Below are 144,179 nucleotides of genomic sequence, written 5' to 3'. Positions count from 1 at the left end.
TCCAGGAAGTGCTATATGTCTGTGCAAGCTTTGGAGGTGTTGATGGAAGCGAGTTACTGGATTTATGCTTTGATAATAATACTGAATATTATACAGATGTAGTTTTTGATAAAAATGTGATTTTCTCACCTTTTTGCTCAAAACTATACATTTTTATGAAATCTACCTATATTCAAGTGTTGATAAAAAAAGAATGCTTTAAGCTAGAATAAAACAATTTTATTTTGTTTAAAAGTAGAGGCTTTGATCTTTATTTCGGTGTATTGCATATTCAAATATTCAAACAGCAAAATATACTAGAGGCCATCAAACTTTAAATCAAAATCGCTGGCAGGGAAAGGTTTAACTAGGAAGTGAAGCTAAAAGATGAATCTGAATAAGAGTTATGTGGCGAGGTCAGAGAAATAAAACGCTAGCGTTTAGTCAGTCACGAGATTTAATGTTGGTTATGTATTTTATGAGCTGCTTGGGAAAGGCAAAACTGGTTACATTTTTACTAAACTTTACTAAATGTTGTTTATCCAATAAGACTTCCCATTTAACTTCCAAAAAAATAGAAACCTTCAAGGAATTTGGAATGCTTTCACTGGTTGTAATGGGACTTGTATTGGTTTGAATGGAAACTGTAATGTAATTGGCCACCTGCTATTGGTGGCTTGTTAACAAATCCTAAACACTCTACAGAAAACAATAATAACATTAAAATGTATTTGATGGTTTCTATTGTTTGTTTGTTTGTTGTTTTCAGCAAAACAGAACGTTGTCCTAATGTTCTTTAAAACAATTCAAAACCTTTCAAGGGAACGTCTCACAACTTTTAAGTCAGTGTTAAGTGTGTTTATATAATGCTCTTATAACTTTATTAATATTTTGTCATAACATTGAGAAAACATTCTTAAAACAACATCTTCATGATGTTATTTTTACCTGATGAATGTTTTTAAAACACTGAAAGAAAACGTTCTGAGGTCAACATTCTCGGAACGTCTTTGCACTTGAACGTTGCTTTAGAGATTCAAATATTCTAAACATTCTCAAAATGTCCTCATGTTGCTGTTTGTACTTGATGAATTAGTGTAACCTTTAAATAACATTCTAATCACAACAACAAAAAATAGATATTTTAACGGCCTTAGAATATTAAAAATTAACATTTAAATAATGCTATATTTTGGGTGACAAAGTTGTAGTGTTGAAAGAAACGTTTTTGTAACCTTACATTAATGCTCACAAAAAACAACAAAAAACAAAAATAAACGGTCAAAAAATAACGTTATACAAATAATGTTATTTATAGAATCTCAAAATATATATAAAATATAACTAAACTAAAACTATGAGAACTTGCCTGGTGATAACCTTCCTCTTCTTCAAAAAAAAAAAAATATATATTTGCAAATTTGTTAAATATAGTTAAAGTATAGGACTGCAATCATTTTAGCAGCCTGATGGCAACATTAACTGGATAGTTCACCCAAAAATGAAAATTCATTAATCATTTACAATTGATGGTAGCCATTGACTTCAATATTATGGAAAAAAAAGTCAATATGGAAGTCAATAGCTACCATCAAATTTTTGGGGTGAACTATCACTTTATATCAAGCATGTCTGAAACTTGTGGAACTGTGCATTTTTGAGTTGGAAAATTGGTTTTCCATTGCACTTTTCCCAGCAGGAAGTTGGAAATTACCATATACAATAAACCATAACAGTTAACTTCCATTAAAATCAAAAGAGAATAAGATTATTGTACAAGTTCTAGTCCTATCTATCAAACACGATGGTTGAATCAGCTCTAATGTTATTTTATCACATTTTGGCATTACCTCTTAAAAAATGAAGGCTCCAAAAGGGTTGTTTTTGCGACACTCAGAAGTGAAAATAACACAAGCAAGACACAACACAATGAATGCCAGCTAAAATACTTTATGCAGTTGTTTTGCTACCATACGTTACAAATGCTGCACATTCTTCCCCTCGTCTGCGTAGACGAGAACTAACCCGTGGTGTGCATTCTGTAGTAGACTACAGATAAGTGTGCACACAGACACCATTCACGACGCTAATCATCAGATTGAATCTCTTCTGTCCTTTCTTTTTTCGGTTTTTTCAAAGCTTTCTCCAGTTCTTCCATCACAGGCAGAGGTCCCTCGTATTTGTTGGTTTCGATAGACCTGAGTTTCTCCTGATAGTCCTCCGGAAGCCCGTTCTGCTCCGCGCCCATCACAATAACCTGAGACACAGAAGCTACTTCATTTCTACTGCCACATTTGGGATATTTCCATCATTTGAGTTCTACAGAGAACACACCCTCTGCAGGAATCAAGTCTAGACTTTTGAGTGTCATCATAAAATGTAGTTTATTTCAGCCGAGAACAGGAAGGTTCATCATATAAAGTGACTCATTATTCAACTGACTTTTTTTATTACAGTTTTAGTTTTTGCTCTTATTTGTCTTCTATAAGTGCATAAATGTAATGTAGTTAAAATGTAAATGCATGCATTAAGGATATCTTGGGTCCTGACACAATTTCTTTAAACTTCTTCACGATTTTTAATCCAGAGTTTCTGGATTTAAAAGTCTTGATACAGACTTCCACAAAGTAAGGACTTAAAGCAACACTTTGTACATGTTGCAAACAGATCTGCACGCATCCCGCGGAAGAACATTCTAACCGGAGCTACTTCTCCAAGTTTATGTCTATGGCGATTCACGCAGGTATGTGTTACTCCGCAGCGGTGACGACCCGAACAGGCTACAATAGTCCAAATTATTATAAAAATATTCACTTATTATAAATGTACAGTAGTGGTTTGGGATAAGACAAATAGTCGGCTCGGCAGATGAAATTTTGAACACAGAAAAAGTTACATAGTTTTGCTTTAAAAGGTCTTAAATCAGAACAGAACATCTGAAATTCATAAATGTTGCACGTATTACACAAAACGTAAAATAACTTTTTACTGCATCTTCTGATCACAATGCACAAAAGTGCTGTTCTTCCTCGGTATGTGTGTTTTGTTTGCCAGTACAAATATCTACACATCCACATTTACTTAAAATGCAAACGAAGATATAACGCCTTATGCTTAAAATAAGAACACATATCTGTCAATGCGGAATGAAAACTAGTTTTCCCAAGAAATCCTACAGTATTATTTCTTACATTTTCTTTTACTGGGCAAACAGCTCTTAAAGTCATACATTTGCAGAAACCCTGTAATCACCTGATTGTTTCGGTGTCGCAAACTAAATTTGACATGTTCAAATTGTTTAATGTGCATGTGACAAGAACAATATGTTTGCATGCAAATGTTTAGGACAGTATAGAGATTCATTCATAAATTCATAACAAGCACATGTGCTGCTTTACTGTTTTCGTATAGCCTACTAAAAGTGACATGTCCGATTTAAATGGATAAATATGTAGACGTTATTATCTTGTGGCAGAGACTCTTGTGCTGTATTATGAATATTATAGCGCATGTTCCGGATGCTTCGGTTCGAGGTGTTGTTGTTGCACTGACTCAGTTGCTAGCTGTGCTCTATTGTCTCATACAAAGCTGACTGGAGCAAACACCAGAAAAACAGCACAACATTGTCCTTTCAGCAGCAGCACAAATAACACGCATTCTGTTCTGAAGAATGATATTAGATTGCTAGAGAAGCATGCGTTTCTGTTGTTGCATACAGTAGAGGCTGGGAATCACAAGCAGGTTCATTCATTCTTTTATCTAAATCTCCTCTTACTAATTACAGTAATTGTGATGGATCTTTTAATGAATCAGTGGATCCAGTTCACAAAATCAGTCTGAATGATTCATTCACAAATCGAAGCGAGCCGAGTTCAACTTTCTGAATCAGTGATTCGAGCGAAGCGGTGAATAACCCACTGATGGAGGAAGTGATTATTAATCAATAACCGTTTCATTTTCAGTATGTTCCTCAAACAAAACTATCATGTGACTTTTGTCTCTGTTTTTTGCTCACAATTTCCAGACAACATATTTTAGAGCTTGGCAATACTATTATAGGCTACTTTATAGTTATGCTAAGCTCTGTAATATATTATTTGCTAGAAATTGTGAGTAAAAAATATTATTCTGGATATGCCACGCTCTGAAATATTTCAGCTGGGAAAAATTATGAGTAAAAAAAGTTTTATTTTTTAGTTTTTTAGTTATGCCAAGCTCTAAAATATAGCATTTGCTTGAATTTGTGTGAGAAAAATGTTATTCTGGTTATCCGAAGCTCTAAAAAAAAAATAAATTTGCTAGAAACGAAAAAAAAAAAGGATTTAAAAAATTAACTAGAATAATTCATATTTATATAATGCATAAAATTGCACACAGAATTATACGCTACCATTGATTTCCATTTGGTCAAAATTATGAGTAACAAAAAATATTATTCCAGCTATACCAAGATCTAAAATTTTTACAATTTTTATTTATTTATTTATTATATTTTTTTATTTATATTTTTAAGAATAACTAGAATAATATATTCTTTTATAATGTATAAATTTCCAACGTTTTTCCAGGTCTAGATAACTTTTAAAGTTATACTTCCTTATTTATCCTAGTCTGTGAAAATCCTGGTACTTCTTGTTAAGGGGTTGAATTAAAATAAGATGTATCTTAATTTTTATGCCTGGAACACACTGCATGATTTTTGGCTGTCCCTGACTAAAGATTGGCATCATAAAACAATCGTGGCTCCTAATCTGTGCTTTAATGTCATACAGTGAGAGAGGGTCAAAGACCAAAGAGAGCCTACAATTGTTTTCTTCTAACAGATAAGTTCTTGTTAAAAACTAACCAAAATAAAAAAAATAATTACATATCGGCTATCGGCCAAAATGAGTTGAAAATGTAAAATTATCAGATATCGTTAAAAATTCAATATCGTGCATCCCTAGTTAAAATCTAGATAAAAAACACATCTCTTGAGCCAAGCATTCACATAGTGTATCTAATAACCTTGTACTTCACTTATATGTGATCAAATGCACATCAACATTATTTTGCTTGGTTGGAACAGCAGCTACGCTAATGTTTTTCTCTATTTGTTTCCTTCTCTGTTTCAAAAGGATTGGCATCCCGAGGTAACTAGGAATTGCACACGTCATTAACTAACTGTATGATTCTTACTGTACATTTCTGCCATGTGGATATCAACACTGTTAAGCTACTACTAAATATAATATAGAAACTTTAATTTTTCTGTAAAGCTGCTTTGCAACAATTTGCATCGTGAAGAGCGCTATAAAAAGTGTTGTGAACCACTGTTCTAAACTAAGCCGTATTTCTGTGACTTGTTCAAGTGTGCAGGAGCCTGTACCTGTAGATACTGCGGTGAAGGTGGTGCATAAACGCAGCTGTTCATGATGTATGTCCGACAGCTGAGGTCCTGTCTGCTGGTGGACACGTTCACCTCCACTGGGCTGTAGGTGCCCATTTTCACATTCTCCTGCCTGCAGAGGAACATCCAGCACATGTGAGGAGCTCCGTCAGTCACTTACTACACGAAGATCTCTGACTAAAACATGCTGGGTTGTTTCAACACAACTTTGGGTCAAACATTGACTAAATCAGCTGTTGGGTTAAATTTTTATATTAACCCCTTAAGTGTCGCTCCTCATTTTTGAACATAGATGTGAAAGTGCACTATCCAAACTTAAATTGTTATAATCTATGAATGCTTTGTAATAAATCTTTTAAATACATTTTTTACAATATACTTCTAGAATATACTGCAGAAGTGGAATCATTTCAAGAAATTAAAATATCAAAAAGTTATAGAGGTTTAAATTTACTGTAAAGAAAATGCACCATGATAATTTAATTTTTTTAATATAAAATATTTTACAGAATATTTTTGAATCTAATATTGCTATAAAATTAAAGCCTTATGTCTAAATAAGTTGTATTCCAAATTTGAAGTTGATATAAAAAAGAGGTTCTTGTGAAATGTTATTTAGGGTGTTATACTCCATTGAATTTTATCACATTTTGATTTTTCTGTCATAAATTTTTAAATTTCTTGGTCATTGTTACTTCTATCAAAAATCTTGAGACTCAGACCTTTCTGACAATATGTATATTTATAAGATTATTAAAATTTTTGACAGTAAAAGACAATAATACTTTCTGTAATATGACACTTGACTCCATCAACTAAGGTTAAAATATTTTAAAGTACCATTTCCACGGTAACGCAATGTCAAATTTAAAAAATGGTTTTCACTATTGAATTATCAGAATTATTTGAATTCTGAGGTTTTAAGCTTTAATTACTAAAATATGTGATGGAGAACAAAGACAACAACAACAAAAAAAGGGTGGGCCGGTGATACATTTTTAACCCAAAAGTTGGATTAGTCTATATTTGACCCAAAGTTGGGTTGAAACAACCCAGCATTTTTGAGTGTACTGTATGTGTGTGTTTGGGGTCTGAGAGCGTTTAACCTGTCGAGGGACTCGAGGTCCGACATGTTCATCCTCCACACGACGCCCCAAACCTCGTCCCCAGGACTGTGTTCGATGGTCGCGACGCCGCCGTGCCAGCGCTGACTCGCCAGTCCTTTATGATTCCCGAAGACCAGTTTATAATCCTAGAGAGGAGGACCGGTCAGTTACATGGTAGATAGATACAGTCAAACCAACATAAACATTTCTCACATTATCACAGTTTATTCGCTACAGTTTAGAAAGTGGTAATAAAATATGACAAGAACTCAGAGTTAAACTGTGTCAGAACAAATGTGTCCCTGCAGCACACAAGCAGTCTTAAGCAGCACAGGTATATTTGTAGCAATAACCAACAATACATTGTACGGGTCAAAATTATACATTTCTCTTTTATGCCAAAAATCATTAGGATATTAAGTAAAGATCATGTTCCATTAAGATATTTAGTAAATTTCCTACTGTAAATAAATCAAAACTTAATTTTTGATTAGTAATATGCATTGCTAAGAACTTCATTTGAACAACTTTAAAGATGATTTTCTCAATATTTAGATTTTTTTGCACCCTCAGATTCCAGATTTTCAAATAGTTGTATCTCAGACAAATATTGTCCTCCTAACAAACCACACATCAATGGAGAAATGTATATAAATCTCAATTTAAAAAAATTAACCCTTATGATTGGTTTTGTGGTCTATGGTCACAAATTAATCTTGATCATATCTGATAACTTTGATAGAAAGGTATGTAATGAACTCAGTTGAAATTTAAGCACACAATTAGATAATAGCACTTTAGGTCAACAGATTACCAAGAAGTGCTTCATTTTGTTCAGTCTGTGGTGCAGAAAGGTTAAAAAAGACATTAACACGTGCAAAACATGGTCAGGTAAAAGTGTCAAGGTTTTTTTTTTTTTTTTAAATCAGTTTTACTGGTAGTCCACTGTATGAAGAATTTGAGTATAATATGTCAGTTTACTTTATTTTGCTCTCCTCACTTACATAAATGACCTATAGTGTCCTGCACCACTAGTAAAAAATATCAAAAATGATATCTGGTGTCTGAATAATTTTTGGTTTGACTATAGATGGATACCTTGAGTTTGGCCACGCAGTAGATGGTGGCTGACGGGTTCTTCAGCTGCAGTCGCTCCTTCAGAAGGTTGCTGCCGTAAGCGAAGTACAGGAAGGTGGATCCGTTCTGCCGGTCACTGCTGTTGTCCATCACTGGGTCTTCAGAGGGCAGAGGGACTAAGAGGATGAGGATGAGGAAGAGGAAGAGGAGGGACAGGGTGAGGAAATGGAAGAGGGACAGTTTTGCGTTGAATCAGCTCAGCAGCTCAGAGCGAATGAGATGGAAAACACCTCTGTTAGCGGAGCTTCACTCTCATGCAAATCCATTGTGTGCCAAAGCCTGCATTCATCTGACCCGAGCCTCTATCAGCAAGAACTTTCCCAACCGGCCCTCTAGTGGAAGCAGCAGACATGACCGCCACGCAGTCAAAATTCACCCCTAAAACTCACCTAAATAATGCAATTGATCATTTCTTCTGTACGATCTGAATTTCTGCGCCTTGAATATTTAATCTGATGTTCTGAATTTCTTCTGCATCTTGAGAACTTGAAGCTGTGTTTTTAAAAACTGGATATAAGAATTTACAAGAAATTTTATAAGAAAATACATGTGTATAAAACTGTCATGAAAAATTCAACTGTTTTAAAATTCCAAGTGTTAAATATTCAAGTAAAACAAATCAATAATTCAAATTTACACAAATCAAACAGTTTTGTCAAATTTTGAGCATTGTGAAATGCTTTTATAATTCAAATTTTGAGCAATTCAAAATGCTTTTGTCATATTTTTTTTTTTTTTTTTTGAATAACAGAAATAGACCTTGGGCCAGCTGCACAAACAAACAGTGAATATGTAAAGGCTTAATAACTACATTTACTACTAACAAGCTTTCGAGTTTCATTATTTTTTGTTGCATTTTAGCTGATTCTACAAGTAATATCATAAAGGAAAAATCTCAAATAATACAACAATTTGATTCAAGAAGTGATGATGCATAAATGTTGATAATGAACTCTTCTCGTCCTGTTCTTTGTCAGATTTGTTGGCACAGATTTTTATTTCTTTTTTTAACTGATTGATCGTAGGCTTCATTAATCTGAGCTCATGCATCTCAGTTTTTGGGAGAAAAAAATAGCATGATTTGCATTATATATATATATAAGGCATTATTTTTTGGCAGTGTTCACTCAAAAACTGAGGTGCATAAGGCTCAGATCGATAAAGTTTACAATCAGTCAAATTAATCAAAGAAATAAACAATAAAAAAAACCTGTGCTAAATTGAAAGAATACAAGTTGATAAAAACACAGAATCCAAGATTTGGTAATAATAATACAGCATAATGAGAGATTTATAAGTTTGTAACAAGTGTAATATGTTAGAGGAAAACGTCCCAAAATATACATAAGTTATCAAGAATTTTTTAGCAAGGTGTTATATCCTGTGTGAGTTTTAGCCCAATGCGATATCTTTGTCTAGGATTTTCTGGAAAAAGAAAATCCTCTCCAGGTCAAAGTGACCAGAACACAACATAAGAGGGTTAAATAATGAAAAATTGACCGTGATGATGAATAGTCTAGTCTGATGAGATGTGAAGAGCTTGTGTCTCACCTGCGGAGCTCAGGAGGATCAATCCAGCGGCGAGCAGCGTGAGGCTGATGGTGAAGCTCTGGAAGGAGAACATCTTTGTTTCAGGGTTCATCTGGTTCTGTGTGGACAGAGAGGCTGCGGAGCGGGACATTTGGACCAGAGGGAGGATCCTGACCCGCCCTTTTAATCTCATCTGACCCCCGATGGCTGAAATGCTTTTGTTGAAGTGTGAATGTGTTAATGTTAATGTCATCCATTCATTCACACATCACATATGTGTCCCTGCAGCACAAAAGCAGTCATCAGTAGCACAGGTATATTTGTAACAATAGACAACAATACATTGTATGGGTCACAATTATACATTTCTCTTTTATGACAAAAATCATTAGGATATTAAGTAAAGATCATGTTCCGTGAAGATATTTAGTAAATCTCCTACCATAAATATATCAAAACTTCATTTTTGATTAGTAATATGCATTGTTAAGAAATTAATTTGGACAACTTTAAAGATGATTTTCTCAATATTTAGATTTTTTTCAGATTCCAGATTTTCAAATAGTTGTATCTCAGCCAAATATTGTCCTGTAAAAACAAACTTTCATTCTTTCTGTTCCCATTCTTTTGTTTGGACCTGCAGTTAATATTCTGTATTTTTGTCAATTCGTCTTAAAATCTGTAATACCTTTGAAGATAAGATAAACAGCTTTATCGATCTCCTCTAGAAAACTGAGCTTATGTTAATAAATATCAATTTTATAATTTTTATATAAAAAAGTTATATGTCTAAGAATTTGCAGGAAAAGTCTGAAATGCATTTATCAATGCCAACAGATGGCACTGTTAGACAAACATAATGCACTTAATAAACAATTACCAGCCTATAAACAATGTCTGATCACTTTTGCATGGATTTAAAATTTTAATTATTTTCTTAAGAACGGCTTCTGTGAACAGTGTGAATAAATATTTCCAGTGGCAAGACCTCCTGAAAATACTAGGTTTATGCACTGAGCTCTTTAGATGAAGCACTAGTCACTAGATTTATTGGCATCAAATCTGTGAAATGCATGCAAAACTAATGTCTTTGTAACTAATATATAACTATGCCTCTCTTTCCTTGTGGTGAAATCAGTCACGGGTAGTTGTGCACAGAGAGTCTAGTTTCCCACGAGTCATAAATCCAGTCATACACCAACTTAATGACCATTGCAGATTGTGCCTTTTGTCCTGAATACCCACTTCTGTTATATATGTGATAGATTTGCATCCAGTTTGTTATGCAACAGTGTCCTTAAAGAAACAGTGATGGACTGGAGTGCTGAGGATTATTGTGATGTTTTTATCAGCTGTTTGGACTCTCATTCTGACGGCACCCATTCACCGCAGAGCAAGTGCTGCAATGCTACATTTCTCCAAATCTGATGAAGAAACAAACCCATCTGTATCTCGGACGACCCGAGGGTGAAAACTTTTTCCGCAAATTCTCATTTTTGGCAGAACTATTCCTTTAATTGCAGATGCATGAATGATCATTCCTTAGTTAGTTGATGTGAAGAGACATTGAATGGTTTTTGTGTTTAACTAAGGTCACGAGGTCAAACTTCCACACAGCGGTTTGGCGGCAGCATGTCAGAGCCTGTCAGGACATTTACCGTGATTTACCACATCTTCACAGTCGGGTGAGAGTCTGCGTTCATGCACTTGTTTTGCCCGGAGATATTTGTGCGCCTCCCATTGAGTGGCTTCACGCTGGATCCACCATCTGTTTGTCAGAAAAAGTTCCAGAATAATTATAATCATTGATTTGAACGTCATCGCTGCAGGACTCGAGCAGGGAAGCTGCTGAGACATCAAATAAACGTGCAGGTCAGTCCTGGAGCAAATGCATGCGTTTGAGTGTCTGACCAGCGGGATGCATGTGAAAAAACAACTCTGCATGCAATAATACAGCTGTGTCGCCCGCTGTGACCCTCCGCGTCGCTCACACTGTGACCCGCCTGTGATGGAAACACACCTGTCACTGAACACTTCCATGTCTCCCTTCAGCGCCTGACCCAATTTGACAAGATAAATACTGGTTACACTTTATTTTAATTTGTCCTTGTGACAGTGTAATTATACCTTTAATTACTGAGTAACATGTACTTACTATATGGTTAGAGTTTGGCTTAGAGTGACTTGCATGTAATTATGCATGATTAATTATTATTATAATATAAGTACATGTAACCTGTGTAACAAAGACAACTTCAAATAAATTGTTACCCAAATGCTACTCACCTTGTCTTAGTAACCCACACTTATTAGACACTTTTATGCCAGAGTTATTTTAGTTTCATTGATATACAAAAATAGTTTTCATTAATATTTTGAATTGGTTTTTATTTTTACATTTGTTTCGTTGTTGTTGTTGTTGTTTTCTTCTTTTAGTTAATTTTAGTAATTAGTAATAAATTAAGTAATTTTAGTTTCTTTTAGTAATTTTTGCCAGTTTTATTAGTTTTTGTTTTTAAAATGTCTCTTTATATCTTTTTTATTACTATTTATTTCAGTTCTAGTTTCACTTATTTTAGTACTTAAAGTTAAACTTAATAAAAATTAGAAATGTTTCCTTGGCAACTGGCTGTTATTTCAGCTGGTTATTAATAATAATAATAATTTAGCTTTATTTTAATATTATTTATTAATAATAATAATAATTTTGCTTTAATTTAATTTAATGTTAGTTAATAATATTAATAATAGTTTTATTTTAGTTTAGTTTAGTTTAGTTTAATATAATAATAATAATGATATTAATAATAATAGTAATAATAATAATAATAATAATAATAATTTATATTAATAATAATAACATAAGAACCTGATTTGTAGAATAAATTAAAGTGTGTGTGTGTGTGTATTTATAGGTTTTAATTTAAGAGATTTGTAATATAAAATAAAGTGTGTGTGAACCTGTGTGTGTGTGTGTTGATTCAATTAAATAAACAAATGTGTGTGTGTGTGTGTTAAGTCAATAATTAAATAATTTAACAACACATTTGCATGTTTATGATGCTCTGATGTAGACATATTATCACATGACATGCAATTAAACAAATAAAATATTTCACCTTTTTTCTTAAGTGTATTATAAAATTATCTATTCAATTTAATTTCGTTTTTTTAAGATTTAATTGATTATTAGCTCTTCATCAACTCACAAACCCCCTTTTGGGAAACCCTCTTATCTGTCATAAACAAACAGAAACTATTAGGTTTTGCATGATGCTGCATCCACAAAAGTCATGCATCTTAAAGACAGATTTAAAAACGCATATTGCTGATACATATTCATATAAGTGCCATAATATGCACCGCAGAGACAGAATGTCTGAAACAGCCGGAGTTTTCTCTGATTTAATAAAGTCATCACAGTCAAACACCTGTGAAAACACAACAAAACATGCTTTCCACTGTCAGATGTTCAGAACAATTTATACGACATCCACAGCCTTTGTCAATAAATAGAGAATATCAGAGGAAATCTCCCTGGTAGCTTAAATAAGATGTTTCCGAGCGTTCTGTTAAAGGTAAATCAGGTTTGAGGTGTGTGACCTTCATGACCTTTGTCACCCTGATGGGGTCGTGACACAAGGCTGTTTATTTACCCAGCAAAAAAACACTGGAGGCTTGTGTGAGTGACTGGCAGAGGATGCTGGGAAATATTTAAATGAATGAAGGTTAGCGGGGACAAATTCTAGCCTGGACATCTGGCATATGTTAGATGGTGACAGTCACTAAAGTTCGTAACATATCAGTCACATCATGATTTATTTACATGCACCCAGCGTTCTTGCTGGTCACGTGCATTAGATGTTGTGCACTTAAGAAACTTTAAGATCAGATTTAATCAGATTTGTAGAAATGTAGCATTGCATCAGTGTCTCATCAATGGATGTGAATGGGTGCCGTCAGAATGAGAGTCCAAACAGCTGATAAAAAACATCACAATAATCGACAAGTAATCCACAGCACTCCAGTCCATCAGTTAACATCTGGAGAAGACAAAAGCTGAAACACATCCAGCAATAAGATGTTTTTAACTCAAATACATAGAGTCTATAATCCATAATAACACTTCCTCCAGTGAAAAAGTCCTTCTGGTGTGAATCAGGAGAGAAATCTGCACAGATCAAGCAGCGTTTTTTTTTTTTAAACAGCTCTAAACAAATATGTGTCTGGATTTTGATGTGAGAGACAACAGGAGATGCACTTTTTCACTGGAGGAACTGTTATTATGGATTAAGGACTCTATGTATTTGAGTTAAAAACGTCTTAATGCTGGATGTGTTTCAGCTTTTGTCTTCTCCAGATGTTAACTGATGGACTGGAGTGCTGTGGATTACTTGTGGATTATTGTGATGTTTTTATCAGCTGTTTTGACTCTCATTCTGACGGAACCAAACACTACAGAGCATCCATTGCTGAGACACTGATGCAGTGCTACATTTCTCCAAATCTGATAAAGAAACAAACTCATCCTGATCTCGGATTAACTGAAGGTGAGCGCATTTTCAGCACATTTTCATTTTTGGGTGAACTAGTTCTTTAAGCTTTCTTCATGCTCAGGTAAATTGATGTTTGAGAGAGAAATTGCTGTATGGTGACTTTATTGATTGTGCTATAGTAAACTTCTCCCACAGCTTGTTTTATTACTGAACGATAGACTCAATCTTTACAATATGTTCTTGACTCTTTCACGAACTCACCAATAAAAGATGTGATAATGTTTGTTTGAGGAGATAAAACGCTACGACCAGCAACTCAATCAAACATTCACCCGAATTACATCAAATCCAGCCAGTTAAACTCTGCGTCCCTCCCTCCGGCTTTATTAGAAAACTCCCACTTCACAAGTTCAGCTTACTGGACTTTGAAATATTCCCAGACTCTCCTGGGATTTGTGTGTTTCAGACTGCAGACTGATAGTTTGTCCCTTCGGATCGAGTTGGAGGACATCATCATCATGAGTAAGGAAGCCCGTCCATCCTGGGACAGTCCCATGCAGTTTGTCCTGGCGTGTGTGTCTTATGCTGTGGGACTCGGGAACGTCTGGCGTTTTCCGTATCTCTGCCAAATGCATGGAGGAGGTGAGAGGATTCGTCTTTGACTTCACATCTCCTCATGCTTGCATCTGAATGTTTGTTCTTTTCAACTAGATGTTGATAGAGAGCTTGACAAAACAACAGCAGAACAAGACAAAAATATCATGTGATATTGGCAAAAAAAATAAATAAATCTAAAGAAAAATAGATTTTTCTCTAAATCTTAGCAATGTCAAAAACAACTCCACTTTACATATTTTAATAATAATAATAATAATAAAAAAAAACAGGTTGGTCCTATATAAATTCAGCTCTCTCTATATATGTATATATATATAAAACATGCCAGGATGATTATGTATTTTGCAGCAAATTTGTTACCTTTAGCCTCCATAATGATAAAGACTTAAGAATATATATATATATTTTCTTTTAAATGCTCAAAAATATATAAAACAACTCTACTTCATAATTAGACTTTGCCAAAATTGCAAAAATATATACTTCATAATTCAGTTTAAGTTTTGTATTTAATATGACTGAATCAAGCTTAATACATTAAATTAATAAAAGTTTTAAAGAGTCAAATCAGGTAGAAAAAATAATTAATTATAGTAACAAATCCCAATATTTGCTTTTTACAATGTGATTATTTTTTATTACTTAATTGACATTTTTAATTACTGTTATTTTCCCTCATTTTAATATGTCAATTCTTTAGAGTCAGATCAGAAATAAGTAAAGTAATAAATGGCAGTATTTACTTTTTACAGTGTGTTTTTTTGTTTGTTTATTTATTTACTATTGGAAATTGCTTTTATTTTCCTCATTTTAGTTTGTCATTTTCTTAACAGTCAGATCAGGTATAGGAATAATTCATTATAGTAATATACCTAATTATTATTATTACAGTATTTACTTTATTTTTATTAACTAATTAACTAAGAGTCAGATTAAGTAGAAATAATGCATTGTAGAGAAACTTTTTGTAATGTGGGTTGTTACTTTATTTGTATTAAATAATAGCCTTTACTAATTTTTAGTGTAATTATAAGTTATTAAATCATAAATCATGGTGTGTGTGTGTGTGTGTGTGTGTGTGTGTGTGTGTGAGAGAGAGAGAGAGAGAGAGAGAGAGAGAGAGAGAGAACATGCAAGACTTTTCAGTTCCCCTTCAGTGAAATTGCTGGAAGAAAAGTGTTAGTAGTCCTTAAGTATTCTTTTAATTCTTTCTGTTTACTGACTCTTCAAGTGCAAATGACGAGTGTAAAAGTGAACAAACCCAGCAAAGACAAACGACTCTGGACTGAACTCAAGAAACAGCGTGAGATGTTTGTACGGAGAGTCACAGCAGCGTCACACAAAGTTTTATCGTCCTTCAACTTCCTTGAGCGTCTCATCCAGATTCCCTGCACATCTTATTTGTTCTACTTCCCTGCGTTTCATGCATCTGCTAAATGTCTGTGGTTATGCATTCAGTGCATCTTTGAGGAGCATCGCCTGAATAACAATCACAAGCCTTTTGTTCAGCATTTAGCAAAGTGATCAAAGTACAATTGTAAAGGAGGGGATGTTATGCACAGTCACAGCTGCTGGCTTGCATGATGCCGTCAACTATTCCTAAACTCCATTTTTATCCACAATAATCCGGTTTGCTGAGGATTAGAGTCAGAGCTGCTCAAGCACTTTCATATTTACACTGCATGCAAATAACTGAACAGTTATGAAATTACATGCATTCAGTCAATACAATCTTAGTAATGCATGACATAAATGCATCTGTAGTGTTTGCATATTATTAAAATCACATCTATGAGTCCAGGCTGCGAAGTCATGAAAAACCCATAAAATTAAGTTTTAGAGTAGTAATTTCATGAATGATATTAATAATTGGATTTCCACCAAAAGCAAGAAGCTTCATTTTCTATGGAGCCACTTTACATTTTAAATGAACATTTTGATCATTTAAATCTATTAATTTAATTTACACATGCTCCATATATCTCTAAAACTTTCCTTATCAAATAATTACAGTCAAAATATGTTACAAGTGTATATGTTTGTGCCTTTGTGAAGTAGAATTTAATAATAGCAAATGGGACATACATAAAATTAAGTGAACGTGCATTTTACAAAATATTTTCTCAGAAATTATTATTATCAGCAGAAACTTTCTTTATCCAAAATTTACAAATGGCTAAAAAAGGCACAGAAAAAAAAAACTGATTGGCTGAAAAGTCTTTCCACCCATGAAATATTCACCAAATATTGCCACAGAAACAGTTTCACCACTTGCGATGAGTGTCATGGCAGACACACAAATCCACTATAATGTTATAAATTATACTGTTTTTGTGTCACGGATGTAGTTTTAAGAGTTTTAAGGCATGAAAGTAGTTAATTAGACTTCAAACATGCGGTTTGTTTATAAAGATAATGCCTATTTGAAAATTTGCTTCAACGTTTTCCTTGTACTAAAGATTAAATTCGAAGTGAAGATCGATGCACAGGCCAATATTGTCCACAACGCATTGCGCAGTGGATGAGGATTTCATTATAACTACAAGCATGCATAAAAAGTGTAAACAAGGAAGTTATTTTTACTTTCAACAGCAGCTTGTAAGGCACAGCCAAAATTAATTAAGCAGCGCTGTCATCAGAAATTACTCTTAACAGATGAAAGAACAGTACGACAAAGATATCGCTTTCCTCGGCGGATGTTCAAACTAACGTTTTATCGTGAATATGAGACTGAGCTGAAGAATGAATGCTGTATCAGATGCAGGTAATCACACTCACTCAGTCTCACAATACTCTACTCTACATTTAAATCCGTGGTGGAAGGAAGTAGTTCCACACAAAAGAGGGTTTTTAAAGACACTCCGTTGTTGTTTCTAATGTATTTTTACACTCATGCTGTCGAACTGTTGTATAAATGCAATATCACACTCCTAGCAGTGCGATATGGCTGTATATCGGCATGCTGTGATTCAGCTAATTGTCATATAGGTAATGACAGCATGCTATGAGGGTGATATATTGCTCATATATTGTTTGTTTTTTATGCATTTGTTTTAGTTACATTACAGTTATGTTTAGTTATTTTTATTTTATTTGAAAGGTTTTAGTTATGGTTGATGGATGTGTTTTTTTCTTGTGATTGTCCAGGTGGTTTTCTGATCCCGTATCTGCTGATGCTGTTTCTGGAGGGGATTCCTCTCTTCTGTATGGAGCTGGCCATCGGTCAGAAGATGCGTCTGGGCAGCATCGGCGCATGGATGGCCATCAGCCCGTATCTGGGTGGACTGGGTTAGTCACCCTTTATTTACCGGTCGTTTCATGCTATAAAATGACCTGATATCATCATTATATGATCATCTGTGCTTTACAGGTATTGCCAGTGTTGTGACCTCCATGTACCTATGTCTGTACTACAACGTCATCAACGCCTGGAGCTTCTGGTATCTCTTCCATTCATTTCAGGTCCGTTTACTGAAAAATCTAATTTGCTTTCAACAAAAGGTACATGTTTCTCTAATACCAAATTTCAGTGAATAATGTTTATCTTTTATGTGCCAATTTTGGAGAATGGATTCAAAATGTGGATTTCAGTAATATTGATGGCTGAAAACATCATCAAATCAGTCAGAATATATGTTATTTGTGTACATGTTTGTGCGATTGTAAAGTATAATTTAATAATAGCAAGCAGGATGTACATAAAATTAAGTGTATTTTACAGAATATTTTCTCAGAATTTAGTCAAAAATATTTTAAGCTTTTTTCCACCACAGGATAAAAATTTAAAAAGATAAATTGTGACTTTTTATCTAAAACATTTGACAATTCTGAGAAATTAATTGCGAGATATAATTTTGCAATTGCCTTTTTGTTTTTTATTTCGTGGTGGAAACAAGCTTCCATAATTTTCAAAAAAAAGAAAAAAAATTCAGAAAAAAAAAGAATTCAGAGAAAATAAAGTCAAAACTGTGAGACATAAACTCAGAATTGCAAGAAAAAAAGATTCTGCATTTGAGATATAGTTGCAATTACTTTTTAAAATTACTATTATTATTTTTTTAATTCTGTGGTAGAAATAAGCTTCCATAAAAAACAAAAAATGTGCCATTTTAATTGACAATTTAGCAAAAAAATTCAGTATTTTTTTGTTTGTTTGTTTGTTTTTTTTCCAGTACAAATATCTAAAGATTCTTAACTCAAGATACATTTACTTGATATACAAAATGATATAGAAATGATAAAAAGTCTTGTTTTCTGAGATTTATCAACATTAAGTGACTGTTTATGCTTAAAACAAGAAAAAATATTAAATTATATTATTATATTTAAAACAAAACAAAAATATCTGTCATTTGGAGTCAGAAAAATAAACTTTCTCCTTTGAATTAAGCTTATTTTTCGGACCACATTGGCAGATTTTTATTCCTTTTTTTAAGGATATCCAATCACTTAATTTTGATCAGTTTCTCAAAAAACAAGTGTGTTTCTGCAGTCGGTGCTGCCGTGGGCCGAGTGTCCCGTCAATGCGAACCGCACCGGGTATCTGGAGGAGTGTGAGGTGGCTTCACCCACTCAGTACTTCTTCTACCGTGAGACGCTGAACATCTCGTCGTCCATCGATGAGAACGGAGGCCTTCACATGGGTCAGGCGCTGTGTCTGCTGCTGGCCTGGATCATCGTCTACCTCTTCATCGTCAGAGGCGTCAAATCCACCGGCGTGGTGAGATACACTGCCTTGTACACTCTTCCTTTTTAATATCAGTTTTTTCTGAAGAATTAACAGGGAGCTTCATACAATTACAAAATACTCTTTTTCTTCCATATTAGCACTTTCTGCCAAAATAAATCAAAATGTTAAAAGGAGACAGGGCCTTTTTCTGTTGCAGCTCCTCGTTTATGCAATAGTTAATACTTTTTAAAAACATTCCTTTTCTCTTGCATTTGACTGTAGTTAATTTTGTCAATTTTTATGATGTGTTACTGTGTTTTATAATTTTAGATTGTATGTGTTATGTTTGATTTGTAAAGCACTTTGGCCAATGTCTGTTGTTTTTAAATGTGCTATATACTGTAAATAGAACAGAATAGAATAGAACAGAATAGAATAGAATAGAATAGAATAGAATAGAATAGAATAGAAAACAAAATATTTTGTAACACTTTACAATGTTAGTTTACAACATTAGTTAACTGCTTTAATTAACAAATTAACACATTAACATCTACTGCATATATTAATCATATTTCATGTATATTCTTGTTAACACTAGTTAATGCACTGTGAACTAACATGAATGAACAAACAATGAATTACTGTATTTTCATTAACTAACATTAACAAAGATGAATAAATACTGTAATAAATGTATTGTTCATTGTTCATTCATGTTATTTAATACATTTAACATGAACTAATGGAACCTTATTGTAAAATGTTACAAATATTTGAAAAAGTAAATAAAAAAGATAATAATAAACATAATAATTTAATAATATTTACAATAATAATAATAATATTTGTAGGTTCATTTAAATAATGTTTATATTATTTATTGTATAAATTTACTGATGATATGGAATATGCAATATAGTTCTCTGTGTGTGTGTGTGTGTGTGTGTGTATGTATATTTATATTCAAATTTTATATATATATATAATATTTTTTGTTTTATTTAAATGTGTAAAATTTCATCTTAAAGTATTGATAGGTCTATAGATATGTTAATGCATATACTTTATGTAAATTTAGAATTAAGTTTAAGTAAATTATTAATAAACCATGATTTATGAAAACATTTGCACAAAGATTTCATGCACAAATTTGTGCATATACATGGTTAGTGAATGACACCCATTGATTATGAAAGAATAATCTGTAATTAATTACTCTCATTCAGTTCCAAACCGTTATCTTCTCTTCAACTCCTGTTTGCTTTCTGCTCTTCAGTGTCAGCAGATTAAATAATAAGCCAAACTGCAGCTTTGACTCTCGACTTTCCTCCTCAGGTGGTTTATTTCACAGCTACATTTCCGTATGTGGTTCTGTTCATCTATCTGATCCGCGGAGTCACTCTTCATGGAGCCTGGAATGGAGTCAAGTACATGTTCACACCTAAAGTAAGAAACACCTGCTGCTTCTCTGATCCGTGAACGTTCGGTTAGAGTTGAGTGTGTGTGTGTGTAAGTGAAAGTGACGTGACATTCAGCCAAGTATGGTGACCCATACTCGGAATTCGTGTTCTGCTTTTAACCCATCCGAAGTGCACACACACAGCAGTGAACACACACACACACTGTGAACACACACCCGGTGCAGTGGGTATCATTTATGCTGCGGCGCCCGGGGAGCAGGTGGGGGTTCGGTGCCTTGCTCAAGGACACCTCAGTCATGGTATTGAAGGTGGAGAGAGCACTGGACATGCACTCCCCCCACCTACAACTCCTGCTGGCCCGAGACTCGAACTTGCAACCCTTCGATTGCATGTCCAGCACTCTAACCATTAGACCACGACTTCCCAAAGTGAAAGCGAGTGAGTGAGTGAGTGATTGAGTGAGTGTGTGTGTTTGAGAAAGTATGAGAGTGTGTGTAAGTGAGTGTGTGTGTGTGTGTGTGTATGTGTGAGTGTGAGTGTGTGTGTGTGTGTGAGAAAGTATGAGAGTGTGTGTAAGTGAGTGTGTGTGTGTGTGTGTGTGTGTGTGTATGTGTGAGTGTGTGTGTGTGTGTGTGTGTCAGTGTGTGAGTGAGAGTGTGTGTTTGTGTTTTTGTGAGTGTGAGTGTGAGTTTGTGTGAGCGTGAGCTTGAGTGTGTGAATGTGACCGTGAGTGTGTTTGTGTGAGTGTGAGCATGAGCATGAGTGAGTGAGAGTGTGTGTTTGTGTGAGTGTGAGCGTGTGAGTGTGAGTGTGAGTGTGTGTGAGCGAGAGTGAGTGAGCGTGAGTGAGTGAGTGAGTGAGTGAGTGTGTGCATGAGGCGATCGTGTGTGAGTGTGAGCGTGAATGTGACCGTGAGTGTGTTTGTGTGAGTGTGAGCGTGTAAGTGTGAGCATGAGCGTGAGTGAGTGAGAGAGACCAAATGTCCCCACAAGGATAGTAAAACCTGAAAATTTTGACGCGCTCACCATGAGGGAAAAAATGATTATAAATAGTAAATTATGTTTATCTGAAAGTGTAAGAATGCAAACAGGTTTTCTGTAAGGGGTAGGGGTAGGGTTAGGGGATAAAAAATATTGTTTAGTCAGTATAAAATTAATAGAAGTCTATGGAAAGTCCAGACAATTCACAGAAACAAACAAGTGTGTGTGTGCAGCTGGAGCAGCTGGCGAATCCTCAGACGTGGATCAACGCTGCGACTCAGATCTTCTTCTCTCTGGGTCTGGGCTTCGGCTCTTTGATCGCTTTCTCCAGTTACAACCATCACAACAACGACTTCGAGAAGCAGGCGGTCGTCATCTCGCTCATCAACAGCGGCACGTCTGTGTTCGCCAGCGTCGTCACCTTCTCTATCTACGGCTTCAAGGCCACCTTCAACTACGAGAGCTGTTTGGAAAGGTACAGACGTCAGCTTCAGTCAATCTGTGATCGCATCAGGTCTTATGACACACAGAATGTTGATGATTATTCCATCAAACATTAATCTGAATGCTGGCAGTCGGCTCATTTTACAATTGCATTTCTAAGTTTATTTTTAAACTGCTTTCGTATGAAATCTTTCAGAATGGTTTTGGATTGTAATCTTTGGAAACTATTCACAGTATGAAGCATTAATTATTCACAGAATTACAGAGAGAGACTGTAACGAACCGGAATTGGAAAAATACTGCTGGTTTACAGACAGGTTTTCTGAACTCTCTCCTCATCAAAACTCACAGCAAATTCAGTTTCAGCTGCTGTTGATTACAGTATATGCTTAGTTATTCCAAATGGAAAGGGTCGGGCAATTATTATTATTATTATTATTATTATTATTATTAATAATAATATAATATTAGCTCTTATTATTGTTATTATAGAAAATGATGTTATTATGTAAAATATCATTAAAATCATATTATATAAAATATTATTTTTAATAATTATTATATCATAATTTGTTTTATAGTATAATAATTATAAGAATTAATTATTAGAATTATCATTTTATATATAATATTATTAATACTACTACTAAAAATAATTATAAGTAATCAGTAATATAGCTATTTGTATTAACAACTATATATAACTATATTTATTACAATAATTATTAATTATAATATTATTATAATAATATTAATAGTAAATATAATAATAATAATAATAATAATATTATTATTATTATTATTATTATATTTATAATAGTACTATCAGTAGTACTGACTATTATTATTACTACTACTAATAATAATAATAATTATTATTATTATTATTAGTGTTGTTGTTTTTAACAATTATTGTTTTAATAATAATTATTATTGTTATTGTATCGTAATTATTGTCATATTTACTTTGATATATTAAATATTTATAATTAATTATGATTATAATAATAATCATTGTATACATTTATATTATAAATACTACTAATACTACTGCTACGTATAATTATTAGTAATATATGAATAAGTATTCTTAACATAAATTTATAATAACAAATCAACAATTATAATATAATAATTCTACAATAATAATATTTATTATTATTTTATAAAATAATAAAGATAACAATTATTAATTATTAATAATATTATCTTAATAGTAATAAAACTATCAATAGTATTATGACTACTACTACTAATAAAATAGTTATTCGTTAATAACAATAATAGTTAATAACAACAACTCTGTAAACGCTGACATGGTTGTAGTTTAACCGAACGTTATCTTTACTGTTCTTTTTTGGCTCTGATAGGATGCGTATTACTGTATTGTATATTTGTTGTTTTGTTTTTATGCTTATTTGTGATTATGATTACCTGCCAAGAGACCCTTTTCAAATAAATGTAAATAAATAAAAAATAAACTTAGTAGTTTGAATGTGAGTTCTGAAGCAATGCAGGTGAAGCTCTTGTAGGCACAGACTGATTGTTTGTGTTGGTCAGGATGAGGCTGCTGTGTCTCAATGCGTTCGATCTGTCAGAGGAGAGCATCAGCGCGGGGAACGTCACGGCGTGGATCAGTCATCTCAACATCACTCATCCAGAGAGGTTTGCAGCCATCGCTTCAAAGATCGAGCACTGCAGTCTGGAGGCTGAGCTGGACACGGTAAACTACCCATCACTAACCAGTCAACACTTACAGCTTGTTTTAACCCTCATCCTCTCTTCGGACATCTCATACAGCGGCATTTTTATCAACGCCCCAGCATGTAGAATTTTAGGGCATAACTGCATTTATTGAGTTGTTGTCCTGCATCATATTTGTCAGCAGTCTGCTGTATGATATGTAAGATAATGTACAGGTTTTGGCCAGTGCGATAACTGCGTTAAAATATTTTTCATAACTAATTAATCCAATTATCATGTTAAACTGACAGCCCTAAAAATACATATTTGTATAAGTATATATTTGAAATGTTTACCTATATTTTCTCACACAATTCTGGCCATTTAATATAAATGTTATTATTTTGCCCAAAATATATTTTAAAAATACACTGCATATATATATATATATATATATACACACACACACACACACACACACACACACACACACACACACACACACACACACACACACACATTAGTGCTGTCAATCGATTAAAAAAATAACTAATTAATTGCACATTTTTTCTGAAATTAATCATGATTCATTTTTAATTAATTTTTGCCATTTTTGCAATTTTTATATAAAATATTTAAAATATATATTTAATTATTTACACTATATATATATACACACACACAAATTAGAGTTTTTTACTATTTTTGGCCGTGTAAGTGTTGTTTGTGCAGGCGGTGGAGGGCACGGGTCTGGCGTTTATCGTGTACAGCGAGGCCATCAAGAACATGCCGCTGTCTCAGCTCTGGTCTGTGCTGTACTTCATCATGCTGCTGCTCTTAGGGATGGGGAGCATGCTGGGAAATGTCACAGCCATCATCACCCCGCTGGCAGACATCAAGCTCCTGACGCGCTTCCTCAGCAGCGAGAGCATCAATGGTACGAGAACCTGTGAAGATCATTAGACCAGCTAAACCAGCTTCAACCTGCCTTAAACACACCTCATACTGCTCGATAATATACATCTAGCTACTTCAGCTTCATATGTGACCCTGGAGCATTTGAAAATCTGGAATCTGAGGGTGCAAAAAAAAAATCTAAATATTGAGAAAATCATCTTTAAAGTTGTTCAAATGAAGTTCTTAGCAATGCATATTACTAATCAAAAATTAAGTTTTGCTATATTTACGGTAGAAAATGTACAAAATATCTTCATGGAACATTATCTTTACTTAATATCCTGATGATTTTTGGCATAAAAGAGAAATGTATAATTGTGACCCATACAATGTATTGTTGGCTATTGCTACAAATATACCTGTGCTACTGATGACTGCTTCTGTGCTGCAAGGACACATATATGCTGGTAAAGAATTTTTAGCTAGTAAGTTGTTTAATCATTTTTATTTGAACATGATTTATTTTCATTTTGCAATTTTTATGATTTATGATTAACTTTTTAATTTTAATTTTACGTTATTAATTTCAGCAAGTGTTTTGATTTTTATTGTAATATTATTTGTAGTTTTATCTACATTTTTATGATTTAATAGCTACATTTTTAGTAAGTGTTTTTGATTGTTTTTATTTAAACATTGTGGATGTCTATTTTACATTTTTATGATTTAATTGATTTTAAGTAAGTGTTTTTGATTGTTTTTATTATAATTCTTTTAACTAATTAACATTTTTATGATTTAATATATTTTTTGTTAGTGTTTTTGATTGCTCTTATTATAAAATTGCTTTTTTATGATTTGATTTGCAGTAAGTGTTTCTGGTCATTTTTATATTAACATTTTTTTAAAATGCAATTTTACATTTTTATGATTTAATTAATTTTTGGTGTTCTGGGTTGATTTTATTTTTAAATATATCTATTTTAATTTTCTAAATTAATTTTTAATGAGTGTTTCTTATTTATTTATTTTTTACTTTTTTTTAAATTTTGTATTGTATTCATTTTTTTATATTAAATTTGTTTTTTGATTATTTGTTTGTTGTGAATTGAGTAAATATTGCTTAAAAAGATCCATGCATATGTACGCATCTCAGTTGCTATAATTAAATTGTATTAGCCTGCATCACAAAATATTCTTGATGCTTCTTAATTGTATATTTATCACTCAGTGTATTGTTTATCTTATAGGGCCAGTATAGAATAACAGTATTGCAGAGTTTTGCTCAGCAGATGCTCTTTATGTTGATGTTTCTTGCTTCAGTTTGTGTGTTTAATGAGCGCTCCTCTCAGATCTAGTCTGGTCTGTGACGCTTGTTGTCCTCTGGTCTCTGGCAGGTCTGGTTTGTCTTCTCTGTTTGCTGCTGGGTTTTGGTTTCACCAGCCGCTCGGGAAGCTACTGGTTCACCATCTTCAACGAATACGCGGCTACGCTGTCGCTGCTCTTCATCGTCTTCATTGAAGTCATCAGTGTGTGTTACATCTACGGACTGAGAAGGTGAGCAATTCAACGGCTTTTAAAAACACAAAGGAGGAACAAATAAGTGTGCATAATTAGTGTTTTTTATACTGATAAAATTTCATCGTACTGAGGGAAATGGTTGTTAATAGACAAAAATATTAAACCAGTTAATATAATAATGAAGGTGTGAGCAAGGAATATTTATTTTATTATTTTTATTATTTTTTTGTTTAAACCAATTAATATAATATTGAAAAACTGTAAGCAATGAATATTTATTTTATTATTTTTATTATTATTTTGTTTAAACCAATTAATATAATATTGAAAAACTGTAAGCAATGAATATTTATTTTATTATTTTTATTATTTTTTAGTTTAAACCAATTAATATAATATTGAAAAACTGCAAGCAATGAATATTTATTTTATTATTTTTATTATTATTTTATTTAAACCAATTCATATAATAATGAAAAACTGTAAGCAATGAATATTTATTTTATTATTTTTATTATTATTTTATTTAAACCAATTAATATAATATTGAAAAACTGCAAGCAATGAATATTTATTTTATTATTTTTATTATTATTTTATTTAAACCAATTCATATAATAATGAAAAACTGTAAGCAATGAATATTTATTTTATTATTTTTATTATTATTTAAACCAATTAATATAATAATGAAAAACTGTAAGCAATGAATATTTATTTTATGATTTTTGTTATTATTTTATTTAAAAAATATTTTTTATACTGATTTATTTGTTTTATTTTAGCAAGGATTACTTTTTTCATTCATTTTTTTTATTTTGTACATATTTTTTATTTACTTGCTACTCCATTGCTCAGATGTTCATGTCTCTGTCTCATGATTTTGTTCTGATTTATGGTTGCTCGTGATTGACAGGTTTGAGAGGGACATCGAGGACATGTTGGGTCATCGGCCGAACTGGTATTGGAAGGTGATGTGGGCAGTCGTCAGTCCTCTGCTTCTCTTCAGTCTCTTCATCTTCTACATCATTAACTACATCCAGGGCGGCACGCCGACATACCAGGCCTGGGACAAAGATCTGGTACGATCCGGCTTCTCTAACATCACTGTTTACTAAGAAAGTATTAAAAACTTAAATAAAAACAAATGAATAATTTTAAAATAAACTAAACATTTCTAAAAAACTAAACTATTAAACATTAATTAAATATTAAAAATGTAAAAGGAAATTAAATCAGTTTAAAATAAAAATAACCAAAAACACTTACTAAATATTTATACATTTTTAAAAATGTAAAATGAAACAAATCATTTAAAAATAAAATTGGTCAAAATAAAAAATTATTAACATTAAATAACAAATGTTAAATTAAAATAAATATATGTGAAGTAAAAGTAATCAAAAGAAAGCTACATTTTACTAAATTTTAATTTACTTAAACTGAATTAAATCATAATAATGTCAAATGGAAATTATTTTAAAATAAAAACCATTAAAACACTTCTTAAAAATTAATTAAATCAAAAATGTAAAAAGAAAAATACTTGAAACAAATGTCAAAATAAAACACGTACAATAGTTAATTAAAAATATAATAAAATAAAATAAAAAATCATACAAATGTATTTAAATGTAAATTATTTAAAATTAAGACAACAAAAATGACTAAAACAATGAAATCATAAAAATGTTTTAAACAAATTTAATCAAAAGTACTAAACATTAAATAGAAATCTAAATGAAAATACATTTTAAAAAAAAATCAAAACAAAATAAAACATTTGCTTAAAACTGAAAGTGAAAACATTTGCTAATAATAAATTAAATCAAAATGAAAAAAAACATCAAAATGAAAAAATTGGTAAAAAGTTTAATTATTGGAATATTAACAATGTAGAGGGACTCTCTTGAAGTTTTCATGAGATTTGATGTCTATAAACATGCTTCATAATTTCTGTGTTTATTTTATATTGCTGGTGAAGTGCTCGAGGGTCTGGTGCGATATGATGCTGTGTGTGTTTTGTGTGAGAGTGTGCATGCATGTATGTGTGTGTGAGTGAGTGTGTGTGAAAGTGTACGAGAGTGTGTGTGTGTGCAAGTGTGCGTGAGAGTGAGTGTGCATGCATGTGTGTGTGAGAGTGTATGAGAGTGTGCGTGCGAGTGTGCGAGAGTGAGTGAGTGTGCGTTTGTCTGAGTGTGTGAGAGTGAGTGTGTGTGTGTGAGAGTGTACGAGAGTGTGCTTGTGTCAGTGTGCATGTGTGTGAGTGTATGAGAGTGTGTGTGTGTGTGTGTGTGTGTGTGTGTGTGTCCGTGCGTGTGTGTGTGTGTGTGTGAGTGTATGAGAGTGTGCGTGTGACTGAGTGAGTGAGTGTGTGTGAGAGTGAGTGTGTGGGTGAGTGAGTGAGTGTGTGTGTGAGTGAGTGTGTGGGTGAGTGAGTGTGTGTGAGAGTGTACGAGAGTGTGCTTGTGTCAGTGTGCATGTGTGTGAGTGAGTGAGTGTGTGTGAGAGTGAGTGTGTGAGTGTGTGTAAGAGTGAACGAGAGTGTGCTTGTGTCAGTGTGTGAGTGTGTGAGAGTATGCGTATGTGTGTGAGAGTGAGTGTGTGTGAGAGTGTACGAGAGTGTGCTTGTGTCAGTGTGCAGGTGTGTGAGTGTGTGAGAGTGTGTACGAGAGTGTGCTTGTGTCAGTGTGCAGGTGTGTGAGAGTGTGCGTATGTGTGTGAGAGTGAGTCTGTGTGAGAGTGTACGGGAGTGTGCTTGTGTCAGTGTGCATGTGTGTGAGAGTGTGAGAGTTCATGCGATTGTGTGAGGGAATGTGTGTGAGCGTATGAGAGTGCGTTTGTGTGTCAGTATGCGAGTGCATGTGTGCGTGTGCATGCGATCGTGTGTGAGAAAGTGAGTGCGTGAGTGTGTGTTTGTGTGTGTGAGTGTATGAGAGTGTTCATGTCAGTGTGCGTGCGTCTGTGTGTGTATGAGAGTGAGTGTGTGTGAGAGTGTGCGTGTGTCAGTGTGTGTGAGTGTGTGTGAGAGTGTATGAGAGTGTGCATGTCAGTGTGTGAGTGTGTGTCAGTGTGTGTGTGTGTGTGTGAGCGTATGAGAGTGTGCGTGTGTCAGTGTGCGTGCGTGTGTGAGAGTGTGCATGTGTGTCAGTGTGTGAGTGTGTGTGCGTGTGTGTGCGTGTGTGAGTGTATGAGAGTGTCTGTGTCAGTGTGCATTCATCTGTGTGTATGAGTGTGCGTGTGTGTGTGTGTGTGTGTGAGAGTGCGCGTGTGCGTAAGAGTGTGCATGTGTGTCAGTGTGCGTGTGAGAGCGTATGAGTGTGTGTGAGAGTGTGTGTGAGAGTGAGTGTGTGTAAGAGCGTATGAGTGTGTGTGGGAGAGTGTGCTTTTGTGTGAGAGTGTGCGCGCGTGTGTGTGTGCGCGTGCATGCGTGTGTGTGTACGTATTGAGTGTATGAGAGTATGTGTGTCTCTCTCTGTGTCTGTGTGTGTGTGTGTGTGAGAGAGTCTCTCTGTGTGTGTGTGTGTGTGTGTGTGTGTGTGTGTGTGTGTGTGTGAGTGTCTCTCTGTGTGTGTGTGTGTGTGTGTGTGACAGTTGGGTTAGAGGATAGAAAATATTGTTTGGTCAGTATAAAAGTAATAAAAGTCTATGGAAAGTCCCCACAATTCACAGAAGCAAACGTGTGTGTGTGTGTGTGTGTGTGTGTGTCAGGGTCGGTCGGTGGTGAAGGAGTACCCGGTGTACGGTCAGGTTTTCATCGCTCTGCTGCTGCTGTCAGCACTCAGCTGTGTGCCGCTCGCCGCTCTTCACTCCGTCTGCAGGAGAAAGCAGCGAGGGACACCGATCCGTGAACACCGTCACGCCTGACGCTTAGACCCCCGCTAACACACACGCATTATCAATATTTTCAGTTTCTGGTCAGAGTACAAGCTATTAGGACTCTTTCTACTGTATATTTCCCTCTGAAAACATGACTGATGAAATGGTATCAGATTAAGAATGATCAGAAAAGGGCTTTTCAATAACACTTTACTCAAAACATTTATGTATAATGCATTATAATTCAATTTCATAATGTACTTTGCGATGCATAAAATCTTTTCATAAATAACTGCAACCAAATTTAAAATGCATTATAATATTTAAAGATTTGTTTGGCGTTTTTAGTGCATTATTCTTCCTAAGGTGCATGAATTAATAGATACGTATGATGTATTATTCGTGAGATCTTGCATTATGGGTGCATTGCAATGCAAGGCATAATTCATGCATCAAACTATTTTATAATGCATTAAATATAATGGCTTTAGGTAAAGAATAAAAGAAGAAAACTATTTACACATTATATATGAACAGAAGATGAATATCCAAACACTGAATATCTGGACTGTGAAGAGCATTTAGCGCGACTGATCGAGAATGTAAAACTATGTAAATACGTTTTTACTGCAGTTCATGTGATAGAAGAAAATGACTTTTGTATATTTGTCAAATCATAGTCTTTTATATGTCTGTGAAATGAACAATGACTGTGATGTCTAACAGGTAGAAATATCATCAGACTCAATGTTTTATTTTACCGTAGAACTTGTGTATTTGTAGTAAATATATATATATATTTTATAATTATATATATATATAAATAAAACACACACAGCGTACAGATATATTCAGAGGAATTTCAGTGCATTTTGGATAATAATCTTCAAGTACTGTAATTTATGACAAAACAAAAGTCACATTACGTCTTGAAGTCCTGATGAATTCTTGCCTTTTAGGTCTTTGTCAATATCTTGTTTGAAATCACAAAAACCTTTATTATTATATACAAAAAAAGTCATCAAAGTAGTCCTAAGATTAGGTTTTAGGACAGCTTTGATGAAAGGTTTGGATCCACTTCAAATGTTGACTAAATACAGTAGTGTTTCAACAACAACATTTAGTGTAGAGTTTATACACTTGTTTATTATAATAAATCATACATTTTTTGTGCTCTATTTCTCCTTTATATTGGATATTTTTCAGCCTTTCTCTTTTACTTCTTGGACAAAGCATCATGAAAGCAATACTTTTTCAAACCATTAATCTTGAAAATAACATGCATGGAAACTATTCTTCATTCATAGTTCACTAAACAAAGGCTGTAAAGCAAAAATAAGTTAGATTACGCTAGCAACAGGTTTCTTTTTTTACATTTTGTATTATTCATTACTTTACATTATTTTGACAAAATTCAGTGTATTTCTCAAACAAAACGCATACATGACTTCAGGAGACCTGGGCTGTAGACTCTCCAGTCATATGACTGAATTAAAATGTAATCATGCTGTTAATGATGGATTATGAGGCTGATTATTTTGACACAGATGTGTTCATAATGAATTTTCATTATAAAACCAGCAAGAGCAGGTAAACTCTCATGTGTCATGCAGGTTTGGAACGAATTGTGCAAATAATTTTTATGGAAGCTTATTTCCAACACAGAACAAACAAATAAAATGCAAATTGTGACTTTTTTTCTCACAATTTAATAACGCTAATAAAATAAAATAAACATTTTGCGAAAGTCAGAATTGCAAGAACTTAGAGATATACGTGTTGAGAAACTACATCTGGAATTGTGAGACATTAACTGAATAATCAAATGAAAAAATTACAATTAAAAACGTGAAATTGAATTAAATCAAAAATGTAAAATGAAAAAGTTTTTTGAATAAAATTACATTTAATGAAAGTGAACTAAAGCATAAAATCTAAATAGTAAAAACAAAAACAATAAAAAAAAGTAAAGTAAAAAAAATATATATTTTTAGCAATAATTGCATTTTTTTATGTGACCATTAACTGATATCAGAATTCTGATATAAACTCACAGTTGCAAGAAACAAACAAACAAAAAATTCTGATTAGGCCTAACTTTATTATTTTTTATTCCATGGCAGAAACAAAAACAGAATTTATAACTTGCAACGTTAACAAATGCAATTCTGAGGACACGTCAGAATGTCACTTTTGTCACCTTTCTAGTATTCAGTGGCAGAAACAAGCTTCAGTATCATAGTGAATGGTTTTAATGCATTCGCAGCTCGTTGATTTCATGTGGAGAAAAAGCTCTTAATTGGACGATCTCCTGCGGTCACACTGCGGCTCTGCTGATCCGTTCTGGCATTTTCAGCCGGTTATTTTCACTCAGCTTGAGCTCAACGCAGGTTCAAAGCAAACATGTTATGAAATCTCAGTCAGGAATGTCATGCAAACACGTCCCAGGCAATGCAACTGACCTGCTTCAACAGCACCAGCCTGAACACAGTCATTCGTCATTTTATAATGTACTTTTGCACCATTTCTGGAACATTTTGTGCTCTTTGTCCCTTAAGACTGAAACTGATCAACACATATGTCATAATAACTTTAATAACAATAACAGACATTATTTTTTACATTCTCCGATAAGCAGTGAGACACAGAGGAATCAAATGAAGAGCATCGCAAACATAAGGCATCATTTGTTCGTCCGTCTGACAGAAGCAGCGAAACACTCAGAAGAAACAGAGATGGCACGCGGAAAACCCTTTGGACAATGAGACGCTGGTCCCAAGTGAAGATTCATATGAATCAGTCTGGATTCCGAACAGATTCGGTTCATTCCCAGCAGACCGAATCTCTCAGAATCAGTTCGTTTGTAAAAGCTCCAAAAATCACAGACTGAGGAAGACCATGATAGTGAAGAGGAGGATAAAACTAGTCCATTTAACCACTTGTGTATGTTGTTGTCCATCTCAAATGCTCAAACGCACTACTATACACTACTGCCGCAATGCAAAATCAGACGTTTGTCTTGTTTTCTAATAAAAAAGAATTACATTTTATATATATATTAGTAGAATTGAAGATATTAAGATTTATTTATTTTGTAATGTTTATTTTTCCTAGTTTTAAACATTTAGTGTAAAATATATTTGCTGAGAACAAAACTTACTGTCTTAGTAACACTTTATAAGATTCAATTTGTTCACATTAACATTTCATCCACTAAAAATATTTACAGCATTTATTTTTATAGAGTGAAAATACTAAAGATTAAAAATACTGATTTATATTCATTACTAATACATTAATGTAAATTTTACAAATTTATATATTACAAATGTATATGCAGAAATACATGTTAAGCTTGATTAATAAATGCTGTGAAAGTATTGTAATTTGTAAGTTCATAGCTATTGCATTAGTCAATGCTAACATACTGAAGCTTAATGCAAAGTGTGACCGTTCTCAAACATTTTTTGCATTAGTTAATGTATTAACTCACATGAACTAACATTAAGAAATATATATTTTACTACAATTAATAATCTGTGTTATGGAAGCTTGTTTCCACAAAAGGAAAAAATAAATTAAAAAGTTAATTGTGACTTTTTATCTCACAGTTTAGACTCTTTTTCAGAATTGTGAGATAAAAATGCAGAATTGCGGAAAAGGTATGAATTATAATATATAAACTCGCAATTGCAAGAAAAAAGAAGAAAAAAAACTGAATTGGGAAAATGAAAAACTCAAAGGAAAAAAAAAAAACATCCAAATTGTCAGACATTAACTCAGAATTACGGAAAAAGTCTGAATTGTCGGACATAACCTCAGAATTCCTGAAAAAAAGTGAATTGACGGACATAAACTCAGAATTGCGGAAAAAGTCTGAATTGTCAGACATAACCTCAGAATTCCGGGAAAACAGTGAATTGTCGAACATAAACTCATAATTCCGGGAAAAAAGTGAATTGTCGGACATAAACTCAGAATTCCAGGAAAAATGTGAATTGTCGGACATAAAATCAGAATTTCCGGGAAAATAGTGAATGCGTCGGACTAAACCTCGAATTCCAGGAAAAATGTGAATTGTCGGACATAAAATCAGAATTGCGGAAAAAGTCTGAATTGTGGGACATAAACTCAGAATTCCCGGGAAAAAAGTGAATTGTCGGACATAAACTCAGAATTCCCGGGAAAAAAGTTAATTGTCGGACATAAACTCAGAATTCCGGGGAAAAAGTTAATTGTCGGACATAAACTCAGAATTCCGGGAAAAAAGTTAATTGTCGGACATAAACTCAGAATTCCGGGAAAAAAGTAAATTGTCGGACATAAACTCAGAATTCCGGGAAAAAAATTAATTGTCGGACATAACCTCAGAATTGCGGAAAAAAAAGTCTGAATTGTCGGACATAATCTCAGAATTGCTAGAAAGAAGTAAAATTTTTGGATATAAACCCAGAATTGCAAAAAAAGTGAATTGAGATATATCAGAATTGTCAACTACCCACACACAAAAAAAATTGAGAAAAAAAAAAAAAACCAGACCTGTAAAAAAAACAAATAAAAAAAAAAAAAAAAAAAAAAAAAAAAAAAAACGGAACTGTAAGATATACTCAGAATTGTGAGATAAAAAGTAAAAAAAAAAAAAATTCAGTAGTGTAAATGGGCTTCTGTACTTTGTCAATATTAGTTAATAAAAAAACAAGTGTTGACTGTTTGTTGATATTAGTTGACAGTGCATTAACTAATGTTATAAGAGGCAACTTTTATTTGAAATGTATTAGCAAATGTAGAAATTAATATAGCTACGTAGAAAGATATTAAATGCTGTAGAATGTACTGTCGATTGTTAGTTAATATTAGCCAACTAATGTTAACAAATGAACCTTATTGAAGAGTGTTACTGTATTTTTTTTTAAACGCATCTTGTTTTGTGTCCAAATTTTTTTTATTAGAAAACAAGATGATGATTCGCGAAATACGACGCGTGTGCGATTCGACACGGAAACACGTCTTGAACCACGAGGCTGGGGCCGAGTCCCTCATGGTCCCGACCTGCACATGAACCTGGTTTCCAGCGCTGCGTCTGTGAAGCTGCCCGTGAGCCCATGGAATTATGGGATGTCTGTGAGATACGATCCTGGTGTGGAGAGCAGCGGAGCGTCCCGTCTGGCCCCTGGCCTTCATCCTCCTCCTCCGGCGGCGCGGCGTGGCGTCAGTACAGGCTCCAGGGCTGGTGGAGCTGAGAGTAGGACAGCACTGAGGATGAGGAGGAGGAGGATGAAGACTCGGCGGGACCCAGCTGCTTCCCACACACGCAGGTTCAGTCCATCTTCTCCTTCTGCACCAGTTTGGGCGCGTCGACGAAGTCCCGGCCGTTGAACAGGATCACGCCGGCCGTCACCACGCTCGCCGAGCCCCAGAACAACACGTACGCCAGCGTCTCCGTCCAGGTGTCACCTGGGAAATACGAGAACCAGCTGCGCTTTACATGCGTTTAAGACACTAGTATTAACCCTATAAAGCCTGACATATGAAATAACAGTGAGAAAAAAATCTAAACATCTGTTTTTGTTGAGTTGCATATTTGATGCATCAGGCTTTTATGGCTCATATAGTCAAACATAGTGAGAATATAGAGGAAAAAAAAAATTATTCAAAGATTATGGATAACAATATGGATTTGCTGCAGATGCTGATATTTATATGTGACCCTGGAGCACAAAACCAGTGATAAGAGTACATTTTTAGAAATTGAGATGTATACATCATCTGAAAGCTGAATAAATAAGCTTTCAATTGATGTACGGTTTGTTATGAGGACAATATTTGTCTGAGATACAACTGTTTGAAAATCTGGAATCTGAGGGTGCAAAAAAATCTTTAAAGTTGTTCAGATGAAGTTCTTAGCAATGCATATTACTAATCAAAAATTAAGTTTTGATATATTTACAGTAGGAGAATTACTATATATCTTGATGGAACATGATCTTTACTTAATATCCTAATGATTTTTGGCATAAAAGAAAAATGGATCATTTTAACCCATACAATGTATTGCTGGTTATTGCTACAAAAATCTCTTATGATCTTACTTACGACTGCTTTTGTGCTCCAGGGACACATGTGATGAAATTCTGCTGCTTGTTATGTAATTCAGTGAGATCTTTATAACAGTAGAGCAGATATTAATACTAATCTGTGTCTTACCAGCCATCAGGAGACATATGATGCACATTGAGAAAGCCACCACCATGATGATCGGCAGCTGAAAAGGGAAAAAACGAATATCTAGTTATGACGCTAAAGAACATTACATTTCATGTCAGCTTTAATAGAAGATGTAGTTTAAAAAAAGCATGCTTAAATCCTTGCAAAACTCATGAGGTCACAGTAAAATTAACGCAATCAAATCATGTATATTTGATATATCAATAAATGTTCAGCTTTTAAATTCTAAATGTATTAATAACTTGAAATCATGTGACATGTGGATGGAAGCAAGTGTAAGATCCTCCCTTTATTCTTTTTAATAACCAATCTGTTTCTCACCGTGAGGAACTTCCAGTCTTTGGGCTCATGTAGAGGAGTGTTCATATCCGCCTCTTCCACCGCATAATTACCCAGAAACAGGTCAATGGAGTCCTGCATGAAGACATGAACCTCTATATCAGATCCTGCACTCTTCATCCACCGAGCCACAGCAAAGAAATCAAACACAAAACACCTCTTCCTACTGCAGAGACTTCAGAAGCAATTTTAGTCCCTTGAAAAGGGTTTCCAAACTGGGGTTTGTGAGTAAAATAACAGATCAAAATCAAATAATTAAATATAAACTAAATAAATAATTACAAACAAAAATAAATAAAAACATTTCATAATTAATATATATATATATATATATATATATATATAAAATTAATTATATCATAAAAATAATGTTTAAATGGCTTTAAAATAAAAAAATATTTAACAAAGTAAAAAACGTAAAACACAATCATAAAAATGGAAAATTAAAATACATTTTATTACAAATGAAAATAAATAAAAATATCAATTACATCATAAAATAAAGTCATATTTAAACTACCTTAAAACCTAAAATATATAAATAAATAAAAAATAGAAAAATAAATAAAACAATTCCTCAAGGAAACAAATATATAATAAATGTTGAATATATATTTAATAACACAATGCATGTTCACGGTTCTCTGATAGTTGATGGTCACTTAACATGAATACATGTGTGTGATAAAATATAAAAATATTAGTGCTGTCAAATGATTAATCGCATCCAAAATAAAAGTTTTTGTTTGCATAATATACGTGTGTTCTGTGTATATTTATAATGTATATACACTCACAAATACAGTATATATTTTGAAAATATTTATATGTATTTACATGTCTATATCACTTATATTATAAATAAATATATTTAATAAATAAACAACCTATTTTTCTGAAATATATACATGCATGTGTGTGTATTTATATATATACATAATAAATATACACAGTACACACACACATATTATGTAAACAAAAACACATATTACAGAACAAAAAAAATATAAAATAACTAAAAAAATTGTCCATCAACTATCAGAGAACCGTGAACATGCACATGCAAACTGTAAGTAAATATATATATACACAGTACAGGTCAAAAGTTTGGAAATATATCATATCTATAAGGCAACATTCTCTATTTTTAGTTTTTTTGAACTTTAAGGTACTAAATCTGCTCATCAAGCACTAAACTTTATAAATGAAAAATAAAAATGAAAACAGTATAGATTATGAAAAAAAATTACAAAAGATTAAAAGAATAGTTTTAAAAACTTTAACTATAACTTATAAAAAGATAAAATTTAAAATAAAATGATGCAAAAAGCTGAATTTACACCGCCCTCTCATCATTAGATCCAGCCTTCATGTGCTCACATTTAAGTATCAAAAAGTTCAAAGTATTAACCACAAGAACGCATTTAGAAAACACTTCTATCATAACTGCACCGCTATTTCATTAGACGTTGTCAGCATTAGGAAACAGTTAACCCCTGCTGTCATTTATATATTTGATGACATACAAGCCAGTTAAAAGAATACAGCTCATAATTATTCAAAATAAAAAAAAAAGTCTATCTACTAATGTATTTAATTATTGGGTTTTTTATCACTTTTATCAATGATCAATGTTTATCATTTCTGAATGAAAAGTATAGCATTTATTTACACACCAGAAAGAAAAAAGTTAGTCACCTTGACCCATATGTACTGAAGACTACGTTGTACAGTAATATGATTAATACAACTATTTAAATTTTATTCATTATAGCTTCTTTTCAGCGACAGACATCGTTATAGTTACTTAGAGTGATTAATCAATGGTATCCTAATTAGATATCACGATTTACTGAATTCATGGTGTTAATTCAGGTAGACACTAAAAAACATTGATGTGAGTCATCATATTAGAATGATTTCTGGAGGATCATGTAAATAAGAACCTATTTATTCAGCCTTGCAAAGCACATTTAAATAAATGATAATTTAAAGGCTGTTAATATTTAAATGTTCTTATATCAAATGTGTTTGTGTATGTTTCACTAGTTCCATGTTTTTTCTGATTTTTGAGCCCTTTAAATGCAGGCTTGATTAGCAGAAGAACCTTTACAAGGCAAACTAGTCCTCACAGTAATGAGCTCCATAACTAGGTTAACTGACCATTACTAAATGTTTATAACTAGTATGGAATGCTGAGTCATTCTTACAATTTTGTGATCTTAGTTTCACTGGCAACTCCTAAAATACGGGGTTGTGTACATAATGCTTATACTTCATTGAAAAAATATAAATAGATGTCATGAATAAATCCAAAAATGACAACACAAAGTTATTAAAACATATAGATATGCTTTTAAATCAAATACAGCCTTATATCTGTATGATAAACTACTGTACAAAATGTCTATTATTGCTTATATAACTGATATACATTATCAGCATTTGAATGCTTAAAAAATGATTCATAAGTTGTGCAGTTATTATCCATCATTTTAGTTTTAGGTTTGAGGACAACGTTGATGAAAGGTTTAGATCCAGTTGAAATGTTGATTACTGTATGTTATATCAATAACAGTGCTCAAAATCCATCAGCTCTGAATCTTTAAAGTGTGTTCAAATAGGGTTTAATCTAAGAGAGGTTTGTGTGTAAGTTACACTGTCACCTGTCTGAAACCGTCTGAGAAGTTGTTCTTGTAGTATCTGATCATGGAGTTCCAGCCGTCCATCAGCAAGCCCCACTGCGTCCTCTTCCCTGTCCTGAACACACAGAGAACCAATCATCTTTCACAACCCACCGAACGCTCCTCTCAAACACCAGCGGAGCAGGAGACGCTCTGCTCACCGTGTGAAGTCGGTCTTCAGCGCTCCGGTCCCGGCGTACTGTTTGGCGCAGGCGTTGGCGTTATCTGCCCAAGCTGAGGGAATAACGGCTATGGATGAGAAACTCTCACATATCCAGACTACTGACTATCTGTGTTAGCGTTTGCTTACCGTTCTTGTATATTTTTTCAAAATCATCCTTTCAAAACAACCCCCTTGCCCAAATCAACAACCCCACATCAACAACACCAAACAACAAAACATAAACAAGACATCCAATCTGAGTTAATTCCGGAATGAATCAGCTGTTCAAACGGATCGAGTGAGTGGATGATTCAGTGGTTAAAAATCACCTTCCTAAAATAACCTCAACTTTTAAAAAATCGAGTGGAGTGAATGGATCATACAGAAACAAAATAATCATTCTGAATGAACCTGCAGTTTGAACGGATAGAGTGAGTCGATGATTCAGTGCGACGACTGACGGGTCATCTTTCAGAATGAATCAAGCTGTTTTGAATGGCGATCGAGTGATTGGCCTGATTCATGACGACTGTAATCATCTTTCTGATGAGCCTGCAGTTTGAGAGTGATTGGATGATTCAGTGACTGAATCGTCTTGATCTTTCAGAATGAATCAGCAGTTTGAATGGATAGAGTGAGTCGATGATTCAGTGACTGAATCATCTTTCAGAATGAATCAGCTGTTTGAACAGATCGAGTGAGTCGATGATTCAGTGACTGAATCATCTTTCTGAATGAATCAGCTGTTTGAACTGATCGAGCGAGTCGGAACGAATCAGCAGTTTGAACGGATCGAGTAAGTCAATGATTCAGTGACTGAATCATCTTTCGGAATGAATCTGTTTATCTTAAATGGGGATTCATCTCATTTATCACCAGTAAACACTATGGAAGTGCCACAAGGATCTGTCTCTAGGTCCTCTGCTATTTTCAATATAATGTACATGTTGCCCCTGTAATAATTAGAATATCATTCGAAAATACGGGATTAGTTTCCACGGTTATCGCTGATGATACTCAACTATATATCTCAACAAGACCAGATGAAACTTCAAAATGATCTAAGCCTAAACAGAGGTGTGTTAAAAATGTCTAAAAGACTTGGATGACCAATAATTTTCTCCTATTAAATTCAGATAAACGACAGAGATATTACTTTATTGGGACCAGAAAAACATTACACAGAATCTCGTTAGATTACAATTTGCAACTAGACGGATGTACTCTGTTACTTCCTCTATCTGGTAAAAAATCTGGGTGTTATATTAAGCACAGTTACGTACTTGTCTTTTGAAAAATCTATTTCCCATGTTTACAAAACAGCATTCTTCAATCATTAGAACTTACAAGATTGCCAAGCTACGAAACATGTTTACCTTGTTCCTGATTGCAGAAACGCTTAGTTCATGCGTTCATGACCTCTAGACTACTGGACTATTGTAATGCACTGCTAGCTGGTTGTCCTGCATCCTCAATAAACAAGCTACAGAGTAGTCCAAAATGCAGCGGCTAGAGTCCTCTACCAGGTCAAGAAAAATTGATCATGATTACCCAATACTACAGTCTGTTTCCTGCACGGCTACCTATTAAGTTTCCGTATCAGTTTTACAAATATATATTACTTACTTCATAAGTGCCCTGAATGGCTTTAGCCTGCGTACCTAACTAAGTCTTCTACCACGCTACAATCCATCACGCTCCCTAAGGTCACAAAACGCTGGACTTTTGATAGTACCTAGGATATGCAAAGTCCACTAAAGGGAGGTAGAGCTTTTCGCATTTGGCTCGCCCAAACTCTGCTGGAATAGCCTTTCCTGATATGTTCGGGGTTCAGACACACCTCCTCTGTTTAAATCCTAGATTAAAAAAACACAACCTCTTTGGCCAAGCATTCAAATAATGCATCTCATAATTTTGGACTGCAAGTTATATCTGATCAAAAAAGCGCATTATTATTCTTATAACTTGGGTTACAACTAATAATTTTACTTGGCTGGAACAGCAGCTACGCGTAATTATGTCTTTATTTGTTTCTCTGTTTTGCCAGCGGGATTTACATCACATGGTAACTAGGATTACACAAGCTCCAGTCTGGATCCCAGAACACCTGAGAAAGAGATGATGCCAACCCCCTCAGCCGGACCTGAGATGATGCTAGGCAAAACTGAAACAACCATACAGAACTACCACATTTTGCTCTAAGTGTGATTGCATAATTGACTGTTGTAAATAGTGTTAATCGTCTGTTATTACGTCTTTTTATTGATTTTTCTGAACATTTTCTGCCGTTATACACATAAAATGACAGTCACCACTGATAAGCTACTACTAAATATTGTAAAAAACTGATTTTTTCTGTAAAGTGACTGATTTGGTATCCCTGCAGTTTGAATGGATCGAGTGAGTCGATGATTCTTTTGGAATGAATCAGCTGTTTGAATGGATCGAGTGAGTGGATGATTCAGTGACTGAATCATCTTTCTGAATGAACCTGCAGTTTAAATGGATCGAGTGAGTCGATGTTAAACAAATATACAGAGACTAAAACACATTTACGAATGAACCAACAGATTGAATTCAACGACTCAGTGAATGATTCAGTGACTGAATCCTCTTTCGGAATTGAACGGAATGAGTGAGTTCAATGGATTCGACTGACTCCATCTAAAAGACATTTTAGTCAATGAAAAGCGTCCACATTTCAGTTCTGCTGTTGTAATGTTCTGACAGTTCGACAAACACTATTATGTTTTGCTCTAATTGTAAGTTTTACAATTACGGATCATAACTGTTTTTGAGAAATAACATCAGAATTATTGCACTTTACATATTAGAACAGACATGGTTTATTAGAACCTCCTGTTAGTTCCTGAGTTTATTAAATGATTAGAAATTTAGAGTGGATGATTCAGTGGCTAATATTAATTCCAATAATCGTCTGTGCTTTTTCTGTAATGTGGAAAAATAATTCCAATAATCGTCTGTGCTTTTTCTGTAATGTGGACAAGAGCATGCAAATGGTTGCCAGGTTGTGAAGATAAATTAAACACGACAGAAAATATGTGCTTTTAAGAGAGAAGCTCTGATTGGGGGATTTAAACTCTTGAGATCTGGCAACCCCAGCATGAAAACTCACAGAGGTCTAGGATTTATCTCTTTTATTTTATTTTATTTTTTATTTAAACTACACTTTTTAGTCTCGTCTTTTTTCTTCAACGATCTTGCATGTCTCATCTTAATCATGCATAAAAAGGAAGTCGAAAATATTTTTCCGTCATAGTTAAAAAAAATAAAAAAATAAATTAACGCTACACAATATTGCAATAATATTGCTGATATTCAAAGTATGGCCCAGCCCTACATGCACATGAACTTTGGCCCAATGATGATCCCAATATATAAATATTAATAATAAATCACATAATCATCGCACCTCTAACTGCGACTGCAGCGAGCGGCGCGCCAGCAGACTCTGGATGACGTTGGTTCGGTCCAGACAGTCCATGCAGTTGCTTCTAAACGTCCCGTCCTGCTGTAACTGCACCGTCCCGTCCGAATCCACCAGGAAGTAGCTGTTGAAAAACATTACACAATAAGAGCATGCACAAGTCTCAATGTTTAGCATGCAATATAAACACTACGGACCCAAACTAGTGTTAATTCTGGCAGCCTCTTAGTCTTAACTCCTGTCTCAAATGTACATTTTATTTTCAAATGAGTCGATTTTAGATTGAAAGCATAATGCCATCTTCTGTCACATTTTCGTTCATGCTGTATTTGTTGATAAAAAGCTCCATTATAATGCGGTAATGATTGTTGAGATTTGAGGAACTTTTGTCATTTTAGGTATTGCACTTTCATACCAGTAGCACAAATCAATAAATTTAGAACGTACATAATGAATAAATATCACATTTAAACTATAAATAGCCAATATAATATTATTTATTTTAATGTTAAATATTAATAATAATAATGTAAATTATTATTTAGTTTATAGTGTAATATTATAATAAAAATCATAAAATTTTCCTATAAAATAATAAGAATAAATATCAAGTATAATACATTTAAAATAATCATACGCAGTTACATTCAAAGTTAAATAATATTTAACAACCCATAAATGTTTAGTATAATATAATACATTTTTGAAAATATTATATAAAATTAATAATAACATTAAATTAAATTATTATTAATTATTATATAATTTATAGTGTTGTATAATAAAATAAAAAGATAATATTTTCTTATTATATAATAATTGTGAATATCAAGGTCTAGCATTTAAACAATACATATCCAGTATAATATATTTATAAAAAATAACAACGTTAAATATCTAACATTAACCAATACATATTTAGTATAATATAATCTTTTTAAAATTTAATATTATTGTTATTATTATTAGTAGTAGTACTAGTAATAATAATATTATTATGTAATTTTAATAGCATAGTATTATATATATATATATATATATATATATATCTATATATATATATATATATATATATTATAATATATATATATTATCTAGTGTACTGATTTATTATAGGCTATTTATTATAAAAATTAATATCAAAGACTTGTGCACTCTGTCTGTATACATCATGAAAACTGGTAAAACAAAGCTTTCACAATAAACAGCGAGTGAGTAATTGCATAAAATAAGATTTCATGAAATTCGAGGATTTGAACTCTTGATATCTGGCAACCACACACATGAGAGCTCGTGTAGTAGTCCACAATAATATTTTGTCTCCCTTTTTTTTTTTTTGACGAAAATAAAGAGATTTTGGTAATTTTTTATTTTTTTAATACATTTTAGTCTAGTCTTTTATCGTTAGTGAAATTGCACATTGATGTAGTCACAGTTATCGTTTATTGACTTTACTGTCGTCTCTTTCTGAGGCCTGTTTTATAAAAAGGTTAACCAAACAAGGCAGGTTTATTTCAGTTAGTCTGTCTTATTGTCAGCTGATTTGGGTCAAAATAAGTCAGAATAACTGAAATAATCCTGGCTTGTTTGGTAAACTTGTTTCATTTTCCGTCACAGTTTTCGTTAACGAAACTAACACTAACCCGAACTCGTTCTGCATTTCCGCCACCATGTCCACCAGGATCTGCAGGCGATGCCACCTCATACGGCTGCACTCCTTGTGGAAGTCAAACGCGACGTACCTGCAGACGAACACAGCTGTGGGTTTAGCTCTTGTGCTTCAGCATGAGCGCTTTATGAGATCTCCCAGGCGGCTCACTCACTTGATCATGCCGTTGCCCAGACTGTCCACCATCTTCGCGAAGGCCTGTTCCAGTGGCTTTTCTGAGCCCTTCTGATTCACCAGGTTCAAAATCACTTGCTTGCCGTATGTGATGATCTGAGAGTCGAAATGCCTCTGAAAACCATCCAGCTGTGAGAGGAGAGACAGATAAACACATAGAATAATGTCAGACCAACTCATATAAGTATTATTATTATTCCATATCAACACATTTGAGATACTAGTGTTTAAAAGTCAATCAAACAATGCTCTAAATCTAAATCTGTTAATGCATTTAAATGCATGGCACTAGTGACCAAAAGTTTGAATTATTGCTATTTTTGCTCACCAAGGCTGCATTTATTTGATCAGAAATACAGAAAAAAACAATAAAATGTGAAATTTTATTATAATTTAAAATAGCTTGTTTTCTATGCGAGTATGTGTTAACATGTAATTTATTTCTGTGATCGAAACTGTATTTTTAGTATCATTACTGCAGTCTTCAGTGTCACATGATCTTCAGAAATCATTCTAATATGCTAATATTCTAAACATTTCTGATTATTATCAATGAAGAAAACAGTTTACGTACTGGATTAATGATATCACAGGAACAAATTAAAAAATAAAAAATCAAACAAAAAATAAAAAAAAAATAAAAAAATTTAAAAATTTTACATTAAAATTAAAAAATGAAATTTGATGACGTTTTTCATCATTTTTGGCTCTTTTATTATAATTTCTTTGAGGTACTGAAGCCGATTTGTTCTAATATTAACATTTGAAAAACCAAATTAACATTGGTCTGCCAAAACAAATATTTTTTTAGCGTCAAATCAAAACTTTAGTTGAAAACAAACATAAAAGATTTTCAGTACTTTACAACAAGGTTTCATTCGTTAACACTATTTAACGGCAGTACATGAACGAATATTTTCAACATTTGCTAATGCATTTTTAAAATCAAACGTTCTCCACTTACATTAGTTAATGCATTATTTCATGTTAGTTCTCAATGAACAACTGTATATATAACTAACATAAAAATGAATAATGCTGTAAACTGCTCACTGTTAGCTAATGTGTTAACAGATATACAAATGAGACCTAACCACATCACACCATCATAAAACATCCTTATTTGTCACTTACTCTTAAAAACAAAACAAAGAAATAAAGGTAAAGACAGTGAATCTCACATGATTGCCGCTTTTGCTGATCTGTGGCTTTGGTTTGTACTTGAGGTTTGGTCTCTGAGACCAGTAGAACGGGATGGAGCCTCGAGTCTGTGGAAGAGGATAATTCATTCGTTAATAACATGTCTTATTAGAAATGTTGGGATTAATGCTCCTCAGATGACTTGAAAACTACCAATCCTCATTCAGGATGGACCAATGCAGACAAAACAACAACAACATCCCAGCAGATCGATCTAAAAATAGACATTTAATTTCACAGAAAGAACGTTTTTGATCGAAACTGTCTCCTATTATTTAAAAACGCACTATTAAGTGAAATAAAACTGAAATCACAATATGGTTAGGTGCAAAAAACTGTGATTTAATTAAATTTATGCATGGCATGTTTCAGCTCATTACATTATTTCATTTCCGTTTCAAAATAAAAAATACTGTTGGTTTACAATAATATTTCCTTATTAGTTTTTATATAGTAAATTTTAAGTTCTTAGTTGGTGCAGTAATAATAATAATAATGATATTAGTAGTAGTAGTAGTAGTAGTAATAATAATAATAACAATCATTATTATTATTTGTTTTACAGCCATATTGTTATATAATCACAATAATTTGGCCAAACTGCATTTTAATTAAAAAAATATTAATTTCACAATCATTAAAAATCACAATTAGTTTTTTTCCCCAGAATCATTCAGGGTGCCGACCATGTTTTTTTCTGTAACTGGATAGAAATGGTAAAGCCACCTTATCCCAATTTTTATATGATTTTTAATTTTAACTTCTTTTTTTTTTTACGATTATCAATCAGGCTGGTTTTGTTTTAGACACCTGGCAACCCTGATCTGAGCAGTTTTTATTATGTTAGACATAAGTTAACAAATTGACATTTGTCAAGCTATATCTTTCTTTTCTTTTTTTTTCCCAATTTGTTTGCTTGTAAATTGTTTTTTACTTTATTTTGAAAGTTGACCGAAATAAACTAATCAATCAATCAATCAATCAATCAATATCTATATATCTATATATCTATATATATCTATATTATATGCAACATAAATACATCTCTGAGGCCTGTTTAATTAAAAAAACTACATTAAAACCTTCAAAACATTGTTGTAGTGAAGTTTGCCTGTTTTATTTAAACTAACATATAAAAAGGTGAATCTCACAAAACCCATCAAGAACATGGTCACAAGACACCCTAAAATCATTCAAATGAGGAACAAAATCATAATTTTCATGTTTTGGCGGTTTGCTCGTCTCACATATCACCCCTTTATTATTAAAAACGGGTTGATTTACTGATTTAAACATCAGAAAGCAGACTGGAAAACAAAGTAATCCCAAAACAAATGGTTCAGCATAAGAGCATAAAATCTGATATTACCATTTCAGAGGCTTACCTGAACAAATGAGGCTTTTGCTCCGTTATACTGAACAATCTGCTCCGTCTCAACAAAGTTGGCCGCATGACCTTCAGAGTCAATACCTGGAAGAGAAAGAGAGCGTTCAGCAGTGTACTGAGAAAACACAGGCGCGGTCTCAAAGCGTACGAGCTTCACCTCTGACGTAGTAGCGGACACCGGCGCGGAAACAGCTCCTTCTAGAAATGATGTTCCAGTCGAAGATTTTGCCGTTGATGCAGCACGACTTCATGGCCACGACTGAGAGCGCAGATTAAGGACTGTGACATGACGATTAAAATTTTTAATCTAATTAATTACATTATGCATCGATTAATTCATCGAATTAATCGCAAATTACACTTGGCTGTGAAAATACCCCCCAAAAGATTATTTAAAGCTATTTCTGTGGTAAGAAAGTATCAAGTTGACATTAAAAATAGTAGCTTTAGAAAGAAATATTTCATTTGATTCAACATTAAATTTATTACACATAAACATTTAGGCTACAATATAAACTATGGAACATAAAAGATGATAATTTGAGAAACATCTCTAACCCTTTAAAGTTTTTTTATTTATTTAATTATGTTTAAATGAAATAATACTCTAAGTAAGAAACTAAAACTGCCAGCAGGTGGCGGTAAATGAGTCATTCATTCATTTTGTTAAATGAGTCATTCACGTTCATTCGTGCTTTCAAACGTCTGATTTCATTCAGGAATTCAGTAAACGGCTCACGTTCAGAAACTAAACACCGCTGTGCTGCTCGGAGACGCACAGCAATTCTGCTGTGGCGATTCGTTCAAAACACGGATTCATTCAGAAACTAAACACCGCTGTGCTGCTCGGAGACGCACAGCAATTCTGCTGTGGCTTTAAAGATAACATTTTTGTTGGTAAAACTGAACAAAAACAAACAATATTGTGTTTAAAATATGACATAGTGTTAACTTATTTACTGAACTGTTGTGTAAAATCACATTTGCACTCGTTATATTCGGGACAAACAGCACTCGTGTTATATCGCTTGTCATATGATAGAAATATGAGACAGAAACTAATACAGGAGCATTTTTGCACCAATATCTTGAATCTTAGGGCATAACTGCATTTATATTTAAATATTTGCCCTGCATCATATTTGTCAACAGTATGAAATGTAAGATGAAATACAGGTCTGAGGGGCAGGGCCAATGCGATAAAATATTTTAAATCGCGTCATTTTTTCATAACTAATTAATCAAGTTAACGCATTAAACTGACAGCCCTTATGAAAACATTACATGTACAGTATACATACACATGACTGTAAAATGAACAGTTCACCTAAAAATGAAAATTCGGTCATTATTTACTGTACGAGTTTCTTTCCTCTGTTGAACACAAATTAAGATATTTTGTAGAATGCTGTTAACCAAATTGTTGCTGGTAGCCATTGACTTTCATTGTAATTTTCCATACTATGAAAGTCAATGGCTACCGTCAGCTGTTTGGTTACCAACATTCTTCAAAATATCATCATCTGTGTTTAACAGAAGAAAGAAACTCGTACAGGTTTGGAACGACATGGAAAATAAATAATTTCATTCATGGGTTAACTAGTGAACTAACACTAAAACTCAAAAAATAATACAAAAAATTAGAGCCACAATAATAAAATAAATAAATTGTGAGCCAAAATAAATTTGTCTCAAATACAGATTCTCCCACGATTCTGAATTAGACAAAATAATGTGTAATTTACTAGAGGCTATGACACAATATTAATTTCTGCAGTCTATTTAAAAAGTTTAATTAATTTGCGTGAATTATTACAAATTTAAATATATAATATATTAATTATATACTGTATATATATTTAATAAGACAACTTTTTATATTAAAATGATGAAAAATAGGTTTGAATGAATGATTCAATGACTCACTCATACATGTTTCATTACTGGATGAATCAGCAATATTTTGAACGAATCTCTTGAATGAATGATTCAATGACTCACTCATAAATACTTCACTTGTTTCATTACTGGATGAATCTGCGTTTTTTTGAATAAATTTCTTGAATGAATGATTCAATGACTCACTCATACATACTTCACTTGTTTCATTACTGGATGAATCAGTGTTTTTGAACGAATCTCTTGAATGAATGATTCAATGACTCACTCATAAATACTTCACTTGTTTCATTACTGGATGAATCAGTGTTTTTGAACGAATCTCTTGAATGAATGATTCAATGACTCACTCATAAATACTTCACTTGTTTCATTACTGGATGAATCTGCGTTTTTTTGAATGAATCTCTTGAATGAATGATTCAATGACTCACTCGTAAATACTTCACTTGTTTCATAACTGGATGAATCTGTGTCTTTTTGAATGAATCTCTTGAATGAATGATTCAATGACTCACTCATACATACTTCACTTGTTTCATTACTGGATGAATCTGCATTTTTTTTAATGAATACTAATCGAGTGAATGATTCAATGACTCACTCATACATACTTCACTTGTTTCATTACTGGATGAATCTGCGTTTTTTTGAATAAATTTCTTGAATGAATGATTCAATGACTCACTCATAAATACTTCACTTGTTTCATTACTGGATGAATCTGCGTTTTTTTGAATAAATCTCTTGAATGACTGATCACTGAGCTCACTCGTAAATCCTTCACCTTGTTTCATAACTGGATGAATCTGTGTTTGTTTTAATGAATCTCTGAATGAAATGATTCAATGACTCACTCATACATACTTCACTTGTTTCGTAACTGGATGAATCGGCGTTTTTGAACGAATCTCTTGAATGAATGATTCAATGATCATCATAAAATACTTCACTTGTTTCATTACTGGATGAATCAGCATATCAGCATTTTTTTTGAACGAATCTCTTGAATGAAATGATCCAATGACTCACTCATAAATACTTCATTGTTTCATTACTGGATGATTTCAGCATTTTTTTTTGAACGAATCTCATGAATGAATGACTCCAATGACTCACTCATAACATACTTCATCTTGTTTCAATTACTGGATGAATACTTCACTTTTGAACGAATCTCCTGAATGAATGATTCAATGACTCACTCATTAATACTTCACTTGTTTCATTACTGGATGAATCAGCAATATTTTTTGAACGAATCTCTTGAATGAATGATCCAATGACTCACTCATAAATACGTCACTTGTTTCATTACTGGATGAATCTGCATTTTTGAACAAATCTCTTGAATGAATGATTCAATGACAGATCCATTGTTTAACAGTCACTTGTCGCCACCTAGTGGAGAAACAATGCAATCGACACAACATTATTTAAAGCGACAGTTACTTTCAAAATGCGATTTGCTCTATTTTGATCGCTACCATAGAAGCAATGAAACCAAAAAACAAAAAAGAAACGAAACTCAAATAACAAAACAAATCTAGCATAAAGCCCAACGCAGCACACACTGATTAATCGTGCAGTCTACTTTAAACCCACACTAAACACTCACTCATCATCTCTGAAAAATCTCATAAAATTAAAATATACATAAATGAAAAACACGTAAAAAAAATTTAAGAAGAATTAATACAAAACAAAGAGAAAACACAACGGAACACAATCATGAACTTGTTCCTTCTTTAGATTTCTCTACATAAAATCATGCCTAGAAACTTGGTATTTCTTGCAGATTTCTACAAGTTGTACTTTTAAAAAAGTTTTACCAAAAAAACAGCAACCAAAAACAACATCACCTAAAACAACCTTACGCAATTCTAAAGGGTTACCTCCGGCTGTGCCATGAAGTCTCTGAGCAGATGACCGTTCCACACGAATCTCTGATCCGCCTGCATAAAGCCATCATGTCAAGTTATAATAATTTCATACCTTATGAGAATACCCAATTCTAAAGGGGTCAAAAAAAAAAAAAAAACCCATTAAACCTCATTCCCTTCCACACTCCTTCCACATAAATTTTATATAAAGTATTATAGATATTAATTATATATTTTAATTCATATTACATTCATATTAATTTATTTATTTATTCAGTACCTCCGCAGGTTCTATGGACGTACTGTAAATTTCATACTTTTTAAGGACAAAGTAAAGAAATAATGGTTTTAGGCTGTCAATGTCTTCTATTAGCAACACTTCAGAGTTTGAAATACTTTCAAATGATCTCCTTTAATTCTTAATTAATTTTACAAAAAAGAAATAAATAAAAAGCTTATGTCTTGAATACATCTGCTCACAACCACTAAAATATGAAAATTAAATCAGTGTTTTTGTCTTGTGTCAAATGTGTAAAGCTTCTTAAATCAAGATGCATTGACTTGAGAAGCAAATGACGTTAATTCTAATTTATGAAGTAATTTTTAATGAGAAATTGATTATAATGAAGTGAGCTCATGATTAAAACAAGAACAGACATCTTCAGAAAAATTGCCAAGATTGAATTTTCCAGATTTTCAATCTCTATAAATCTCATATTTTTAAGACCTGCACAAACCTTGTTTTTTGTTTTATTTATTTAAAAAATTCAATAAAAAGAGTTTCAACAAAATCACATGAGCTCTATAAGCAGTGAGCAGTGTTAGGGAAAGTTACTTTAATGCATTACAATATTGCGTTACTCCCTAAAAAAAAGTAACTATTTATGTTACTTAGTTACTTTTTATGGAAAGTAATACATTACGTTACTTTTTAAATCTGGGCAGGGCTTGCTTGTTTGTTTTTAATATAAATAAGTTATATTTTTGGCAAACGTAAAAGCCCTTTCACAACAAAAGCCTCAGGCTGAAGAAAAAAGTCAATTCATGTCTGTACAGGAGAACGCAGAACATAAAAAAAAAAAAAAAGTATAATACATAATGGATATTTGTATTATTTAACATTATAAAACTGATAGTTCCGGTCCTTGATTCTGATTGGCTGAGCGTTCGAAGCTGTTGTAAATTACTATACAAACATACACCTTTGTTTACATTTGTGTGTTGCTCGGCAACCACTTTGTTGCAACCACAACTGTTTACGTTTGTCTGTTGCTTGGCAACCACTTTGTTGCAACAACAACTGTTTACATTTGTGTGTTGTTCGGCAACCACTTTGTTGCAACAACAACTGTTTACGTTTGTGACTTTCTTGCAAAACACTTTGTTGCAACAATAACTGTTTATGTTTGTCAGTTGCTCGGCAACCACTTTGTTGCAACAACAACTGTTTATGTTTGTCTGTTGCTTGGCAACCACTTTGTTGCAACAATAACTGTTTATGTTTGTCAGTTGCTCGGCAACCACTTTGTTGCAACAATAACTGTTTACATTTGTCAGTTGCTCGGCAACCACTTTGTTGCAACAACAACTGTTTATGTTTGTCTGTTGCTTGGCAACCACTTTGTTGCAACAATTGGCAACCACTTTGTTTTGTCAGTTGCTTGGCAACCACTTTGTTGCAACAACAACTGTTTATGTTTGTCTGTTTCTTGGCAACCACTTTGTTGCAACAATAACTGTTTATGTTTGTCAGTTGCTTGGCAACCACTTTGTTGCAACCACAACTGTTTCTAAGGAACTACATTGTTTGGTGGAAGAATACTGTTTTTATTAACATTATTACACTTTATTTGCTCTGTTTTTATTCTGTGAATACTTACTACGTATGTGGAATAACCATTTTATAAAAGCAGTAAGCCCCTTGAAGCCGTGGTTTACAGTGAATTTATAACAACTAAGGGGTGTTGTTAGGCTGTTATTGCTTTAATTATTGCAGGTTTGCGTCATTTTATGAGTTGCATGTCACTGTTTTTATTCATTTTAAGGAATACTGAATGTGTGTTTTTTTTTGTGGGATTAATTCTGTTCACATTTATTCTAGAACTTAAGTAACATCTAACTCCCGATTCCTCTCAACATTGTGACAGGAGAGCTTTCAATCAATAATTGGGGGGGGGGTAATCTGATTATGTAACGTGTGCTGCATTACCCCCAGCACTGGCAGTGAGCATTATAGCACTGTGATATGTTTAATGACAGATGTGTGAAAGCGTCTCTCTCACGCGCTCCAGCAGAGTCATCTCCTGAAACTCGGGGCTGGTGTTGGCCAGCCGCTGTAACGTGTGCGTCAGGTCGTAGTCTGTGGCGAAGTAGAAACCGTCTGTATTCAAGACGCTGTTGATCATAGACAAGAAGGCCTTGTTGTCCTGCATCTGGAAGATCCATACACACATCATTAGCTTCAATACCACAAAGTTAGGCTGCACTCAGATACATCTGAAGAAAGCTATCCAACTTACTTGTAGAATAACTTTTTTAATGTTACTTTCAATTACTTTGACTAAAAGCAACATATGAACAGTGTTGGGTTAAATGCATTACTAAGCAATTACTGTAACAATTGCTTTTCACTTGAAAATGATAATTTTTCTGCGTTTTAAAGATATAGTCATTCCGTGTCAAATCAACCAAATTTAAAAAATATTCCTGGGTCATAATTTTTCTGAAGAAAGATAAACATGTATAGTGATGAAAGCCAAAATATTAAAAGCCATGTATGAATATTTACTGAGAAAAGCACTATTTTGTTTGTCAAAATGGCAATTTGCACCTAAATTTTAGAGCCAAATTACAGGAGGGAAAAACTTTTTTTATTAATTTTTTTTTTTTACTTTTTTTTTTTTTTTTTTTAAGAGTAAGGTACCCAACACTTGTTAAAATATTTCTTGAGAGTTGTTAGTTGATTTATTTGACAAACTGAAACGTCAAAAGGGCAAATATCACAAAATCTGTCAAAAACATGGTCAGCTCTCACCCTAAAATCATTCAAATATTTCTAATAACTTTTTTGCTTGAAGAAAAATGAACAATTAACAATTAACTTACAAAAAAGGGTTAAGCATAAAAACAATAAGTGTAATACTAATTTAAATTGTTGAAGACGGGAAAAAAGGGGTTTAAGTCTAAAAAAACAATGAGTGTAATACTTAATTTAATATGTGCATGTTGCCCCCCCCCCCCCAAGAAAAACACCACTTTTTCTTAGTTTAAATTAATTAGCTAATTTTGTTTTTGTTTTTACCGAGCAAAAAACTAAATAAATCATTACATCTTTTCCCTGATTTACAGAAGAGACCACTAAAATGTCATTCAGAGTAACAATCTCGTCAGGCATATTCACAACAAAAATTCAATTGTATGACAATTAAAAGACTAATACTTTCACCCCAAATAGCTAATTAGTTGTAATTTTACATTTCTTTTTAAATTGCCACTATCCGAGGTTTCGCCCATTTTCAGTAAGAATTTTTTACTAATTTAAAACACAATCAAATTTAATATGCTCCCTTATTCTTTTATATATTTTAATATGTACAATAATGAATAAACATGTTGTTTGAATTTTTACATAAATATTGTGTTACACTGAATGACAATGTAACATTATTTAAACCAAATTTTACATTTTATTGTCCAAAAACATATTTGAAACCTTAAAAGTAGACACTTTACTTATATTTAATGTGCTTTTATGGATATAAAATCTCTTTTGTATATTTATTTTTATGCGGACATCTTAACGCCTTCGACGTAGATACATACATACATCCAGCAAAACAAAAATATCTCCGTTCAAAATACATTTTGAGTCATTCAGTGGTTAATCGTTGTGGTTTGGATGTGTTTAAATAAAGAGATGAAACTGAAGAAGCCACCTGAGTGTCAGTCAGATGCAGGACCGTCTTCTTGTAGGAAATGATGTCAAAGTCGGTGGCTTTCCAGACGGCGTGACCGAGCAGATCGCCCACCTTCTTCTTCTTCGTGATGACGATGAGATACATGCCTGAGAGAAACCAGAGGCGTTAAACTGTGACACAGCTTCCTTCAGAGTTCAGCTCATGCTGAGAAGACAAACCTGCCACCAGCCGCATGGTTCCCATGATGCCACACATCGGACGCGTCACTGCTGACGGAGGCACGTCCTTCCTCACTGAAACACCACAGAACACACGCTGCTTACTGGCTCAGACTACTGGTTACTATATATATATATATATATATATATATATATAATATATATATATATATATTTTTATTATAATATTACACTATAAACTAAATAATAATTAAAATAATACACAATAAAAATAAAAAAAAATACAAATTAAATAAAAAAAAAAAAATAATATATACAATAATAATAATATATAATTAATTAGGAATTAATACATTAATAAAATAAAAAATAATATACTATCTATATATAAAATGTAAGGCACTTTATATATATATATATAATTTTTTTATATTTTATACTAAAATAAAAATAACACAAAACTTTATATATATATATATAATTTTTTTATATTTTATACTATGCTATAAATTACATAAAATAATATTATTACTACTAATAATAATAATAACAACAATAACATTCAACTTTAAAAAGATTATTATATTATACTAAATATCTATTGGTTAATCTTAGATATTTAACTCTATTCTTTTTTAAAATGTATTATACTTGATATTTATTCTTATTATTTTATATATGATTATAATGTTAAATTTACATTATTATTATACACTATAAACTAAATAATAATTTACATTATTATTATTAATATTTAACATTAAAATTTAAAATATTATATTGGCTATTTATAGTTTAAATGCTATGCACTGATATATGTCATATAATATATATATGATATATATATATTATACTATGCTATTAATTACATAATAATAATAATAATAATAATAATAACAATAACATTCAACTTTAAAAAGATTATATTATACTAAATATGTATTGGTTAATGTTAGATATTTAACATTGTTATTTTTTTAAAATATATTATACTGGATATGTATTGTTTAAATGCTAGACCTTGATATTTACTCTTATTATATAATAAGAAAATATTAACTTTTTATTTTATTATACAACACTATAAATTATATAAGAATTAATAATAATTTAATTTAATGTTATTATTCATTTTATATAATATTTTCCAAAATGTATTATATTATACTAAACATTTATTGGTTGTTAAATAATCTTATTATTTTATAGGAATTATTATGATTTTTACTATGATATTACACTATAAACTAAATAATAATAATAATTATTATTATTATTATTAATATTTAACATTAAATTTAAAAATCTTACATTGTTATTAAATGTTAGGCACTGATATTTATTCTTAAAATTATTATTATTATAATTATATATATATATATACTTTTTTATATTATATCATAAATATAGATATATATTAATATATATATATCATATACTAATATATAGAATACTGTTTTTTATAGAATATACATTTCTATTATTATTACTACTGATAATAACAATAACAATAACATTCAACTTTAAAAAGATTATTATATTATACTAAACATCTATTGGTTAATGTTATTTAACTGTATTATTATTTTAAAAGTATTATAATGGTTATTTATTGTTTAAATGATAGACCTTGATATTCATTGGCATTATTTGAAAATATAATATCAATTAAATTATTTTATTATGCTATAATATAATAATATTTCATTATACTATACTACAATTAACATAACTATTGTTAAAACATTATTAAAAATATCAAATAAAAATTTTAAAATGTATTACACAGAATATTTTTAGGTTAATGTCTGATATTAAACTATGATTTAATTTATTTTACAGTTTTTAAGTATGACTTTCATTCTCATCCTACTTCGAGTTCTGCAGATATTTAACAAACACGATTCATTCAAACGCTTCTGTGGCCTCAAGTGAGCTTTAAACCAGATGCAATAAGAGTAAATGAAGAGATGAAGAAGAAGATCAGTTGTGCTTCAGCACCTGTGAGGGTCATTTCTGTGGACACACGGTCAACGGCGAGGACGTCTCCTGCTCCATCATCACACGCCTCGATGTAGAACTTCTCCGGCGTCGTGTGTCTGTCAGTCAACGAGAGGAAACAAAACCAAACAACAACCATAAACGTTATCAACTTATTTAACACTATATTACATTACAGCGCTGTTATCAACTTATTTAACACTATATTACATTACACAAATTACAACAAACATCAAAACATACACATTCAACATGTGTGTCTAAGTACACTAAAAATACAAAAATTAAAAAATAAATACAAAATTTAGAAATTCAATTCTCAAATCTAATAAACATAGAATAAAACACAGTTCTTTAAATTACTTATAATTTATATTGTTTAAACTCCCTTTTTATTTGAATAATTCAATATAACAAATCAATATAACATAATTTGTAATAATAAATATTAAAAAAAAAAAATATACTATATATATAAACACAAAAAACAAAACTTAAGCAAACACACTAATGAGAAAAATTAATAGATTTAATAACGGATTCAATAGAATAGAATATTTTCAGTATTTTTAATTTCGGTATAATTATTACAATTTTAAAACTTTCCTAACATGTGTTATATAATATTTACAATTTTAAACACTTTCAACCATGGGATTTTTTTCACAGTAGTCAAGCTCAGTGCATACATCCTCAATAAAGTCGAAATTTATTAGCAATGACAAATGAAACATATTTCATACAGAAATGATCTCTGGTGCTTTTATAGATATTATAATAGAAATGAAAATTATACATACATATAAATAAACAACCTCCTACAAACCAATTAAGAACATAATATGAACAGAATGATTGATGAATATCTATAAGAGATACAGAATGGCTCAAAACATAACAAGCTGCTCACTTAAATAACATTTCGGGGAATATTAATGGCTCTACTTGTTGTCTAGACAGCAATTCTTCACTGGGCCCTCTACTGTGTTGTCTCTAGACCGACACTTGCACACGGTAAAATAGTTTACGGATCTCTGATCCGAATGCTGTCTAGATGACAGAGTGACTGTGGTTTTTGAGACACCGCCGTGATCTGCACGCTCGGCTCAAGGTAATACTCACAGAAACAACCAATACCCGACACACGACAAAATAAACAATCAAAAATCAAAGATGTTGTAGGTGCTCGCCATTCTTCCATCAGTTCGCTCCTGACCTTCGTGACGTGTCAATACAGCAGTAAACGCGAACAGGAAATGACCTCTGCCCACCTCCCTTATGTGCGCACCGAGTAAGAAAAGCACCGGGGCTGCCGTCAGATGAAAAGTCTCACTAGGGATTATGGCTTCGCTCTCTTTTTGCTGCTTCGCCATACTTGCATCATTGGTGTGTCCTTATAATGGAATGAGTTACTATAATTAATAAAACACAACTGGTCTGGTAGTGTACTGTCGTTAACAGTTTATATCCAAGTTTACTGCACTTTGCTGCATGCTGCTAAAATGTCTCTGTAAGGAACGCGTATTATTGTCTCAGCAAAATTAGTCACAGTCAAATTAAAAAACATAATATATAAGTGGTAATATTTTTCAGGTATCTTGTAAACTGTAAAGTTATGTTCAACATTTATTTTTTTTGTTTTTGGTCATGAGTCAATTCCATATTCAAAACATCCCGCATATGATCGAAGATTAACAATATAAATTAAAAAATTGTAAATAGAAATATTCATCGAAGAAGAAATAATTTAAGTATTATACTATTAAATCATTAATTCGTTCACATAATAAAAACATTAAACTGTAAATTAGGGAAAGAAAGAAATAAAAAAAATAAAAAAATAAAAAAAAAAAAAAATTTAATTATAATACAATTAAATCAATAATTATATAATTATTAAAATAAAAGATTATATAGAATATTTAACATAAATAACACTTTAGGATTAATCACATCCATAGGGATGTCAAATGATTAATCACGATTAATCACATCCAAAATAAAAGTTTGTTACACTAATATATGTGTGTAACTGTGTATATTTATTATGTATGATAATAATACCACACATGCATGGATTATATTTAAGAAGGAAATGTTATGTTATATCTTAAATATAAATTTATAATACAGTATAAAATAGTAAGAATATAAATATCTAGAATAGTCACTCTACCTGTAAATAGTTTATCTAATATGATTAATTTAATGTGTTGTGTAGTTATATATTACAGTAAACAGATAACCCTGAAACCCACCATATATTATGTAAACCAAAACTTTTTTTGGATGTGATTAACGTGATTAATCATTTGACAGCTTCCTCATATTATTATTTTGCAAAAACAGATACATCATATAACGTTTTTTAAAATTCATTTTTTATGTCATCAAGTTTTTATTGTTTTATTGTGTTAGCTGTATTTTTAGTTATTTTTTAACCTAATAAAAATAACCCAACTGCAGTTTGATTGAGATTAATTGGAAAACAATGAAAAAAAAAATAAAAAAACTTATTCCCTCTCCCTTATTCGATTTGTTTCTGTTGAAAACTACAAAAAAAAAATATAATACAAGCATTAGTAATATAATACTGTAATGATAATGATGATGGCACATAAACATAATATAAAGAAAACAAAAGCGTATTTGTTTCTGTTAAAAACTTTTAATACAATAGTTACAGAAAAATAATGCACAGCTCTGTGTAAAAACAGTCATTGTTTTCATCAGTCTTAATAGTGAACACCACTAGTGTTCAGCGGTCGTGTCCGGTGTCTGTACTTCATGCTGGTGCTGGGTTGACGCCGCAGCACTTCATCGCCTTTATCAATGTCTTTAGGTTCATCATAAACCGTGGAGATGGTATGCAGAATCAGTGATGCTTTTCTGGGCTTTTATACGTGGGAAGTAATAGACAGCAGAGAGGCTTCTCTCCGTGAGTCACCTGACATGGCAAATATGACACAAATCAAACGCATCATTCAAAAGTCATAAAAATGAGGGGGAAATCATCTCATAAGAATTAACACGCTAGAACCCCACCCAGCCCCACACCCCCACCTCATGCGCACACATTGGTTCTGAGAACTGAAATGTGCAAGATTGAAACAAGCAGCGGAGACTCACCCGAAGCCTCTCCTACAGTTGGGATGCTGGCCTTCGAAATCCACCTCCTCCTAAACCCCACCCCTCCTGCCCCCCTCCACCACTACATCCCCACCACCCCCCTACACACTCACCCGTCCCTCCAGCCCTGCTTCTCCATCACACCACCCCCCCACACCCCAACAACCACACACAAACACACACACACACACACACAGCTCCCAGCACAAACACACACACACAACACACACACAAACACACACAAACACACCCACGTTAACCACACCACTTTACACCCATCCCACACACGCCACCACCCAACCCACACACCAGCACCCTGTCACGACACATCCGCCACACACATGTTTCATCAGTCTAAGACACCAAACACCCCCACCCCCAGTCCCCCAACACACACCACACAAACGTGTGCTCACACACGACACAACATCCCCCCACCTCCCACCCACACGCCCACACCCCACAAACCCACACCACCCTAAACACACCCACACTGACCCACCCACCACACAGAGCACACAACAGCAATGAAGTAGGCACTGTAACCCAACCACACCCACATAACATGACATTACATGAACCCCCAACACACCACCACCCACCCACTCCCCCACACACACACCAAAATCAAACACCAACCCCACACATCAGTCACACAAAAGTCACCATACGCAAATAACCCAGTTCACTACACACATCATTCACACCCAGCATTCCAACGCGCATCACCACAACCAGCATTGATCATTTTTGGTTTTAAAAGTGAAAGTGAAAGTGAAACGTGACATTCAGCCAAGTAATGGTGAACCCACTAAGAAGTTTGTGCTCTGCACTTGTAACCCATCCGAAGGGCACTCACACACAGAGCGAGAAGACTTGCCACTAGCTGTGAACACGAAACACACCTAGAGCCGTGGGCACAGCCATTATATTGCTGCGGCGCGACTTCGGGGAGCAGGGTGGGGGTTCAGTGCCGTGTGCTCAAGGGCACCTACAGGTCATGGTATTGAAGGTGTGAGAGAGAAACTGTACATGCAACCCCCCAAACACAATTCCTGCGGCCCGAGACTCTGGAACTCACAACCCTGCGATTGGAGTCGACTCTCTAACCCATTAGGCATATGACTTCCCTTAGTTTAGCTGACAAAGTTGTAACTATTAAAACTTAATAAATTCTTAATTTATTCATTTATAAACAAAATATAATTAGGACTTTTTAAATATATAAACATCAACGAAATCTTAACTTTTCAAAACCAAAAAATAAAAAATAAACATAAACTAAATCCCAAAAAATAAAAAATAAACGTCAACGAAATCTTAACTTTTCAAAAATGCAAAAAAATTATAAATGGTGACATAAAATCACGTATACTTTTTGGTTATAAAAATTTGAACGTTAATGCAATTTACTAAATCTTGCAGTGAATGAAAGGGGTCATGAACTAAGAAACGACCTTTGCTTCTTGACTCTGTTTGACATGTAACGAGAGTAATCAATGGTACTATTAAAAACATCCTGTATAGTTCAAGAACTCAAAACTTTATTCGTTAGCGTCTAAAGAACAGGCTGGGATTAAGAAAGCCCAGTCTACTGCCTCCCCCCCAACCAAATGGGACAGCTTGTGGAATGTTTACTCTGTGATGTAGTATAACGTGTTGGATAATACCCCCGCCTCTGCAGAAGATCGACATTACTGCCTGTTTAGCCCCACCCACCGATTCTACAATCACTGCGCTGTTTGTACTCCGCCCACCGACTTGGAACTACATCGCGCCGTTAGCACGCCACCGATTTCTACAATGCTGCTTGGATCACCACGCCACGATTTCTACAATCACGACTTTTATTTTTTTTCACGATTCACATCACGCCTTTACTCTCATTCCCGCCGCCCACCTTTTTCGCTTGATTCTTTAACGATCACTCGATGACCCTTTTAGAGCACTCAGCCCACCCGATTATACAAGTTTGCTGCCGTGTTTAGCCCCGCCCCCACGATTCTACATCGCGCTGCCTGTTTGGTTAGCCACTCCCAGGCCTTCCTATCTCTGTATTCCCTAAATGTCATACGCTGGTTTGTAGCTACGTACAACGATTCCGCATTCAGAATGCTCCGTTTTAGCACTACGCCACCGAACCGTCTCTACTATCACTGCCCTGTCTAAGCTACACTTCCTACCAGACTCCCTAATACAACGCTGCACGTTCAGCCCCAATTTGATACCCTAAAAGGCCCTCCGATTATCACTTTCAGGACGAAAGTTCGTTTGTGGTCTTCGTTTGGGGGCAAAAAGAAGTATGTCGATCAAAGCGCTATGACGAGACCCGATCTCCCCCTATACTGGTTTTCACAACCATCGCACCACGTCCGCACTGCTGGAGGCGGTTGTGTATTTAATCGTAACATGACTCAACGCTTTTTTTTTATCGGGCGAGTTATGCCCCTAAACACAACAATGATGAAATGATAAGTTGTAGGCAATCTAAGTGTGAGAGTGGCGGGGCCACCACAATGCTCAGAATACCTTATAGACAAAAGAATAAAGGATGTAGCAGCCAAGTCGTTCTCGACCCCTTTAAAATGCAATTCAAAAGAACCATAATCAACTATTTAAATACAACTCACCACTACAATGCATACAGTCACCATAACAATAAAAAAAATAAAAAACAAAAGAACAAAAATAAACCAACCAAAAAAAGTTCCCGAACCTCCTTAAAAAGCGCTCAAAGCTGCCTATGAAGAGAAACACACAAAAACACACACATCTCACACTCCGCCAATCCCAAAAAAACCCCTGAATCCCAAAACCAACCCCCTCCTAAGAAAAAAAAAAAAAAACAAAACCAATTCCTAACCCTCCAACGCCTCTCGATACTGCACCGAGACGAACCTACACACACAATCACAGCCATGTCTGACGCTGCTCTTCTGTCACAGCGCTCACAACGATCTGATCACGAACCTCTGTCATAGTACACGCTCATATCCACGTCCCAGTCGTCTGCTGTTTGCTCATCGAAGTCTGTGCGAAACCAAAGAGAGAAAATTATCAACATCAGCCAACTTATTCAGGGCCTTTTTAAACTTGTCAACAGGCGAAATTATTGTTTTTTTTTTAAATGCTAGAATAACGTTTGATAGTCTTGATAAAATCACGCGAAAGATCGATACATAATGTTTTATTCATAAATGAATGAATGAATAAATAGTGTTTTAAATTACAAAATCAATAAGAAATGTGTTAAAAATTACAAAAACAATACATAATGTTTTATTCATAAATGAATGAATGAATAAATAGTGTTTGAGTTTCCAGGATTAATTACAAAAAACCCGTTACCTCTTACCATTTCCATGCTCCATTGCTCTGGCTCAATTTTATTAACCAAAGTTCATGCATGAACTCTCTATAGATATATTGCAATCATAGAATTGGGTTAGGTGTCTATTGTGCTTTATAGCATTCCTGAAAACAATATAAAAAATTATAGAAATGCATTTTACATATAAAATTATATAAAACATAAACAATGTATATGAAAATAAATAAAATATTAGTGAAATCAAATTGCGTAAGGGGCAGACATTCACCATTAGAGTAAATTGTTAACTAGGTAAAGTATAAATTGAATATTTTAAATTATTTTAATAAACTGTCTAAGTAGTTTGAAATTTTAAGTTCTAAAGGCAATATAAATGTAAATTAAAAAAAATCATACTCTTACTTTATGAAAAAAAATATATTAGACACAATTTTAAACTTGTTACCATAAATAATAATAAAAATAGGAAAAAGGAAATAAAAATAATTAACTTTGAGATTACTTACTTTATTAAAACACCAAATATATTCTAAAAAATGATAAATATTTATAACCTAGAATAATTAAAAAATCTACACAAATACCCACAACAACCAAAAAGAAAATCTTAGTTCATTTGAAAACTTCATATTCTTTTGGTGGATGGGACCACCGCCCTTAAAATATTGTGCATTGGCAAGCAGAATCTGTATAGGTGGACCAACGAGGAAAACCTTTTCAGTCTGAACTACAGCGAATAGCTGTTTTGTACCTCCTTCTTCCTTCCTCCCAGAACTGAGCGTCTGTGTAGGAAGACGAGGCACGATCCGCCCTTCTCCCACGTGAGCTCGAATCTCCGCTAACAAACAAGCCGCGCTTTAGTGCGACTCCGACTGGGTGACGTCTCGTGGAGGGCCCGGTGAAGCTCCACTCCGTAACATGCGGTCATCATCCTGCACAGAACACAGAAAATCATACACAACCTGCCCCCACATACCAGTTCAATCCCGACCCACCCGCCCCGCCCTTCACATCATCACGGCATGACCCACCTGAGACACCGGCTAAAACAAACAAACAGATTGACCTACACAAGTCCTTCGTAGCACAAGCGCATCACCATCAGGCGTTTTTTCATGCTTCATAATATTGTACAATAACACAACAAATTTCTGGTGGCATGTGAAAAATACAATTGTGGTTAAAGAGATTGACCTTACCTTTTTGGCAATAATCTATATAGCAGCCGGGCTTTTCGCGTAGTTCCTGTGGGCATAGTGATAAACAAATCTTAACAAAATAAAAAAAATTAATAATAAATAATAAAAAAAAAAAAATAAAATAATTTAAAAAAACTAAAAAAATCTAAGTTTTAAATTTTAATTCTAAAATTTATTTTAAAAATCTAAGTTTTAAATTTTAATTCTAAAAAATATAAATGTAAATTTAAAAAATCATACCTTACTTTATGAAAAAAATATATTTAGCAATTTTAAACTTTTACAAAATAATAATAAAAATATGAAAAAGAAAAAAATAATAATTGATATTACTTATTTATTAAAACAATAAATATTTATAAAAATGATAAATATTTATACATAATAATTAAAAATCTACACAAATACAACAACAACAAAAAAAATCTTAGTTCATGAAAACTTCATATATTTTTGTGATGGGACCAGTTAAAATATTGGCATGGCAAGCAGAAATCTGTACTAGTGGACCAACAGAAACCTTTCAGTCTGAACTCAGAATAGCTGTTTGTACCTCCTTCCTCCTCCTCCCAGAACTGAGCGTCTGTGTAGAAGACGAGGCCCGATCCTCCCTTCTCCCACTTGAGCTCGATCTCCTCCTCAAACAGCCGCTCTTTAGTGCGCTCCTGACTGGTGACGTCCTCGTGGAGGGCCTCGTGACGCTCCCACTCCTCACAGCGGTCATCATCCTGCACAGAACACAGAAATCATACACAACCTGCCCCACATACAGTTCATCCAGACTCAGCCCCTTCACATCACTCATGTGCATGATACTGAGACGAAGAAACAACAGACTGAAAAGTCTTCAGAGCACAAGGCCATCATATCAGGGTTTTTTTTTCATGTTTTAAATTATTAAAAAAAAAAAATTCTGCAATGTGAAAAAATACAATTTGGTAAAAGATGACTTAATTTTATTTGGAAATAATTCATCATTCTAGAATGAGTGATTTTAGTAGTTTTGTTGGGGAGTGTATATGCATTAAAAACAATTTCATAAATTAATCATTTTAATGTAATATTTATCCTTTAAAACATGAAAAATAAACAAATAGGGAAAGACATTTTTTAATAAAATAAATAAAATAAAATAAAAATTGCAATGCATTATTTTATGGCTGTACAATAATAAAAAAAAAAATTCATAGGCTACATTCCCACTGTTTCTGACCCATCCATGACTATAAAATCATAATAATGGATTAATCAATTAGGCTTTAGAAAAGGTTTTATATAAATTAATTTGATAAATTACATAAATTCCATTAATGATTTAAAAAATCTTTGAAAAAACAAATTAATTAAATAATATTTATATCAAAATATGTATATAAAATGATAAATCTTGATTAATAAAAAATAAACTTTTTTTATTTTAATTTCATTTAATTCAATCGCAGTCTGTGCAATATGACAACCTCATAAAGCCATATCGAAACATAAATGTTATTATCTAACTCACATCATCAGGGCCGGACAGCTCCTCTTCACTTCCTGCTTCCTGTGACTCTTGATTGACAAGTGGAGAACTGGGTGGGTCCTCTTCATCTGTCTGAGAGTTTGTGGGCGTGTCCTCTTCATCTGTCTGTGAGGTTGTGGGCGTGTCCTCTTCATCTGTCTGTGAGGTTGTGGGTGTGTCCTTACCTACTGTCTGTGAGTTTGTGGGCGTGTCCTTATCTACTCTCCGTGATGTTGTGGGCGTGTCCTTATCTATTTTCTGTGAGGTTGTGGGCGTGTCCTTATCTACTGTCTGTGGGGTTGTGGGCGTGTCCTTATCTACTCTCTGTGAGGTTGTGGGCGTGTCCTTATCTACTCTCCGCGAGGTTGTGGGCGTGTCCTTATCTACTGTCCGTGAGGTTGTGGGCGTGTCCTTATCTACTCTCCGCGAGGTTGTGGGCGTGTCCTTATCTACTCTCCGCGAGGTTCCGTGAGGTCTTGTGGGCGTGTCCTTATCTACTCTCTGTGAGGTTGTGGGCGTGTCCTTATCTACTGTCCGTGAGGTTGTGGGCGTCTCTACTCTCCGCGAGGTTGTGGGCGTGTCCTTATCTACTGTCTGTGGGGTTGTGGGCGTGTTTTTATCTTTTGTATGTGAGGTTGTGGGCGTGTCCAGGCGGTCGGGCCCCGAGATCTCGACTCCTCCGGCGGTGAAGACGCTCTCCTCCGCGGGACTCATGACTGTCGTGTTGCGATACATGTAGGGCACGTTCCCGTAGCGGCGATTCGAGCCCGTCTTAGGAAACGTGAGCCCCAGTTTGCGGATGAGCCGCGGCGGCAGACGGCAGGACTGGATGAGCTCCAGGAAAACGCTCACAGGTGTGCCAACGTTCCCCGCCGGCATGAGCGAGGGCGGATTGAGCTCCGGCAGACCCTTGAGGTCCGACAGCGTGAAGTGCTCTGATTGGGCGAAGTGTCGTCTCATCTCGGCCTTCGTCTTGTACGGGAATGAATTATGCTCTATAAACACAGATAAAATATGATGATTATAAAACAACTTGGACTTTGGTAAGATGGGTGTTAACATTGACTTTAGTTTACTTGACATCATCTTAATCTTTCAGGGTGTGACCGGGTGATGACCCTTGACCTTTACCCATAATTCCCATTTTCCCGTTGAAATGTAATAGTTAATTTATCAGATGGTTCATGTTCACCCTTCAACACCTTCACAAAACATCTAGAAGAACCTGAAATGGCCATATAGTCTCATATATATTCACCACATTTTAAACACGTCTTCACTGATTTTGATGTAATTATAATTCATAGATCATGCATAAAAGTATATATTTAAATTTATTTTAAAAAACATTTATTGTTTTAATTTGAACACAAAAATTGTAAATGTACACCTTAAATGATGAATCTTAATTTACAAAAAAAGTTAAATATTAACGTAAATATAAAATAAAGTACAATTTATGAAATAGTCATTTATGTTATATTTATAATTTGTTAAATATACCATAAAACGTAAAATGTATAAATATAAATAAAACGTATAAATGCAAACACACAATTATAATTTTTTTATCTTAATGTATCCAAAAATTACATTCTTATTAATTATATGATATTCAAACGTAAACCAAATGTTAAAAAAAATTTTTTTTATTTGATTGAATAACAAAATACATAAATGTAAACATTACATGTTAAATCTTAACTTATGAACATATTTTAATTATGAAAAAGATCTAAATGTGAAGATAAATTAATCCCAATTTATAAAAAGTACTTTAATTTTCAGTTTTAATCAAAAATATAAACATAAAGTGAAAAATGCATTTATATTCTAAAAAATTACAAATGTAAACATTAAATTAAAATTGCATCTATTTATGTATTTGTGTTGTGCTTGGGCCAGTAAAAATATTAGCAGGGAAAACAGAAATATGAAGAACTGCTTGTTATTGTCCTACACTTTATATTCGTGCAGTGGGACTTTTATTTTGGCAGCGCGCTCACCGGCCTGCTCCGATACTCTGACTCTCCGGATCAAACACTTTCTTCTCAGCCAGTTTCCTTTAGAGTCGATCCAGTGGTTCCCTGAGTACATCTTCACGAATCTGTCTGACTCCCGAGAGCGAACCGATACCACACAACAACACGAGCCTGCGGCTTTCCCCTCCGAGCCCCTCTCGCCGGATCCGCTGTTTCCGGCGCCCTGCGCTCGCACCTCGGGCCGATGGCGGTAATGGAAACACGCGAACCCTTTACTCTCGACAAACTGACTGAAATAGTTCCTCAGCTCCGCGGATCGGAACAGAGCGGGAATGTTGTTTACAACGAAAAACGTCACCTCTTCCGACGCCGCCATACTTCAGACTGCGCAACTGGAATCCACATCCGGCTCCGAACACACACACGCGGAAGTTATTTCAAAATAAAAGCATGAAATAACGTACAGTATAAAAAATAAATAATAAATGGGTGTAGAAATTTAAAATGTGACCCTGGACCACAAAACCAATCATAATTTTTTTTTTTTTTTTGAGATTTATACATCTTTCCATTGATGTATGGTTTGTTAGGAGGACAATATTTGTCTGAGATACAACTATTTGAAAATCTGGAATCTGAGGGTGCAAAAAAATCTAAATATTGAGAAAATCATCTTTAAAGTTGTTCAGATGAAGTTCTTAGCAATGCATATCACTAATCTGTAATTAAGTTTTGATATATTTACAGTAGGAAATTTACTAAACATCTTAATGGAACATGATCTTTACTTAATATCCTAATGATTTTTGTCATAAAAGAGAAATGTATAATTGTGACCCATACAATGTATTGTTGTCTATTTCTACAAATATACCTGTGCTACTTATGACTGCTTTTGTTCTCCAGAGACACATATAATTACAGCACTGAATATAGCATAAAATGACTTTAATTATATTTTCTCGCAAATCCTACTCCAATAATCGATTTTATTTACAACCTTTAAGTTTTTTTTACGATCCTTGTTGATATTGGACACGTTATGTTTTACTATTAAAATAAAACATTTGAAACACTTTATTTGTGAGTTCTCAAGTTTTTGCATCACAATGTTTTAAAAAATACTATTATACTTTACCACATTTAAAATACCATGGTATTTAAACTGAATCAGTATGGTATTTCTGTAAATGTACATCCATGCATTTGGCAACACACTTACCCAAATGGACTTCAGTTGCATTTCAAGATATAAAAAAGTAAATAAAATGAATGTACATTTATTATTTCTGAAAGAGAAAATAAAGCATATGATTCGAATACCAGGTATAGTGTTACTGTGTTATGGTTCAAGAAAGACAAAATGCTTAATATGATCAGGAAATACAATAATAAATGATTTCACAGAGGACTGAAGAAACACAGGAAAAAGTCAAGGATCACGTGTTATGAAAAAACTACCCTTTTATTAAAATATATTTCTAAAATCATTTCTGTGTCATCATGAAAAAAAAAAAACAGTGTCATAAAAAAACAGAATGTTCTCTATGTGTTTGTAATATCTATGCTTAGATAAACTCTGGCACTGTACAGATGCATAGGAACGAGTGTCAGAACTATTGCTTTGATTATACAGTGATTCATAAAGTGATATTTGGTGTTTCTCCACATCTCAAGCATTTAAAATGATAGGCCTCTTCTTTTACTGATCCCTAAAAATGATTCTGTCATCATTAACTCATCCGAGTGTGAATGAATGATAGCTATTTGAGGTGAACTGTTGGTCTGAAGCATTTGGTTGCTTTCTGATGGATGTTTTGAAGTGTCCTCATCCGTCTGGTCCACTCGTAAGCACACATCTTTGTGTATTAGTGCTGTGGATCCAGAGAGACGGAGAGCCTGAAGGCCAGAGGAACGTGATCCGTGAGTCCAGCCAGCTGCGTCACGTACGTCAACTCCTCCAGCTCCTGAAACACAGCAAACACTTCAGCTGCCTTCAGCGACTTCATCAAGGGGGCATCTTTTATGACACACACACACACACTCACGCATGCACGCGCACACACACACACACACGCACGCACGCACACACACACACACACACACCACACACACACACATCACACTCACTCTCACACACACACACACACACAAACACACACACACACACACACACACGCACACACACTCACTCACTCACACACACACACTTTACACACAACACACACACACTCACACACACAACACACGCACACACACACAACACACACACTCACACACCATACACACACTCACAATCACACTCACTCACTCACACACGCACACACTCACAATCACACACACTCACACGCAGCACACACACACTCTCACTCACACACACAAACACACACACACAAACACACACTCACACACACACACTCACACTCACACTCACACACACACAACAACACACACACACACCACAACAACGCTCACACACACTCACATTCACACGCTCACACACACACACACACACACACACTCACTCACACACCCGCACACACACACACCACACACACACACACACACACACTCACTCACCACACACACACACACACTCACACACTCGTGTGCACACCACACTCACACACACACACACACACACAGTGACACACAGTGACACACACACACACACACACACACTCACACACACACTGTCACACACTCGCACACACTCGCACACACATCACACACACTCACACACGCACACACACACACACAAGACACACACACTCACACACACACTCACACACACACACACACAGCACTCACACACAAATCTGGTCCAAATGTATTCAAAATATATGATAAATATATGTTGTTAACAGTGAAGCTCAATGAAATATTGTTAAGATTTTGAATTTGATTTGATTTTTTGATTTCATGTTCTTTTTTGTTGTTGTTTTTAAATGTATATGCATACATATTTTATTAATTGTATTTTAGTTTTAGTTATTTTACTACATATACATATACATATATATATACACTACTGGTCAAAAGTTTGTGATCAGAATGATTTTGAATATTTTTTACAGGAGTTTCTTCTACTCATCAAGGCTGCATTTATTTGATCAAAAACACAGTAAAAATTGTGAAATAATATTGCAATTTCAAACAATTGCAATTTTTTTCTCTGTGAATCTCTGTTAAACTGTAATTTATTTCTGTGATGCGCAGCTGTATTTTCAGCATCATTACTCCAGTCTTCAGTGTCACATGATCTTCAGAAATCATTCTAATATGATTTATTATCAGTGTTGAAACTGTTGCTGCTTCATATTTTTTTGGATTCTTTGATGAATAAAAAGTTAAAAAGAAGAGCATTTATTTAAAATAGAAATCTTTTCTAACAATATACACTACTGTTTAAATGTTTGGAGTCAGTACATTTTCCTTCTTTCTTTTTTTGAAAGAAATTAAAACTTTTATTCAGCAAGGATGTGTTTAATTAAGAAGTGATAGCAAAGATTTATATTATTAGAAAATAATCCTTATGATCTAATAATGCAGCCTTGATGAGCAGAAGAGACTTCTTTAAAAAACATTACAAATCTTACTGATCCCAAACTTTTGACCCGTTTATATATATATATCTAAAAAACTGAAAACAACTAGTTAAGCAAACTCAAAAATCTCCTTAAACTTTTAAGTTTTCTCAGCTTTTTTTTTATAGTGTATACATATATATATCCAGATGTTTTTTTTGTCATTTGGGCTCTTCTGTGGCAAGTGTACACCAAGTCAATATTAAAGCACAGAAAGGAAGCGCACAGTTTTGCCGTGACTGGAGACAGCGCTCTCTCGATACAGCAGGTAATCGATCCGGCGGCCCGTCCAGGGCTCATCGGGCTCAGGATAGACCAGAGGAACACCTTCGACCGCCACCGGAGGAGAAATATAGTCCTTACGCAGTTCTTCAGTCTCCAGAGTCCTGCAGAGACGGTCAAACATCCATTAGATCACAAAACACCAAAACCATATGAAAATATGTAACAAATCTGTCACCGCTGCAGGCTGTCTGGTGTCCTCATGTTCTCATCGTACAGCGTTGGCTGCTCCAACAGGGTTCCTACAAACACAACCAACACAAGCTTTGTTGTTTAACTCTTTATGTTTGGAATTTTACAAAAAAATATATATATTAATTGTAATTTCACTTTAATAAGTTATGTAAACAATTTGCAATTAAATACAATAAATAGTGAAAAAAATCACTAAATACCCAAACATTTTTTTAATATTGAAACAGTTTTTTAAATAAATAAATAAATAGAACAGATTAAAAAATTGAAAAAAAAAACAAGAAAAAAAAAACAGCAGTATCATTTTATATCATCGAAATACTATCAATAAAAAAAAAACAATAATATCCTCTTAATAACACCAAACCACAGTATAATTTTAAGTATCATCGAAATACTACTGTTTTTATTAATATTTTGAATCAGTTACATTTACATTTTCTGTTATTTTAATTTTGGTTAAAACTTTGTTGTGCGTTTTTGTCATTTGTAGTATTTTTTTTTTTATTAAATATGTCTTTATTAATATTATTATTATACATGTCTTTTTATTGTTTTTATTATTTTTTATTTCAGTTTTAGTTATTTTAGTATATCGACTTAAACTAAATTAAAACAAGAAATGTTGCCTTTTCTCTGAAATAAAACCTAGCTGAAATAAAATATAACACTGCATTCAATCAATATAGATTAACTATAAATTAATTTTATTTCAAGTAATAAATAGGTTGCTTTTAATTGTTTTAATTTTAGTTTCAGCTTTAGTTTACTATAACACTGTCTGCATTCAACCTATATTGTCAAACTAATAATAAATAAAACTTCAACAGCATAACAGTCATATCTGACCAAATATAAATAAATAAATAAATAAATAAACACCATAAGTTTTATCCAGCCATGTAACTGAGGAACACAAACTGAAACTTTCCACTCAATAACATAGATTTTCTTTCCACAAACTGTGCATGAATGTGAATGAACAGTAATTGAGGGTGTTACCGATGACCCAGGGCTTCTCTCGGCCGGCTCCGGCTCTGCAGGGGTCCGTGTACTCCTCAAACACACTGTGGCTTTGCTCCAGCCTGTCGTCTGAAAACACACAACACCTGAACATCCTCCGCACATGAGGCCTGATGTTCCCTCAACAACGTCTGCATAAACACTGCTCTGTGACTAAGACGTGCAGCGTGTGTGTGTGTGTGTGTGTGTGTGTGTGTGTCTGTGTGTGTCTGTGTGTGTGTGTGTGGAGTTATTCAGTACGCACCTGGAGAGCAGTTGTCAAAGTTGAAGTCTCCACAGAGCACATCAAACATCACCATCTCATCTTCTCGTCTGGTCACTGCCTGGAACTCACTGATCCATTTGGTCAACATGTTCAGCTGCTCGAAGCGAATCGCTCCGTCCCCTGAGCAGCAAACACATGCATGCATGCATGCATAAATAAATAAATGCAATTATATTATTTGCGCAATTGTAATTTGTATGATTCAAACTAAAAATGATCACAAAACAATAAAACTCAAGTATTCGAAAATCAATTCTTCTTGACCACTGAGATTCTAGACTATTTAATTGCATTGGATTGGATTTCATTACACACTGCATTATCCAAAAATCTATATTCTGTTAATTATTCTTTCATCCTCATGTTGTTCCAAACCTGTATTTGAGATCTGAGACCTTTGCCACAAGTGATTTTATTTTATTTAACGCTAAGTCGTAATATAAAGTCATATGGATTATTGCTGTGATGCTTTTATGGCACTTTAATGGTGTTTTGTCCTTTTTGTAGCAGACATGGTCACTATGAGCTGTTGTTGTACGACAGGTTTGTGAGCTGATGATAAAATAATTATTAATTAAATAATATTTAATTAATAATTACATAAAATAAAATAAAATAAAATATAATTCAAATATTTTTATAAAATTAAATAAAATTAAAATATTTTAAATAATTAAAAAATAGGAGAAAAATAAATAAATATGTAATATGTAAAAATTAAATATGTAATATGTTTACCTCCACGCCTGACATTGCAGAACCTCAAACATGAAAATTAGAAATGAGTTTTTCCCATCTAATATTTATATATATATATTTTTTTCGGCTTAATTTCAATTAACAAAACATTTTAAAAGTTTTAATTCATGATAAAAACCCTGTACTGGATAAATAACAGGTTTAGAATGACATGAAGGTGAATACACAAACACAATTTTAACTCTACAATTAAACTATTTCTGTAGATGCATCACAACACTTGCCTTCAGGAGCGTGCAGGTGAGTGCAGTTAATATACCCGACCATTTTCTTATCACCTTTTTGCAACCCAATTTCCACCGTGAGAAAAGAAATTATTTTAAATATTTTTACTTTGTTAGTTTCCGAACCTTTATTAAAAAAAAAGTTCTAGATCAAAAGTGACAGGGGTAGTTCATCCAAAAGTGAAAAATCGGTCATCATCTGCTCACCCTCAAGTTGTTCCAAACCTATTAGACTTGTACACAAGAAGATATTTTAAAGAACGCTGATATTAAAACAATTTGATGGTAGCTGTTGATGTTGTGCTCATGTGTGATACGCTGCAAAAGACGCGTGCAACGGTCATGCACGTCCATCTAGCGTGTTTACATAGAAAAACAATGGAAAAGTAGCACATTGCAATTGAAAACCGCATTCTGTGTGAACGGCCCTTTATTTGACAGTGTCTTAAAAACGTGGCAGTCATTTGCGGGATGCTGCAAATCGGTCATACCAGAGAATGTCTAATATGGCGAGAAGTTTCACTCTCACTACACTTCCGGCTTCTGAACTGGTTGCAGTTCCACTCTGATTCCATATGAGGGCGCTCACAGGACGAGTGCAGAATGAATGGAGGTCAATGGCGGTATGCCCCTCAAAATCCACTTTTCTCAGGATATATATTTTTTGTCTAGTAATTTGAATGCTGTATTCGAAAGGAGATGCAAAGAAATTACACATTGCTGGGAGTCACTTATTTGCTTTAAAAAGTCTTTTAAAATGTCAATGACGTCATACGTTATAGCAGAATGCTAGCGTGTTATGGGCAACAACAACTCAACCTGTAAGAAATCGAAAGGACATAAGTACTCGTTCATTCAACTTTCGACATATAACCCATGTTGAACCTGGGAAACCTACAATCAGATCTGAGATTTCTCAACGGCAATCGGGTGTGAAAGGGACAAATTTAGCCGTCTAGCCCCATAGACTCCCATTCATTTTGCACTCATGACTATCGCCCCCCAGTGGAACTCTGGTGGAACTGCAACCAAAATTCGGTACAATAGGACTTAATAGAGAGTGGGAAGGCTCTCCGTAGAAGGGCTCTGGTCATACGCATCCGTCTAGCATGCTTACGTAGAAAAATAACGCATGGAATAACGCATTCTTTGTGAACGGCCCCTTAATGATGACGATTTTAATTTTTGATGAACTATCCCTTTAAATCGGATGTCGTACCTTTACAGTGAGAAGTCCTTTGGCAGCCAGAGCGTCTTCCCCTCGTCCGTTGGGAAAGCAGCGATACTCAGCCTCCATCACGGGATAGCGACTAGCCAGGAACAAACCGCTGTTAAAAAACTTAAAAGACGAGCACGTTCCAGCCGGCTGGCAGGCATAGACGCCGACGTCGTAGAGCACGTGTCCGTAGAGCGGACCGAGAGCTCGCATGAGCCTCGTAGCAGCTCTCTTATCGAAAACCTCCTGGAGACACACGATGTCTACGGAGGACGGGAACAGAGCGGACACTTCCATCAGGACGTCAGCGTCTTGTGGGAGCGTCCGAGGCGGATCCTTGTGCTGGTTGGAGTTCTGATTGCTGTTGGGTTTGGGAAGGCCGTCGGTTTCGCGAACATCGTCCATCTGGTTGGACGCGGAAACGTCTATGGATCCGTACGAGGATGGCGGCGGTTGCGGGATCAAACTGCTGGATGGCGTAACAGTGCCGCAGCTGCTGGGAGAATCTACGAAAATACGGATGTGAGGGCGGGTGACGCCTTGGACGATGCTTTTACCGATGTACGCCGCGCGTTTTTGCGTGTGCCCGAGGTTGTTGAAGCGCGCGATGCCGTCGGGAAGCAGACACAGGTTTCCCGTCAAAAACCCAAAACTGACTTTCCCCGTCTCTTCCCACCTAGCATTGCGATCCTCCATGGGAATGATCTGCTCCTGATGGTGGTACGCGAACGGCCGGCGGACGGCCTGCAGCGGCGCCCACAGCACGAACCCCAGGAGGGCGAACGGCGTGGAGATTATGAACAGGATGAAGAAGAGGACGGAGCTGAAGACGACCTGGAGCGGGTGGAGGTAGCACTCCATCTCGCGCCGCCACATGCGCTCCAGACTGGTGGAGATGCAGACGGCGAGGAGACGGTCCAGGAACCAGAAACAAGGGAAGATCAGACCCCATCCCACGGCATGGAGGCCTTCCAGGAAGAAATTGGGGAAAGGAGACGCTCTTAAAGACATGCCTCAGCGCCGCACGCCAGCGAAAGACGCCTTCGCATCTCAGATCCTCCTCACAACCGCTGGAACTCTGAAAATGACAAACACGGGGGGAAAACTTGTTAGTAAAGCCGTAAGGCAGGGCTGCGCGATTAATCCAAGTGTATCTCATCAGTGAAGCACGGTTCTGTGATTAGTAGTAAATCTCCATCCGAAGGCCAGATGGCGCTCTCGGTCAGAAACTCTAAATACGCCCCGCAGAAGAAAGTTAATGCACGTCTTACCAGGAATGCATCAAAAATTAAGTTTTGATATATTTACGGTAGGAAATTTACAAAATATCTTCATGGAACATGATCTTTACTTAAAATCCTAATGATTTTTGGCATAAAAGAGAAAAATATAATTTTGACCCATACAATGTATTGTTGTCTATTGCTACAAATATACCTGTGCTACTGATGACTGCTTCTGTGCTGCAGGGACACAAATATGGTTTATCCAAGTTCTTCTTATTATAATTTTCATTATAATAAAGTATTTTTATAATGCAATGCTAAGTGAGTTTAGAATAAAAACATGTTATTAAATGTGGTATTTTGTGGGACAAGTGGTTCATAAATGCTTCACATGTTCGGAAAGATGTTTGATGCATGTTGTGTTTTCAAATGCATGTTATAAACGACTCAAACTCGATGGTTTCAGATGGCGCAGCATTTACTACACAGAGCCGTAGTTTATTGACAAGCTACACAAACTGCTTTCATACTCGCAGAACAATTTCATCGATTTCATAATCACGCGATTAAATCGGTCTGCAATTATGAATGTGGTTTTGCGTAGCTTCTCAGTGAACTACGGCTTAAAATTTGTTAAATGTTTAAGTGAAATAAAACACTTAAATTCAGCTAGTTGCCAAGTAAACATTTCACATTTTTGTTTAGTTACTAAAATAAGAAGAGAGAAAAAAAAAATTAAAATCGGAACAAAGAATTTTACTAAAATTTAAAATTTTACTAAAACTAAATATAAAATAAAAATTGTCAAAAAAAAAGTATATAGACATTTTAAAAATAATAATATAAATTAGCTGTGTTTGCGATGTTAGGAAAGTGAAAAGCTATAAATTTACCTGAAAATAAATACATAAATACAATTCATTACTTAAAACAAAATATTTAAAAACATTAACTTGTTGCAGAGTAAACATTTCTCATTTTCTTTTAGTTTAACGTGAATTACTAAAATAAGTAAAAAATAATTAAATAAATTAAAAATGTATTTATATAAATTAAAGTTAAAATAAAAATAATAAAAAAATAAATAGACATTTTTTTAAACGAATACATTAATTTAAAAAAACAGCTATTGGTGTTAGTTAAGTAAAAGACTATATATTTACTTAATCAGCTAGTCAGTGAGTTATTATCGTTAACTAATCTTAAAACCGTAAAAACATTTTTGTTTCTTAAAATAAAATAAACATTAACTAAAATATAAAATGAGATATAAAAAGCTAGCTAGTTGTCAAGTGGATTTCTCAATATTCTTTAGTATAACTTGATGTGTTGAAATAACTAAAACTGAAATAAAATTATTAATGTACAGACAAATAAAAGACACGAATAAAAGTGCAAAAACATAAAAAAATACAAACTGATTTATATTATTTATAAACTCTGTAATGGTAAATGAAACTTAAACAATAGTCTGAACAACTGCAAACGAAAGTAACGAAAGCTGTGAAAAAGAAGCTCTTAATACATCCCCCTTTAAACACTAAAGTGACAATAATAATGTGAAAAACAATCTATATCTACCTCTACATGCAACTAGTCAGTTGGTGACAGTGAGCTGGTGGACTATCCCTGTTCCTTTCATTTCATTTCAATGCAATTGTTCAGTGAATGGCTTTGACAAACACAGTGACGTCGCTGCCGGCTGAACAGGAGAAACATGTTTTCTTAACCTTTGCTTTGGTTGGAATTTTATTTCCATGCATCCACTGATGTCCATAAAGTCAGTTTCACTTCTCAACTGGTGGTGTTCATGTTCACATTCAACAAAACTCACCACAGAGACACTAAATACAGAACCGGACAGCTACTGCCGTCAAGTTTATTGCACTATATATTCTTGATATGAAATAAAACTTCTACCTATTTTCTAAATGAACATTATTGATCTTATTGTAAAGGATTCATCCATGCATGTGTTTTATTTATTTTTTTAAGTTCTAGCCTTCTAATCTTTAATCAGTACGTCTGAAATGACGAATTACAAAATGTTGGTCATAAATTTTACATTTAAATTTATGCATTTAGCAGATGCTTTTATGCAAACGACTAGCACTGTATTAAAGGCATACATTTTCTCAATACATACACTCCCTAGGAATCAAATCCATGATCCTTATGGCAATCTAAATGAATGTGCAGTATATATTTGTGTCCCTGCAGCACAAAAGCAGTCATAAGTAGCACAGGTATATTTGCAGCAATAGCCAACAATACATTGTATGGATCACAATTATACATTTCTCTTTTATGCCAAAAATCATTAGGATATTAATTAAAGATCATGTTCCATGAAGATATTATTTGTAAAATTTCCTACCGTAAATATATCAAAACTTAATTTTTTGATTAGTAATATGCATTGCTAAGAACTTCATTTGAACAACTTTAAAGATGATTTTCTCAATATTTAGATTTTTTTGCACCCTCAGATTCCAGATTTTCAAATAGTTGTATCTCAGACAAATATTGTCCTCCTAACAAACCACACAAAAACACAAATATTAAAAAAAACAAATCTATATAACAAAAAAAGAACTTAAACAAAAAAACAAACATACAATACAAATTCATAAAACAAAAAAAGAATAAACACAAAAATACAAAAAATATATCAAAATACATAAAAAAACTCATATAATTTAAAAATTTATAAATAAATTTTTAATCAAAATATATTTGAAAAAAAATACATAAAATATATTTCACAATGTATTTGTAAGAAAATACATTTCAAATCTTATAGTAGCCTATTTAGTCTAAATGTAGGTGGAAAAGCCCACAATCAATACTAGATTTATAATGACTCCGGACTCTTTTATTTTTTAATAAATGCATTCACACGTGTTATAGAAAACAAATAAAGGTTTTCTTTAAACGTGAAAGTATTTCCGCTGTTTTCAAAAATATGCAAAAAAAATTGCTCAAAAATGTATTGGTATACCATATATATATATATATATATATATATATATATATATATATATATATATATATATATAATATATATATATATATATATTCATGTGAATATATTTTTAATAAACATATTTTTAGCACAATTTTTTTAATACATTTTTATAAAAACATATTTAAATATATATTTGAAAATAATATATATATATAGGAGGTATTCACACACACACACACATATATATATATATATATATATATATTTTTACGACACTTGTAAAAACCCATCCTGACCCAAAACATACATCTTCAATACACACACTCACACACACACACACACACACACACAAAGGTATATTCTGTAACAACAAGAAAAATCAAGCCTCTTCTTGCCCCAAAACTGGTTTCTTCAATAGCTAGACTTTCCCCTTTCTGTCTGTGTCTAATGTCACACTCCCCTGGGTTCCTGAACTCACACACAACAGCCCTGCCCAGAACTACAGGATATTATGACGTTATCTAGCAGAGAGCAATCAGAGGATCTCGGTGCATTTCCTCAGCAGCCCTGCTTCATCCCTGATCCTCAGGTCCAGATGCACTAGACTCTAGTATGCTGTTCTGGAGAGATTAGAGGTTTACAGCTCCGCTTCATCTGCTGTAGTTTAACTGCATACTGGATTAATATCGAGAGCATTTACGACACTTATTCGACCTAATGCAATAATCGATACACCAACGCGTTTTAGCGCACGCGGATCGATAGTGAAATCAAGACGCACTCCACACGTGTGCTGGCAACGTCTACGGCCATCTGCGCCAAATTATCATTATTATTGATTTTCGCCTGTCACAGTTTTTGTATTGAAAGACAAAACCTGTCTGTGTCTGTGTGTCTGTCACTCACCTGAGCGGGTTTTGTCGTGAACGCGTGCTGATGTTGTGCCTCATCACAGTCCGTTCGTTCACCGGACAGCTTTCTGATTCACCGGACAGCTTTCTGATTCACCGAACGCGGTTTACCTTTCCTTCCTCCTCCCCCTCCCCTCCCTCCGGCTTGACTCGACCGCACGACCATAATAAAAAATCATGCCATCCGCCCGCCCGAACACATCCCTGCGCGTGCACGTGCGCGCCTCTGCAGAAAATAAACTGACTTCACTTCCTGGAGATTTGGGGCCCCAGAGGCCCCTGTGCTGTGAAGCCGGATAAAACGAGCTACTCTTTGGCTAATCATTACAAATTCTCTTAATATTTTGTCTACCATTTAAAAAAAAGAAGCTTTTTGACATTTTTTTAATGATATTTTTTATTATATAATAATCATAAACAATACATAAATGTTCATTGCATCTTAGCAATATACCTACAAAAATGCAGTTAATATTTATGTATATTCAATAAACAACTTGCATTAATTAATTAATAAATAAATACATACATATACAACCAAGAATTAACATACACTCATTCTCAGTATTATTTTTACAGTTGTAATGAAAGGAGTCAACAAATATCTGTTAGTCTATAAAGTTTATACGATTTAAAGTTTATAACATTCATAAAGTTTTAGCTTTAAAAAAAGAGGGCTTATTTTAGCTGAAAGACCAGCAACTAAACTTAAAATCTAAAAACGCTTGAATATATAATATATAATATATATATATATATATATATATATATATATTATATATATATATATATATATATATATATATATATATATGATCATTAGTATTTATTTATTTAGGACTTACAAACTAAACAAAAATAATGAAAATCTTGAAGATATAATTCATTATATGTTTAAACCCTAAAGCTGCCATGGCATTATTATTATTATTATTATTATTATTATTACTATTACTATTATTAGTACTATTACTATTATAATTATTATTATAACTACTACTAACAGCAATTATTATGTAGTTGTTGTTGTTACTATTATTACCTTTTCTTTGTTTGTTTAATTATTGGACTAGCAATCAAACAAAAATTCAGAAAATCTTAAAATTCATGATATATTTAAGCCCCAAAAGCTGCCAAAACAATGTTGTTGTTTATGTTATTTATTTATTGCTAAAAAAACAGAAAACATAAATTAAATTTATAAAATATTATAATAAATTACAATAAATTATTTACAATGTTTCTAAAGTTATAAAGTTCTCAGATAAATATAAACATATATATATATACTATAAACTTGGTGGCCCATTTTGTCAGAAAACCCGTCTTAAAAATATTAATTACAGATATCATCATATTATAATTCATGATGTCTTATTTTTACTTACCTTACTTACTTATCTAACCAAACAAATGAGAAATAACTAACAATATGTCAGGATGATGGTTTCAGGTTTTTTCCATCCAGCTTTTGTAAAATGATTGATGCTGTGATCTCTGAAACATTTTAAGATAAAAAATTACACACTTTAGCAAAAAAAAAAAAAAAAAAAAAAAAAAAAAACAAGATTGCATCATTTTACTAATGCCGGAATGCAATGCTAAATATATAGTTTATATAATATTTATTTATAATGTGTTAATATTTAAATATTTTATTTTAAAGTTTTTGCTAAAGTTTTAAAAATTTTGTTGTTTATTTTTTTGTCCATTTTTACTCCTTTTTTAAATTAAGAAAACCCTACATTTTCTTTATTCATTTTAACTGAGTGAAGAAAAAAAAAACATTTTAAGATCCACAAAATCACACGTTTCACATTAAAGTCAAAACAACAATACTGTGTACAAAACACCTACAAAACACCTACATTTTAATCTAAATAGCTTTTTAAACTTTTATTTTACAATTGCTGGCAATGCAACACTTAATTTAAAATGTAAATTTAATAAACACATATGTTTTCATCATTTGTATTATATTCATTTATTTAATATATATATATATATATATAATATATATATAATATATTATATATATATATTATTAATTTTTTCAGTTCTTAGTTTTTTAGTACGTTAATGATTTTTTTTTTTTACCATTTTTATTTTTAATATTTAAATGATGTTTTAAATATTTTTTAAATAATAAAAAATATAAAATGTTTAATATTTAATTTCAAGTAATGAAACGGTTTCTTAGGCTTTTAGTTTTAGTGTTCTATAATAACCAGGTGTGAAAGAAGGATGCACTGCTGTCTGAAGGAGCAGCTCATCATTATTAAATGTTAAAGTGTCTGTGTGCAGCAGGTTGAGGCGTGAAGACGTCTTATAAGGGCTCTTCAACAGATCATCTCTGAACCTGCTCTCATTCACAGTCCTTCCACTCGAAATCTGATCTCCTGCCTGAAGTACAGTCAAAGCATTAACAAAAAACACTATCCAGTTAATGAACTAAAAGTCTAACATATATTTCCCCGGACTGGGTGTAGAGATTAAAAATATGTGCATTTATAAAAGATGCCATGCATTTAATATCATCACAGCATCTGGACTATTTCTGCTCTCGCCTCACAACCTTTATATTTACTGTACACATAAACAAAGTTACTATTGTGTCACAAAAATAAAATGAAAATAAAGACTTTTATTAAATTAAAAAAAAAAAAAAACATATAATAAAAAAAAAAAAAGTATATGTATAATAAATGTCTTACATTTATTTGATAAAAATTCCACATATGAAATTTAAGCTTTTTAATGTACATATAAACAAAGTTACCATTTTGTCACAAAAATAAAATGATAATAAAGACTTTTTAAAAAAGCATTACTTAAATGTAATTTCAAAAATGTAAATTAAATAAATATATATTTATAACGTATTATTTAAATGTATTTTATAAAAATTCGACATTAAATTTGAAATTTTTAATATTTTTTAGTAAATTTATTTTAAAAAACTTAAAAATCAAATAATAAATTGAATAAATTTATTAAACATTATTTATTTTTAAAAATAAATGAAAAACAAAAAACATTCCACATAATGTTAAATATAAAATTATAAATATAAAATATTTTATTTTTAGCATTTAAATTTATTTCTAAAAATTAAAAAAAAAAGATTATTACAATTGATTACATTTTAAAACTAAAAAAAAAAAAAAAAAAAAAAAAAACCAAATATTAAACATAGAATTATCACATAAAATATTAATTTTGTATTTCATAAACATTTTTCTGTGGTCATAATCCTTACCACAATAACTAACCACAACACCAACAACAAAAAAAAACAGTTCGCTTCATTAATTACTTTCAAGAAACCGTCCAGATGAGACATTTTCAGCTCGTTCATTTCATGCCACAGTTTAGGCTTAAATTTTCCTCATTCATTTTACTCTGATTCACTGATCAATCGCAAATTATCTGACTTCTGTCTTCAATAAAAGCACAAGAATCAGAATCGGAATCAGAAGTGACTATGATGTATTCAATGGAATACTTTGCACATGAACGTGAGAAAAAATGTCCAAAACAATGAATTTGTTGATAAAATGTCTTTATTCCCTTCTTAAAAGAAAAACAGAATGCATAAAAATCAAGAACAGATAACACAGAGTGGATTAGCAGAGACTAGAGACTAGAGCTTCACAACATCACTCACATTTCAGGATGGACAAATGCTTTCATTATAGTCGTCTCTGCATATGAAGATGAAAGAAGATAGCATCGTAACACAGAAGTAAATGAGACGCTTTATCTATAACCGGTTGCATGCGTTTCTTCCTCCAGCGGTGCACTTAACTACTGCTTCGTCCGAAGATCCTCAGAAGGTATAAGAAGATATGAATGATGTCCAGATACAGGTTGAGCGCGGCGAAGATGTATTCCTCGGGATTCAGGGACAGATTCTTGTTCCCGAGAAGCAGCTGCGTGTCCACGGCCAAGAACTGCAACACAAACATGACATGATTTCATTTATTTAGAGTTTTTTGGCTTGAAGTACCCCTAAGATTTAAGTCATCATTTCAATCATTTAAAACCACGTTATATTTGAATATATTTAGTAAGTGTTTTTTTTTTTTAAATGATTCAGTTTAATAATAAATTGATTATTTGTTTCTAACTATAACGGAGTTCACTTTTTTTAAGGGTTTTATTTTGACTGTTTATTAAATTTTTTTAACATTCTTTTTATTGCTTTTTTTTTAAAGAAAGAAAGAGAACAAAACAAAAACGTAAATCCAAATTACATGTGAACAAAATTACAAGAACTTCACACCATCACATAACAAAAATAAATAATAAATAAATAAAATAAATAAAAGTGTTTCAAAGTACCTTCGTTTCTGACTACATCTTAGATGGAAATAATACCTTGTCACTTTCGAATAGTCTATAAATAAATTCAAATAAAAAAAAAAATAATATTAATAATTTATTTTAATATAATATAATTAATTAAATTAATAAAATAAATAATTTATTTTACATTATAATTTAATAATCTTTTGTACTGTTTTTTTATTTTTTGTTTTAATAATTATTTAAGTATTTATTTTATATTGTAATTTAATTTTTTTTTAATTTAGATTTTCGGGGGGCCAGTTCTCCCCTGACCAGACGAAACCAGCAGTTCAATTCCAGGCATGCGCAAAGTTCAAATTATTAGTTTTAATAATTATGGTTCCTGTGGTCTTTTGTACTGTTTTTTAAATTATTAGTTTTAATAATTATTTAAGTATTTATTTTTGCATTATAATTTTTACTGTTTTTTTTTAAATAATTATTTATTTGACATAATACCTTTGTCACGATCACCAGCTGGAGTGCCCATGAGCTCCACCAGAGGTCAGTCCATCCCTGACTTTTACCATTCACTCAGGACTCCATTTCCCATAATCCTTTGCCCGGACTCTTCCCTGATCACATTCACCTGTATCTCATCACCTCATCAGTCTCATACTATAAAAGTCTGATTTACTCACTCCTTAACTGTGAAGTCTTGATTTGCTGTAACCTTACACTTGTTTCTCTTGATCGTTTGCTCCCCAGTCCCTGACTCTTGCCTGTTTCCCTTGATTATCTTTATCTCTCACCTCCTACCCTGTCACTTGCCAGTTTTGTTTTTTACTATTTGATTTTTACCATCCCTTTATTACTATTGCTCTTTCAATAAAACTTAACCTGCCATCTACAACTCCGTTGTCACTGCTCAGCTTTACATTGGAGCTGCAAATTCCATTGTCACTGTGCTCATGCTTACAGTTTTTTATTGTTTTTTTTTATTATTTAATTGTTTTTAATTATTATTTTATTTAATATGTATTTATTTAGTTTACATTATAATTGAATACATTTTTAGTACCTTTTTTAATTTAATAATAAATTATTTATTTAACAGTGAGTTATACATTTTTAGCACGGTTTTATGTAGTTTTTTAATTTATTTACTTGACTAATTTTTTTTATTTATATAACATTATGATTTAATACAGTTTAGTAAGTGCTTTATTTATATTGTTTTTATTCAGAATTCTTTATTTTAATTTTACATCTGAATGATTTAATTAATTTGTCATTTTTCTTGAACTCATGAAATGCAGTCTGTGAATCGGATGACTTACACAGGTGAAGATTAGCGCGCCCAGCGACGAGTAGATGAGGTCCAGAATCCTGTTGTACAGGAAGATGCAAAGGATCCCAAAGAACATCATGACGATGAGGCAGACGAACAGCACACCATAACAGGAAGTGAAGTCATATTTGGTCTGCGATTGGAAAGGAGACCGTTATTAAAATCAGCACTAAAAAAATACTGAACACTACAAACAGAAGTACTTAAGGAGTATTTAGCACATTGTTCTGTTCACATCAATGCAGGAAAGCACACTACAAACAGAAGTACTTAAGGAGTATTTAGCACATTGTTCTGTTCACATCAATGCAGGAAAGCAGAGTTATTATTGTTAACAAACTAAACCATAAAAACTATTTTAAAAACTATAAAATATAAGTTACCTAACTTACAACAAAATTACTAAAACTATGAAATTAAGTTACTTTTTTATGAATTTACATCAAATAATTATTACTTCCCACCATTATTATTATTAACAAAAAAAAAAAAAAAAAAAAATAAAAAAAAAAAAAATATTACTTGAAATAAAATAAGCGCTAACTAAAATAAGCTTGAAATTAATAAAATAAACAATAACTGAAATAAAATATAAATACAAAAAACTTGACAAGGCAACATTTAAATAAAAATTAAAAAATGACAAAAACAAACAAGAAAATTATTAGAAGTTTAACTAAAATATATTTTTTTTTTAAATTAGTTTAACTTGTTTAACAGGGCCGTCACCAGAAAATCTTCAATGGGGGGGGATTTAATTTTTGAAAAATAATTGTCAAAAATAGCCTGTGCATTAAGGATATAACTCGCAATTGAAGCTTTCCAACAAGAAAATAATAATAATAAAAACAATGGCATATTGGCAATTTAAAAAAAACGCCTCACCATTAAAATAGTTGAAGGTGGCGGGACTTTGAAAAAAATCTCCTGAGACTCCTTAAAAAAAATCTCCTGAGAGCATTATATTTCACTCATTAAAACCTCACCATTAAAATAGTTGAAGGTGGCGGGACTTTGAAAAAAATCTCCTGAGAGCATTATATTTCACTCATTAAAACACTTAGCCTACAGGATAAACTTGCATGTCTCCACCAAAATTTGATTTAAGGTCGCATGCGCAGCTGAGCAAAGGGAGTTTTTTTTAAGTAATCACGTAGGCTAAGTTATAAACACGAATAAAACACAAATTATAATGAAATTCATTGTAAAGAACATATAAAAGTCTAGTCAAAATGAATGTATTTAAAGAGAAACTGAAATGCACCATACATCTTTCATTTGGCACGAATACAAATGTTTCCCACGAGAGGTTCCGGCGCTTTCGCTTGGATTTTTTCCCTTATAACAGCGGAAATAACTCAAAATACTCTGTAATCTTTGGTCATACAAATAGACACAAATAAGGCATTGTTTAGAATGTCTCGGTTACGTATGTAACCCTACCAAGTTTCCTGAAGGGGGGGGGAGGGAATGGAAGGCTGGGTCACAGCGGACGACGAATTGGGACCTCAGTTCGAGAAACCAACTAATGCTAGTGTAACTAACTGGCAATGGACATTGGCAAGACATGCTTCATCCAGCGGCCGCTGACACAGCATGAGCATAAAAGGCAGCCAGGTGCACCGGAAGCACCATCCTTCCGGAAAGGAGGTTTTGGAAGCACTAACAACATAGAACAACCCTTTTAGGTGCATATGGAAGATAGAGTTTGTTGTAACAACCCTGGAAATGGAAGACAGCCATCGAGAACCCAGCACTCCTACCAATCCCAACAAACTACCCTCCACAACATACAAAAAGATTGGACCTTGTGCCGGACGTTCCGCCCCCCCCGCCTGCCTACCGAGATGATGGGGAGCTTGACAGGGTCTACATTACAGACTCTCTTGAGCAGTTTTAGTAAACCGACACTAAACCGGGGCCTCTCAGTGCTTCTACCCATTTGAGGTGAGACACAGGCGAGGATACCAGCTCCACCTGAAGGCTATGGTATCTAGCGAACGTTTTGAGGGTTGCCCAGCCCACAGCTCAAAAAACATCCATCAATGAACCACCAACCAGCCACCACCAACAAGCAAACACAACAATTATAGTAAACACACCACACCACCTGAAAGGGCAGGGCACACCCTGTGCCTGATATGCCAGGGTGACGGCATCCACTATCCAGTGGGCCACCTTCTGCTTAGATACGGCATTCCCCTTCTGCCGGCCTCCTTAAACAGACAAAGAGCTTGTCTGAGGTTCTAAAGCTTTGTGTCCAGTCTACGTACCATCTCAAGGCTCCGACACGACAGAGCATAGTACTTTAGTGATGTAGTGCTTTGAGCACTAGAGACAGGTCCCAAGAGGGTATTGAGGTGGGCCTGGGAGGATTTAACCTTCTCGCCCCCCCTAACCAAACAAACAACAAATACATCCCTACCAACTACCAACCCAACTTCCAAAGTTAGCAGCAATTGCAGTGACATAGACTTTAAGTGTGGAGGAAGACAACCTTCAGTCCAAATCTTGCTGCAAAAAGATAAGCATGACCATGATCACACATCTCTGGGGGTCTTCTCAAGTGAGAAGAACACCACTCGATAAACAGGTTCCACTTCAAGGCATAAACGTGTCTCGTAGACAGTGCTCTCGCTGAAGTGATGGTGTCAAGGTCACTTAGAACCTCTGCTTCCCACACAGACAACACACAAAGAATCCACACATATGGACCGTACGAGGCAACCAGGGTGCCCCGTCTTCTATGACACAACATGCTTCCCTCCTAATAACAGCACTTTGAGATGGTTCAAGGCAAGGCACACTGCTAACAACTCTAGGCAATGATATGCCAGTGCAGCTGGGGGCCCGTCCACACCCCTGACACTGCGTGACCGTTGTACATGGCCCCCACAGCATTACACAGCGTGTAAATCACAGCATGACTGGAGAACTGTTCTTGGGGTACTCCTGCCCAGAGAAACGCAAGGTCTGACCATGGGGTGAAGGTTTGGTGGCAGCACAGTGTGACTTGCTCTATCGCATCCTTTTCCAGTAAGACTGTGATCTACTCATGCAAGATAGTAGCATCGGTCGCCTTCACTGAGGTGAAGCGAATGCCACTGAACTTGGGGGGACGCCGGGCGAACTGAATCGCATAGCCAAGTCTGATGGTCCGCAGGAGCCAGCGGGAAGGTTTGGGTAGCCAGGCACCCAGACACCATACAAGCTGGACCAGCTGGACCACCGACGCTGGTATGTGTTGCACCTGCTGCCTTTTTATGCTCACGCTGTGATCAGCGGCAACTGGATGCAAAAATCACATGCCAATGTCCATTGGCTCATTTAGTTTACACTCGAAATAGACTGGTCTCTCGAAGCGAGATCCCAATTCGTCGGTGACGACATGACTCGTAGCGACCGACTGAAAGGGAACTGTAAAGGAGCCACTTATAATAAATAATTTAATAAAAAATAAAGAAATACACTTAAAAAAAAAAAAAAAAAAAAAAAAAACCAAATAAATTAAAAAAAACAAAAAAAAAAAAAAAAAAAAAAAAAAAAAAAAAAAATAAAAATTTGTAAAAAAATTTTTTTATTTAATTCAAAATAATAAGAAAAACTATATTATTACATTAGTGATACAAAAATAACAGGGCAGATGTTCAACACAGACTAAAACTTTGCAACATTGATATAAAAAAAAACACGGTTCTCGGTTTCCAAATTAAAACAGAAAGATGAGCGCTGACCTGCAGAGAGAAGACGATGACCGTGAAGCAGACCAGCACTGTAATGCCGATAGCCATCATCACGACATCAGTGTTGTAGAAGCTGGAGATCACACCCACCATGTAGGACATCGCCAGCGTCAGGATACTCTGAGATGCAAGAAAAACGTTTATTACGATGCATGAAAGGAGAATTTAAGTTTGTTTTACATTTGAAAAAGCCTCATCAGAGATTCACCAGACAAACGAGGTTCCACGGATGCTTCCTGCGGAACTCTCCACAGCACAGGATCACTAGGTAGGGCACGAGGAAGACCATGTAGCCCACCCAGTATGTCCAGATGTTCTTCCTCACGAACAGCTTGACGTGAGGCTCGAAAGTGAAGACGGCCACAAAGCCACAGGTGATGGCCAACTGAAGACTCAAGACCGCAAAAACCTGCAAAACACATCAAAATTCACTGCTGGTGCTCAAACCAATTTAGTCTTGATGCACTAAAATATCTAAAACTAAAATAAAAACTCAAAAACTATATAGACATATTAAAAAGACTAATAAAAATAACAAAAACATACAACAAAGTTACAACAACTTTAACTAAAATTAAAACTACTTCAAACATGTGTATTCTCATTTAGTTTAACTTGATGTACTAAAACAACTAAAACTGAAATAAAAAATTAAGAAAATACTAAGAAAACCAAAGAAAATAGTAAAACTCTACATAAAATGAAAATTAAAAACCTAAACATAGAAATTAGTTTAAAATGTTAATAAAAGGTATAATAGTAAACTATTATAACTATAAAATTTCTCATTTTCATTCACTTTAAAATAACTAAAACAAAAAATAATAAAAATATAGACATTTAAAAAAAACAAAAAGTAATAAAAAAATGACAAAAACTACTAAATTACTAAACGTTTAACTAAAATTAAAAATAAAAATATAAAAATAAAAACAAATTCAAACATTTCTCATTTTCTTTTAGCTTAATGTAATGTACTAAAATGACTAAAACTAAAAGAAAAAAGTTAATTAAAAATATAGATATAAAAAACAAAAAATAAAAGTCAACAGATTTGCTAAAAATTTAACTACAAAAAAAACTAATTGAACATTTCTCATTTCATTTAGTTTAAGAAGATGTTGTAAAATAACTAAAACTGAACTTAAAGCTAATAAAAACTATACAGATATATTTTAATGAAAACTAATAAAATTAGTAAACTAATAAAAAAACTAATAAAAAAAATGACAAAAACACACCAAAATGACTGAAACTGTAACTAAAATTAAAATGAAAAATATAAATAAAAACTAATTGAAAACATGCATCTGAACATGATGCTTTCTGAACTTGACTCTTGTTTTGAATCGTTCACTGGTCCTGTAATGAAGGTCTGCTCTGTGTCAGTGTTTACCTTCCGGATGAACAGTCTTCTGACGGCTTTATTGTCGAGTCCGGAGCCGTCGAACTGCTCGTTCTCATAGTCTGGAGGAGGATCGCTGTGTCCCGGCTCAATCATCGCCACTTCTGTCAAAAAACAAAACTTAGTTTAGAGTTTATAAACAAAGAGCGAGCCGTATGTGAGGTTGAATCTCTCACCGTAAGGAAGTGGTTGTTCGTACGCTCCGCTGCTGTGCGGATCTGTTATATACGGACCCGGTGCAGGATACGGTGGATATCCAGAGCCTCCCTGTCCGTACATGGGATTCCCGAAAGCAGTGGGTGGAGGGTACGGTGGTCCAACGGGTACAACAACAGGAACACCAGCGTCCAGACCTCCGTGAGGAACACTGGCATCATACGATGGAGGCTGATCCACGCCGGAGACATGAAGAGGGTTTTCAAATTGAGTGTAGCCCCTTTTGTTTTGTGCCATGACTGGATCTCAGCTCTGGAAAAAAAAAAGAATAATAAAATCCAATATATGCTATCATAAACGTTGTTTATATATATATATATATATATATAAGTCTATATATATATCTATATATATATATATATATATCCGATTATACCGATAACGATATATATAGTTTGAAAGGAATTTTTTTTTTTGTTACCATTTTCATTTGAGTTTTTTTACATAATGTAAATTTTCTCCCAGAAAAAAAAATCCTTATTCCTAAATTATTCATAATAATTATAATCATATATCAAGATTCTCCCACAAAAAATGTATTCCTAATTCCTTAATTATTCCTAAATTAAATCAAATAATATAAAAATCATATACATATATAGTGTGTGTGGGTGTTGTGTGTGTTTGTTGTTTGCTTTTTGTATAATATATATATATATTATATATATATATATATAATATAATATATATATATATATATAGATATATATATGTTATAGGGGGGAATATATATATATTTCTTTTTCCCAAATTGCACTGACTACTCTGAGGACATATCATAAAAACGGAATTCCTAATGCGGAAAACACAGTCTGGTTCGTAGAATCCAGTCATAAAAACGGAATTCCTGTAGCCTAACGCGGACGGAATATGCCACATTTTGGACGAAAAAAATCAATAGGTCAGTACACTTGAATCTAAACGCAATATGGACTAGTGTCTGTGAATATTAAGCCGCAAAAAGACAATATATGAATTCTGCACGTTCTGCGTGTCTGTGGAAATCAGGCGCGGACTGGACATCAGGAGTTGACTTATTTTGAAAACTATCATCATATCATATACAAAGAGACACCCATGTTTCAGGAGTTTAGTACACAGAATAGAATGTATGCTTATTAGAGGTAGTACACCTACAAATAGAATTAGATCTTATTAGATAACCGGTATTTGAGTTTGAATTATACGCTTTTATTTTATTATTATTAAAATTATTTAAGTTAACTATTTTTTTCTAAAGCCCATTGTTAGATGCGCTGTTGTTTCCTGTAGTTGTGCAAAGATTTGGTTTCAAAAACAGTATCAGTAAACTATTTCTTATGATTTTAAATCTGCATTGAATTTCAGATCGATCTCAAAGTAAAAGGCAGTAATAAAGTCTGATTTTGTGGTCCATGTTTTCAAATTTGATCATCTTAATTCGAGTGATGAAGGATTTTGAAAGTCTGACAGTGTTGAGCACTACTGTAAATTTAACCCTGCTTGGTGTAAATGTTTGAAAATGATTAACAGTTGCGCATGTGTATGTATGTATGTATGTATATATATATTATATATGGAGATATATATATATATATATATCTATATATATAGAATATATATATAGATATATTATATATAGTACAGTACAGACCAAAAGTTTGGAAACATTACTATTTTTAATGTTTTTTGAAAGAAGTCTCTTCTGCTCATCAAGCCTGCAGTTATTTGATCAAAAAATACAGAAAAAAAACAGTAATATTGTGAAATATTATTACAACTTAAAATAATAGTTTTTCTTCACTTATTTGAATCTACTTTAAAAAAAAGAAGGTTTTTCCTGTGATGCAAAGCTGAATTTTGAGCATCATTACTCCAGCCTTCAGTGTCACATGTACTCATCCAGTCTAGTCACACATGATCCATTTTTTAGAAATCATTCTACTATTATTCTGATTTATTATGAGTGTTGGAAACAGTTCTGCTGTCTAATATATTTGATTGAATAAAAGGTTACAAAGAACTGCATTTATTCAAATAAAAAAAAAAAATTCTAATATATATATTTCTAAATAATATATTTTTCTTTACTATCACTTTTTATCATTTAACACATCCTTGCTGAATAAAAGTATTGATTTTATTTAAAAAAAAAAGAAAGAAAAAAAAATTACCGACCCCAAATTACTGACCAGTTAGTGTATATTGTGTTATTACAAATATTTATATTTTAAAACAATAGCTTCTTTTTTTTTTTTACTTTTTATTCATCAAAGTATCCTAAAAAAGTATCACATGTTCTGAAAAAATATTAAGCAGCAGAACTGTTTCCAACTTTGATAATGAATCATCATATTAGAATGATTTCAGAGGATCATGTAGAAATGAGTTCCTAAAAAAAATTCAGCTTTGCATCACGAAATAAATGATCATTTAAAGTAAATAAATTTAAAAACATTTATTTTAAATTGGAAATAATATATCACAATATTACATTTTTTTTTCTGTATTTTTGATCAAATAAATGCAGGCTTGATGAGCAGAAGAAACTTCTTTCAAAAACACATTAAAAATAGCAATGTTTCCAAACTTTTTGTCTGTACTGTACATACATACACACACACACACACAATATTGCCAAAAGTATTGGGACACCCCCTTCTAATAAACAGTCATTTCCATCAGTACAAATCTTAATGTTTAAGCATAAAATTATATTCTAGGGAATTATGCACTTTTAATTTTGTAGCAACAGTTTAGACAGGACTCTTCTCTATTCTAACATGACAATGTCTCTGTGTGTAAGGGAAGGTTCAAAAAGAAATGATTGATTGAGTCACAGTGGAAGAACTTGACTGGCCTGCAGAAACCTCTGCTGTGACTTTAAATGCAGACCTTGAGCCAAAAGCTCAATGACCGATGTGTAAAATTTATTGCATGTAATTTATTATACTATACATGTATAATTACCTATTACTAGCCACTAACTCGCGTGATTATGCTGTTCTCTTGCTTTTAGATCTTAAGATCGTGTTTATGTGGTTTAAGGTTCAAAAACACATTTTCCACATAATGTACATTATCGTTTCTCCTCTGTGCCCCGCCTTCTGAAACGCGTCGTTTTTTATAAAGCTCTTCGGTCTGAAAAGCGAGGTGTGCTCTGATTGGCCAGCTATCCAGTGTGTTGTTATTGGCCAAATGTTTCAAGCGTCTGAGGGTAATGTTACGCCCCTCAACATATACTGTTATGGCGTGTCCCGGTCAGAACACCGGCAAGACGGGACAAAAACAGTAAAACCCATTACAAACGAGGCAGTTGTTGCATCCAGTGGGGACATAATCACTGATTATAATGACTTATACTGTCTTTTTACATGTTGCGTTGCATATCACGCCGCGTAAACATAAACACAAATTGAGTGAGCAGCAGCCAGAGGCTATAATGAAGAACACCAAGCAGATTCCACGAATTGATCCAACCACATGTTAGCTTCAACCACATTTAATCCAAATCCACATTCATTTCAAAGTAGATACAATCACACAGCGACCAGCACAGATCAGCTCCAGGCATGACGAAGCGGATATCGTGCTCTTTTGGAAGGCCAAACAAAGTAGTTTCACTTTCACAATGAAACACACAGCTTCTCCATGAAATGTAAAAACGGTGGCAACAGCGAGAATATAAGGTACGCCTTCTTTCTTTGCGTGAACATCTGGGCGGCGTTATGCAAATCTTCCCACACAGTGACGTAGAGATGTGGGGGCGTGTTAGAATGAGCCATTTAAAGGGGGCGTGGACAAGTCTTTACTTTTATAAAGAATATCTCTTTGGATTTGAGACTTTAGTCTTTGCAACTTTACATATCTTCTTTATGCACCAAGAGCTTGTAACACTCCAAAGAGAAAGAACAACTTGAAATCGCATCATATGACGCCTTTAAGGTTTCGGTCTTATTTGTCTGACAGAAGCTTTTCTGTCCGCCTTGGGGTTTTATGTCCTCTATGTCATCCCTCTCATGTGGAGTTCCTCAAGGTTCCGTTCTTGGACCTATGCTGTTCTCTTTATATTTGCTTCCCTTAGGGTCCATTTGTAGGAAATATGACATCTTGTTTTATTGTTATGCAGATGACACACAACTTTATCTGCCTTTGAAAAGGAAAGATGCAAAGGACTGTCTTGGCGATATTAAAGTCTGGTTGGCCTTACATTTTTTAAAGTTCTATGAAGAAAATGCAGAAGTTGTGGTATTTAGATGCGGGGGTGCGCGTGATTCTTCTTATCTGGATATCAGTGCTTTATGACCATATGTGAAGCCTAATGTAAAAAACCTGGGTGTTATTATACACATTGACTTTAAACTGGATAAACAGGTTAATACCTTTAATTATAAACTAGAAGCGACCGTAACAGCCCCAAAACTCTGGAATAATTTGCCTTTCCACATTAGGCGGGTCCGAACACTTTCTGTTTTTAAATCTAGTCTCAAAACTCATCTCTACTATATGGCATTTAACACAGTATAAGAGTAGGTTTTATTCTTGTGTCTGTATTCTGCTTGTTTTTATGTGTTTATTGTTTTATATTGAGTACGCTTTGAGTACAGCACTTTGGTAAACACTTGTTTTTTGTTGTTTTTTTTAAGTGCTTTATAAATCAAATTTGACTTGACTATAATATAACATATACAATATAACAATAATTTATATATAATAAATATGAATATAAGATATGATAAAGAAAAAATATATATAATTTATATTTAATAATATATATTAAACTGTCTATATATTGCAAGATTTTTATTCAGTGAACTCTGGAGTGATGATGGTTTTACCTCAGGAGAATAAATAAATAAATGACTAGACGATTAAATATTTTATAGCATAACGATAAAAATACAAAACACTTTCTATGTCTTTCCAGGCCTCGGTATCGCCATTTTTATCATTCACTGACATAACTTCCCTAACAACAACAAAGAAAGTGAAGAAAAACTATAAAAAAAAATCTCTAGTAACACTCTTTAACAGAGCTGTGTCAAACGATAACATTACCTCCCGCAATTCAATATATATGTATAACTAATAACAACAACAAAGTAACAATGTAACAGAACAAAAGAGACAAATCAGTGAGAGTTGCGAAACATGACACACTTTCGTTTCATGTTCATGTTTTCAATTAAGTGATAAGGAGAGTTTCTGAACTTACCTGTCGCTGCGGACTGGAGAGTAACAGCTGAAGTGTAAGCAGGTACCTCACCTAATAAACTTCAGTTTGTAGATTTGAAAAACAAAATAACCTGCTGTTTGTAACACCGCAGCTCCTCGCGCTTCCCGTAAGAACAGCCCAGAGACGCGCGCCGCCTGCTGGCACGCCGCACACTTTCCTTCATAGTTTATTAACTTTGATTCTTTTATACTCTACCAGTAAGATTTTTAATGTTTTTAAAGAATTCTCTTCTGCTCACAAAGCCTGCGTTAATTTGATTCAATATATAGCAAAAGCAGTAACATTGTGAAATATTTTTACTATTTAAAATAACTGCTTTCTATTTGAGTATATTTTTAAAACATAAAAGTTTTTAGTTAAAGAGCTTTCTCTTAAAACCTATTCACAAAGCTGCTGAGACAACTTTTACTAAGGAATAGAGAGAAGTCTTAAGCTGAGAGTAAGGGGGCGGGGTTGAGCTCGATGCTATGGATGATGTCAGCATGCTTACTAACTATGCATTCAGTGATTGGCTGATAGAGGCAGTCATAGAAATATTGTAGAGCAGGATTTTATGTTGCCATATTCAAATAAATATTTAAAAATAAAAATGTTAATTTGCTACATTCAAATAAAGATTTTAAAATGCAGGCTTGGTGTCACTAATTAAACAGTATATGTATATGTTCAGCTAATTGTCAGACTGTATGCTTCTTGTAAAAAAAAAAAAATAGTGAATATGCATTTAAACAGCCTTTTAATTAACAGAGTAGAATAATCGTGGTTGATAGTAAGACATGCAAACAAAAAAGAAAATCAAACTGGACGCAAGAACAGCTGTTACTTCTTGCACAGCTGATAAATGAAAACAAGGATATAATCAAAGGAACATTTGGAGTAGGGATAACCTCCAAAAACAACGGTGATACATTTTTAAAAGCTCATCATCGTCAAATGTTTATGTTTAGAGGCAGATTGCCGGCAACAGCTATTTTAGGATAGTTTGTGGCTTAGTCTTTGTGACTTATGAGTCCTCTTCATGACTCCTAACCTTTCACAGATTCAGGAGCTAGTTTTAGTGCTAAAACGCCTTGTGAAATACTCTTAGAGCAAAGATTTAGGAGTCCTAAATTTAGGACTGACACGGCCATTATTTTTTAAGATTTTCTCCTAAATCTGCAAAATATGCCAATATTTCCGTATAATGTTACAGAGTGTTGGAGATTGGGGAGTGTATGTTGTAACAAATTGTTTAAAGAAACTCCTTTTATTATTTTGAGTTTTATTAGCTGGAGTGAGTAGATGTTCTCTTCACTCTCAGAGAAAAAAGGTACAAAAGCTGTCACTGGAGCGATACCTTTTCAAAAGGAACACCTTTGTACCTAAACAGTCCATATCAGTACCTAAAGTGTATATATAAGTAACTAAAGTGTACATATTAGTACCTAAAAGCTACAAAAGTTTACCCTTTGAAAAGGTACTGCCCCAGTGACAGCTTTTGTACCTTTTTTTTTTCTTAGAGTGTTTGTACTGCTTTTAATTTCTCCTCTGCACAATCCAGCAACCTATCTTTATAGCCCTTTTCTTTGAATTTCTTCCACATTAATTTTTTCCTCATTTCAAAAAAATGTGCTTAATTCTATGCAGCTGACTCACTGGCAAACCTTTTTTACGAAAGGGTGGGTGACAACTATGAGCATGTAAATAATTATTCCTAACTGTTTTCTTCCTAAAGAGGTCTGTACTCATTACTTGTCCTGCCTTGTCAACAGGGACATCCCAAAATTCTGGAAAAAAAAGTGTTCTCAAAGGTTTAAGGTATAGTCCAATGTGGATAGATTTTTTTTTTTCTGTTACACTCCCAATTCCTAAAACTATAGGTCTTCCTACTGCGTTTTCCAAACTTTTATGGATTCTAGGCAATGTACACTCTTAAAAATAAAGGTGCTTAAAAGATTCTTCACAGCGATGCCACAGAAGAACCATTTTTGGTTCCACAAAGAACCATTCAGTCAAAGGATCATCTCTTTCTTACCTTTTTATAATCTGAAGTTCCTTTCTTTCGCCTCAAAGAAGCTTTTGTGAAACAGAAAGGTTCTTCAGATGTTAAAAGTTCTTAATGGAAGCATTTAGACAAAAAAAGTTCTTCTATGTAAAATAATGCACTCAAATTCAACTTTTTTAACTCTAGTGGCTTTCTCACACCATCATTTTGCTTCATCATCAAGCCAACGGCAGAATCTTTCGATAGATTGATTAGAAAAGGATTCTATTGGAGAAGAGCTCTCGTAGTCGTATTTATCTGAGAAGTCAGTAGTTGGTACAAACGTAAGGCCGTGATTCAAAAGTGAATTCTGTAAAGAAAAATCTTGTCAGGTGTTCTTCAAACTCATCAGGCATTACGTGAAGATTCAGAGCTGATCTCTGTTTCAAAAAGTATTAAATAAAAGGGAGTCAATAATTCTGGTCAAGACTGTAATCTGAATGAATCAGTGTATTTGATCTTGATTATGTTAATAGCAATGAAAATGAGAGAAAGTGGGAAACAAAGCGTTTTAACACAGAAGGAAACACCACACTTTATCTTCAACTGGTTGCATGGTAGAGCTGGGTTTTGACACAAATTTCACCATTCAATTCGATTCTGATTCACAAGCTTCGATTCAATTCCCGATTCGATTCAATATAGATGATTTTGGATATATAGCAGGTACAGTACATGCCAAATTTTCTAAAAGGAAAAAACAAATTACTACATTACTATAATATTGAAGGTTAAAATGAACTGATTTGTATACAAATGCTCAAATTTTAAGTTTTTATAATAATAAAGTTACAATTACATCATTTCTACTCTAATTAATTTTCTGATGTATAAACATTTAAATGGTGGCTATCATAAAAACTTGACAGATTTACTCAAACATGCATTAAACATTAAAGAACAGTAAAAAATTATAATGAATATGCTATATGGTGCATATATTTAGCACAAAAGCTCCTCTCTAGAGTTAATGTTTCTAGCTGACTAATGAGTTTATGGTCACCAAATATGTTTTTTCAAAGGCAAATGTGACATTGTAAGCTGTTATATTGACATCTGTCCGCGGCTGAAACACTGATAGAGTGATTACATGAGACAGGAAAGTTGTACTCTTTCTTTTAACAAACCTTTGGATGTTCATTCGTGTTTATTTTGTGCTGTAACTTGTGTTAAAGTGGAAGAGAGCCTTCTACCTGAGGCGCTACGGCAATCTGTCACTCCACATTAAGCAGCACCAAAACAGCATTTATTGTTTGAGTACTGTAATAAAATGGACAGAACTTGAAATCGGAGACTTTGTTTCATATCAGAAGTAACAAATCACAAAGCTCATTGCGATTGATTGGATGGGAGGCACGCTATAATGTTTCGTTCATCTGAGAACAGGCTAGACTAATCGATTCTTGGGATTCAAGAATCGAATAATATCGAGAAATCGATATTTTCTACCCAGCCCTATCGCATGGGTTTCTTTCTTCACTGGTGGACTTTTAGCCACTGCTTCTTCCAAAGATTCGCAAAATGAATGAGAAGATTTGAATGATGTCCAGATACAGGTTGAGCGCGGCGAAGACGTGTTCCTCGGGACTCACGGACAGATTCTTGTTCCCGAGAAGCAGCTGCGTGTCCACGGCCAAGAACTGCAATATAATAAGACCTTATTTCATTTAATTCTGTTGCATATGAATCAAAATGAAGCGTTTATTTTAATTATTTTAAAATTATTTATTTCAATAATAATACATGAATAAATAATATAAATAATAAATTATTTATTTATCTCGCATTATAATTGATTAATTAATTTTTTAGTTTTATTTAGATATTTTTATTTTATTTTAATAATATTTAATTAATTTTATTTTACATTATAATTGAATACATTGCTAGTAATGTTTTATTTTAAATTATTTATTTTAATAATAAACCATTTATTTACTTATTTTACATTATAATTTAGTATCTTTTAGTAATGTTTTAGTTTGCTTGTTCAGTAATTATTTTAATAAAATATTATTCATTTATTTATTTTACATTATGATTTAATACATTTTAGTAGTTTTCTTTTGTTTGTTAAATTACTTATTTTAATAATAAATCATTTTTCATTATAATGTAACACATTTATTTTTATTATTTTGAATGATTTATTTTAATAATAAATTATTTATTTATTTTACATTATAACTGAATACATTTTTAGTATTCAGTATTCAGTGTTTTTGTCATAAATAATATATTTTACCAATAATTTACTTATTTATTTTACATCATACAGTAATGTAACACATTTCAGTAAGTGTTTATTTTAATTATTTTAAAATGATGTATTTCAATAATAATATAAATAAACAATATAAATAAGAAATTATTTATCTATTTTGCATTTTAATTTAATACATTTTTAGTTTATTTTGATTGGTTTTTATTTATTTGAATAATAAATAATATATTTTATTTTACATTATAATTGAATACATTGTTAGTAATGTTAGTGATGATTATTTTTAAATGATTTATTTATCATTTATCACTTATTTTACATTATAATTTAGTATCTTTTAGTAATGTTTTGTTTTGCATGTTTAGTAATTATTTTAATAATATATTATTCATTTATTTATTTTACATTATGATTTAATACATTTCATTAGTTTTCTTTTGTTTGTTAAATTACTTATTTTAATTATATATTATAATTTAACAGAATTATTTTATTTTGTTTGTTTTTTTTATTTATTTTTTTATAATTTTATTTAGCATTTTGATTAAATGCATTTTAGTAAGTGTTTTATATTTTCTTTAATTTTACATCTGTATGATTTAATAAATTTTTTAGCTTTTAATCAACTCATCTACCCCGGTCTGAAAAACCCTGCACAAATCAAACGTGTTTTGGAGAAGCGATGACTTACGCAGGTGAAGATCAGCGCTCCCACAGATGCATAGATGAGGTCCAGGATCCTGTGGTACAGAAAGATGCACATGATCCCGAAGAACAGCATGACGATGAAGCAAACGAACAGCACGCCGTAACAGGAAGTGAAGTCATATTTGGTCTGTGATTGGACAGGAGACAGTTATTAAAATCAGCTCATGTAGACTCAGTAAAAGATGTCATTTGTTCATTACTGTACAAGACGTTAGTCCATAACTAGTATTTACTAAACAAAGGTTCTGAACAATACAATAGAAGTACTTCAGGAGTATTTTAGCACACTTTTCCGTTCACATCAATGCAGGAAAACAGAGTTGTTTTTGTTAACTAAAAATAAACCATAAAGAAATACATTCACTACTTGAAATAAAATGAAAGTTAATTGAAATAAAATACTGTATAGTTTGCAGTAAAAAAAGATATATTTATAAAACATTAAAACCATTACAAACATTACAAACATTACAAACCATTAAAAAAAAACATTTTAATCACTTGAAATACAATAAATGTTAACTTAAATAAACCATAAAAAAAAAACATTTTAATCACTTGAAATACAATAAATGTAAACTTAAATAAATGTAAATATTAAAAAACTTTAACTGATTTTATTTCAGCTAGTGGCCAAGGAAACTCGTTTCTCATTTTCATTTAGTTTAACCTTAACTACTAAAATAACTCAAACTAAACTTTTAAACTTAAAAATTTAACTGAAATTAAAAAATGAAAAAGTAACTAAAAATAATACAAATGTATAAAAACTATGTAGACATATTGTTTAAAAAAAAAAGAAAGAAAATTAAAACTAAACTACTAAAAAATTACTAAAACTAGAAATTGAATTACAAAGACACACACAAAAAATAATTCAATTCAAAATATTAACACAAATTCTAAAAGTATATCATTGATACTAAAATAACACTTGGCAGATGTTTTCAACAATCTTTCTGTTGCAGTAATTTTATTAACATTGCAATTAAAAACCTAGAAATCCAAGTCATGAAAGTGTGTGGTTCTTAAAACAGAAAGATGAGCGCTGACCTGCAGAGAGAAGACGATGACCGTGAAGCAGACCACCACAGTAATGCCGACAGCCATCATCACGACATCAGTGTCGTAGAAGCTGGAGATCACACCCACCATGTAGGACATCGCCAGCGTCAGGATACTCTGAGATGCAAGAAACCGTTTATTACGATGCATGAAAGGAGAATTTAAGTTTGTTTTACATTTGAAAAAGCCTCATCAGAGATTCACCAGACAAATGAGGTTCCACGGATGCTTCCTGCGAATCTCTCCGCAGCACAGGATCACTAGGTAGGGCACGAGGAAGACTATGTAGCCGGCCAAGTACGTCCAGGCATTCTGCATCACGAACAGCTTGACGTGAGGCTCGAAAGTGAACACGGCCACGAAGCCGCAGGTGATGGCCAACTGAAGACTCAAGACCGAAAAAACCTGCAAAACACAAATTAAACCACATCAAAACTCACTGCTTGGTTTTAAATTGGTGTCATACCAAGGTTACTGATACAACTACTAGAACGAAAAACATTTTCTTTACTTGAAATAAAATAATAACTGAAATAAACAATTAAAATAACTAAAACTAAAATTAAACATTAAAAAAATATATATAGACATAAAAACTAATGTAAATTACATAAACATACAACAAAGCAGTAAAAATATTCAAATAAAACATTTCTCCTTTTGATTTAGCATAACTTGATGTACTAAAATAATTAAAACTAAAACTTAAATAAAAATGAAAAGCTATACAGATATATTAAAAAAAAAAACTAATAAAATGACAAAAATGCCTAAAAATATTACTAAAATTTTAACTAAAATAAAATGGATTTTTCTTTTTTTTTTAATGAAAACTAATTCAAACTACTAATTTTGATTTAGCTTAACTTGATGTACTACAATATCTAAATAAAACTGAAATAAAAATGAATCAAAGCTACACAGACATAAAAAAAGACAAATGCCTAAAAATATTACTAAAACAAACTAAAATTAAAATAAAAAAAACTAAAAATTCATAAAAAAAATAAAAACTATATTTTTTTAAATGTATAAAAATGACAGAAACGTCTAACAAAACAAAACAAAGTAAATAAAACTAAAAATTCATTAAAAAAATAAAAACTATATTTTTTTAAATGTATAAAAATGACAGAAACGTCTAACAAAACATCTAAAACTATATTAAAATTAAAATGAAAAAAAAAAAATCTAAAAATAAAAAGACTAATTAAAAATATACATGTGAACATGACGCTTTCTGATGATTCTGATGAATCATGCCTGGAATTCAGGCCAGATAACTCTCACGTTATCCTGAGACCCAGGCACAGATATGTGCCCAAGGTTCCCATCATGCCCTTCATGGATCAGGTGGTGAACCTGCAAGCGCTGCCCTCGGAGGAGAAAGACCCTTCCCTAGCTTTGCTATGTCCCGTTCATGCTTTGCACATATACGTTGACCAAACGCAGAGCTTCAGGACCTCAGAGCAACTCTTCATCTGTAACAGAGATTTGGACAGGACTCTCCCTGCAGGCAGGATGTGGATTCCACAGCATCCCTGAAAAGGGCCCAATAGCCGCAGAGGGTCCAGGTTGGCTTACTTGAAAGGGTGTGGCGCTTTGTTAGGGATCCCAATTCGTTGGTACGTTCTGATGTGACGTCGAACGTAACCAACTGAAAGGGAACATCTCGGTTACGTAAGTAACCCGCATGCAAATCTCGCAAACTAATGTGCATTGGCTTGTTTAGTTTACACTCAGAGGTGATAGAGCTCTCAGGCAAAATCCCAATTTGTCGGTACGCCTGACCGAGTCGACATGGCGTCTCTGTTCCCTCCTTCCCTTCACATAAGTAACCGAGACGTTTGCTCTGTATCAGTGTTTACCTTCCGAATGAAGAGTCTTCTGACGGCTTTATTATCGAGTCCTGAGCTGGCAAACTGCTTCTTTTCATAGCCTGGGGGAGGATCGCTGTGTCCCATTGCCACTCTATCACAAAACAAAACTTAGTTTAGAGCTTATTAACAAAAAGTATCTGTCAAAATAACATATTGCAAATTGCACATATGAGGTTGAAATATCTCACCGTATGGAAGTGGCTTTTTGTACGGTCCGCCTGTGTAAGGATCTGTAATGTAAGGGGCTGCTGTAGGATATGGATGCTGTGGATTTCCAGAAACTCCTTGTCTGTACATGTGATTCCCAAAAGCGGTTGGTGGAGCATACGGGGGTGCGACGGGTACAACGACGGGAACACCAGCATTCGATCCTCCATGAGGAACAGTAGCATCATAAGGCGGCGGTGGCATCATGAAGCCCGGCAGCGCCTGCTGATTCACCTCGCTGTACTGAGGAGGGTTTTCAAAGCGACTGTAGCCACTTTTGTTTTTTGCCATGATTGGATCTCAGTTCTGTGAAAAAAAAAAAAAAAAAGAAATTATATATACATATATAAAGTCTAGTGTGACCGCGGTTTAAGTAATAGTGTGAAATAACAGAATCAAAATTGATCAAAGTAGAATTGTGCAAGTTTTGATCATTCATATGTACTTCTTATTTCACTTACTTTATATTGTAATATTAATAAATATTATTCTATTAATGATCAGGTATGTTTAATATGTGATGGTGGCACGACAGTGAGCCTGACGTGGTGGTCCGATATCTGGAAATCTGATCTTACTATCTGGGCATTTGCTTAAAGATTGGACCTGTATACACAGATTGGATATATATATATATATACATATAATTAAAAACATCGCTAAAATGCCCTCATGCTGGAGTCCCCCTGAAAATATATAATAATAAATTATATATAATACATTATATGTGGTGTCTATATATTTATATATTTAACAATATACATTAAATTGTCTACATATTGCAAGATTTTACGGAGCCCCTTAAGGGACATGGTGGTTGAAAATATTCAGGATGGGAGCAAATTATTTTTTTTTTTTTGCGTTCTCGCAAAACTAGTTGAATTCGGACAAACTCTTCCTGTTTACTTGCAGCTTGCAGTAGTTCATACAGCTCTGTATGTTCACAATCGATCGGTTCATAGAGTTTTATTTTGAACTTGGACTCAAGTATAAAGAAATACAGTCAGTGCTTAGTTCAAGGCACTGTTTTAGGACATTCTAAAATTCGATATTAATAAATACTGATAAAATTATTAGGCTAATATTAACCTTATTAATAATTTTACTATTAATAAAGCACAATAATATGAACGCAACGCCCTGCACGTTAACCTTTTTCTCCCCCATAGAAAACACTTAAGGTAGAGTAATGAATGAAGAAGGAGATTTAAAAATCCCAAATCTGTTTACAGTTTATATTAAGCAGAGAAAAGCACGTGAGCTCAGAACAGAATGCACAGTTCACTGTTTTCTCCTCAGTACAACACATTATAAAAAAAACTCTTAGAAGGTTGCTTTTCTGTGCATATGTCTATATTTTTAATAATTAAAAAAAAAAAAAAAACTTTTACAAAAAACACTGTCCTTTGTCCTCTCCCTGTGGTCTTGGTTGATAATGCAGGTTGATTTGTGCTGATTTGTTACTGTATAAAAGGGTTTTAGTGAACAGAAAAGGTTTGGCTTGCAGTATTGATTTGGAGAGAAGGGGGCCTTGGGGTAAAAAAGGTTGAGAACCACTGCTTTAGGTAAAGGCAGGGGTATTAAGAATTGAACATGTTTTTTTATTATTATAATTTATTTATTTTACGTATTTAAAGATACATCCCAACAAGCTTCATTATTTATTTATGTTAAGACACATTAAGCATTTTAGAATGTCCCAAAACCGTGCCTTGAACTATAAGCACTGGCTGTATTTCTTTATACTTGAGTCCAAGTTCAAAATAAAACTATAAACCGCTCCGTTGTGAACATACGGAGCCGTATGAACCACTGCAAGCTGTAAGTAAACAGGAAGAGTTTGTCCGAACCAGTGGCGGAGACAGAATGTTTTCATAGGGGTGGCCAGGGAGGGGCCAGCAACCAGTCTGGGGTGGCACAGAAATCTACATTATTTCAATATAAAAATGTGTTTGACTGTAATGTACAGGACTGTTTTAGTGCCTAAAACACAAGTGAGTACAATTCATTTCTACTTAACTGTAACTGAGATATTTGTGAATTAGATCAAATAATTCTGAGTGAATTTGACAATTTTTGTATTATTCCTCATCTCCAGGTGTTTTAATAAAGGGGCTCACTATAGTTTTATTGCTAATTCAGCTTCTCAAAACTCCCAAATGCTTGCTCTCCAACATTGCATACTCATAGATGAGACATGCAGATAGTGATACAAATGTGAAAAAGCCCGGAAGTCAACAGTAGACATAAAGGCCAGAATATAAAATTAGTTATTTTATGCATTTAAATAGTTTCATTATCTCATATTTTTTAGTATAAGTGCACTGTGCTCACATTTATTTTGTGCATTAAATTACAAATAAAAAATAGATATCTGCATGTGCCTTATATTGTGATCTCGAATTGCAGAATAGCTGTATTTTAGTAGCTACATGCATTTGAGAGACGTTCTTGTGTGCTGGGTAAACGTGCACAGTTTGCAGCTTTAATCGCCTTTTTGGTATTTCATGATTTAGCTGACAACAGAACTAGGTATGTGCTTATGGTTATGCGCGGGTTATTCATGATGAAGTGATATAGAGAGTGCGCAACATATTTGCGTGCTGTTGAAGAGTGCGCCGTAAGCACAGTAAACCGGCTGATGGGACAGGAGAGTGTGTTTTACTGACATACAGTATAGTCTAACAACATCTCATCCGTCCGCAGGTCACAGTGGTTCTACTGAAGCTCATTTGGCTGCTGTATCCGCATCTGAAAATTCTCCCGTTTGATGTGGTCATAAAGAGACACGGCGGTTCCGCATCTTAATAAATGCATTTCTTGTCAAGAAAAAAAAAAGTGACAAAACCTGCAGTTTTGAGTGGGGTGGCCAAAGGGGCTCTTAACCCACTATGTAAAAAAAATATAAAAAAAGACGATTAAATATTTTACAGCAGAACGATTAAAATATATGTAGCCTACTAAAAAAAAAATGTAGATTCGTTTTTATTGGTTTATTATTTTCTATTGCTTTCCATATCTCAAAATCGCAATTTTTATAATTCCCTTCCCTCATAACAACATCAAAAAAGTGGCGAAAAACTACACAAATCACTAGTAACACGACATAACTGTGCTTTACCAAGCAATGACGATAATATATTACAGTATTCGATATGAATATACGAATACTAACAATAACTAACAATAACAAAATAACAATGTAAGAGAAAAAAAGAGACAAATCAGTGTAAAGTCATTTCAGTGATGAAGAGAGAATCTGAACTTACATTTCGCTACGGACTGGAGAGTAAAACTGAGGTTGCTGTTAACTCGCCAAGTAACCTTAAACTTGTTTTGAAACAAAACCACTTTTTTTCTCTCTTTTTTTCCACTCCTACTCCCGTGAACGCGCTTCCTGTCTTCCCGTAAGTACAGTCCTGCAGCGCTTTTGAGTTGCGACACCAATGACATACATACACTATATGCACAAAAGGATTGGGACCCCCTGCCCCCTTCTTTAGAACGGAAAAATGCACTTCCAGAACTGTGGCAACAAAGATGGAAACATAATTCATGCATTTCAAAACTGTATTGTAGTGCACTGTTAGAAAAATAAAGGTGCTTCAAGAGGTTCTTCAAGTGATGCCATGAAGAACCATTTCTGGTTCCACAAAGAAGCATTCAGTCAAAGATTCTTTAAAGAACCATCTCTTGCTTACCTTTTTATAATCTGAAGAACCTTCTTTCGCCACATAGAAGCTTTTGTGAAACGTAAAGGTTCTTCAGATGTTAAAGGTTCTTTATGGAACCATTTAGCCAAAAAGGTTCTTCTACGGCATCGTGAAGCTCCTTGATTTTTAAGAGCGTGGTTCACCAAAATGAATTGTTAGAAGCTTTTCACAATACTTGGGTATGCCCATTATAATGAACATAAATAAATATTGCATTTTAATATTTTTAGCATAAAATAATGTCTTATGTCTATCTTAAACCAAGCATTTTGTCATGTCATTGAGGCACTTCACTGAGTTTGTACTTAGAAAATTATTTACAAAATGTGCATAGTGTCTTTGATTTTTGGCAATAATGTAAGCATATATTTGTGTTCCTTTCTTGTGAAAAATATTTTTCTAAAAAGATGCAAGATATTTGATAAAAAACAGACTTTAAAGTGATGTCCCTCAGTCTGAACTCAACCCCGTCACACTAATCATTCTACACTCATAATAATTTAGAGTCCACTCATATGTGACATCATTTCCCAGAAATGACATCATTCAGGTCTCTTTAATAATGATGCAGAAAATGTTTAGTAGTATCTTACTTTTTAATCATATTTTCGAGGCGTATTATAGTCAGGGTGGGTACTGTCAAGCTTAACAACTCAATCCCATCACATAAAATTAAGATGGAAAATGATTATTTTTCAGCATTTTATTTTAATCCACAAGTATGTACAATGTACTTATTTTATTGCTGTCATATATGGTCTACTCTTCTACACTTCATGAGGAGCAGTGGCCATTTTGAGTGAAAAACCTCAACCCTGTCACAATATATGTATTTCTCATTGTTACGGGATTATAAACTTGTGACAGGATTGAGTTATTTTCTTATTATTATTAATAATAATGCTTTATAAAATAGTCATGTTTTCAGTAAATATATACTTACCAAAATCATGACAACTCATATTTTTGTTATAAATACTTGGGTGTAATAGTTCTTTTTAGAACCATAATTGTTGACACATTCAACATGAATGGTAACATGTTGTATAAAAACTACATGATGACACATAAAACCATGTAGCATAAGAGTGGAAGTCCTGAAGTCCATGGCGCCTGAACAGCTGTGAAGTCTGTATTCTGTAGTCTATTTCCCACGTAGATTCTCTCAGATGACTCTTTGTCCTCATGAAGCTTGTTCGTGGATGTCTGAGGTGATGCTTTACACCAGGGTGCTGCTTATGAAGATGACATGGCATGCACACATACCTGCAACACAAGAAAAAAAAGAAACAGCAGGCCAGCAGTATTCATGCATAGACATTTTTAGACTTCTGTTGATCGTATAGTGGTTTTAAGTCTGGTGATCATATAGTGTTTTTCTCAATCTAGTTTTAATAATTTGACATCTATGGTCCAGTAAGGTGGGGATAAAACTACTGATAGGGGAAACCTATGGGAAAGTCTTCACCACAAGGTTGGCCCCCGAGGCCTGTTGCACTTCGGTTCTTCCCTGGGCTCCTCACTGGTCTGTGTGTGTCCTAGTCTGTCCCTGTAGTTGGTGTGCAAACTTTACTGTGCGACATCTTCATCCTCTAATGGAACATCAGTCATAACAAACATCATAACTTAAAGAGGATAGGTGAGTGACTGGAGTGTGCTGTAGTATAGCTTTGAAGGCTGTGAGTGTACTTAACTAGCGTTCTCTCAGTGGGAGGAAGTGACAGTCACCTTCCTGTAGTTTTATTTACAAATAATCTTTCATCTTTGTTGTATTTATTTTACATTACTGGGGAAATTAAGCACTCCCAGCCCTAACAGTTAACGCCTGAGCAAGCTGCTCCAACAGTTAGGTGACGTGGGAAGGGGCTGCTTCAGAGTGGTAAGTACAGTAGACTGAGTAGGAGCTGAGTAAAGCTGTTCATTTCTCCTAATGTCTTCTTGCTTTTCCTACACTCTTTCATCCGGTGTCCAGGTTTACCACATTAATGCCAACTGCCCTCCCTCTTAGGACTTTTACGTTTCTGTCGGTTCTCTGTGTTGACCTGAAAGGATGCTGCTGCAATCTTTACTCGGGCTTTAACATCAGAGTCTCTTTCCCAAGTAGCTAATCTGCCCAACTTGTTTTGCAAGCTTCCAGGGGACCATGTTAGATCTAAGAACGGCAAAGCAGATCTGTACTCGGATAAAAGGCCATCAAAGCATGTTCGAACTAGTTGTCCTTTATGATCCAATACCTTCTCTGGAGTGTCAGCTATTCCACTGTAAGCTGCAGCTGACTGACAAAACCTTTCAGTGTATTCACTCACAGTTTCTTCTTTCCTTTGCACACAGTTAGTGATTCTGGACCAGTCTATTGTGGGTCCCATGATATTCTTTAGAATTTTCAAAACACCTTCTCTCAAATCGCCTTTACTGACATGTTGTAGTTCAGAAGTAACAGCAGACTCAAAACTGTTGAATTCAGATTCAGTTAGAATTTGTGACATCAACTGTGTGTCTTCTGCTAACGACATGTCGTAGAGATGCATTTTGCTGATCAATGCTCTTCTAAATTCAATAAAAATTGTGCGTGCTGAGGGTAAGCTCTGGGATAGTCTCTCTATATCTTTAGGTCTTAGCATTTTGGCAACAGTTTGTACTTGGACAACAGAAGAGTTGGGAGGAACACTTTTTAATTCCCTCAATTCTCTGAGATCTTATCCTAGCGCCACATACCTTCACTGAATCTACAGGCACATCAGTTACTGATTGGATGGCTACATCTGTTTCAAAGAAAGTTTTTTAGTCAGTATAATTGTTATCAGGCTGACTAACTTCTTCCACATCAGTTTTTGCTGCAGCTTTGTTGCGGTTCAATTTCTTAGTCAAAGAGGATACTCTAGCACGGAGATCTTTGTTCTGTTCCTCTAGCTCTGAGTTATGCTGAGACTGTTGCCTGAGGTGGGAAAATAAGATTTTTTTTGGAGGTCTGATATGTGCCTAATGATGTGGGGTATTTAGAAAATAAATCATATGTAGTATATGTATGTATATTTTAAGTTGAAATGTCACTGAGTCCCAGGATGTCTTAAAGTCCCATTAGGACAGGATTATTTGGAGTAATGTAATTTTACAACAGGACGTCTGTAATATTAATGGCCAATTTGCACGGGATAAGAAATCTCATTAAAACTACCAAAAGTGGGAGGTGTAACTCTATCTACGCACACCGTCACCATTCTGTCGTCAGTGATCCTATTGACAGGAAATATTTCATATATTTCTTGCGAAATCAGGAAGGAATGTGGCACACCACACTGCATCCTGTGCATAGGCTACTACGTTGCTTCCTGACAGGCACACAACATTAAAGAGTACAGCAGTATATTTCATTGTACACATGGGGTACTTTTTTACTCCTGAGTGCACCAAACCCATCTTGAGTGTTTGCTGCTAAAAAGCTCATTTTTTTAGTTTCATCCGACCATAAAACACAGTCCTGTTTGAAGTTCTGGCAAATGAATATGCTGGAGTTTATTTTTGGATGAGAGCGTTTTCTTTTTTTCATGAAACCCTCACAAACAACATGTGCTGATGTAGGGGCTGTTTGATCTCTTTTTTGTTTTGTTTTTTAGGTTTTCTGACCCCGAGACTTAACTACTTTCTGCAGTTCTCCAGCTGTGATCCTTCTTAGCCTGTAGCCACTCAAACAATCTTCCTCGCCTTGCTTTAAGACAAAATAGACCCACGTCCTCTTACAAGCAGATTTATAATATCTTTAGTTGTTTGGAAATTCTAAATCATTGCCTGATGGTGGAACTGGGAATTTATATTAACAAAATCAAAAAATTAACAAAACAAAACCAAAAAACTGTATGCCACAAGTTTAAGGAACCTGAGAAGGCTGAAAACACACCCTGTTAGTTTTCTTTATTAAACAAAAGCATTATGTTTTGTTTTTATTGTGAGTGTACACAAATAAAAGTGGACCGTTTACAGTAAAGGGAAAAAATCCAAGCGATCGCGCCGGAGCCTCTCAAGGGAAACGAATGAGAGATGTATAAAGTTGCGTTTCAGTTACTCTTTAAATAAATTTGTTTTGGCTAGACTTTTATATGTTGTTTATAACGAATGCCATTATACTTTGTGTTTTATTTTATAATTTGTATATATAATTTTATAGTTGCTTATATTTTCTGATTTTTATGTTCCTTTGTTCGGAATAGTGTAAAATTTAAAGGATTTGTTGACAATTTCTGTTTTTTCTCTTAACACAATTTTGTCTGATATGTGTATAGCAGTTTTTTTTTAATCCATGCAGAAAATGTTTTAAAAATAGCTTGCATTATAGCTTTATTGCATTACAGGTGCTTTTAAAGAACTTTTCACTGTAACTTTTTTGGAGGTGCTTAAATGTAAAACACTGTAATGAATTTGTTGTATTCCTATTTATAAAATACAAATTCATCCAAATAATTAATGTTGTTATATTTTGTCATATATTTACTGCATTTGTTCTAAAGAAAACCGTTTTTATTATTTTGTGTTTATGCTAATATTAATCCTCGTCATATATTTACTGCATTTGTTCTAAAGAAAACCATGTCTAGCCACACATCTATTTTTAACCTCAACATTCGACTGGTCACAATGACCTGGCATGATCTGACCTATAGTCGTCACAACAACATATAACATAATGGATGGGTGACATAATGGATAAATCCATTTGACCTTTTCTTATTAGACATAAACACCAGTTTGGGAGGATGTAAGTTTCCTGCATATACACTGAACAAAATTATAAACGCAACACTTTTGTTTTTGCCCCCATTTTTCATGAGCTGAACTCAAAGATCTAAGACTTTTTCTATGTGCACAAAAGGCCTATTTCTCTCAAATATCGTTCACATATTTGTCTAAATCTGTGTTAATGAGCACTTCTCCTTTGCCGAGATAATCCAGCCACCTCACAGGTGTGGCATATCAAGATGCTGATTAGACAGCATGATTATTGCACAGGTGTGCCTTAGGCTGGCCACAATAAAAGGCCACTCTAAAATGTGCAGTTTAACTGTACTGGGGGGTCCGAAAACCAGTCAGTATCTGGTGTGAACAGCATTTGCCTCTCGCAACATCTCCTTCGCACAGAGTTGATCAGGTTGTTGATTGTGGCCTGTGGAATGCTGGTCCACTCCACTAAAATGAACACATGTTGGGGTTGGGGATGGTTACGTCGATGAACTGCAGTCAGGTCGGGTACGACGATCCAGAGCATCCCAAACATGCTCAATGGGTGACATGTCCTGTGAGTATGCTGGCCATGCAAGTACTTGGATGTTTTCAGCTTCCAGGAATTGTGTACAGATCCTTGCAACATGGGGGCATGCCATAACATGCTGCAACATGAGGTGATGGTTGGGGATGGTTACGCCGATGAACTGCAGTCAGGTCGAGAACCCGATGAGGACGACGAGCATGCAGATGAGTTTGAGTGAGACGGTTTCTTTCAAAAGCAGCTGTCCGGGTGGCTGATCTCAGATGATCTTGGAGGTGAAGATGCTGGATGTGGAGGTCCTGGGCTGGTGTGGTAACACATAGTCTGCGGTTGTGAGGCCGGTTAGATGGACTCCCAAATTCTCTGAAATGCCTTTGGAGACAACTTATGGTAAAGAAATGAACATTCAATTCACGGGCAACAGCTCTGGTGGACATTCCTGCAGTCAGCATGCCAATTGCACGCTCCCTGCATCTTGATTATGCCACAACTTGCGGCATCTGCGGCATTGTGCTGTGTGATAAAACTGCACATTTTAGAGTGGCCTTTTATTGTGAACAATATTTGAGAGAAATATTTTGTGACATATTCGATGTGAAATATCCACAGATCTTTGAAAAAAGATCAATCAAAATTTTCCCAAAAACAAAAGAATGTACATATGGTACATTTTATGTGAGTGTGTGTGTGTGTATATATGTGTGTGTGTGTGTATATATATATATATATATATATACACATATACACACATACATACAGGTGCATATCAAAAAATTTGAATATTGTGAAAAGTTTTTTTTTTTGTAACATTTCAAAAAGTGAAACTTTCATATTTTCTAGATTCATTACATGTAAAGTAAAAAATTTCAAAAGTTTTTTGTTTTCATTTTGATGATTATAGTGTGATGTGGTTCAAAGTGTGGAAGGAAGACAGGGTCGTGACTGGGACTCATACTTTAAAGTTCTTTGGCACAAACAAAAGAAGTGGCGCTCACTGAACTTTCAATTACTCAGCAAATAACTCAGAATATAAATCAGCATACAATTCCTACTCCAGCAAACAGTCTCTCCGTGTGGCTCGAGTTCCCAGACAGTCTCTTGCTTCCCATTTCCTGGTGGCTTTTATCTGGGCTTTCCACACCAATTACTGAAACGAGACACAGGTGTTTATCGTTTGCACTTGACCTACTTACGCACCGCTCGTCTCCTGCCTCTCTCTCCCGTTGCAGAGCTCGCTGAACCACGCCCCCCTCGCCACATACCCCCACCACCCGACTCAGGCCGGGGAGCCCTCCCCCCACTCCTGGAGACAAAGTCAGCTACAGCCATCTGCATCCCCGGCCTATGGACCACCTTGAATTTAAAGGGCTGTAATGCCAGATACCAATGGGAGATCCATGCATAGGTATCCTTCATATGGTGGAGCCACTGCAGGGACGTGTGGTCCGAACAGAGAGTGAATTCCCGTCCCAGGAGATAATAGCGGAGAGTTAGCACAGCCCATCTTATCACCAAGCATTCCTTTTCTAAGGTGCTGTACATTGTCTCTCTCTTCGAGAGCTTACAACTTATTTACAGCACTGGTCTTTCCTCAACTTCTATCTCCTGGGAAAGGACCGCTCTAAGCCCCCTGTCAAATGTATCAGTCTGGAAAACAAAAAAGGGAGAGAAAAGTCCAACCATGTGGTTGGAGTATCCAGTCCATGAGGCGATGAAAGGTGGCCGGAGCCCGGAACAACCCGAAAAGAAGCGTAACAAACTGGTGTTATCCAAATGGTGTTGTGAAAGCGGTCTTTTCTTTGGATAAAGGGGATAAGGGGATCTGCCAATATCCTTTCGTTAAATCCATTGTCGAGTAAAATCAAGCAGAACCCAGCCGATCAAGCAATTTATCAACCAGTGGCATTGGATATGCATCGAATCTCCACACTGATGCTTAAAATGTGGCCAAGTTTTACGCATCCAACAGCTATTAGCCGTAATGACAAATTGGCAGAGCATAAATGTCTAGAAGGTAGAAAAGGATTCTGGCACAATGGCTCTTCCATCACACCACAAACCTGCACGTATTCCAGCAGGTCTTGATACAACAAAAACTTTCCAAGCTTCCATCATAGATCTATAAAAGGGGGTCAAATCTGTTAAAGTTGTTTCATTCAAGTTCAGTAAAAAAAGATGTTTGTCAAGTCCCTCTTTGCCTGCTTTCCTCAAAAGTGGAATATATCAATATCACTGTTATACAGCAGTCTCTGAGCAGCCATAAGTCTAGATTTTATATCTACAAGACCTTGCCCCCCTTCTTTTACAGGCAAAAAAAGCACAGCTGATCAAACCCAGTGCTGCCCTGACCAAAAAAATTCACCAGCATCCTTTGAATGTCTTGAAGTAGTCCAGCGGGAGGCTGTAATACAGTAAAATTATGCCACAGTGCAGAAGCGACCAAGTTGTTGACAACTAAAACTCTCCCCCTGTAGGACAACTGGGGTAGCAACCAGTTCCATCTAGACAATCAGGTGCACACTCTCTCCAAAATTCCCTCCCAGTTTTTTCTTTTGAAACTCAGCAGATCACAAAAACACACCAGGTATTTTATTCCCTGTACTATTCTATTTTAAATTAACTGGCAGGTGTGGAAGATTTTCCAAATTCATTTGACCGGACCAAAAAGCCTCAGTCTTATCCCCATTTACTTTTGCTTATGATGCCCCTTCATACATATTAATGACTCTAGACAAAGCTTTTATATCATTATGTTATTAACAAAAACATAATCTGCATAAGCAGTAATTTTAGTTCTTAAAAATTGAGGCATTGTGGGTATTGATAAACCAGTTAAAGTTTTCCTTATATTAAAAAGAAATGGTTCAATTGCAATACTTTACAACTGACCTGATAAAGGACATCCTTGTCTAATATCCCTTGAAACCACAATGGGCCGACTTAACCCCCCACCTGAACCATACAAGAAGCTCCAGTATATAGCAATTGTATCCATTTGATAAAACCTTGACCAAACCCAAAAGCAACAAGCAGATTAAAAAGATAACTATGATCAACACGATCAAATGCCTTTTCTTGGTCTAAAGCAATCAATCCGACCTCTGCATCAAACAATTTGCAGATATCCAAAGTATCTCTCACCAAAAAAAGCTTATCCATTATAGATCTCTTTGGAAATGCAATAGGTTTGATATTGATGTTGTTAATAGAGCAACAGGTCCCCAGTTCTTTTACGAAGTCAAGTCTCCCTTTTTTGGTAGTAGAGACAATACAGCACGTTGACATGTAAAAAAATGCCCTGGTCCATTCCAATAGATTTCGTCCATTCCAATAGATTTCCCACCAAAAATGCTTGTAAAAATCAGTGTGAGCAAACCAGGTTACCATGAGAGCAACCAGGTTTTAACTGTCCAACAGCAACAGTAAGTTCTTGAAAGGTAATTTGCACATCCAAAGCAGTCCTAGATGTAGAGCAGTGGTCTCCAACCCTGCTCCTTGAGAGCTACTGTCCTACAGATTCAGCTCCAACCCCAATCAATCACACCTGAAGCAGCTAATCAAGGTGTTCAGGGCTACTTGATAATTACAGACAGGTGTGTTGGAGCAGGGTTGGAACTGAAGTCTGCAGGATGGTAGCTCTCCAGGAGCAGGGTTGGAGATCCCTGATGTAGAGTCTATTTGAGGAAGTTCATGGAAAAGTTGTGCTTCACAACTAGAATTGCAAAGATCAGCTTTATAGACAGAAGAATAAAAGTCAACAGCATGATGACGCATTTTTGTAATGTCATTTGTAACCTTCCCATCTGGAAGACGTAAACATGTCATCTGCTTATATTGTGCCACTGAATGTTTTAAATTAAAAAAAATAAGCACTTGGTGCATCCATATCAGTGACTGATGTAAAACGTGACCTCACCAATGCTGCCTTTACCCTCTCATTCAAATGAAAATCCTGCAACAATTTTGCATTAAAATGCCAATAAGATGATTTTCTTGGATACTGTAGCATGTTTACTGAAGTAAAAACAGATGGTGATCAGAAAAACCTATAGGAGAAATACAACAATCCACAACCGTGTTATTAAAATTTTTTTGAAACATAGATTCTATCTAATCGAGCAGCACACTCTATTGTCCAAAATTTTAACCCATGTATATTGTTTGTCAAATGGACACTTGATTCTCCATGTATCTAAAAGTTCAGCCTCTTTCACCAATCTTGACAAATAGTTGGAGGAAAGCATATGAGGTTCTTCATTGTTACGATCATCATTGAAACACTCTGTACAATTCCAATCTCCACCAATAATGACGTCTCCATCACTAAAATCTTGTCTTAAGACATTAGTTAATATACTAAAAAACTGTAGTCACTTATGCCCCACGTTTGGTGCATAAACATTTATAAAATAAATTGTCATCCCTTCAGTGATAGTTTTAACAAGGAAAAGACAACCTTTTACAAATTCTTCTGTTTTTTTCAATTCCGGTGCTCAGATCCATATAAGTGTTTAGGAAGGATAGAATAAAGACACCAGCAAAAGAAAACAGCAGGAAGAAAGACAAGATCACCATGTGATGCACGGTTAACCACTTACAAAAAAAGCTTTTAACCTCTTCTTCTTATCCACTCTTCTAAATTTCCAAAAAACTTAAAAATTTTTTTTTAAAATAAAACATTTAACATAACTCAACTGATCAAGATTCACATTCTTTTGCAGAAACGCCACTGACCTCTCAAATTTATCAACATCAGGAAAAAATTCCTTGATATTGACCTGTTTCCCAAACGTCTCATCAAGAAACCCATTAATTTCCTCTAATGTATACAAAGAGGAATCTTTAATGGATATAACCTGAGAATCAACTTCAGGTCCACAAACAGAAGATTCCTTGTGAATCACATTCATAATCAAATATTGAACCATTTTCGTCTGATACACTGCTTAGACACAGCTCTCTCTTTCTTGAGCCAAAACAAACAGGCTCCTCACATCTTGAACTGGGCCCTGCAACTACCAAAATATTATCTTGCTGCTCATCTGCATTTATATTTTGTACGGTTACAGTATTTGCAGTATTTACATTTTGCTGACGTCTATTCAAATTAGTATCTATATCACTAACATTGACAACATGCTCATTTGCTTCCATAGAGGCGGCGCTGCACCAGAATCACATACCTCTAATGAACCTGCTTGCTCCTCTTGAGTAATGTGCTCCACCACTTCTCCTTCTCCTGAGACAGTAGGCCTATTCCCTGGTTCACGCTCTTGATTATGTGGACATGCAAACTTTTTATGGCCTAAATCGCTGCATTCTAAGCACCTTAAACTACCAGTTGATGTATACACCATATAGGTTCTCCCTTCATGTCATACTCAAAATGAAACATCTAGCATATTTTCTTTTAGATTCTAGAAACATAAACGCATGTCTTCTGAAAGACTTAACATGTCTCAAGGACAGATGTTTACAGCCTAGCGTAATTGTTTTGAAACCACTAGCCAATTTGCCAAACCAAACTAATTCCCGCTCCAACGTGTCATAAGGAATGAAAGGTGGAACATTCGATATCGTAATTTTCGCTGTTGGAGCATGTAACGGAGTAACTTGAACAAAGTTGTCATTTATAACAAGACCATTCTCGATAGGTTGGTTAACAAGATTGTGTTCTTTCAAGAACACTACTACAACTCTATTCATGTGAGAGGCGGACACAATATTCTCATGTCCTGTTTCCCCACCAGTCGAGATGAGCACATTCTCCACTGTGACACATCTGAAGCCATTGCGCAAGGACAAGGACGGTGTCTCCTCATGAGATGCCATCACTCCCTGCACAATATCTACAACAAAATCAACCAAAGGTAAATCAACCTTAAACCATGCAACAACAACAAAAAAAAGAGTAAACGTAATTAAGACTAGGTACAATCACACAGCTCAGTTCTCACCCAACACCACTCTCATCCCACTTCCCAGCAAGAACAACCAAAGAGAAAAAACAGAGAAACAAATACAATCTTCTTTTATCCCTTCCTCCACAACTAAAAACCCAAAAAAACTACAATCTTCTTTTATCCCTTCCTTGATCATTTTGACCCTACAAAGTCCCTCCTTGGCACCGTTGGCCACACCTAAAGAGGCAAAAGGTGACAGTCCATAGAAACATGATTTCTGTTGTGTGCAGATGTCATCTTCAGACTTTTGGTCCAGACTTGTTGCAGTTGCAGTTGGTCAGTCTTTGTTCTCCTTTCAGCCCTCGAGAGCAGACACTGAACATGGTAGAACCCACTTGTTCCTCTTTCTGAAGCAGAACACAAGAAGTGAACTCATGCAGCAGGGATCCTGTGATTTAAAAAGAGCATACGGCACAACAAACAGAAGTATACATGGCATTTGTCATTGTTCAGAGGTTTGATGAGGTCAAAAAGCCCTTAAGTTGATGTACTTAAAAAGATGGTCAAGGTGAGAACAAAAGATGATCCAAAAAGTTCTTACACTGTTTTTGGAAACATTAAAATAAATTGCATTATAACAGAATCAACAATTTTTGATTTTAACACCCTACTTCATCAGTAAGAGTATCAGCAAAATATTCAGTGTAACCAAATATAGAAATTCTTTTGTCCAAAACAATAATTTCAAAAAAAAAATACAAAACAAAAACAAAAATATTCACAAAATTTTCAAAAAAATACACTCACACACCAAAACAACCAAAACCCCTCTGAATCGGACACTTACGCCACGCCCACTCGTTCCCAATCACCAGAATTCTGAACACCTGTGCATCATCACCAGTGCCACATATAAAGCCCTCCGTCACCATCACCCCCATGGTCTGGTCTTGCACCGAACTTACCTGAACGCCCTTTCGTCTAACCTACCTGATCTGCTGAACCCTCTTCATCCTCATCTGTATTCCTGTTCCATCGTCTTCGTCTGAGGTCGCCATCTGTATCACCATCACCCAAAGGAAAGTTATGTTATCACTGTGTCATCTGCGTGTCAAGATTCACCTGTGTCTGAAACCTCTGATTCACAATAAACACTATTGCACTGAATCCTCTGTGTCCTCGTCTGTGTCTGACATATATGTATTTCAACTAAATTTTTTGTACTTGGGAAAGAATGAGAAATACTAATTTACATCTGAAACATGGTAAGATAAAAACTTAATGATTAGGTAAACAAAACAAATGATAATGGAATGAAATCCACAATTATAATACAGTCTTTATGTATAGACTTAAAAAAACGTTTTATGCATACATTCTTGAGGCAGTATCAGACAGATTTGATCCTCTGTGTGAAGATCAAATGGTGTTATCTATAGCCCCTTTCATACTGCGATTCCGGAAAATACACGGGTAATGTGTCCCGGCAAATGTTCCCGGGTCACTAGATTTGGTTCATTCACACTGCCAGTGATTTCCCAGAATATATTGCTTTATAAACATGGCAGCTGATCAGCAACTAGATACATTGTTGTTTATGCTTAATGCTCTAATTACAACATGTTTTTCGATATTGACTTCTTTTCGGAGAGTTAATGCAACTGGGTGTTTCTGAGAGAAGAATATGGATGTTACGAAGACCTCAAGGGGCTGTATTTTGGTCTAATGTCCTCGAAAACTTTACCACTGATCAGTGGCAGCAGCACTTTCGCATGTCATGGACCACGTTTGAGTTTGTTCTGCAATGTTTTGAGTGAAGCCTGAGACGAAAGTCTACAAACTGGAGAAAGCCACTTAAACCACGCTGTAGATTAGCTATTGTTCTGTGGTGGTATGCTACCCCTGGTGAGTACCGCACAATCAGTTGTCTTTTTGGTGAATCCAATCTCTTCAAAACACTACAAATAAATTGTTTGTGCGCTGGTTCACGAAGTGACAGCGAAATTGAAGAGAAAGCTTTTCAAACATTTCATCTCCTTGCCCAGAAGGGAAGCTCTTCAAAACACTATAAATGGATTCGCTGAATGTGGGTATACATTATGTGTTGGTGCAATAGACGGTAGCCACATCCCTATTATTGCTCCCCAGGAAGATGCTGCAGCTAACTACAATCATAAGGGATGGCATTCAATTGTACTTCAAGTTGTTGTCAACCACAGGTTCTGATAAGAATGTAGTCCCTAAGCTGTTGTGATCTTTACAGAAATTTCTGTTTTCATGTATACAGATATTAACTCCATGTCTCCCGAACTAGCTTCACAGATGTGTATGTAGGCTGACGTTCGTGTGTTGTCCAACTCTCCCATTTTCGAAATGGCAGAAGAAAAGGGTGGCTACCTGTTTCCTCGTGAGGTAAGCACTATTTGATTTACTGTTATTTTTGGGCTATTTTTTATATATATATATGAAGATACACCTGTATGCAACCACATTGCATGTTCACAATAGCATTTTACTATATTGCATTTTTATTTTTAAACATAGCTCCATGATTGTGAACGGAGTCGAGGTTCCTGTCCATTTAATTGGTGATGCTGCATACCCGCTCAAGAACATGAAGGGTTTCACAAACCACCATGCTCTGACCCCTCAACAACGGCTGTACAACTACCGACTGAGCTCAGCACGAATGGTTATCGAGAATGCCTTCGGGCGACTCAAAGGGCGTTGGCGGTGCTTACTGAAGCGCAAAGATGTCAACACTGCTGATGTTGGCTGCTTGTTGTGTTCTGCACAATATTTGTGAGATGCACAAAGAAATGTTTCTGCCTGACTGGAACATCACAAATGTTTTACAAGAGCCAGCACAAGATGTTTTTCAAGAAATGGGAGGGCGTAATGCTCAAGTAATTCGTGAGGCTATGATGACTCTGCTATAACTTGTTTAGACTGTTACATGCACATCCATTTGTATCAAATGCTGACAAATTACACATGAAAAACAAATTACACGTCAACGACTCTCAATAAAAAATTATTTATAATTTGTACATTAAATATTTTAGTAATTGCTATACAGTAACAATTAACTCTTAACACAACAGGCCTACTCAAGCTGTGATGATGCAATGGGTTGAACAAGCTGTTATCTGTGTTGTCGGATGTGCTTTGTTGTTGAGAACGGGCATGAAGAGCGGGCACATAATAGGGTGCGGATGCTGGCATACGGCATAGAATTTTGCTCAAAACAGTTTGGGGTGTCCTGTAGCTCGCGCAGCATCGCCGTCTGCTTTGCCAGCTCTTCCTCCCTTCTCATTCGGTTCTCATACTCCCTTTGCTCTACCAACCGAACAAGTTCCCTCTCCTCAAAGTCCCGGTCCATTTTGAAAAAGAGGTCCTTCACCTCTTTCACAATTAAATCAGTCCTGGGCTGGCATGTACTGGCTTTTTTAGCAGGAGGTGGTTGAGGGGATTCTGAAAGGACAAAAGAATGTGGTTTAATAACCTGAGGTAATATTGTATTGTGATACATGGCAGACAAATTACAAAGTAAAGGCAACAGGCACTTTAAACACTTAAACTTGGTTTAATGCATTAACACAATGATATTGGAGGACCCAAAAATAGTACAGTAAGCATTTTACAATGTGTCCAGCAAGGTACACAATAGCTTATAGTTATGTAACTCACCTGGATTGCTTGTCCTGGAAATTTCTTCGACGGTCTCCGGGCTGGACGCAACTGTTACACCAAAGTACTAGAAGAAGTGGCAACTACATCAGAATTGGCCAGTTCTGCTGATAACTCATGTTTCTCATTCCTACAGGGAGACAAGACCATACTTCCCAGTTACACTACTGGGTTAGCCGAGTGGCTTGTTCCCCATATATTGTAACATAAATCGTACCATTGGTTCCCGCTTTTGTTCACACAGAGCTCATTCTGGGACTGAACCTGGCAATGTTACTAGGTCCCCAAACCGGGATCGATCCAGGAATCAATCCCGGGATGTGTTTGTGTTCACACAGCAGGCAATCCTGCAATTTTCCGGGACCAACGTGCAGTGTGAAAGGGGCTTATGTGTCTGTATTTAGCTGTGGCTATGTCAGTCTAATCATGCTTCAAACAAAGAGAAGGAAGTTTTACAATTGTGATGCAAATTTGGTCCTGTTGTAATGGGAGCCAGCATGAGAATGTGAGTATGAGGTGTGATCTGGCTCAAAATGCATCTACACCAATGTTTTTTTTTTTTGTTAAGGAGCATGATATAGTGCAAATTTCAGAGGTATTGAATCCTGCTATGAGAAAAGCATTTTCATTGTTAAGACAATTGTGAAATCAAACTGTGGCCACATGGCAATTCTATGCTCCTGTACACGGCTTAACTGCAGCTATATGGAAAATAGTAGAGTGTACCACTCAGGAGACAAACAAACTCAATATGGACACACATGAAACTCATGCTATACAATTCCAGTATAACAGTTTTTCCAATTTTACACAAGACACATGGTCTAGATACATAGCATCTACAAGCTTTAACCTAAGTGTTACACACACTTACAGTAAAGAATTAATGTGTTTTAAAATAATAAACTCAACTAGTCTTTGTGCACATGTAGTTACACAAACAACTATAATGTGCTCTATACGCACAATGCATTTAGCACAATTACAAATTTGAAAATACAAATACAAATAGCATATTTGTTTAGAGCTGTTTTGACAATAAAAACTGCTTGATCTGTGCAGATTTCTCTCCTGATTCAGACCAGAACACTTTTTCACTGGAGGAAGCGTTATTATGGATTATAGAGTCTATGGTATTTGAGTACACGCCCCGCCCACTGCTCATTCTAACCACGCCCACTAGAAATCTGTCCCTTACCCTCAATGGTTGGAGATGGTCCTCACTGCAGAACACAAGATTCAGGGGGCATGGTTGGATCCAGATCCAACTTCTCATACCTGACCCATATACCTAAACCTACCTGTCTCCACACCCTGATCCCTAAACCCACCCATCTCCACCCCTAAACCTACCCATCATCCACCCCCTATATGTGGATCCAACCACAGCCCCTGGATCTTGTGTTCTGCAGTGAGGGGCTACTGAATGGTTGACTAGATTTATTGCTTACTCACTGTCATGTGACTAATGATTAATTTTGTCATTTAAATGCCTGAATATTTTTGGATTTGGAGTTAATTTTTTAAAGTAACAGTTCACTAAAAATAAAAAAATAAATAATACATACATACAAACATGCATACAATTTTATCATGTTGTTCCAAACATTCACACCATTATTTTTTTCTGTGCAACACAAAATGAAACATTATAAAGAATGCCAGTGTGCTCAGTGCTAAAAAAATTGTAAAGACCTTTACCATGTTTTGCTTCTTAACTCTGGGCCATGGGTTTAATTCCCTGAATACAGTGTGAGTTCCTTTAGATAAGTGCATTTTGAAATGTGAGTTTGACACCTTACTGTTTGGAAAGAGATGAAATCAGCAAGTCAAACAAAAGTCAATACACCATGCTTTTGTTAAAATGCACACCTTTTTGCTTTAAAAATGTTTTTGTTGCCTTGCATTTGTCAAAATCTGAATACTAACTAGTTATAGTGTTCATTTTTTCTATTCAAACTACATTGTGGTTCGAAATTATGTGTAAAATCTAACATAAAAAGTATAAAAAGTTAAGCAACAAAGGCAGAGAAACATTGTTTGTTTTAGTGCTATTATTATAATTTCCATACCATGATAAATGAATAGTTCACTCAAAATTTTCAGAGCAAACCTCTCAAATCAACTGAAAAACAACCAACAATGTAATGCAAAAGAAGACCACACACACAAAAGTGTTTGTAAACTTTCTGTATTCTACAACATCTTTGTACCAACATCTGCAGAGATACAATATAAATACAATTCTGTACATTTTATAATATTGTAAATACTATGTTCATACATTTTATGTACAGCTCCTTGTCAAGGAGAGCAGCTGTTTTCTTTTAAGTAAGGTCTTGGGTTTTCATTATACCTCCATTGACAGCAATAGTATTCATTTCTTATGAGATCCACAGTTCTTCAGGTAAAACAGAGCAATAATAACAGCACTGGTCATGGCACTAAACATACTAGCATTATTCAGGCTATGTCCCAATTTCCCCGATATTGCCCATCTCCCATTTATAGCTATAAAAAACATTAATATTGGCTTTAGTATCACAAACTAATAAAATCTTACTCAATGGTCAAACACAAATGGATTTAAATGCTCGAAAGCTTCATTATTAGGCAGGTGAACCTAGAAGTCGATTATCTAAGAAGACCCTGTTCATGAACAGGGCTTGTGTCAGTACTTTAGGGCATTTCTGGTCTATAGCCGATACGAAGCAGACCGGGTTATCTGCGTTTTGCAATAACACTCCCTACCGGCAAGGGTCTGATAAAGAAAACAAGGTGCTCTCCACATTAGGTGACCTCACTTCCGTCAACCTCCTGAGAAGCGTCGAATCAGTATCTGAGAATGCGTAAAATCTGTGCATTACGTAACTTAATGTGCATCCAGGATAAGTTACTCCAGTGCAAGCGTTCAGACAGTTCTGTTTATAGAAATATTGGCAGTCCTTCAACAGTTACAGAACTCAACAAACCAGTAACGCAACAGAGTACGAGCAACTGGATTGCCTTCCAATCAAAATACCATTAAATCTAAAAAAAAAAATTGACCACAATTTTGAAGTTCTGATGGGCATGTGGCCTTTCAACCAGAAATATGGCACTTAGCATAAATCAGTCGAACACATATACATAAAACACAAGCATGAAACACACTGCCAAAGTAATCTACGTAATAAGTTTGCACAGCAGATTTGAAAGGCTATGTCTTTGGTAATACCTGATAAAATCACGCAAACAAAAAGGTCATAAACAGTAGTACATTCTTACCTAGAACACACATCCAAATCTCAAACTCACTCAAAGTAGTGTTAGGCAATGTTCGATTAATACATTTAGTCATATAAGAAGTGGTAACCAAGTAACCAAGAAGGATGTTAGTATTACAGCTATACATGATATATAAAACAAGTTTGTGCAACTGTGCAACTCTCGACATTCAAAGATGATATAATTTCAACAAGACATAAAGGTAGGGTTTATTGCCATGGAATCAGGGCAACCAACAAATCCATAACGAATCAGAAGGATGGATTCTGTTAGCACTTGGTTTGTCCAGGAGGTGGCTGCTGCTAGTGTCGAAGAGATTATCTACCAACTATTGGGTCACTGTCCTGCTCCTACAGGTTGAGGTTCGGTGTCTATGGACGGAGGCCCTCGAGTCAAACAGGAGGGCTTCACGAAGACGCCATGACCTGTGGCACATCGGAAGTACACCCTTCCTTGGACCGTACCGTTGTGCTTGCCTTTAGAAGGACAAGAAAGGTCTAAGGTTACAAGGAGTTGAGTTGGGATTCAGCAACAAAGAGCAAGAAAGGGAAGAGTTCACTTACCTACAGCAAGGTCCAGCTCTACTCCAACCCAGATGCCTTTGGCAAATTCTACCCCTCCAACGTAATGCACCGTCCCACTCTGTTTGCCCACCCAAACTTGCTCACCGGGGGCCATCCAGTCTGGCAACTGAGCAACTGGTCCGTTCTCGTCCTCACTAGAGTCTGCCAAAGGTTCTGCATCCTCAAAGGACTCAAGTCCTTGAGCTGCTTCAAGCTGTGGCTTGACATGAGGTACTGGGATACTGGGAGACTCTTTCCCATTGTGGAGATGGAACTGGGGTGGGGGATCCATGCCTTGGGTTTTTGCTTGGGGAATGGAGTCTGCCTTCCATTCGATGCTACCAAGGTTATCTCTTATGCCATGATCTACACCCTTAAGGTCCGGAGACATTGATTCCACCTTCCATCTGGTGTTACCAAGGTCTTCTTCTCCTACGCCATCATCTACACCCTTGAAGTCTGTGGGAATCGATTCTGCCTTCCATGCAATGTTACCATGGTCTTCTTCCCCTACACCATCATCTGCACCCTTAAAGTCTGTGAATTCTTGACTGATGCTCAGGATACACTTACGGGGAAGCCGAGGGGAACAGTTCAGGTTGGTACAGTGACGAGAACAGGGCTGAGCAGGAATGGTCTGGGCTGGACAGGATCCCGAGGCACTTCTGGAAGGATGCAACCCTCTTCCGTGTGATGCTTCCTGAGGGTCTGGAGGTTCTTTAATGTTGAGCTGATCGCAACTATCGCTGCCGCTGAAGAGCACGTCGGACAGCGTGGCGTTCGAGGCACTATGAGAGAAGTATCCGCTTGTGCATGTGCTGGCTGTGGGACTACGGGACACTTCTTTTTCCGCAGCCCGTGTCCCTGTTAACACCCCGATCCCAGGTGCCATCTCTCCCTGCACACACATAGCTCCCTCTTGGGTCTCAAGGCTGGCGTTGTACACCTCAAAGTTGGCAAAATCCTCAGGGATGTAAGGCTTCAAGTTTTGGAGCTCCAGAGACCCAAGGCCTGGGTCGCTGGAACGGGTGAAGGCTGAATCCATGTAAGGATCCTCCTCCTCTGAATCCTGATAAATCATCAATGACCAGACAGGAAACAAACATCAAAGAAGTGATCACCCCCTTGTAATGAAACCATGAAGCACATCTACTACTTTATTCAGTCTTTTTGTCCACAACAGTGGATCTACACTGGAAGCATTGAAGCAACATGTCATCTAAGAATTTGTATATATATATATATATATATATATATATATATATATATATATATATATATATAATATATATATATATAAACATTAACTTTAAAATATATAAATTATAAATAAAAAAAATTAAATAGTTCTAAAAACTACATTTAAATTAAAGTTCAATAAATAATATAATCAATTAATTATTTATAGCTATATATTCATCAGCTGAAAGGGTATCGTATAGGACACTTGCAGTGCAGTCAACTCTACTGATTATAAAAGTAGTTGATTTGCAACTAGCAGTGTAATATGTGAAGGGCTGCAGTCAGTGAGTTAAACGCAAGCTGAGGGATTCATGCAGTTATTCATCAATAACATGAAGGTGATGAGATGCAATGAGATGTAAATGGTGCTAAGATGATGATGATGAGCCAGCATCATAAGCTTCATTTAATCAGGAACAGTTTTAAAAAAGTTGAAATACAGGAATTCAACCCTCCTGAACAATTGTTTGTGTATGTAATGAATTTGGTTCTGAGAAGGAATATTTGAAGTTATTTTTAAGCTAATATCAAGGAATCAGATGTGTGGTATGCTGCCAGTTACTTGTCAATAACTGCAATAACTATTTTTTTTTTTTTCAAAAAGTTCTTCAAAAATGTATTTTGTTGTATCTTTTATTATTTAAATATGTTTTATAATAGCATTATATATTCATATGTTTTATATATGTATGTATTATATCATTATTAAAATTCCTTGTTCTTGAAAAGAATTGCAGTATCTTTTGTTATGTTATAAAAAATAAAATATTTATGTTTTATAATTTTTAAACAAATTATACATATTTTTAAATATATAAAACTATATATAAATTATAATTATATAAATGCTATAGTTTTAATTAAAATACGCTTATCAACATCTTTGTAAATAATGATTATGATATGAAAACCCACATATATTTAAGAAAATATTTCATTACTTTTTACTGTTATATAATGTTTTAGATTTAAAAATCTCAAATTTTATTGGAAAAGGTATGAAATGTAAAAAATATATACAACATAGACAGGTTAAAAATTATTTTCTGTGGTAATCGACAGTTTGAACAGGGCCCTTCCTAGTAGTACTAACTAGTATGCAACATACGTGTGTTGACTTACAGCAGCGTGCGGCTGTGTGTGAGTGAGATCAGTGCTCAGTCTGGGCTGTCTGTGATTGGCCGAGCTGCTGATGATATCACCACAGCCCTCACTCTGAGCCCTGGGTCTGGACCAGGGGCCACCAGGGGCCGCAAACCAACGCATGCTCTGCAATCAGGGCACAACAGCACACTTCACACGGGCCATGCAGCACAGCCAACGGGTTACACACATAATCACGCGTGATGCAGACAAGTGAACATGCACACAGCCACAGATTCAGTGCTTTTAAAGGAACAGTTCACCCAAAAATATCAAGTTCATGTTGTTCTGATGTTCCTCATATTATTTTCTAACACAGAACACAACATCAGATGTTTTGTACAAAGACAGAGCTGCTCTTTTACATACAATGCTACAAAGTATTATTTTAAAGTTTAATGTTTATGTATACTTTTTAGTTTTAGTTTAATTTTACTAATATCTTTATGTGCTAGTTAGTTTTTATTTATTTCCAGTTAGTAATGTTAATGTTTCAACTTAAACTAAATGAAAATTAGAAACATTACCAAGGCATCTAAAACTAAGTTTTTCAAATAATATATATATATATATATATATATTGTTTCAATAATAGTTTCAATAATAGTTTCAATGAATGATAACCCTGACCTGACAAAAATTACACAAAAGTGTCAAAACTGTAGTCGATATGATTATCATTTTTATTTTAATTTAATAAAAAAAATTTAACTATACATTTTTTTGTCAGGGTTATCACTCATCAAAACTAAAACTATTGATATATTCAATTAATAAATTACTAACTGGAAATAAATGAAAACTAAAATGAACCAAATCTAAAGTAAAAATAAATTAAACCTAAATATAATAATAAAAAAATAATAAAAATGACAAATTTACTAAAATGTACTCAAATTAAAATAAAAATGGAAAGTATAAATGCAAAAGGATAATTTTTATTATTATTTATAAAATAAAATGCCAAAAAACTGTATTGAAAACCCACATCTTTAAAAGGTGCAAGGAAAACATTTGACTATTTTAACTTATATAACATTTTAGATGTATCAAATCAATATTGTAAAAAAAAAAAAAAAAAAAAATGAAGTGAATTTACATTTTTAGGTGAACTATTCCTTTAAACTCATATTTCAGGTTAACAGGTTCTGCATCATATACAGGTCAGTCCGAATAAATCTGTAATAAATAAATAAATAATCTGTGGGTGTATAAATGGACAGGCTTGAGGGACTGATGCATGCTGTTAACAGGGTTTAAAATTAAATAATATCAGAAGAATCCACAAGCAAAAAAAACAAAACAAAAAAACAATTGAAACATTCACAGGCAATACATATTCCTCAACAACTAAAAACTATATTTTGCATTTTTGTAATTGAAATAATACAGTTTTGTTCCTTATATTTACATTTTTCGCAGATTGATTTGTATGCCTTTGATTTGAACTGAATTAATGTCACTAGTGAGATTCAGATGATGCTTCTTACAAAGCAGGTATCATCTTAGAGATCCTGATCAAATTACCAGCCAACTGGTGGTTTTAACTTGCATTTGGACTTGCACAGCTTCTCTGTGGGCTGAGAGACATTTAAAAACACTTAAAGACAGGCATCAGAGCCTGAATCAATGTCAGATCATAAAATATGTGAGAAAATGGTAGGTGGAAACACAACATGAATGGTTTGTGAGAATGAAACACATAATGGGACCGAAGCATTGAGTTTTTGTGTGTGTGTGTGTGTGTGTGTGTGTGTGTGTGCGCGTATGTGTGTGTATCACCTCCTGTCCCAGCAAAGGCCGTGACTCCAGAGAACGCTTGACTTTGTTCTCCTCCTTCACTGGCAAGAGAGATTTGAGGAACTTGGGCGGTTGAGGAGACAGAACCTTAAACGGACTGGAGTTGAAGAATGTTGGACTCTCTGGCACCGATCCTGAGGAGAATGTTCGCATGAAATGATGCATAAGGGTGTCTAAATGCACTACAAAGAATAACTTAAAAGTACTGACACCCAAAATTGAGAAATTTATGGTAAATGCGGCTTTTAGCCAGGTTCACAATTTACCGTGATTCTCTTTGTTTTTGACAGGCGTGTCTTTTGACAGAGGACTGTTGAGTGAACCTTCATGTAAGTTGGATTCGGTGACGTCTGTGTGACCATCGCAGTGAGTCTGTGAAAATAAAGTCAATGCTCAGACAGAGACATTCACCACATACACACTGTTTATAGTCAGTGATCACTAACCTTCACATCCTCATCCTCACATCCGGACCCATCCGGTTTACAACAAGAGCTCTAAACAAATATATATTATAGTCCTGTTACACAATGCATGGTATTTTGTTTCTGTGCACTAGTAAACGGTAGATCTGGTCTTACGTGCTGGACGTTGGGCGTGCTGAGACTGCGCCGTATGTGTCTGCCTTTAGCGGAGAGAGCTTCCTTTACCGTCACGGCCTGAATGAACACACAAACACACACTAAACGCGTGATCAACTGATAATCGGTTTGACTATCGGTTTGATCCTTCATGATATTTAAGCATTTTTCATAATTAGATATTGTTTTGTAATATTGGATCCACCAATAAATGCTGCCATCATGTGGTCGTTTTGAGGTTTAAGGTAAAGATTTCAAGTAAAGTAATCATTATCGGTTAAAAAAAAAAAAACAATATCGGTCAATCTCTACTAAACTGTCCAGCAGAAACAGCAGATAGAAGTAAAATAATAAATATTGGTTCTGCATATTGGTTACTGACCACATAAACCTGCTAATAATCTGTATCCGTATCGGTTATAAACAAAAAAACTATATCAGTCGATCTCTACTAAATACTCCAGCAGAAACAGCAGACAGAAGTAAAAATAAATATATAATGATTTTGCATATCGGTTATCAGACTCATAAACATGCAAATAATCTATATCGGCATTTGTTTTTAAAAAAATCAGTGTCTGTCTATCGCTACTAAACACTTCAACAGAAACAGCAGTCAGAAGTTAAACAATAAATAAACGTTGGTTCTGCATACCGATTATCAGCACATAGACATGCAAATAATCTATCAGTATCGGTTATAAAAAAAATAAGAATAACTGGTTATTAAAAAAACGAAATAAATATTGGTTCTGCATATCGGTTATCAGCACATAGACATGCAAATAATCTGTATCAGTATCGGTTAAAAAAAATGGTTATAAAAAAAACTAAATAAATATTGGTTTGCATATCGGTTATCAGCACATAGACATGCAAATAATCTCTATCAGTATCGGTTACAAAAAAAATCGGTTATAAAAAATCTAAATAAATATTGGTTCTGCATATTGGTTATTGGACACATAAACCTGCATATAATCTGTATTCGTATCGATTATAAAAAAAACAAAACAATATCAGTCGATCTCTACAAAATGCTCCTGCATAATCAACAGATAGAAGGAAAACAATAAATATTGATTCTGCAAAAAAAAAAAAAAAAAACAATATCAGTCGATCTCTACTAAACACTCCAGCAGAAACAGCAGACAGAAGTAAAACTAAATATATAATGATTCTGCATATCGGCTGTCAGACTCATAAACATGCAAATAATCTATATTGGCATTGGTTATTACAAAAAATAAATGTCGGTTTATCACTACTAAACACTTACAGCAGTTAGAATTTAAACAATAAATAAACATTGGTTCTGCATATCGGTTATCGGGCATATAAACATGCAAATAACTGTATTGGTTATTAAGAAAATCAATTAGCGTTCGATCTCTACTAAACACTAACAGAAACAGCAGATAGAAGTAAAACAATAAATAAATATTGGTTCTGAATATCGGTTATCGTGCACAAAATCATGCAAATAATCGGTATATAAAAAAAAATCTCTATCAGTCGAACTCTACTAAACACTCAAACAGAAACAGCAGATAATGAGAAACATCTGTCCTAAAGTGAAGCCAAACCTGCCGCAGTCTCTCCAGACACAGAATATTGTCCACCTCCAGCACTCCTCTGGTGTATTTCTCTATGTATGTCTCTCCATCGAGCGTCTCCTCACTCTCTCCTCGCGCCGCCATCAAGGCCAGAGTCTCACGCTCCTCCGGCTCCTCAGACGCCTGTTCACGAAGAGAGCATGTGTGTGATCAGTGCATTCAGAAAGACAAACATGAAGAGGAAACAGTGTGAAGTTTGTACCTTTGGTATGTTGGACACGATCTCATACGTCACTCCACAGGAGTACAGAACGTTCTTCAAAGACATCCGTCTCTTCAGACTCTGAGTGAAACTCTATGAAACATCCGTCATGTATTCACATTAAACAAGATAATACTGTTTTTGAACAGTAAGATTTTTAATGTTTTTAAAGAATTCTCTTTTGCTCACCAAGCCTGCATGTATTTGATCTACACATGTGCTGGTATTCGGTAATGCGATATTTCACGATAATGAAAACGCACGATATTGTTATCGTGGGCACTTCAAAATACAGTGAATAATTATTTATTACAAATTATTCAGATTTTTTGAATGCATTTTAAGAATACTTTTCCCATCAACTGGTCACAATGCACAACACGGCTGTATGCTGCGTGAAAGACGCGTGTGCACTCTGACGTAAACAAGCACGGATGAGAAGCGAGACGCTCTGAATGAAAGCGCACTTTCACTCTCTGACAGCAGATGGCACTGAACAGCAGAAATGCAGCCGTTAACCTGAAAACCCTGTAAATAAAGCAGCTGCGCTACTTTCTAAAACATATTTAAATGGTTTAAATAGCCATTCAGATTTGTGTATTCACAGTGGTGTTCATCACAGCACCAAATACTTTAATATTTAGACTTAATAGGCTATTTATTTTGAAACTTTTTTTTTGTTTGAAAATGTTTTGATTCTTTATTGTTCCGTCACTTCACATTAAAGCTTTATTAAATTACATTAGTTAATTCATTAGTAAACATAAACTGTCAATGAAAAATAATTCTAAACATTCATTAATCTTTCAATGTTTAATAACATGTTAAAATAAAACGTGTTTATTTAATTAAGTAACGGTTGTATTTTTAAACAAAGATTAAAAACTTCTTTTAGTAGCAAATGTAGCTATTGCTTTATTATGTATTAATGCATTAACTAAGGTTATTTAGTGAGATCTTATTGTAAAGTGTTACTTATTGCCCTTTATAATTCTTTTGCACTTTAATCTGTTTGAATTGTTTTACTTTATACGTTTTGTGTATTACTTTATTGTATGTAAACGTTCAGTTCTTTTTGTTATAAGAAAAGTATAAGTTATTAAACCCGTTTTCTACTATTTAAAATAACTCTTTTCTATGTGAATATCTGTTAAACTATAATTTATTTCTGTGATGTGCAGCTGTATTTTCAGCATCATTACTCCAGTCTTCAGTGTCACAATGTTATTATCTTCCTTATTGTTGAAAACAGTTCATGCTCAAGAAACGATTCTGATTATTATTATTATCAATATTTAACAGGTGAGTACATTTTTTTCATTATTCTTTGATTAATAGAAAGAGCCAAAGATCAGCATTTTTCTCAAATAAAAGCTTTTGTAACATTATACACTGTACCCTTCAAAAGCTTGGAGTCAGTATAATTGTTTTTGTTTTTTGGGGGGAAAAATGATAGAAATCAATACTTTTATTTAGCAAGGATGCTTTAAATTGATCAAAAGTGATGATAAAGACATTTATAATGTTGCAAATGATTTCTTTTTCAGATAAATGCTGTTCTTCTGAACTTTCTATTCATCAAAGAAACCTGAAAAATTGTACTCAGCAATTTTCAACAAATGTTTTTTGTATGTTTTTTTGAGCAGCAAATTAGAATATTAGAATGATTTCTAAAGGATCATGTGACACTGAAGACTGGAGTAATGATGCTGAAAATACAGCTTTGATCACAGAAATAAATTAGATTTTAAAATATATTCAAATAGAAAGCAGTTATTTTAAATATTAAAATATTTCACAATATTACTGCTTTTGCCATACTTTGGATCAAATAAATGCAGGCTTGGTGAGCAGAAGAGACTTCTTTAAAAAAACATTAAAAATCTTACTGACTGACAGTGTACATAAAATATAAAAATGAATAAAATAATTAACAAGAAGAAATGTGAGAATGCAACTGAAAGGAGGGAAATCAGAGTTTGAGACGCAGAGTTGATGTGAAACAGCAGTGCACAATAATTACACTTTTCATAAAGTACTTAAGATGTGAGTGTATGGAAGCCTCCCAGTGTTTGCAGACCTGTTTGTTGTAGATGTTGACGGCGATCCTCTTGCGCAGCACCAGCTCCACAGACGCCGGGTGACTGAGCTGAACCGTGGCTTTCACGATCAGGTAGATCCGCTCGCTGGGGGCCGTGATCCGGTTCAGATGGATGGAGTCGTGGATGGAGGAATCCCAGGAACACACAGCTGACACCTGAGAGCAAGAGACAAGACATCAGTCATATATGAACATCATTAACACTTACACGCCGGTCATACTTCTCAACTAACAACACACTCATACATCAATGCAGAAAAACCTTAGAGAGGCTTAATCTCACAAAATCTCCAGGTCACATTTAAAAAATAAAAAGTGACCCTGCAGCACAAAACCAGACTTAAGTCTCTGGGGTATATTTGTAGCAATAGACAACAATACATTGTATGGGTCAAAATTATTGATGTTTCTTTTATTCCAAAAATCATTAGGATATTAAGTAAAGATCATGTTCCATGAAGATATTTAGTAAATTTCCTACCGTAAATATATCAAAATGTAATTTTTGATTAGTAATATGCATTGCTAAGAACTTCATTTGAACAACTTGAAAGATGATTTTCTCAATATTGAGATTTTTTTGCTCCCTCAGATTCCAGATTTTCAAATAGTTGTATCTCAGACAAATATTGTCCTCCTAACAAACCATACATCAGTGGAGAGATTATTTATTCAGCTTTCAGATGATGCATACATTTTGAAAAACTGACCCTTATGACTGGTTTTGTGGTCCAGGGTCACAAATGAAAAGAAAAAAGATAAGAAAGCTCATTTTGTTTTATAAAGCATATATGCATAGATTATGCTTATTTAGGACAATTATTTTTAGACATTATTTTCGTCAGTTCAACATCCTAAAAAGTTTTTTTTTTTGCATTATTCTCATTGGTTAAATTTAATTAAATTAGCATTACCATAATTTCTTGTCCAAAAAACAAACAAACAAAACAAAAAAAAACAAACTAATGAATAAATAAATTAATTAAAATAACTAAACAAATAAACCAGAAAAAAGAAGAAGAGGAGGAGGAAAAAAAGATAATTTGTATAAAGCAAATTATAGGTCCATTATGATTTTTTTTTCTTTCATTCAAAGTCAACATCACAAAATCACACATTTTGATGAATGTAATGCATCTTGACAAGTTTTTTGTTGGTGTTGTAATTTGTATTACTCTCACTAGTTTATTATTATTTTATTAGATTAGCACTAAAATTTTTTGTCCACAAAAAAATAACAATAATATATATATGTATGGGTCAAAGACGAAAAAAGGGTTTAAGTGAGTGTAATACTGCTTTAAATTGTTGTTGCCCCGCCCCGAAAAAATGTTCTGTTCAATTTAATTGCAATTTTGTTTTTGTTTTTCCGAGCAAAAAATAAAAATCATACATTTTTCCCTGATTTACAGAAGAGACACACTAAAATGTCATTCAGAGTAACAATCTCGTCAGGCATATTTACAACAAAAATCAATTTATGACATATTAAAAGACTAACTACTTTCCCCCAAATACTAATTAATTGTAATTTTACATTTTCAAAATTTGCCACTATCCGAGGTTTTGACCATTTTCAGTAAGAATTTTTTACTCATTTAAAACACAATCAAATTGAATATGCTCCCTTATTATTTTATATATTTTAATATGTACATGTCAGAAATAAGCATGTTGTTTGAATTTTTGCATAAATATTGTGTTACACTGAATGACAATGTAAAATTATTTAAACCAAATTTTGACATTTTATTCTCCCAAAACTTTTTTGAAACCTTAAAAAAAGACACTTTTGTTAATTTTAATGTGCTTTTTATGGATTTAAAATCACTTTTTTTAAAATTTCTTCTGATGCAGACATCTTAATGTCTTTGCCCCATATATAATTAACAATATACTCATAATATAATAATATACTATTATTTTAGTACCATCACAAATTATTTTTCAAAGTAAGACATTTTATTCTAGAAAACCTTAATTAAATATAATAATAAAATTATCATGCCAGTAATGCATCCAGACATCTTACTTGTCTTTTTGGTAATTTCCATTATTCACATTTGGTCATTTAAATATGAGAAATCCTAACACATAAACCTCTCAAACCGGACAACCATGAGCTCTGAGGCTGTTCAGTGTTTATATCAGTGTCAGTGTCATATGAACAGGTGTAACTCCGGTCACCTCGTCATGGCTGTGTCTGATGATGGGCAGGTAGAAGAACGGGCTGCCGTGCTCTTTGGGGAGGATTGAGTTAACACCGGCAGCGTGAGGACCGGTCAGCTGATCGCTCACCGTCAGGTTATCAGCTGCAAAACACACATTACAGATGAAATAACCGGCACAAGCAAACCAGCCTAAATCACTGATCTGACAGAGTCATGTAAACCAGAAAAACATTGCAGATCAATAAATCTCACCATTCAGATCCAGGAACAGCACGGGAATATGAGCCTCCATGCCAGCAGGGGGAACCTTGAGCAACAACAGCACAACACAAAATACTTCAATTAATTTGAGTGCTGTGAATTAATCACGATTAATCGCATCTATAATAAAAGTTTTTGTTTACATAATATATGTGTGTACATGTCTATATTTATTATGTATATAGAAACACACACACATACAGTATATATACTGAAAATATTTACATGTATATATTTATATTCATATAATTTAAATTATATATAACTATATTTAATATATAAACATAACATGTTTCTGAAATATATACATGCATGTGTTTGTATTTATATATACACAGTACACACTCATGTAAACAAAAAACTTTTATTTTGGATGATTAATCGTGATTAATTGTTTGACAGCACTAGAAATGAATGTGTTTAATTTATATTTAGCACTATTTAAATTAATGTATAACAGCGAAGTTATAGTGTTTTTACTTTATAATTTTATTAATTTTCATTTTCCTTTAATTAAATTTGATTTTTAAATGTAACAGCGTAATATATTTACTTTTTTTTCATTTTTGTTATTTTATTAATAATGAGAAATGACTTTAGTGTAAATCATATATATAATTTTTTTACTTTTATTTTTGTTTTGTTATTTGAACATATATATAATTTTTTTACTTTTATTTTTGTTTTGTTATTTGAATTTTATCTTAATTTATTATCATGTTTTTACGTAAATAAATTCTCCTCTATTTTATTTGGTCTGTTTCTTAATAATAACTAATATAGGACCCTATGATTTTCAGCAATGTGGAAAATGTGGACGGAATCATGGAATCAAGTCATAAAAATTTAATTTACTGCATAACGTGAAATGTCAGGATTTGCCAAATTTTGAATGAATAAATCAAAAGTAGGTCAGTATACTTAAATCAAAATGTGAAATCCCGTTTCTTCTGAGTAAAGCTATCATCAGATGTAAAAACAGAAACATAAAGGTCTTCACATCAGCCCATCAAAATTAAAGTTTGATTCAGCTTGAAGAAACCGTTACAGAAAGTTCATGGAAAAATTTGGTAAAAAATAGTAGCAATAGACAACAATACACTGTATGGGTCAAACTTATCAATTTTTCTTTTATGGCAAAAATCATTAGGATATTAAGTAAAGATCATGTTCCATGAAGATATTTAGTAAATTTCCTACCGTAAATATATCAAAACTTAATTTTTGATTAGTAATATGCATTGCTAAGAATTCATTTGAACAACTTTAAAGAAGATTTTCTCAATATTTAGATTTTTTTGCTCCCTCAGATTCCAGATTTTCAAATAGTTGTATCTCAGACAAATATTGTCCTCCTAACAAACCACACATCAATGGAAAGATTATTTATTCAAGCTTTCAGATGATGTATAAATCTCAATTTGTATATATTTCTGAACAGATGCATAAATTAAAAAAATGGAAAACGACTGGTTTTGTGGTTCTGGGTCACATGTCACTCTCTCAAACAGCTTGTCTTCTAAAGCTGCTAGGATTGAGCAGGACTGGTTTACACTGGTCTCCAGTGGTTCAGTTCTCACCAGTGCGCCGGGGCCCCCGGGAGCCCGCTGCCAGGGGCCGGAACCAGCACGGCGTTCCTCTCCTCCGTCAGACCCACCCACTGCTCCACCAGCCGAGCCTCCCGCTCCACGTCCTCCTCGCACTTCTCTGGAGAGCACAAGCCATTACATCACAGATCTCTAAATCTTGCTGTATCAAAAGCACAGAAATGTTGGGGGTATCTGCTCTGTGTGAGAAAAATGTTCTTAGATGATACATCTCGAAAAAATGTTAATGCCCGGGCTTTGTTGTGGTTGTATTTGGTTGTGATGTTTTTGTTCTATCAGTTTTCGTCATGATGTCTTCTAAGATTTGTCTGTTTGTGAGGTTGATGTTGTGTAAAATGCCCTGTGAAGGGACAAATAAAGAGATTACTACACCAACCTGACTTATTGATGATCTTCTTGATCTGCTCCTCCAGATACTCCCTGCGCTTGATGAGGGCTTCAGACCAGCGCTCCCGGACACAGTTCAGATCCTCCTCCTGCAGAACCACATACAGAGCTCAGGTTCGCTGCCGTCGGTGGGCCATTAAGGCTCGTTTGAGACAGAAAATACATCAAAAACTTGAAGATCCCATCTGAAGTTGATCGCACTGATCAATCCATCTCACACCGTGTCTACAATAAACACCAGCAGCGTGATGCCAAATCTCAACACTATTGTGTAATTTTTAAATTTTTAAGCCTAATTATATAAAACTGAGATATATATTGAATATCATCAGAAGGCTGAAAAATATGGACCAATATAAACTAATGGTATATTAAATATTATTATAGATAAATACCGAGAAATATATTGAATATCATCAAAAGACTGAAAAATATACATAAAAAAAGAAAAAGTTTCATTTATATAATGTTATTATGATTATACATATCACAAAAATATATAACATAAAATAAATATTAATATACACATTAACACATATAAAATTATTATACAAAAAGTTTAATATTTTGCACATTAAAAATGCAATAAAATAATATACATATAATATAGAATAAAACAGTACATTTAAAATATTTTCATTTATATAACAATACAGGACATATTAAAAATGAAAAAGTTTCATATAAAACTCTTTCATTTTAAATATGTTCTATATTTTTCAGCCTTTTGATAATATATATATATATATATATATATATGTATACACACACACACACACACACACACACACACAATCACAAAACTAGTCTAATGACATGATCTTTAAATAATAAAAAAGCAAACCATAATATGCTACAAATTATATTAAATAATTTTTTTTTTTTTGATGTAATTTTACAGCATGAATAATGTGGGGTTTTTTTTCTTTATTTCTTGGTTTTATCTTTTCTATTTAAATCTATTTGTATTTTTAAACTTGTTTCTTAAAAAAATACAAATAAAAATAAATATATATATATATATATATATATATATATATATATATATATTATATATATATATATATATATATATTATTATTATTTTATATGATTTTGAATTTTATTCATTGATTACATCAACAACATATCATCATACTAATAAAATAACAAAAAAATACTCCTTTCTGGTCTGATTTAAAATCATCTTTTGTATGCATTTTTGTATGCATTACATTATGCCAATAATAAAATAACAGATTTCAGTGTAATCCAGCGTAGACACGGTGTCAGGTGCAGATTTGGAACCAAGCATTCAATACTTACACAACATCAGAATAAAAACACAGATGAATGAACAATTAAATGCGTATTAAATCCAGTGTGGTGTTTTCAGACAGATGAAGCGCTTATACTGTACGCAGCTCCATCTAGAGCGGCTCAAACGCACGTAAACATGCAGAATCAAGCAGCCATGCACTGATCATGTGACCGGTGAAGACAGCCGTGTGTTAGTGCAGGAATCTCTCAGTGAGATTATAATATCAGCCTCATTAATGGACAATTATGATCTTAATTTCATCACACTCCTGTCTGAAGCACATGATCAGCAGAAGTCAGAATACCTGATAACTATCCATATCGGTGTCTTCCTCCCTCTGCTGGAGAGAATACAGCCTGTCACACTCAGATCCACTGATGGACTCACATTCACACTCCAAACTCTTGTGCATTGTACCGATAACAGTAACAAAGTTGGACCACACCGATAACCGATAACCGATAAATCAACCGATAATGGATGCTGAATGAAAACTGAAACACTGCAGAACTTTATTACAAAACTAAAAAAGTACTGAACCATAAAAATATATAATCTACTTTAAATTAAATAAATATATAAAATAATATTTATATATTAATTATACCTTGATCATGCATGTCATTTAATTTTAATATTAATTCTTTTTTTCTTCTTTTCTCCTTTTCCTTTCCCACTCTTTCTATTTTTTGCATTTATATTTTTATTTTAACAATGTTGTACTTCCGTAAAAATAATAATAAAAAGAAAACTTCTAAAGTCTAAAATTTTAAGTGAAAAATGCTGCATATGTTATTTTAGTATCCTATTATAGTTTTTGTTAACATTTTCAGTTAGATTTTATTTTTCTATTTTATAATTTATAATTTTAGTTTTCATGTTTGAGTTTATTTCACTCTAATTATTTTAGTTTTGAACTAAAATGAAAATGACAGATATTGCATTGGCAACTAGCTAAAATAAAATAAGTTTAAGGTTTTTTATATTTTATTTTACTTCAGTCAGTGTTATTTTCATATCAATGAGATACTATTGTGTTTTTTATTAGTAGTTTGAATATAGATTATTTAGATTATTTAACATTTTATTAAGGTTTAAGTAATGTTTTTTAAACAATTTTTTAAAATATGTCTATATAGTTATTATTTAGTTTTTATTTCCATTTAGTTTTAGTTATTTTAGTACATCAAGCTTAACTAAATGAAAATGAGAAGTGTTTCCTTTGGAACTATTTAAAATGCATTTAAGTTATATATTCTTTTTCTTTCAGCTAACATTTATTTTAAATAAAAAAAAAATTTTAATGGTGTTAATTTTAGTTTTAGTTAACTAGAATAACCCTCATTTCAATTCATGTTTGTATCACTTGAAGTAATGAAAGTGTTTTCTTCTCTGCCGTGTGTTGTGTTTCTGTGGGTCTCACTGACCTGATAGCTGTCTAGAGGTCTCTGTAGTTTGGTGGATCGAGCGGAAACGCAGCCGATGGAGACGGAGAGCATGGCCTCCACCAGCAGCGGAAGCGTCCCCGAGTGCTGGACCGGCAGGACGCTCACCTGCAGCCTTCGCGAGTGACCCTGAACACACACACACACAGACGCTCATGCTCCTGAATATCAGCAGCTCTCATTAATAAATGCAGACCGCAGTCGCACCTGGCGCAGCTGAAACACTCCTCCAGTGCTGTCGTCTCTGCTGGGATGAAGCTCTACAGACGAATACTCGCCCTGTTCGTTCAGCTCCTGTATGGAGACCCACAACTCGATCTGACGCGACACTTCACTCCACCTGTCACACACACACAAATTTACTATTTAAACTGTACTATTACATACTATTTAAATATACACAAATTCACACTATTTAAATATGAATTCTGCGTGTCTCTGTGTTAATGAACGGCGCAGACACGTGGTTTTGTTTACTACTCGTACTGAAGCGCGCGTGATGCTTGTGGTGATATTAATGTCTGCACTCTCGCTAAATGAGGACATAAATACATGGACAACATCTCCAGAACTGCTCTGAAAGACACTTCATGAGCATTTGACCGTTTCATTTGAGTAAAACTATCCTCATATCACATACACACAGAAATGCAAAGGTATTCACAGCAACCCGTCAAAATAAAAGTTTGGTTTAACTTGAAGAAATTGTTGCAGAAATACATTACTATTGTTCAGCAGAATGTACATAACAGGCTACTACTACTAAAATTATAAAAACCTTATTTTTAAGGAATAATTATACAATATTTATTTAATGTTTTAATTGTAATATTAAATCCCCTTTATTTTTCAAAAAAAAAAAAATTGTTTAATTTTCATTAATTAAAAGATAAATTAAATTGATGTTTTATCTCTTAAAAAATGTAAATATAAAACACAGGATTT

At 34.0% G+C, this 144,179-nt stretch overlaps 8 protein-coding genes across 9 annotated transcripts in view; 1 reads left to right on the top strand and 7 right to left on the bottom strand.

The window, feature by feature from the left end:
• Nucleotides 1-1,913: 1,913 nt before the first annotated feature.
• On the bottom strand, nt 1,914-9,321 carry ggctb (gamma-glutamylcyclotransferase b). Its single transcript, XM_042741804.1, has 5 exons — nt 9,163-9,321; nt 7,573-7,727; nt 6,475-6,620; nt 5,348-5,480; nt 1,914-2,236 (listed from the first exon to the last, which is right to left on the bottom strand). Exons 1-5 carry the CDS (start codon nt 9,290-9,292, stop codon nt 2,066-2,068), a joined length of 735 nt encoding a protein of 244 aa, XP_042597738.1. The 5' UTR covers nt 9,293-9,321; the 3' UTR covers nt 1,914-2,065.
• A 4,713-nt stretch (nt 9,322-14,034) lies between these two features.
• Nucleotides 14,035-31,206, top strand: LOC109067544 (sodium- and chloride-dependent transporter XTRP3). Its single transcript, XM_042741803.1, has 11 exons — nt 14,035-14,279; nt 17,403-17,543; nt 17,626-17,717; nt 18,748-18,975; nt 20,263-20,373; nt 21,562-21,803; nt 23,333-23,495; nt 24,188-24,392; nt 25,750-25,909; nt 26,790-26,955; nt 29,585-31,206. Exons 1-11 carry the CDS (start codon nt 14,156-14,158, stop codon nt 29,738-29,740), a joined length of 1,788 nt encoding a protein of 595 aa, XP_042597737.1. The 5' UTR covers nt 14,035-14,155; the 3' UTR covers nt 29,741-31,206.
• A 3,061-nt stretch (nt 31,207-34,267) lies between these two features.
• On the bottom strand, nt 34,268-56,999 carry sacm1lb (SAC1 like phosphatidylinositide phosphatase b). Its single transcript, XM_042740299.1, has 17 exons — nt 56,861-56,999; nt 54,899-54,973; nt 54,699-54,826; nt 53,046-53,195; nt 50,776-50,835; nt 47,139-47,253; nt 46,980-47,065; nt 45,576-45,662; nt 44,375-44,523; nt 44,195-44,293; nt 42,531-42,675; nt 39,251-39,278; nt 39,102-39,174; nt 38,923-39,016; nt 36,239-36,331; nt 35,897-35,954; nt 34,268-35,146 (listed from the first exon to the last, which is right to left on the bottom strand). The coding sequence occupies exons 1-17, from the start codon at nt 56,997-56,999 to the stop codon at nt 35,010-35,012; spliced, it is 1,716 nt and encodes a 571-aa protein (XP_042596233.1). The 3' UTR covers nt 34,268-35,009.
• A 2,513-nt stretch (nt 57,000-59,512) lies between these two features.
• Nucleotides 59,513-68,431, bottom strand: gpatch3 (G patch domain containing 3). Its single transcript, XM_042740298.1, has 6 exons — nt 68,027-68,431; nt 66,024-67,015; nt 65,073-65,247; nt 62,960-63,019; nt 60,802-60,875; nt 59,513-59,754 (listed from the first exon to the last, which is right to left on the bottom strand). The coding sequence occupies exons 1-6, from the start codon at nt 68,376-68,378 to the stop codon at nt 59,596-59,598; spliced, it is 1,812 nt and encodes a 603-aa protein (XP_042596232.1). The 5' UTR covers nt 68,379-68,431; the 3' UTR covers nt 59,513-59,595.
• A 416-nt stretch (nt 68,432-68,847) lies between these two features.
• On the bottom strand, nt 68,848-80,783 carry smpd5 (sphingomyelin phosphodiesterase 5). 2 transcript variants are annotated; one of them, XM_042741802.1, is made up of 8 exons: nt 80,654-80,783; nt 75,558-76,631; nt 74,338-74,414; nt 73,334-73,474; nt 73,069-73,158; nt 72,050-72,113; nt 71,816-71,975; nt 68,848-69,969 (listed from the first exon to the last, which is right to left on the bottom strand). In XM_042741802.1, the coding sequence occupies exons 2-8, from the start codon at nt 76,562-76,564 to the stop codon at nt 69,871-69,873; spliced, it is 1,638 nt and encodes a 545-aa protein (XP_042597736.1). In that variant the 5' UTR covers nt 76,565-76,631; nt 80,654-80,783; the 3' UTR covers nt 68,848-69,870. The 2 variants fall into 2 exon arrangements, with proteins under 2 accessions (XP_042597736.1, XP_042597735.1); XM_042741801.1 differs by lacking the exon at nt 80,654-80,783 and adding an exon at nt 78,361-78,528.
• Nucleotides 80,784-84,203: 3,420 nt separating this feature from the next.
• On the bottom strand, nt 84,204-97,033 carry LOC109105164 (protein lifeguard 1-like). The gene is made up of 7 exons (XM_042741799.1): nt 96,858-97,033; nt 91,624-91,915; nt 91,439-91,551; nt 90,251-90,451; nt 90,034-90,162; nt 86,289-86,432; nt 84,204-84,611 (listed from the first exon to the last, which is right to left on the bottom strand). The coding sequence occupies exons 2-7, from the start codon at nt 91,898-91,900 to the stop codon at nt 84,462-84,464; spliced, it is 1,014 nt and encodes a 337-aa protein (XP_042597733.1). The 5' UTR covers nt 91,901-91,915; nt 96,858-97,033; the 3' UTR covers nt 84,204-84,461.
• Nucleotides 97,034-99,331: 2,298 nt separating this feature from the next.
• LOC109105525 (protein lifeguard 1-like) lies at nt 99,332-105,289 on the bottom strand. The gene is made up of 6 exons (XM_042741800.1): nt 104,997-105,289; nt 104,767-104,885; nt 103,103-103,303; nt 102,887-103,015; nt 101,817-101,960; nt 99,332-100,541 (listed from the first exon to the last, which is right to left on the bottom strand). The coding sequence occupies exons 1-6, from the start codon at nt 105,274-105,276 to the stop codon at nt 100,392-100,394; spliced, it is 1,023 nt and encodes a 340-aa protein (XP_042597734.1). The 5' UTR covers nt 105,277-105,289; the 3' UTR covers nt 99,332-100,391.
• Nucleotides 105,290-125,723: 20,434 nt separating this feature from the next.
• Nucleotides 125,724-144,179, bottom strand: part of kif13a (kinesin family member 13A) — a 23,483-nt gene continuing 5,027 nt past the window's right edge. The window contains exons 7-23 of the mRNA XM_042740297.1: nt 143,442-143,574; nt 143,217-143,363; nt 142,094-142,126; nt 140,479-140,578; nt 140,076-140,202; nt 138,487-138,542; nt 138,251-138,375; nt 136,043-136,219; nt 133,963-134,055; nt 133,731-133,883; nt 132,145-132,222; nt 132,010-132,060; nt 131,830-131,935; nt 131,546-131,697; nt 129,743-129,889; nt 127,379-128,447; nt 125,724-127,291 (exon numbers count right to left, since the gene is read on the bottom strand). Coding sequence (XP_042596231.1) covers nt 127,152-127,291; nt 127,379-128,447; nt 129,743-129,889; nt 131,546-131,697; nt 131,830-131,935; nt 132,010-132,060; nt 132,145-132,222; nt 133,731-133,883; nt 133,963-134,055; nt 136,043-136,219; nt 138,251-138,375; nt 138,487-138,542; nt 140,076-140,202; nt 140,479-140,578; nt 142,094-142,126; nt 143,217-143,363; nt 143,442-143,574 — 2,887 coding nt within the window. The 3' untranslated portion in view covers nt 125,724-127,151. The remainder of the gene's footprint in view (nt 127,292-127,378; nt 128,448-129,742; nt 129,890-131,545; nt 131,698-131,829; nt 131,936-132,009; nt 132,061-132,144; nt 132,223-133,730; nt 133,884-133,962; nt 134,056-136,042; nt 136,220-138,250; nt 138,376-138,486; nt 138,543-140,075; nt 140,203-140,478; nt 140,579-142,093; nt 142,127-143,216; nt 143,364-143,441; nt 143,575-144,179) is intronic.

This window comes from Cyprinus carpio, chromosome B16, assembly GCF_018340385.1.
Source record: "Cyprinus carpio isolate SPL01 chromosome B16, ASM1834038v1, whole genome shotgun sequence".
NCBI lineage: Eukaryota > Metazoa > Chordata > Actinopteri > Cypriniformes > Cyprinidae > Cyprinus > Cyprinus carpio.
This window is presented reverse-complemented; position numbering and strand designations above follow the sequence as displayed.

Coding starts and splice junctions, on each gene's coding strand:
- LOC109105525 (XM_042741800.1), bottom strand. CDS start 105,276: ATGGCAAAAAACAAAAGTGGCTACAGTCGCTTTGAAAACCCTCCTCAG. Junction 104,886..104,996: donor CATTACAGATCCTTACACAG/GCGGACCGTACA, acceptor CTCTAAACTAAG/TTTTGTTTTGTGATAGAGTG. Junction 103,016..103,102: donor CGTGGAACCTCATTTGTCTG/GTGAATCTCTGA, acceptor CTTGCATCTCAG/AGTATCCTGACGCTGGCGAT.
- sacm1lb (XM_042740299.1), bottom strand. CDS start 56,999: ATGGTTGTTGTTTGGTTTTGTTTCCTCTCGTTGACTGACAGACACACG. Junction 47,066..47,138: donor TGTCCGCTACTACGTCAGAG/GTGAAGCTCGTA, acceptor TTTCTCTTCCAG/GTATTGACTCTGAAGGTCAT. Junction 45,663..46,979: donor CAAAAGCCTCATTTGTTCAG/GTAAGCCTCTGA, acceptor CCTCTTCCACAG/ACTCGAGGCTCCATCCCGTT.
- LOC109067544 (XM_042741803.1), top strand. CDS start 14,156: ATGAGTAAGGAAGCCCGTCCATCCTGGGACAGTCCCATGCAGTTTGTC. Junction 24,393..25,749: donor CAGCAGCGAGAGCATCAATG/GTACGAGAACCT, acceptor GGTCTCTGGCAG/GTCTGGTTTGTCTTCTCTGT. Junction 26,956..29,584: donor AGGCCTGGGACAAAGATCTG/GTACGATCCGGC, acceptor TGTGTGTGTCAG/GGTCGGTCGGTGGTGAAGGA.
- ggctb (XM_042741804.1), bottom strand. CDS start 9,292: ATGTCCCGCTCCGCAGCCTCTCTGTCCACACAGAACCAGATGAACCCT. Junction 7,728..9,162: donor GATCCTCCTGAGCTCCGCAG/GTGAGACACAAG, acceptor TCATCCTCTTAG/TCCCTCTGCCCTCTGAAGAC. Junction 5,481..6,474: donor GACCTCGAGTCCCTCGACAG/GTTAAACGCTCT, acceptor GTTCCTCTGCAG/GCAGGAGAATGTGAAAATGG.
- gpatch3 (XM_042740298.1), bottom strand. CDS start 68,378: ATGGCGGCGTCGGAAGAGGTGACGTTTTTCGTTGTAAACAACATTCCC. Junction 60,876..62,959: donor GAGCGTGTACTATGACAGAG/GTTCGTGATCAG, acceptor TCGTGTTCACAG/CTAGTGGCAAGTCTTCTCGC. Junction 59,755..60,801: donor TGCAGAGCACAAACTTCTTA/GTGGGTTCACCA, acceptor CACGTATAAAAG/CCCAGAAAAGCATCACTGAT.
- LOC109105164 (XM_042741799.1), bottom strand. CDS start 91,900: ATGGCACAAAACAAAAGGGGCTACACTCAATTTGAAAACCCTCTTCAT. Junction 91,552..91,623: donor CGAACAACCACTTCCTTACG/GTGAGAGATTCA, acceptor GTTTTTTGACAG/AAGTGGCGATGATTGAGCCG. Junction 90,452..91,438: donor GAAGACTGTTCATCCGGAAG/GTAAACACTGAC, acceptor TGTGTTTTGCAG/GTTTTTGCGGTCTTGAGTCT.
- smpd5 (XM_042741802.1), bottom strand. CDS start 76,564: ATGTCTTTAAGAGCGTCTCCTTTCCCCAATTTCTTCCTGGAAGGCCTC. Junction 73,475..74,337: donor TCACCTGCACGCTCCTGAAG/GCAAGTGTTGTG, acceptor TTTGCTGCTCAG/GGGACGGAGCGATTCGCTTC. Junction 69,970..71,815: donor TCTCCAGTCACGGCAAAACT/GTGCGCTTCCTT, acceptor GCTGTGTTTCAG/GAGCTGGAGGAGTTGACGTA.